The 121,896-nt window shown below is 32.5% G+C and overlaps 2 protein-coding genes, 2 long non-coding RNA genes and 1 pseudogene across 7 annotated transcripts in view; 4 read left to right on the forward strand and 1 right to left on the reverse strand.

Annotated features, from left to right (window-relative positions):
* LOC140452001 (probable G-protein coupled receptor CG31760) overlaps positions 1 to 78 on the forward strand; it is a 1,472,120-nt gene extending 1,472,042 nt beyond the window's left edge. For both annotated transcript variants that reach the window (XM_072546009.1, XM_072546010.1), the window contains exon 12: positions 1 to 78. This exon is cut by the window's left edge and continues 311 nt beyond it. In XM_072546009.1, the coding sequence (XP_072402110.1) occupies positions 1 to 24 (24 nt within the window). In that variant the 3' untranslated portion in view covers positions 25 to 78.
* Positions 79 to 3,248: 3,170 nt separating this feature from the next.
* On the forward strand, positions 3,249 to 10,836 carry LOC140452002 (uncharacterized). Of its 2 annotated transcripts, none has more exons than XR_011952117.1 (5): positions 3,249 to 3,442; positions 3,569 to 3,735; positions 3,798 to 4,003; positions 6,204 to 6,353; positions 8,568 to 10,836. It is a non-coding gene; the product is annotated as an uncharacterized lncRNA (long non-coding RNA). The 2 variants fall into 2 exon arrangements; XR_011952118.1 differs by having other exon boundaries at positions 3,572 to 3,735.
* A 5,190-nt stretch (positions 10,837 to 16,026) lies between these two features.
* LOC140452006 (uncharacterized) lies at positions 16,027 to 33,487 on the forward strand. The gene is made up of 2 exons (XR_011952120.1): positions 16,027 to 16,171; positions 23,043 to 33,487. It is a non-coding gene; the product is annotated as an uncharacterized lncRNA (long non-coding RNA).
* A 29,677-nt stretch (positions 33,488 to 63,164) lies between these two features.
* Positions 63,165 to 121,326, forward strand: LOC140452015 (uncharacterized). 2 transcript variants are annotated; one of them, XM_072546029.1, is made up of 3 exons: positions 63,165 to 63,399; positions 64,023 to 64,085; positions 115,317 to 121,326. In XM_072546029.1, the coding sequence occupies exons 1-3, from the start codon at positions 63,396 to 63,398 to the stop codon at positions 115,757 to 115,759; spliced, it is 510 nt and encodes a 169-aa protein (XP_072402130.1). In that variant the 5' UTR covers positions 63,165 to 63,395; the 3' UTR covers positions 115,760 to 121,326. The 2 variants fall into 2 exon arrangements, with proteins under 2 accessions (XP_072402130.1, XP_072402129.1); XM_072546028.1 differs by lacking the exon at positions 63,165 to 63,399 and adding an exon at positions 63,663 to 63,821.
* LOC140452216 (uncharacterized) lies at positions 74,005 to 111,839 on the reverse strand (annotated as a pseudogene).
* Positions 121,327 to 121,896: the final 570 nt, after the last annotated feature.

The raw sequence follows: 121,896 nt of genomic DNA on the forward strand, positions 1-121,896 counted from the left end.
TTCACTGATGAAATAACTGTTTAATATGTTTTTTTATTTACCATGTACCTGATGTGAAATAAAGGTTGTATCTAGGTATGTAAATGGGTAGTTTTATTACCTGTAACTTCACATTTATGAAATTTTACGTTGTCATAGATATATTGTCGATTAGAAAACTTGTACTGGTTATTCTTATAAACCATGGACTCTTGGCGCTTGGAAGTGTGATGGCAAAATTTATCTATATAAAAGGCTGGGACGGCTAGAAAACTCACACTATTTTTACGGTAGGGTAACTACGCCACCTAGGAACGAAATCTGAACTACCAACATTTGACCTTTCAATCATATTTTGTACTTGAAACGATACGGTTGATTTATTGCTAATTTATTCTATAAATTGATGAAAATTTCTTAAAATATAGGTTACTATAATTAAAAGGTAAGCATTACATGCATTTCTATAACTACACTTATAAAAATAAAATGACATTTAACAAACGTTACAGTTTTACCAAAAAAAAATTAAATTGAATTAAATTAAATTAAAATTAAATAAAACTAATAAAAATTAAATAAAGGTAAAAAGGATTAAATAAAATCAATTAAAATGAAATAAAATTGAATAAAATTAAATACTGTTAAACAGAATTAAATAAAATGAACTAAAATTTAATAATATTAAATAAAATTTAATAAAATTAAATAAAATTAAATAAAATTAAGTAAAATTAAATCAAATTAAATAGAATTAAATAAAATTTTATAAATTTAAATAAATGTAAATAAAAAAATTAAATAAAATAAATAAAATTAAATAAAATTATATAAAATTTAATTAAATTAAATTAAATTAAATTAAATAAATAAATAAATTAAATTCAATAAAAAAATGTAATGATAATCAAAATGAAGTTTTTAAACATAAATACAAGATAATAATGAAGATGTAAATGATGAACAAATTCTATATAATATTTAACAAATTTTAAAAATTACTAAAATCATTAAACAAAATTTTTAAAGAAAAAAATTAAGATTCTTTTTGTTAAAGGACTTGTGTGGTATTATAAAAAATATTAACAAAATATTAACTTTATAAGCAGACATATAATTTCATTAACCCACATAGTAATAACGCGCTATAAGAAGTACTCCCCAAATACCACGGGCAAAATCGCTATAGTAATCTAAAAATTACCATAACCTAAATTGGAAATTCGGTTAACTTTATCGAAAGTACAAGGTGAATATAGCCGCAAATGCTAACCATGGAATAAAATATTTCGGTTTGGCAATGTTAGCATGTTTTTATAATGTATATATTGTGTGCTTCAAATATAAAGAGAGAAAGCTTTAGAAAAGTACATTTTGATTATATTATGTTATGAATTCTGCAATTTTTATTTTATATAAAACAAGAACGAGTAAACATTTGTTTCTTAGAAACTTGGAGGAACTAATTGTAGTTAATTATTAGAATTTTTTTGGCAATTGCCAGATTGCAACCACCAGTTGCCAGATTGCAACAGATGTTTGCAATTAATCTCGAAAGAGGCAAATATTTACTCGATATTGTTTTATATAAATTAAAAATTACAGAATTCATAATAATATAATCAACATGTACTTTTTAAGGTCCATTCGCTTAGCTGGGGCATATTTTGACTGATTTATAGCTGGAAACCTACAACGCAAAAGTTCCTATCTCACAGTTTTAACAGCTTAAATAAACGTTTATTATACGACTCTCTAATTGAAAAAAGAAGAATTATTACAAATAGTGGAAGTGTATTATACTAAACCCATAAAATTTTGGATAGTTTATATTTAAAAAATATATTTGTTATAATTTAACATATTCTAGTAAATCTAATATTTGCTTTGTTTGTTATAGTATCATGTACTTACTTTTTGCTAAATCCTCTTTGCATAGGGAAGTATACTTTTGACGTGACAACGTCTTAAATTAGGTTGTGGCTCGGAGTCATTCATGAAAAAGTGTAACGCCCGCTCACGTCTGTTACAGTGAGTCACCGAACGAGAGAGAGGCCCGCCGGACCGGCGAATGCCTTGCGTCTCTCTCCCACTCAAACATGATCGGTCCGCTGCGCGCGCAGCACTAGAGAATTAGGCGCGTTGAATCGGTGCGTGCTTCCGTGCTTGTGTCTCTGTCTTTCTCGAGCGTTCTTGGCGTTCAAGACACATTACAGCAGAAACACTTCCTTTCATTTCATATTTCTCCTATCATCGTCCTATCCTCAACAAAATCACTCAAATAGAAATTAGTTAAGTTTAAGTTTACATGTACAATGTTTTAGTAAACAAAATATATTTCTATAGTTAAAATTTGTGCAATTCTTATTTTCATTCAATTCCTTGTTCCTATTGTGCAATTTAATAATATTCATATCAATAAATATTCTACCGAGAAAAAGACGTTGTCACGTAAAATCTTCGCCCGTAAAACCGACTTTACATGCAACCGATTTTTTTGTAAGATAATAAAATCAAAGTTTATGTTGATTTCATCTTACTAAAACGCCAACAACAATTAAGTATGCCTTAAGACTTTTTCTGATTGACTGCTTAATGTTGTGGAATTGATTTCCTCAAAATATTTTTATTTTGTACACTAAATAAGTTTAGTATTTGTTATCAACACATTATATGGAGCAAATAAATAAATATTGATTGTCGGTAATTGGTAAAGTTCTATTTTATTTACGTTTAACGTAACTAAGCTCGCATAAAAAATTCACCATACAGTTCGGACTGGGAATAGCGAACCGACTATAAAAGTTTTCTCTCTTTATATTTGAAGCATACAACATATTATGCATTATAAAAACATCCCAACACTGCTAAACCAACGAAATATTTTCTTCTTTTTCTTCTTCCTTTATTGGGTAATATCCGAGGGGATAATTTGCCCAGCTAATTCAGGGAGGAAATTCTGAATTTGCTCTAGACACTAAATTGAAATTATTTTAAGGGACATATTTTGTTCCATGGTTTTTTCAGGACATTTGCGGCTATGTTCAGCTTGAACTGTCGTTAAAGGTCACCGAAGATTCTTGTATCGCCTTAAAACTGAAACATAATTGGTTAAGCGAAAAACCACCCCATTTATAGTTTATACGATTAGTTTCTGCCATAGTTAACCATTTATATGTTGTTTATCTATGTTCAAACAGAAGGCTGGCCAAGTACCCAAAACGTTGAGGCCAAGAAGCTAAACGAAGAAGAAGAAGAAGAAGTTATTTGTATTAGAATAATAAACAAACAAATAATTTTTCGAATTTCGATTTCGAAGAGTATTACAGTTTAGTTAGTAAGTTAGTATATAGTATTGTCACAAAAAGTCTCAGAAGGCACAACTATCATCCGACTTAAATTTTGAAGACGTAGTAGCAGCTATTCCGACAGTATTCTTAATTCGAATTAAATAAAGGAACAGGTAATTCATCACAAGTTTTAATTTTATTCTACATACATAATTTATATTTGGAAATCAGACATTTTCTGACGAAAATTTAAGTAAAATACTACTATATTTCCCATTTATATTCTTCCTGTTATTTAGTAGATTCTATAGAAATATGTGCAAGAGAAGTAAAAACAGGCAAAGAGGAAATATGAAATAAAAGAATCAAATGTGAAACTTATATCATCTTAGTTATATCATGACTGACAGCACTGGAAAAGAAATGAGTAAATGTTCCTGTGAAACAAAAAACAAAAAAAATGAAGGTATGAAAAATTGTAAACATCTAGGTACTTATGTTAATCTCATATCATTTTTTTCCTTTTAGAATATTTCAAACACATCTTAGGAAAGGTGACTAACTTAGAGGCGAAGTCAGACATATTTCTTTCTCAACGACACCTAAAGAACAGAGCAACAGCAGCGAAATGGGAATTAATATATGGGAAAACATCTTCCTTCCAATAGGATCAGAAGCAAATGATACCCATTTTGAGGAATTTTTTATAATGTCCAGAAAAGAAACTTCAATCTGTAAGTTTTATGCTGTTACTGATAAACAATTTTGTGTATGTCAGGTTTTCAGAATTTCGGTGGTCAGCAGTGATAATAACTTTTTTTATTAGATAGTTCATGCTTCCTAATATCCCGAAGTAAATGTTAGACTCCTTGCCTATGGGTACAGGTGGACCCAGTGAATACAACTTGTACTTATTATGAATTAAATTATGATAAATTTCACATTTTATTTCAAAATAATAAAACCTTATATTTAATCAAAATTATATTTATTCAAGGCAGCTTTTACATAAAATGTTTGAATGATCAGGACAAATAAACCCTTTACTGCTTGACATCTTGTTCAGGATTTTCTGTCTCTGCCATTCACAGTCTTTACATCATCCATGTTTTGGACTTTTACATATATTTCCACCTGTTTCAGCTACTGCATGTAAATTTATTTTGATTTTTTATGGAATGTTTGTCTCCATTCAAGTAGTTCAGCATTTTTCTCTTGGCATCAAATCTAAAATATTATAAAATAAGCATACTGGCCACCTTCTAGTTCCTCTTTTGCAAGTATAAGCTGATGCTAGTTTGTCTGTTGTATCTACACTTCCTTTGGTTTTATTATAGTCCAAAACAATGTCAGAGTTTTTATATTCTTGAAATGACACCTTATCATCTAAATGCATCTAAGACAAAAGGATAACATATTTACTCTTTTTTGGACTATATGAAACTAAAGTCATATACTTCTAAAACCCAAAAATTGATTATAGGGCTTCTTTACTTTTATTAGGTTGAAATTCAACTGGAATAAAAGTTTTGTTCTTTCACAATGTTCCAATTAGTGTTAGTTTACTTTTTAATGATTCTGTCACTAAATTATAGTCAGTAAAAAAATTCATCAGTGGTTATGTTTCTCCCAAAATTTTCAAATCGTTTACCAGTTGTAAAACTACTCTTAGGCTCTGATGTAGGGGCTGGTTTGCCTGTATACTCTTCTACACAATACACATAAGCTGTTTTGACATCAGATAAAAGCCATACTTTTATTCCATATTTTTCACATGGAATATACTGTTTGAAGGTACATTAACCCCTAAATGGTACAAGTTGTTCATCGACAAAGAGGCCTTTGTATGGAATGAACATTTTGGGAAGTTGTGCTACAAATTAATCAAAACAACGTCTAATTGGAGCTAACTTGTCATACTGCCATGGAATAGGTATATTTTCGTTGTTATCAAATCACAAAAAGTGACTGATGTTACAGAATCTTTTTAGAGACATAGTAGCTCTAAAAATAAGCCTACCATCAAATATATTCTAAAGTTCTTGCAAAGATTCCTCATCACATTTATGTACACCAGCCATAAGAAATAAATGTTGAATAAATATGCAAAATGTTTAGTTTATTTTATAACTGTAATGACAGTATTTATCTTTAAAAGCTTTTAACTCTTTGAGTGATATTTCTTTAAATGTGTTTTCATTATATATGCGACCACATTCTCTGTTAATGTCCACTAATAGTAATTTGAGTATTTCATCAGTGAAAACAAACAATTTCTTTGCTGATATAGGATTGTCACGGATGCATTGAATAGCATATCTTGTGGGGCCTGGCACAGATACATAACTTTCGTGTTCAGGAAATTCTTCATCAACTAAAAGCTCTGCATATAACTGATGGTTACTAAATTGGTTGATTCTTCTTTGTGTTCTTAGTCTTCAATGATTTTTCGTAATTTCTCATCTGTAAGTCCACTCTTGGAACTCATTTTTTAAGCAAGTGCTTATTATTCTGCTTTTCACAATTTTCATAAATTATTGTACACCACCCTATCAACTCTAAACTTCAAGCGATCAAGACCAGTAGCACACTAAAGACACACAACAACGCTTCCTAAGAATCCAAAAACAACCTCAGAAAAATAAAAAACAGCAGGTGCATTTGAAAACAATTTCTGGGTACTGATTGACTCATAAACTACGGATGTATTTTTCTAAATTTAAAGAAAAACCAAAATGATATTTTAAAATGCAAGCTGGGTATAAACGTTATCTTGAGGATCTCATATCTCAAATATCATGTCTCAAATTTTCGATACAATAAAGATATAAAAATTTGAATTTTACAGTCATTTGAAGCTAAGGGTTAAGCTAAAATAATTAAGCGCGCATGTGTAGTAGTTAGATTACCATTACAAATTGATTTATATTTTAGGTTAATGAGCTTTCCAAAATTCGTGCAGGTACCACTGTCAAATTTATTAAAGGAGTCTTAAGAAACTGATAAAATTTAGGAAAAATATAGTTGACAAGGGAAAAATCAAAAAAAGCTCTTGTGGATTACATGTAGCCAAGATTATAAGAGGTTTGTAACTTGTAAACATAACTCAATTTAAGGTACATTTAAGAATTTACATTATCTCGTAAGTGGCCACGTACATATGATGAAACATATCTTTAACTTTGTCCTATATGTACTATGGTTTCTAAGCAGTGGTCTGATCAGGGTTTTATAGCCCCGCATTTAGTTTTCCTGGTAAATATGTCCAATTTTATATCTCAATAGCCCATTGGATGCCCGATTTGCTACATAGTTTCTCCACTTAATTTCCGTTTTGGTGTTTGGTGGTTTTAATGGTGGATTTAATCAAGTGGTCTCCACTTGATTAAATTGGCAGTTTCGGTCCAGACGAGGTGGTTTTCGGCGATGGTAAGAGATTCTCCTACTTCGACGCCTTGTACAATTTATTTGTCTGGGAATAATTATTGTTCCCTTTTCTTCTTTTAATGAAATTTTGACTTGGCTAGTTGAATTTGGTTCCAATTGGAAGGAATAAAATTTTGTTTTATTTGTTTCATAATATTTATTGGGATTTTAGAATTTTTTTATAACCAGGAGTGATTGAGGAAAGTTTAATTGGGCTTCAAAGAGTTTTAGATTGTCGAGGCCAATAAGGCCATCAAAAGTTTTGTGAAAATTCAACAGATAAAATTTCATCTGGTTGTCAGAATTAAATTTTGAAAATGAAGGAATTTCAACCCAATATTTTTGTAAATAATTCGAAAAATCTATGCAACTACGAAAGGTTCGTGTTTTATGTAATTCAAAAAATATGAAGAATCTATTTCTGGATTAAGAAATAATTTTGTGGATCCTGTATCGATTAGAAGTCGTAAAGGAGACTTCGAATTTCAATTGTAGGGTAGGGTAGGATCGTAGGGTATCTCCTTCTTATCAGAAAATGAATGGAGTTCTATTATGTTTCGGCTTCTTCGCTTGGTCCTCTAGAAAATTTACGTCTTCTTCCTATTCTGGTTTTGAGTGTCGTGAACATCTTGGAAATTTTAATAATCAGGTTCATAGTACTGGTAGTTGGCATTCTCTTCTTCCCTATCTGCTTGGCATTGTATATTGTATAATTCTTCTACTGAAACTTTGACTGTGCTCGGTAATTTGGTTTGAAATTTTGGCGAGCGTTTGATACTGCAGTACCAAAATTTTAGCGAGTGCGTCATATTTTCAATGTAGACCTTTGCTTGTCTGAGAGGAAAGGAAATCGACGAGTCATATTTAAAAAATAATCAGAATTTTAGAACGAGTTGATTGTCATAAAAATTATTTTCTTGGTGCCTTAGATTAAGTACACTGATTCTTGTTAAATATATTTTTTGGGAAAAACCCTTTATCCGTTTAAATTAACAAACTTATGACTAATTCCAGGATTAAATTTAATTCCTAGTGTTAAATGAGATTTAATGACATGGGATTATTTAATTTGAAAGTAACATTGTTAGAACAGTTACTTACATTCTATTTTATATATAATGTCTATTTTCTACTGGTCTATTTTTATACTTACAGTATAAAAATAGACCAGTCAAATTATTGAGGTATTTAATATAAAAAGAAATTTCTGCTATCTGAACGTATATTCTTTTAACAGTCAGAAGAAGAAGGTTTTTGTCAATTTTTAAGAGATTAAACTGATTCCGCATTAATCTACTTATTTGTTTATTAAATAATAATTAAATTTTCTCCTTCTGCTGGAACAAAAATATTTTTCTCGTAAAGGGTAAACATCCAATTTTACTGGCCTATAAATACCATTAAAACATGAGTCACTCGCTACAGTTGTGGTACTTTACTGTATATATGTAATTTAGATGGCGAAATTTACCATCGCTACAAATGTTCAAGTCTGGATATGAGGTTGCTCCAAGAACTACAGATGGAGATATGAGCTGAATATTTGTTATAGTAGACATAGCCGTATATTTTATTTATACACTGTTATTTTCGCTTTTAAATATCAAAATGTAATAACTGCTTATCTGGTCATTAGAAATTAATACTAGTGATTGGGTTGGTATTCTTCTTCTAGTTCAGGTGAGACTCATTAACTGTGACACTTGGTCGTAAGACTAGCTTGGTAGTGTAGTAGTATAAAGTATTTTATATTGGTGGATCAAAATATCAGCACCTTGAAAGTCACGTTTCTTAAATTTAAGCTTATGAATGTGGAACTAAATCTAAAATTAATTTTTTCAATGTATGAATGTACATTAATTTTGTTTTTAGATGCTGCTTGCAAAAACTCAAAAACCAGCACTGTCGTAGAGAAGGAGACAGAAAACGGGATCATGAAATATTTGAAGATACCTAAAGAGAAAACGGATGCAGAAATAAAAGAAATTAATAAAATTTGACTTGTATGTTGCATGTCAGCCTTGGGCGTAGATGTATATCCTGGCTGGCGAGTCTTAGGAAATGAACTGGTCTAACGTCAACTGATCTATTTCGAGCTTCTTTGAATAGAATAAGATGGTTCAATGTGGTTGCCAACATCACTAGAATATTAAGATTAAGAAGGCACCTTTAGAAGAAGAAGAAGTAGAAGTTGCATTCTTATCTGCATTCAAATCTTATTTAAATTTGGGTAAAACTATTAAAATTTGTGACATTCTAGCATGCTCACAGTATCTTAATACCAATAAAGGTCCTGGTCCAAATAGAACATCTAACTTGTGTTTAAGGAATTGTGTATTCTCTTTATCACCTACCTCTGTGGCTTATTTTTATTATACTTCCGACTGAGGATCACTTTCCATCACAATTTAAGAGAGCCTTTGTTGAGACCATACACAAATTCATTATATTACAATTCTTTCAGCTATTCCTAAAATTCTCGACGCTTTAGTGACTGATTTTTTGATAGTTAATCTGAGAATAACTTCATACCGCTCAGTATGGTTTCCTGCCAGGTCGTTCAACTTCTTTTTGGAATTTTTTGGAGTATGGCGAACTTCTTTATGGGTTGAAAAATTATGTGTAAGACCGATCTTTGTATGTCAAACTGAAGAGCTTTACTTTAACTGAATATTTTCCTAGCTCTCGAGTGCCCCAAAGTGCCCATTCGGGACCTCTTCTCTGTGCAGTTTCTGTTGATGATACTATCAGATCCTTGACTAACTGTGAAGTCTTAGCATATGCAGATGACATAAAATTATGTTCATTATATTTCCTCTTCTAAACCCTCCCTAAAATTCACCTATTATTTCAGATTCTTATTTTGTTAGTCAGTTTCCTATTGATAAAACCAATATTTTATATGCTACATATAATAAAGCAATCCTCTGTAATTTTAGCATAGGTTTTTATTTTCATTTTTTTGGATCGGACATATGTATGCATTTTTCCAGCCTTGTGGTAATTTCTCATTTTTCCAAATTCGTTTTATTAAGTAGGTTATTCGTTTGAGCACTAGCTGTCCACCTTCCTTGTATATTTCTGCTGTTATACCGTTTTCTCCTGGACTCTTGTTATTCTTCAGCTGCTTTATTAGTTCCTCTATCTCCTGATCTGATGGTTCGTTTATTTCGGCCTCATTATTGCTTTGCTCGGGTCTGGTTTGTGATTGTATTTTATTAGTTTTTTCCTCTATATTCAGCAGTTCTTCAAAGTTTTCTGCCCACCTCTCTAGTTTTATTGGTATGTCACCTATTAGCGTAGCTTTATTGACTTCTTGGTATCTTGGTAAAAAAATTTTAATCTCTTTGTTTATCATATGATTTTCCATATCTTATAACTTCATTTCCCTTTTTCTTTGCTGCTTCATAACTTTTCCTCGTTTCTGTTGTATTTAATATATTCATTTGTATTTTAGCTTTTCTTCTGGCTTCTAAATCCCTTTTACAGTCCATATCGAACCAATCTTTACTGTTTGCTTTGTTTATTTTTCCTCAGGTCTTTTCTGTCGTTTCCGTTATTATCTTCTCTATTTGTGTCCATTTTTGTTCAGTATCTTCTAATTTTTTTGTTATATCCTGTTTTAACTGGTTTTTGATATTTTCGTCTTTCAGCTTTTTTACGTTAAAACGCTTGGTTGCATTTAGTTTCTGCATAGGACCTGCTGCAGTTCAAAATGGAAGAATAACTGGTTCCAAGATACGATCAATATCTTTCCCTTTACCAAGCATATATCGAAAAGTTAGAGAGACTTACTGTTCTTGTAAGTGATGTAGATCATATTCTTATTCTGGTCAATATATTTCTTGAATCTGGATTCTCTTCTTGCCAAAAGAGTTAACTTTAAGTTAATCTTTATTTTTAAGCTTGTTAGTGGAATAATCGTGAATTGCTTTAGATAATTTGTTTTCAATTTATGGATCAATAGCTTTAGTTACTATTTGAAGCACTGAAATGCTAAAATGCAAAATAATACTTTATATAAATAATTGTATTTTATATATTGTATATTTTTTTAATGCTATATAATTGTTTGTGGGTTTGTCCCGTCTGTTATTAATAAATAAATAATTGTAATATATGTAATAATAAATGTAAGTTCCTTAAATTTTTTTTTTTTAATTCTCAAAATACATTCTTAATAGGAACAGGATGGCGCAATTTATAGTACTTTGTATAATGGCTTTAGACGTCTAATGTACATCCTCAGCAATTAAATAGACTTCCGAGAAACATCCCAAAAGTCTGTCAAGTTCACCGGACTTATTTTTTATGTTTTATGGACGTTTAATGAAGGCCCAGTTAGCTTCGGTATATGTCCATCTAATCCGATGGTGGTTTGACATCACAACATTTGGACCAAAACGGACGTCCGTGTGTTATTAGGGACGAAAGTCCATGATCCTTGTTTTTAATGAAACGCCCTGTATATTTTTATGTTTTTAGAAGCTACTTCACACCTCATCTCAAAAAAGTATATTCTAGAAAAACTGGGAAGAGCCTGCAGCAAAATCAGTTTAAAGTTAAATATCCCCAAAACAAAATACATGACGAACCTTGTGCCCAGTAACAATTTGAAAATTTAGAAAGATTAAGTAGAACTTGTTGATAAACCCATATACCTTGGATATGAAATTAGAATAGGCAAGGACAAACAAACAGGAGAGGTATCAAGAAGAATAGCACAAGGATGGGCAGAATATGGAACTCTTAATCTGAAGTCGAATAATAAGAGTAACAATAAAAGACAAGATCACAAACGAAGAAGAAGGGGACGACCTAAACTCAGATATCTTGATGATATGCAGGACTATTTTAGGGAGATTGGGATAAGGTGATGGAGAAAACAGACTCGACCAAGCCAGGGCTTGAATTTTGATTAGAATTCTTCTTTTTTTAATATAGGAAAATTGTTTTTCTTCGACGGTGCCTGCTACCCAAATGAAATATTATTATACCATCGCTTTCGTAGTCGATATGTTCTTCTTTTTTCAAATGACGACTTATCCCGTAAATAACAAAAAGAGATGTTAAAGGTCATAAGAGGGACAAAGAATAGAAATTAAGGATATAATAGAAGTGATTCACGTCAATAAAGAAAAACGAACAACATAAATTAGACAAATATTATAATATTAGACAGAAATAACATCAAATGAATTAATGCAAATGATAGAGTCATGAGATAAAATAAGTTGAAAACCAGAAAGGCTTCCAGAAATAATAGAATCGCAAATGAACTAATAAAATATTGCGAAGTATAGCTTATACAGATACAACAGTTAATCATAATATTTAATAAAGGGTTAAGGTCATCAAGAGTGGAAGATATGATTTCTCTTTTTACAACAGGTGTAAATGCGACCCAAATAATTACAAAGAAATAAATTTGTTAAGTACTATTTTGAAATTATTAATAAAAGTAATAACAAAGAAGCTGACGAAAGTGATTGGTAAGACGAAGAAGTTTTCTCTAGCAGAAAGCAGAACATCGTGTAAAGGTGTGCCATCTTTGTAGATAGGCAAATAGCAGAGAAGTATACAGAATAAAATAAACTAGTCTAACTATGTTTTGTCGATTTAGAAAAGGCCTTTGATACAGTAAGACTATCGGATGCGATATACATACTGTACAACTGACCATTGGATATCGTAAAAATAACAGAAAACATGTATATAAGAAACAGGACCAAAGTAAAAGTTCAAATAGAAACAACAGAATCTATAATCAGTACAACTGCAATCAGACAAGGGAGTCCAGTTGTAATATTTAATCTCTTATATTTAATATAATATTGGATGAGTTTTAAGCAAGTAAAAATAAAAACAAAGATACCAAATGGGAAACAAAGAGATGAAGATAATGTGCGATGCTAATGACGCGTTTTGCAAAAATTCGGATTCTAATACTAATCATATTGCACTCTCGATGTCGGTGTAATTTACACTGTGCAAATTTTTACTATAGACCTCAGTCTGTCTACTTTGCTTGTTTCCCTCATTTTCGAAGTATTGTTGATAAGTTGGGTTCGCGTTTTGTGCTTTTTGTACATTACAATATTACATTTATTTTTACAACCATGGGTTCGAAAAAGAAGATGATTATTGAACTAAAACGTGAAATCAGTGAAAAACATGAGCAAGGTGTACGAGTAACTGACTTGGCGAGGACGTACGGGCATACCACATCAATGATATGTACTGTACTTAAACGGAAGGAGGTGATCAATGGTATAATGCCAGCTAAGGGCGTTACAATAATTTCTAAACTCCCATCTTCTCTCCATGAAAAGATGGAGAAACTACTAATGGTGTGACTGACAGAGAAGCAGCTTCAAGGGGGCCTTAACACAAAGCATCATATGTGAGAAGACACGAGCGATTTACGAAGATTTGCTGTAGCAGATTCCACACACTTCCACAAATGATGAATCGGAAGACTCGTTCAAAGCCAGTCGGGGCTGGTTTGACAACTTTAAAAAAAGGACCGAGACAGGGCTTTTTTGGAAAAAGATGCCGATTATGACTTATATAACGACAGAGGAGAAGACGATGCCAGGTCACAAACCTATGAAAAATAGAGTAACTCTACTACTTTGCGCCAATGCGAGTGGCGACTGTAAAATCAAACCTATTCTAGTGTACCATTCAGAAAACCCCAGAGCCTTTAAGTCACATAAGATTTAAAAAAAAACTGCCAGTTATGTGGAGGGCAAATCCAAAGGCGTGGGTCACCAGGAAATTCTTTGTGGAGTGAATAAACCTGGTGTTTGTCCCTTCTGTTAAAAAATATCTACAGCAAAACAACCTACCCATGCAAATCTTTCCTTTCCTCGATAATGCCCCGTCTCACCCACCAAATCTCTAAGATGATTTACTCCAAGAGTTCAAGTTTATAAAGATTCTCTACCTACCAGCCAGCACCACTCCTATCTTGCAGCCAATGGATCAGCAAGTGATTTCTAATTTTAAGAAGTTGTATAGCAAGCACATTTTTCGGCGCTGCTTTGATGTGACTGAAAACACAAACTTTACCCTTCGAGAGTTCTGGAAGGACCACTTTAATATAGTAATATGCTTAAGAATTATTGAGCAGGTCTGGCTAGGTGTTACAACAAGGACCGTAACCTCTGCATGGAAGAAGCTGTGGCCTGAAGCTGTAGATGAAAGAGCCTGCGAAGGACTGGAACTCGAAGTGTCAGTGGTAGAGAGAGGTGTATGAGATTGTTTCTCTTGGAAAATCCATGGATCTGGAGGTGGATGAAAGAGATGTGTACGAACTTGTCGAGGAACAGTCTCAGGAGCTAACAACCGTGGAGTAAAACGAACTACATTCGCAGCAGCATACGGTGGTTCAACGAAAAATTAGTTTTGAAGAGGAACCAGAATTGGAAGACGTTGTTTCACAAAACAAATCTCCTTTCAGAACCAAAACCAAACAGTTTTTTTAAACGACAGACAGACAGAATAAGCAATTTATATATATTGATACTATCATGTGATATCTCATATGCCGCTATACGTTCTTTAATAACGAAATGTTATGCAGTGCCCTTTTGGCAGAAGTCTTGTTTGTTTGTTCTATTTTAATATATTCGTTATATCTTTCACTTGCTATGTCGCATGTTAGGGTTCAATCAATTGTTTATTTTGTACTCCGTCAGCGGTCTTTTTCATGTCAATAAAGCAAATTACCGTTAAAAAGAGTGTCTATTGTCAACTACTGTCATGTGATATCTCGTATGTCGCTATACGTTCAATAATAACGAAGATAAAGTGTAGTGCCCTTTTAGTAGTCGCTTTTGTTTGTTTTTCTATCTTAATATAATCTTTATCTCTTTTCCTTTTATTTAACGCATACACGCTCCACTTGGACCAATAACAACGGATATATGATGTAATGCAGGGGCTGGGGTTTTCGTTACGGACAGACAGACAGACATGTAATATCTCTTATGTCACTATACGTTTGATAATCGTTATCTCCTTCCCTTTCACTTGCTATGTCGCATCTTAGGATTCGATCAGTTGTTTATTTTGTACTCAACGAGAGGCCTTCTTTAAGTCAATAAATTAAAATTGGTCTTATGGTAAATCTATTTTTATCAATAGTGTTCTATGATATCTCGTATGTCGCCATACGTTCATTAATAACGAAAATGCTATGTATTTCCCTTTTGGTAGTAGCCTTGTTTGTGTTTTCTGTCTTAATATATTCGTTATACCTTCCCCTTTCATTTGCTATGTCGCATCTTAGGATTCGATCAGTTGTTTATTTTGCACTCAACCAGAGGCCTTCTTTAAGTCAATGAATTAAAATTTGTCTTATGGTAAATCTATTTTATCCATAGTGTCCTATGATATCTTGGATGTCGCCATGTGTTCATTAATAACGAAGATGCTATTCATTGCTCTTTTGGTAGTAGCCTTGTTTGTTTTTTCTATCTTAATATATTCGTTATACCTTGCCCTTCCATTTGCTATGTCGTATGTTAGGATTCAATAAGTTGTTTATTTTGTACTCAGTCAGAGTCTTCTTCAGGTCAATAAAGGAAATTAACTTTATAGACAGTCTATTGCCATCTACTGTCACGTGATATCTCGTATGCTGCTATACATTTAATAATAATCAAGATAAAAATGTGTCATGCTCTTTTAGTAGTCGCTTTGTTTGTTTTTTCTGTCTTAATATAATCTTTATCTCTTCCCACAGACAGATATATATGTCATGGTAGAGGAAATTTGCTATTTTAGGGCGATATTGATTTTACATTGCTTTAAAATGAGAATTGGTACATTGTTCGCAGAACATACATTTTGAATTTGCCGCTACACATTTTAATAGTTTTGTTCCTTAGCACTCGCAGCTCTATCCTAACACCTGTTAGGTTGCGTGGTGTGTGTTTCCCTTATCTTGTTCAAGATTCTTGTTGGTTCTTGTTGGGCATAATCACATGATTTTAAAAATCGGATTCTCTGTATCCGAATGATATACATAATCGGATTAACATTCGAATGATGATCATTCGTATTGTACCGAGAGTGACTGAGATCCGTCACAGGTTACGAGCTGGCGATTATTTGAACGCGAATGACCATTTAGTTTTATTGTAAAGAAAACGATTTGGAGATTTGTTAGGTTGGACACTGTGGTGCCGTTGTTAGATTTTTACCGAATACCCCCTTACCCCCAACGTTGTAGATTATACCGAAAACCGATTATCATTCGATTCAATAACCGAATGACCAGGTTATTTCAAATAATCGGATTACCGATTATTTTTCATTTAAATGCGCCCATCACGAGGTCGAGTTTTATTTATCGTTTATCGTACCGGCACTGGCAATAGTGATTTAGTATCTTATTTTTTATTAAAATACTGAAATACTTAACATGGAATCCATACAAGACAAGGAAATAACATCTTCTCATGAAAGTAAGTTTTACTACATGACTATATTATTTGGCTCTAATATAAGATGAAACTAAAGCTCTACTATCCGAATCTGAATGTATATCAATGTTGTTTAAAATTGTTATTATTTATGCATTTCATCAATTTTAGATTTCTCATGTATTTATATTAAAGTTGTTCAGAAATAGGAGAAAAAATTAATTAAATCTCTGGTTTTGAAGGTATGTAGAGTTTCAGTTTCAGAGCATGTATGTACTTATTTGAATTTTTGAATCTTAATATCGTTTTTAATTTTCGAATCACTTATTAAAATCATTAAATTGTATATGTTTATATCTATATACATAATCGTTTCTAATTTGAGTAAGAATGAATATCATTTATATATGCTGTTACTTATATCAGGTTCTCAATGCTTAATTATATCCTTAGGTAATAATTTTGTAGTAGATTGTTAATAATATAGAAAAAAGTTCTTAATAATGACGTGTAATGCTCTATTCCCCGTAGCTATCCTTGTTGAGACTTTTTTTTCTATGAGTTTTTCATCTGTAATTACGGTCCCCAGATATTTAAACTCTTTTACTACTTCAAAATTGCGATCATTAATAAATATCTTCTGCCTAATTCTTGGTGTTGTATTTTTCGTGCACGTGTCCGTTTCGGGACATTTTTCATATTTGGTCCCGGTGAAGATAGCCTCAAATTAACTGTCAATTAAGCTTCCCAGAACGAAATCACCATCGAGTTAGAATCTAACTCGATGGAAATCACCGAACAAGGGTGATGATGTTCGGTAACGAAATATTGCGTTGGCAGTGTTGTCATATCCTTATAATGTATATGTTATATGCTTCAAATACAAAGAGAGAAATCTTTTAAAAGTACATTTTTATTATATTATTTTATGGCTTCTGCACTTTTATGATTTATATAAAACACTAATGAATTAATATTTGTTTCTTTTGATATTAATTGAATTACATATTTCAGAAACTCCATAATTCCATTTTTATAAAATTTTGAGGAATTAGAAACAAACCTTATTTCATGAAATATTTTAAAAAACCTGTTGTGCTTTTGTAATAAAATCATGAGATTAATGTGCTGCTAATTTTTATGCTTTTAATTAGCTTTATATGTTTTTTTTTCTTTTTTACTTTTGTGGATTTTTGGGGTTTTTGAAATATACACATTTTTCAAGGATGTAAAAATAACAAAACATGTTTTATATAAACATTTATTCAAAAATATGGGCATACAGAATAATATATCAGTAGTAATCACTCATCTGGTTGTATTATTTCATTTGAATCTCCCTCGCATGTTAGCAAATTAAAAATTTTTCCGTAAAAGTCCTTGACTTCTTCATTATCTGGTAGATACTTTTCCAGTTTTCTCAAGTCTTGCATCTTCTTGATATTAATAGGAATATGTCCTTCGGTGTATGCTTTTCTTGTAGGGAAACTAATAACATCTTTGTTGCTATTTCGTAGCCGAAAAAAATGATCTATCAAGCCATCTATGTACTCTTTTGTAATAACAATTCCATTGTGACCACACGAATGAAGAAAGTGTCGAAAGTTAGATATTTTAAAAGCAATTTTTTGATCTCTTGGAATATTTTTGTCCAAAGATTCCTGGAGAGCATAATCTTTTTAAAATACGTGGGCCACCATCCTTTAAAGTTCAATATGTTATCAGAATTCGGCAAAACTACAGTAAACCGGTTTAAAATCTTGTTAGATGTTATGATAAGCTCTAAATACTCTTTTAACGTGTAAATCCTGTCTGATTTTTTAATTTTCCTTTTAAGAACGGAAAAATCCGTTCGAACGGAGAAATTTTTTTGGCAATTACCTTTGGACAGGTTAGCGAATAGATTTGATAGTAAAGTCAGAACCCTTAAACCATCAGTTGCCAGATTGCAAGAGGTGTATTTTCAACTTTATTACTTATACTGATATTTTACTATTTACTTATTATAATTATTTTATATATATTTTTTATAACTGGTTAACCACTTGGATAATTTTTATTTTAAAATATTTGTATGAAATAAAATAAAATAAATTTAATAAAATTCAATACAATTAAACAAAATCATAAAAAAGTATAGAAGAATATAAAATATTACAAAAATTAAATAAAGTCCAATCAAATTAAATAAAATTGAATAAAATTAAATCAAATTATATAGAACTAAATAAAATTAAGTAAAATAAAATAAAATTAAATAAAATAAAATTAAATAAATAAAATTATATAAACTTAAATAAAATTGTACAAAAAATTATAAACAATTGGGTAAATAAAATTATAAAAAATAGAAAATTATAAATAATTATATAAATAATTTTAAAAAAATATATGGTGAATAAATTCTATATTAAATTTAACAAATTTTGAAAATTATTAAAATCATTAAACAAAATTTTTAAAGAAAAAAAATTACGATTTTTAAATTTTAAAAAACTAATGTGGAGTGTTATAAAAAATATTAAGATTTCAGTAATGAGCAGACATAAAATTTCATTAGTTACGCAATTAACATATAGCAATAACACGCTATAAGTAGTATTCACTTCTGTCGATACTCCCCAAGTGTCACGCTCTTTTTTTATCAAAAACGGTTAAGAATAAATTTACTATATTTGTGCTAAATATGTTAGGTATGATAACGATAATTTTAAATCACAGAATACAAATTAAATATTGGAGGATTATGTTTTCAACTATTTATTAACCTTTTAAAAATATTTAACTAAAAGCCTTATTTACGAAATCCTGACCAGAAATCAAAAAGGGGTACTTAATATAGTCTGCTACTAAAACACACTGGTGTATCGGATAGACATATGGATGAGCAGTACAGGAGATGTTCTATTTAAAATAAAAATTATTAAAAAAAACGTGGTCTACCAATTTTGATTTTATAAAATAAATATTTCAAATAAATTCAAATTTCAACAACTCAAACTTCAAATCGGTTATGAACCGATATTATTTAGATTTTCTTATTAGTCAACAGCGTATTTGACTAAAAATCTAAGCTCAGCTAGAAACTTTATGACCGCTTTATCAAATTAATTGCTTTTTACGACTTTGGTGACTAAGCGTCACTAATATCTTCGGAGTAGGGTTGCCAGGTCAGATTTTGTCTTGAGTAGATTGGAATTATTAAGATGAATGAATATAAGAATGAATGAGAAATGATTTTTTCCAAAATTTATAATTGAGCACTGATATAATGATGACTTTTTGAACATGAGTTTATCATTACAGATTTTTTAGTAGATCGATATACTTTTTCAGTAGATCAATTATTAATTAAGTTAAAATAAGTAGATCTACTGCAAAATCTGTAGACCTGATAACCCTGGTAGGAGTATTTCAAACGATCAGCTCAGCTGTAATATAAACAATTCGACTAAGTACCTATAAAAAGTATGGCTATTAAAATCTCAATACTTTTAAAAGGTAAGCAGTGTTCCCAATCCTGGAGAGTGAGATTATTGTGACAGGGTCGGACATAGAAAAATTTCAATTGATTTTATGAAAACTGTAGAATTTAATCAATTTTCAATTTTAAAATCAATAGATTATTGCAAATATGTGACTAACTATTCTTTTTAAACTTATTCCTTTTATTACTTTATTATTGTTACAACTGACTCACTGTAAAGGATTGCATATTAATAAAATGTGAACCGGTATTATTATTGTTATTATATATATATATAAGAGTAAGAAAAAAGAGGTACTTGTGACTCGTTTGGAAAAAATATATAAATGTTTTGGATGGGCTGGAGCCAATAAAAGGGGCTATTGGTTAACTATTTATTATCTCGAGCTTTCACTTGTGTTTACAATTCTTATCAAGAGCTGCTTACAAAATATCTTACAAAGTTGAACTAGAAAGAAAAAAATTTTTTGTTAACTCACCAAATAAAATTAGTTTGGTTAATAAAATTGCTGCAAATACATTTCAAAAAGAATTAATACTAAAATGCCCTTATCTAATAAATTCTTCCCTGAAATTTTAATAATTTTGAAAACAAAAATAATTGAATTTATAAATAGTTTAAAGTAGCAGCCAATTACAAATAAGCCTCAATGTCATAAATGCGAACTTAAAATTTTTACTTTTGACAATTATATTGTCAAAAATAAAATTTTGTTTAAAAATTCTTTTTTGTTTAGTTACAAAAAAGAAGAAGATTTATTCACCACTGATAGATGTCTGAAAAATGTAACAGATATACGGAAAATTAAATAAAAATGTGATATTTTTCAAGTTTCATATATAAATTATAAAGAAATAATATAATTATAAATTTTGCTTAGATTTTGAATTTCTGATCTTTTGTTTAAATTATTATCACTTTTGCTAATACAAACCATTTCCAAAAAAGTCCTTTTGAATTTATTTTATTTAAAGATTTTATGTAGTGAAAGTAATAACCTTCAATATGTACTAGGTACGTACCTTCAGTACGTACTAGGTATGTACCATAAATTGAAAAATGTACGTATTAAGTACGTACTTCGTACAGCAAAGTACGTACATTGTACATACTTTATGTCACATCAGTACGTACTTAGTTTGTCTTATGTACGTACTTCTGCTTACTGGGTATATATATATATATATATATATATATATATATATATATATATAATAAATAAAAGGATAAAGTTCTCTTCAAAGTTTAAAAGTAAACATTTATGCGTTTGCATATAAAATCGCAGTTGAGTTTACCGAAAGTACAAGCTGAATATAGCCGCAAATGTCAAAAATATTTCGGTTTGGCAGTGTTGGCATGTTTTTATAATGCATGTTGTATGCTTCAAATATAAAGAGATATAGCTTTTAAAGAGTACATTTTGATTATACTATTTTATGAATTCTGCAATTTTTAATTTATATGAAGCAATAACAAGTAAATATTTGTCTCTTTCGAGATTAATTGTAAACATCTGTTGTAATCTGGCAACTGCTGATTTGACGATTGCCAAATCTATCCCCTAATCTATCAAAGGGTAATTGCTATAAAAATTTCCAATAATTAACTGCAATTAATCTACAAACAAATATTTACTCATTGTTGTTTTATATAAATCAAAAATTGCAGAATTCATAACATAATATAAACAAAATGTACTTTCTAAAGCTTTATCTTTTTATATTTGAAGCATACAGCATCTACATTATAAAAACATGCCAACGCTGCTATACCGAAATTTTTTGTTCCATGTTTGACATTTGCTTGTACTTTATTATTGAAGGTATTTCTTGTATTTCTTGATGTTTGTAAAACATCAACAGAAAAATCAAATGTCGAAATGCATTAGCAGCTTCTAAAATTCGGTTGCTTAATTATTATTCTGCACTAGTTATTTACAGGGAATAAGCGACATTCTTTCATGACTCTCTAAACAAAAATCCATTGGATTAAGGTTTGGACCGCGCGGTTCCCATTCAATTGGTGCATCGGACCCCCTTCCTATCCAAAGTGCTGGATATTGTTGAAATAAAAATACCCTAACCTTGTCGCTATAATGGGTCGAGTACCGTCGTGTAAAAATCACATACTTTGTCTGATTGCTAACGGTACATTTTCCAAGTAGGGAGACAGATCGTTTTGTAAAAGTGATAAATAATTTTTCCCTTTAAATTATTGGGAAATAATACTGGCCCTAATACATAATTGCTGACAATTCCAGCCCAAACGTTTACTTTAAAATTGTTATGATGGTGACGCACTTTTTTATCATTAGAATATTTTCTTCTATTTTCTTCTAAAAGCCAACCAAAAATCCTATATGTTTGAAATGGTCTTGTTGAAGTAATTCTTGAACTACTATTATATGGAAGGAGTGAAGTAACTATTCCTTAACAGTTCTCCACAATTTCATACGACATACCCCTAATTTCAGCGCTTGTTTTTGTTAAGTCCCAGTTTCTCTTAAATCTTAACGCCTTCTTCCGCCGCACGTTTTTTACTGCACCATACTTATTTGCATAAGTCTTAAAAAACGCCTTTGGACCGCAAAAAGGAAGGGGTCATAGCAAATCCCAAGAAAATTAAATCGGCAACACTCGAGGATAAAAAGATACTTCTGGAGAATCCCATCGTCCCTCTCGCAACAGAGTTAATAAAACACCAAGGGACTCCAACGAGCAGACTAGGTCATAAAGCAACGTGACACAGAAGTATTCAGAATGGCGGTAGCAGACATCCAATCTAATACTTAACTAGATCGGGCTCAAGCAGATCTGATCGTTAACAAGCTGGAAGAAGGAGTTCATGAGGCTCCTATCGGAGGTCAGAATGAACTTCTGCAGTTCCATAAAACATCGTTTAGCGAAGGAACCCTGTGGTTGACATGTGTTATTGAGTAAAAAATGGATTACTGAAGTGGTGAGGACTATGGAGGGCCTGTGGGAGGGAGCAAACTTAAATATAGTTGGTCCCAATAATATGTCCAAGCACTCCATGGTCCTCACCCGCGTCCCCGAAAAAGGTTTTGATAAAGAAATCATCAGGACTAGTCTAAATAGGCAAAAACAAGACCTTAAGATAGAAGACTGGTTGTTGAAAGATCGAAAGCCCTAGTCTATATGATGGACGAAGTCTCGTATAAAATTGCGTTGAGCCTTTTTTTAATTACATAGAACGTAAAAAAATTGAATTCTGCGAGTGGGGGCTCTTTTCCTACCTTAACGGGGGGTACCATTTGTTTCTCTTTTTCAATAATGGGATCCCTCTTTTGTAATGGTATTTTTTTAAATTTGACCGTGGCTGTGAAGATGGCTTTGTAAGTGGAAAGCGTTCAACTAGGAATTAAATGATTTCACACTTTTAAAGTACTTTTATTTTCATTTCAGTTCATTCATTTAGAAAGAAAAAATGCCGATAAAATCAATAGTAACCCCTTTTGGGCCTATTCAAGAAAATATGCTTAAGTATGAAAAAAAATTAATATTAACCGTTACTCAGTCAGTCAATACTAAATGAAATCCATCAGTAAAATCGAAAATATAATATTACCAATTATACTCTCTTCTTATTATCATAAAAACTTTCAATTATTTTGTTTACCTTCCTTATTAACCAACCTTGACCTCATTGATATAAGCAACCTTTCGAAGTAAGAATAGAAAAGAAAATACAATTTACAAGAATTAGCGAAGACTACTGAATAATCACAGTCTCCAACGAAGAAATACAAGAATTCCAAAGAAAATCTATCGTGGAAGCTACCTTTTAGTCAGTTCCTGAATGTACAGTAAAAATTCAAAAACGCGTTTTTTTTTTTTAAATTAAGTCGAATTAAATTTGCAAATATAAATCTTCCTAAAATTATTTTGATAATATTTTTGAAAACAATAGTGTGAATTATTTATCAGAGTCTTGATATAAATAATCTTTAGAAAACGCAAGAAATTCAAGAGAAACTAGAAGCATGAGAAGAACGAAAATTTAGAAGAAGCGAATACAACAATTACTACCCACGAACAATATTTTGAACAATTTTCATTTTTTATAATAATTTTCATGTTTATTTTATTTTGCTTGTAAGAAAGTTCATCGAAGAAAGTAGTCTAGAAGAAAGAAGAAAAGAATAAAATCAAGTGTTGTTTAAGAAGCACATTCCAAGGATATGATTATTTGTAAGAGTTGAGGAGTTACGCCTCTGTAACTTCACGATGTACCAGAATTACAAACTAAAATTTTAAAAATGTACAAAATGTGGCTTTATACAACATATTCTGTTCACCCTTTACCACATCCCGATCGCTATTTCTTCTTGGCGTATATATTTTATTCAGTAAGTTGTCTTTTTTCTATTGATGCTTTTATTTATTCATTTCATTGTAATCTAGGCCGTCCTCTTTTCCTCCTATTTGGTTTCCATTTCCAAGCTCTTAACGGTATTCTTGTCTTGTCCGTTCTTCGCACATGTTCGTACTAGAGTAATTTTCGTATGTTCCTTTTGCGCTGTCAGTAATCTATTTCATTACACTGCTCCCCTCTTAGATCTGAACGACCCGATCAGCAATTTGAAGGCCCAGGATGGCGGTATCTACAGGAATCTTCAGCTCTGCAAAAAACCCTGAGTAAGAAATAACAGTCTACTGTCTTTGGAGATCACGATCTCTTCGGGTTAATGCAACACACACTAATTTTCACGCCGGTTTCTCGGAAGATTACTTCAAGCATACTTGATCACATGTTGAAGAGTTCGTGCTTCTTCTGTTTCATTTGAGCCAACATAAGTTGCAAGGCGATTTATGTGAACAGCTTTTGGTTTACCTTTTGGCAACTTCTTAATCCGGTATATTACGTCATTTATTCTCTTTTTAATTTCATACAAGCCTTCCCATTATCTTTGCCATTTAGAAGACAAGTCTCTACGACGTTGTGGATCATAAAGCCAGACAAGATCACTTACTTCAAAGCTTTCATTCTTGCATCGAGAATCATATTGATCTTTCATTCTGTCACTGGCTATCTGGATGTGTTGTCGGGCAAGTTAATGAATGTTGTTCATTCCTAATTTCAGGTGGTTGAAATATTCTTCGCTTGCAACATGTTCTTCGGAAGGTCTACGACTAAACTATAAGCCGTAGGGCAAACGAAAACTTCACGACCCAACATTAGCGACCTGGGGTCTGGCCTGTAGTTTCATTCACGGCCGAGTCGTAGGCTATTAGGAATAAATGAATGTACTGGTCTCAATCTCTTTGATGTTAGCATACAACTTTGGACAGGTGTTAACTCATCGTTTGGTTTATCACTCGACCATTTCATCTGATTGAGGATGCAGGGGTGTCGTTCTGGTCTTGTTGACACCATTCAATTTACAAACGTTTTGGAAGATGGTTAACATGAAGTTTCGCTCTTGGTCGGAATGGATCTCCAAGGGAACACCAAATCGTCTGAAGAATTCTTTAACAAGTACCTCTGCTACGGTAGCAGCTCTTGATTTGGTATCGCATTGGCCTTAGTACATTTCGTAAAACAATCCATGCTACTAGGATATATCTATTTCCATCGTCCGTTTCTGGAAACGGACCTGCAATGTCTAATTATACTCTTTCCATAGGACTACCAACATTATACTGTTTCATCGGTGCCCCTTTTTATCAACTAAACCATTACTGGTTGAACACAGTTCACATTTTCAACACCATCTTCTTACATCATCTTTACATTTCACCCAATAGAACCGTTTTAGTTTTCCGACTGTTGTATCATTTTCTTGTAATTACTTATGTGACCTTCTTCTTAATGTGCCTATCCGTGACGAATGTTAGCGATCTTTAAAAGCTGCACAGATGTTATGTTGAACCAGGTTCTGAGGTTCTTTAACCAGGATGTTAATGTTCTTCCTGTACCTCGCTCTCCAAATATTCTTTATACCAAGAGAATGGTTATGACTCTTTAAAAAGATCCCCATCTGTTTGAAAGAGGATCTAGCTTTTCCGATGCACTCTCTTATCTCCTGGTTGTTGGGCTATTCTTAATTTATAATAGTGCCGAGTTAGTTGTAGTGTGTCACTCTTTCTATTGGGGTTTGGGGAGTTACTTAGTACGTAGACTGTTATCTTTTTCTTATTAATTATCATGAGCTTGGTTTTCTTTACTTTTATATTGATTCCATATTTTTGACTATTAAGTGATTTTGTTCGTAAGAACTTGTAGGTCTTCTAGGTTGTTCGCAAATACTATGGTGTCATCTGCATATCCCATGTTATTTAGCAGGTACACGTTTAGAATAATGTCTTTTTCAGTGTGTTTGCCTTCAATTTTGATATTTTTGGTCTGATTTAAATATAGATTTATAATTATTTTTAGATCTTGGTTGATAATTCCTGCTTCTTTTAGTATTAGCATCATCTTGGCGTGTTGTACTCGATCAAATGCTTTCTCGTAATCAACTAGACAAGCGTATACGTCACAGTTGACGTCTCTACATTGTTCAAATAAGACTTGTATTAAGAACAAAGCCTCTCTCGTACTAATAGCATTTATGAATCCAAACTAGTTAAGGGAAATTTGATATTTACACAGCTGGTAAATTCTCTTATGGATTAGGTTTAGGAACAATTTTAGGAGCTGAATCATGAGGCTTATCGTACGATATTCTTCACATTTTTCAGCTCTTCGGCATAGTGTTACCAACTACTTTCCGTACCATTTCCTCCAGACGTTCATCGTTATGTTGGTCGCCTTCTTCAATGGTTCGTACTCGATGGCTCCGTGAAGTTTGACTAGATGTTTCGTGTTCCAAGGCATTAGCAAGAGCTTCATCTAAAACTTTCGGTCTTACTAGTCGTAAAGATTTCTGTATTCCCTGTGTTTCAACCCATTGACGAAGGTATCTACAGCAATTTCTTCCAAAATGTTTGGGAATCAATCTTAGGATATCCACAGCATCACTTCGTAAAGCAGCAGTCAAGGAAACAGCCTTTTCTTGTTCGATTCAATGATTTGCTGTCGTAATAGCTTCAAATTGTCTAAGGTATATGGACCAAGAAGACTTCCCATCAAATGGTGGCAATTTGAATATCATGTGGTGTGCCGTTTCGTCTCTTGGTAATTCTTCTTTCACTACAGGATATAAAACTACTGCATTGACTAGTGGTAGTTCTTTCATATTGGTTATCATGCTCTCTAACTGTTTGATCTTCTCTTCTACGTCTTTTACATTTTTCTGTATCTTTTGGAATATTCTAGAAACTTCTTCAGATTTCTCATTGTTCTGTCTACATACTTCTTTAATTATTTGAAAAGTTTCATCAAATCTTTTGGAAATATTTTCAGATCTTTCTTCAATCATTTGGGAAACATTTTCAAATTTCCCGTCGAATCTTCTAGAAACCGTTTCGAATTTATTATCATTCTTTCTAGAAGTTTCGCCAATCATCTGAGTAACAACTTCAAATTTCTCGTCGAATCTTCTAGAAACATGTTCGAATATTTCACCAATTATTTTCGTTAAAACTGTTTCTTCTGCTGACTGAATCTGGAATGTCTCTGGGTCATCTCCATTCTTGTTAAAAACATCTTTCAGTCGTTATTGAAGAATCTTCTTGGACCCTCTGCAGTCTTTTTCCTGTTGTTCACGTAATTGTTTTACTGACAGTTCTACGATCCGCATCTTTGGTTAGGCACACACGTACTTTTGAAATGTTCAAAAATCAGTACCGAACTACGCGGATGTTCCCAATGAACAATACTTTTTAAAAGTTCAAAAGTTTTTCTGTTCCTTATTATTTTTTGTTTCATAAGTCTGCCAATTTTGGTAAACTTTTTTCTTTTCTTTTATTTCGTTTTCTATCTTTGCTGTCCACTAATATATTTTTTGTTTTTATAACTTATCTAGTTATTTTCCCTTCCAAAGCTTCTTCTGTTGCTAGGTATATTTGGGTTTTCATATTGTTCTTCATTTGTTACCACTTGTATATCTTTCATTTTGAAGCTATTCTCAATTTATAAAGAAAAGAGATCGACTCGTCCTTAGTTTATCTGTAGGGTACCTTTTTGATTTTATATTTTCACTCTCATTTCATTTTCTTTTTATTAGACTGTTATGATCGTTATTTCTTATATCTATTCTTCATCTCACCAAATGGTGGTCTAATCCACAGGTGGCTCCTCTGCCTGATAAAGAAATAGTTATAATAACACAACTTTTCAATGCTTTACTAAGGCTCAAACTTGTACCAACCCAATGAAAAATTGCTGATATAGTAATGATCCCTAAACCTGGTAAACCGCCTCACGAACATACCTCTTATTGTTCTATTAGTTTCTTAATTGTAATTGCTAAACTGATGAGAAGCTAATAGCGACAAGACTTAAGGAAGATAATAACTATACTAATCTTTTCCCTGATTATTAGTTTGGTTTCAAAGAAAAGCATTCAACAATAGAACATGTACATAGAGTCGTTGATATAGTGAATAAAACTTTTGAGGAAAAAAATACTGCTCTGTACTCTTTCTTGACGTCAGTAAGGATTTTGATAAAGTCTGGCATGAAACGTTGCTCCTCAAAATAAAAATGAACGGTCCAGAGTCAATATTTACTTTACTAAAATCATATTTAGAAGGAAGATACTACCGTGTTAAGTATGAATCAGAAACATCAAAAATCTACATTATACGATCTGGAGTCCCTCAAGGTAGTGTTCTGGGTCCTATATTATATTTAATATTTACGCACGATATACCAACAAACAAAAATGTAACAACTACATTCGCAGACGACACTGCTATGTTAGCCACAGATAATAATCCTGCAACAGCTACCGAATCTCTTCAAAGGCATATTAGGGACATTGAAAAGTGGAGATCATAATGATTAATAAATTTAAATCACAACATATCATCTTTACAAAATCTCAGAAAATATCACCTCAAATAAGAATAGAAACATTTAAAAAAACGCCATTTTGAAGGTTTTATATGACATATAAGTTTCTTACTCTCAAATTTGTTTCAAATGCTTCACTTATTGCTGATAGACGAAAAAGGGAAAATTGACCTTTTTTGGCTTTAATTTGTTAATAACTAATTAAGTCCATAAAATCGACTGCAGGACACATATAGGTTCTTGTTATAGAGGTCAGTAAACAACTGTCGTTCGTCTGACTGGGTCATTGTCCCAAACAGGTTACTTTTTTTGCTTATTTCCCTGAACTAATAATTAACTTTTGGATTTTAATTTTTATTATTTTATTTAATGGTTTATTTATTTTAGATGACAAGTATAAAACGAGACTTAGAAGTTTACAGCCAGGAGAACCAGACAGATATTCATGTTTCTATTGCTACCGATCATGGTATAGCATGCAGGGAGTATGGAACCACAAATGCGAAGTGGAAGTCCCTGTACAATATTTTGAGTGTGACACTTGCTCTGAATCGGTCGATAAAAGATTATTTTATCGTCATATGAAAAGTCATACTGAATCTTATCATACTTGTCCATATTGCTCTAAAACATTTCGTGCCAAATATGATTTGGATTGTCATATTCAATCGCACCCTGAGGCAAAACCGTACACATGTGAAATATGTTTTAATCAGTTTTCGCGAAAAGCCGCCTTAAATGCACATATGGAAATATTTAGAAGAGTACATCACCGAATGACTACACTTATTCAAAGGAGTGTTTATAAAAAATTTGGGGAAATCTCTTACAAACGTTAACTCTGCTGTAAGAATTCATTAAATATAGTACAGTACGACAAGTGAGAAATGACTTGTTGCGCGTTAACCAAATTTTATATTATATAATTCATATATTTTCCAAAGTAAGTCAATCACAAATTACATATTTTCATGATTCTTATGAATATCTGTACAGTTTCGCAGTAGGTACATATAGGTACAAATAATTTAAAAAAATATTTATTGTACATATTATGTATCTACGTGGCTATCAAGAAGGTCTACTCCTGCCACATGTTTGTTATACATTTTAGTAATGTTGGGACAGTTTGTTTTTATACTTCTTTTCTGTTTGCGATCGAATCTTTTTAATTCCTCTACATGTTGAAAGAAGTGTCACAGACTTGTCAAGCCATGTAACATTGCTGACCTCTATTCCATTAATGCATGCTGCATATTCTTAGACTTCTTTAGATTTTTATCCTAACATTAGGGAAAACCTTACATTTAGGAATCCTATTCCTTCGTACTGTTCTTAGCATACATATTCCTTGTTTTGTCATGTTCACAAGTGAAAGAGATTTATAATAATTGTGACAATACAGAGTGTAATTTTGTTGTTTTCGCTCACTATCAATTCTTTTCGTGAGTTTACTTTTTTGACTCATGTATATCTCAAAATTGTTTGAATATCCTGTAAACACTCATTTATTCAATTTCAAAGGCACATACTGTTTTAAGTGGAGTCGAAATTTCTTGGCGCAGATTTGTTCATTAATAGATATTTAAAGTTCTTTTGGAATTGATGAAAATGTTTTATTTAGTTCCTGGATTATGGGTCTTATCTTAGTTGTTGCTTCTGTTTGGGTTTTTTTTTTACTTCATACAAGTTTGTTCACAAATTAACGTAATTAAATTCTTCATTGATTAAATATTGAAAAAATCGTAAGGCGACGTCATTTTTGTAAAAAAAATGGTATGGAAGCTCCGAGGAACGCTTTTAAAATCCGGAAAAATTCTCTTCGACGATTCTCAAGTCCTTTTTTACCCACAAAACGTTTCTGTACACAACCCCACCAGAAACAGCAGTGGTGACCTCTTTTTGTGTAAGAACTTCAGGTTTTGACGGCTCGTTTTAAAACTCACTACCATTAAAGACCTTCCTCTGGGGCACGTTTTCATCATCTGAACAATTAAAATCGTCCTCGCTGTCTTCTCATTCTCCAACCCGTCAAAAAACGATAATAGTAACTGAATCACCAATATTATAGAAATAATATACCTAACTAGAGTACTACCATTGCATGATGTAAATAAAGTACGATGCAGTTTTTAATCAAATTATAATTTACTTTGACTGACAGCGCAGCAAACAGTGATTTTGATGAAGATACTTATGGCTCAGATGGATTATGCAGTTTTCAAGAATAACAATTCGGTTTGTAGTAAGGTTTTAACTTTCTATTACTGTTGTATTTTACAAGTTTAGATTTAAAATCAACCACAGCTTTTGCGTAAATATTGTCTAAAATAATATTTAATATACGTTGTTTTCGTAATATTTACATCACAACTAAATTTTTGACGCGAAACAAGGAATTCGGAACAAGCATGACCGACCACAAGCCTATTCTATATCCCTCAGGAAACTTTCTTTTATACTTAAGCTCACATGACCAGTCACTTCTCGCTTATCGCACTGTGCATTGAAAACACGCTTACGCACACGGATCTATGTTTAATCCCATAATATTATAAGGTTATAATCCTTAGGTTAAAATGCTTTTCATATTGCACCTGCTTAGTTCATATAGCAGTATTGTATTAGTTGCTATTTTATTAGTCATTTTATTATTATTAGTTATTAAGTTAATTAAGTTTAGTTTGGTTAAAGAAATTAAGTTTATAAGAAAAGTTTTACTTGAGCGCATGTTTAAGGTACTAATAGAGATTAGAAAGCTAAAGAATGCATATTTTCAAAAAAAAATTTCTCCTTTATTAGTTGTGACCATGAAATATTAGAATCGATGAAAAAAAGCGCGCTAGAGCGTTTTCTAGAGGGCCTCTAGAGTTAGTTAGTCTCAAAAAAGGTGTCCGATGGTGGACACCTCTGAAACAAAAAATTCCAAGTCGAGAAATTAATTTTGAGATGCAAAAATTGGTAAAAAAAATTCGATTTTTTTAACCTTTTCTTCAATTGTCCCCCATTTTCTTTTTTGATTTTAATTTTCGAATAAAAGTGGTTGACTGTCTTGTAAGGTCGCTTTCTTTAAGTAATCCCGTTGAGCAATCCTGCGCCATTGGATACCTTTTTTATTGAAATGTTAACTTCGGCGTCCTCTAGAAAATGGGCTATTCATGGAAACTAAAAACAAAAAAAAATTGTTTAACTCAAAGATAATATCTAAAAAAAAATTCATGTTCGTATCTAATAAAGGAGCTGAGAACATGTTTTTGACAATATGCATTTTTTAGCATTTTAATCTGTACTAGTACCTTAAATTAATAAACTGAATCTCTGGTATTGTAGTCTTTTTGTATTTCAAAGTAGAATTAGGATGGTAAAATCATCTTAATGTCCTAAAGTGAAACCATTACAATATTAGATTCTATTGGAAATATGAAATGACGATCAAACTTTGTCGATCTTCTTAGAAAATTTAATTTCACTCACTTATTTTTATATTTTAAGTTTTTTTATGTTTTTTATATATTATAATATTAAACTTGCTTTTATACTAATCTATTATGGTATTTTATCTATTTCTGTTACAACCCTACCAACATGCTCGTTCTCACCAGCCTATTCACTAATGCACCTCTGAAAAAACCTTAATAATAATAGGAACCAAATTAGGGTGCGACAATACATTGACAAAAGAAAACAAAACTGAACGTATCAGATATACTGAAACTGTAAAAACCTATTGTCTAAAATAATATTTAATATACGTTGTTTTCGTAATATTTATATCACAACTAAATTTTTGACGCGAGAACAAGGCGTTCGGAACAAGCATGACCACAAGCCTATTCTATATCTCTCAGGAAACTTTCTTTTATATTTACGCGCAGATGACCAGTCACTTCTCGCTTATGGCACTGTGCATTGAAAACACGCTTACGCACACGGATCTATGTTTAATCCCATAATATTATATTCTTTAGGTTAAAATGCTTTTCATATTGCACCTGCTTAGTTCATATAGCAGTATTGTATTAGTTGCTATTTTATTAGTTATTAAGTTAATTAAGTTTAGTTTGGTTAAAGAAATTAATTTTATAAGAAAAGTTTTACTTGAGCGCATGTTTAAGGTACTAATACAGATTAGAAAGCTAAAGAATGCATATTTTCAAAAAAAAAATTCTCCTTTATTAGTTACGACCATGAAATATTAGAATCGATTAAAAAAGCGCGCTAGAGCGTTTTCTAGAGGGCCTCTAGAGTTAGTTAGTCTCAAAAAAGGTGTCCGATGGTGGACACTAATTCTCCGGATTGACACATCTGAAACAAAAAATTCCAAGTCAAGAAATTAATTTTGAGATGCAAAAATTGGTAAAAAAATTCGATTTTTTTAACTTTTTCTTCAATTGTCTCCCATTTTCTTTTTTGATTTTAATTTTCGAATAAAAGTGGTTGACTGTCTTGTAAGGTCGCTTTCTTTAAGTAATCCCGTTGAGCAATCCTGAGAATTAGTCTGCGCCATTGGATACCTTTTTTATTGAAATGTTAACTTCGGCGTCCTCTAGAAAATGGGCTCTTCATGGAAACTAAAACCAAAAAAAAAATTGTTTAACTCAAAGATAACATTTAAAAAAAAATTCGTGTTCGTATCTAATAAAGGAGCTGAGAAAATGTTTTTGAAAATATGCATTTTTTAACATTTTAATCTGTACTAGTACCTTAAATTAATAAACTGAATCTCTGGTATTGTAGTCTTTTTGTATTTCAAAGTAGAATTAGGATGGTAAAATCATCTTAATGTCCTAAAGTGAAACCATTACAATATTAGATTCTATTGGAAATATGAAATAACGATCAAACTTTGTCGATCTTCTTAAAAAATTAATTTCACTCAGTGATTTTTATATTTTAAGTTTTTTTATGTTTTTTATATATTATAATATTAAACTTGCTTTTATACTAATCTATTATGGTATTTTATCTATTTCTGTTACAACCCTACCAACATGCTCGTTCTCACCAGCCTATTCACTAATGCACCTCTGGAAAAAACCTTAATAATAATAGGAACCAAATTAGGGTGCGACAATACATTGACCAAAGGAAACAAAACTGAACGTATCAGATATACTGAAACTGTAAAAACCTATTGTCTAAAATAATATTTAATATACGTTGTTTTCGTAATATTTATATCACAACTAAATTTTTGACGCGAGAACAAGGCATTTGGAACAAGCATGACCACAAGCCTATTCTATATCTCTCAGGAAACTTTCTTTTATATTTACGCGCAGTGACCAGTCACTTCTCGCTTATGGCACTGTGCATTGAAAACACGCTTACGCACACGGATCTATGTTTAATCCCATAATATTATAATCTTTAGGTTAAAATGCTTTTCATATTTCACCTGCTTAGTTCATACAGCAGTATTAGTTGCTATTTTATTAGTTATTTTATTATTATTAGTTATTAAGTTAATTAAGTTTAGTTTGGTTAAAGAAATTAATTTTATAAGAAAAGTTTTACTTGAGCGCATGTTTAAGGTACTAATACAGATTAGAAAGCTAAAGAATGCATATTTTCAAAAAAAAAAATTCTCCTTTATTAGTTACGACCATGAAATATTAGAATCGATTAAAAAAGCGCGCTAGAGCGTTTTCTAGAGGGCCTCTAGAGTTAGTTAGTCTCAAAAAAGGTGTCCGATGGTGGACACTAATTCTCCGGATTGACACATCTGAAACAAAAAATTCCAAGTCAAGAAATTAATTTTGAGATGCAAAAATTGGTAAAAAAATTCGATTTTTTTAACTTTTTCTTCAATTGTCTCCCATTTTCTTTTTTGATTTTAATTTTCGAATAAAAGTGGTTGACTGTCTTGTAAGGTCGCTTTCTTTAAGTAATCCCGTTGAGCAATCCTGAGAATTAGTCTGCGCCATTGGATACCTTTTTTATTGAAATGTTAACTTCGGCGTCCTCTAGAAAATGGACTATTCATGGAAACTAAAAACAAAAAAAAATTGTTTAACTCAAAGATAACATTTAAAAAGAAATTCATGTTCGTATCTAATAAAGGAGCTGAGAAAATGTTTTTGAAAATATGCATTTTTTAGCTTTTTAATCTGTTCTAGTACCTTAAATTAATAAACTAAATCTCTGGTATTGTAGTCTTTTTGTATTTCAAAGTAGAATTAGGATGGTAAAATCATCTTAATGTCCTAAAGTGAAACCATTACAATATTAGATTCTATTGGAAATATGAAATGACGATGAAACTTTGTCGATCTTCTTAGAAAATTAATTTCACTCCTTGATTTTTATATTTTAAGTTTTTTTATCTTTTTTATATATATTATAATATTCAACTTGCTTTTATACTAATCTATTACGGTATTTTATCTATTTCTGTTACAACCCTACCAACATGCTTGTTCTCACCAGCCTATTCACTAATGCACCTCTGGAAAAAACCTTAATAATAATAGGAACCAAATTAGGGTACGACAATACATTGACAAAAAAAAACAAAACTGAACGTATCAGATATAATGAAACTGTAAAAACCTATTGTCTAAAATAATATTTAATATACGTTGTTTTCGTAATATTTATATCACAACTAAATTTTTGACACGAGAACAAGGCATTTGGAACAAGCATGACCACAAGCCTATTCTATATCTCTCAGGAAACTTTCTTTTATATTTACGCGCAGATGACCACTCACTTCTCGCTTATGGCACTGTGCATTGAAAACACGCTTACGCACACGGATCTATGTTTAATCCCATAATATTATAATTCTTAGGTTAAAATGCTTTTCATATTGCACTTGCTTAGTTCATATAGCAGTATTGTATTAGTTGCTATTTTATTAGTTATTAAGTTAATTAAGTTTCGTTTGGTTAAAGAAATTAATTTTATAAGAAAAGTTTTACTTCAGCACATGTTTAAGGTACTAATACAGATTAGAAAGCTAAAGAATGCATATTTTCAAAAAAAAAATTTCTCCTTTATTAGATACGACCATGAAATATTAGAATCGATTAAAAAAGCGCGCTAGAGCGTTTTCTAGAGGGCCTCTAGAGTTAGTTAGTCTCAAAAAAGGTGTCCGATGGTGGACACTAATTCTCCGGATTGACACATCTGAAACAAAAAATTCCAAGTCGAGAAATTAATTTTGAGATGCAGAAATTGGTCAAAAATATTCGATTTTTTTAACTTTTTCTTCAATTGTCCCCCATTTTCTTTTTTGATTCTAATTTTCGAATAAAAGTGGTTGACTGTCTTGTAAGGTCGCTTTCTTTAAGTAATCCCGTTGAGCAATCCTGAGAATTAGTCTGCGTCATTGGATACCTTTTTTATTGAAATGTTAACTTCGGCGTCCTCTAGAAAATGGGCTATTCATGGAAACTAAAAACAAAACAAAAATTGTTTAACTCAAAGATAATATCTAAAAAAAAATTCATGTTCGTATCTAATAAAGGAGCTGAGAAAATGTTTTTGAAAATATGCATTTTTTAGCATTTTAATCTGTACTAGTACCTTAAATTAATAAACTGAATCTCTGGTATTGTAGTCTTTTTGTATTTCAAAGTAGAATTAGGATGGTAAAATCATCTTAATGTCCTAAAGTGAAACCATTACAATATTAGATTCTATTGGAAATATGAAATGACGATCAAACTTTGTCGATCTTCTTAGAAAATTAATTTCACTCACTTATTTTTATATTTTAAGTTTTTTTATGTTTTTTATATATTATAATATTAAACTTGCTTTTATACTAATCTATTATGGTATTTTATCTATTTCTGTTACAACCCTACCAACATGCTCGTTCTCACCAGCCTATTCACTAATGCACCTCTGGAAAAAAACCTTAATAATAATAGGAACCAAATTAGGGAACGACAATACATTGACAAAAAAAACAAAACTGAACGTATCAGATATAATGAAACTGTAAAAACTATGCACTAAAAAAAAGGTAAATTCGTGTAACCTTCTGGCTAAGGTCTAATGTTAGGGCTTTCAGGTCGCGCAGGCGCCCCTAACATGACTTAACGACTACCGGGTACTTGACGTAGCCGGAACCGACGGCTTTATGTGCCCTCCGAATCACGGTAGCAGCTCAATTAAATTAGAAATTGAAAATTTTGTCGGTGCCAGGATGCACAAACTATGCACTGATACTATAAAGCCGTTAAAGTCCCATGTCAAAAAACACCATTAACGAAGGGTTACAACGAACAAACAATAAACAAACTTTGAAAACAGAAAGTACATAAGAAAGCCCTGAAATTAGTATTTCCACCACCAGAGAAAAACCCAGTACCTTCTGCTCGATTACATATGGACGTAGTTAAGCAGAAAACGGCCAACCCAAAAAAAGTGATTGTTGGGAAATTGTTTTTAAAAGTTTTTAGTGTGCCCTAACTAAACTTCTTCTTCCTATGCCGTCCCCATTAACGGAGGTTGGCGACCACATTTTTAAAAGCTTCTCTGTCTTTTGCAACGTGGAATAATTCGTCTACAGTCATGTTTGTCCAGTCTCGACTCTACCCTGCATGATGACCTGCAGAAGACTATATTTATTATTTCTTAGTATGTGTCCAAGGTATGCAGTCTTGCGTACTTTTATCGTTCTCAACAATTTTTTGTCTCGACCCATCCTTCTCGGCACTTCCTCATTGGTGACCCTGGCAGTCCATGGAATTCTCAACATTCTCCGGTATATCCAAAGTTCAAAGGCTTCAATCTTCTTAACTATTTGCGCTTTTAGTGTCCATGTTTCTACCCCGTACAATAGTTGCGACCAGACGTAACACTCAACAAACCTCAGTCTCAGCGCAGTATTCAGATTTTTGTCACAGAACAATTGCTTGCATTTTAAGAACGCTGCCCTTGCCATTTCTATTCGTACCCGGATCTCTTGATCTGGATCTAATTCTGTGTTGATGTAAGCTCCCAGATATTTATATTTTGTCACTCTCTCTATTTGCTATCCACCAAGAGTTTGTTGTTCATTATTTATTGGACTCCTTGATACTATCATAAATTTGGTCTTATCTGTGTTGATGTCAAGTCCCATTTGAATGCATTCACTATTTATTGCATCTAGTAAAGTTTGTAGTTCTTCTATACTCTCAGCCATAATTACCGTGTCATCTGCAAATCTCATAGTGTTTATGATTTCTCCACCAATTCTTATTCCCTCTTTTCTTTCCCATAAGGCTTTTCTGAACATGACCTGTGAGTACACGTTGAAAAGCGTCGGAGACAAGACGCATCCTTGCCTAACCCCTCTCGCAATCGGTATATTATACTAAACTATGCATAATTTATTCGCCTGGCAATGATTTTAAGATAATGATATTCATCTCGTATGCACCTCGTTTCTATTTTTTTTTTTAAATGTAAGTTTGAATGAAGATATTTTGAAAATTTTAGGTTAACAAAAAACATCCGAAAAAAAATTCGATAAAACATACTTATGTGTATGTAAAAGTTTTAATTATTGTGGGTATCTACCTCAAAATCTAGAACTGGAACATTAAATCCATCAACGTCTTCGACTACATTAGCACCTATAAAATTTTCATAAAATGGTTTAGCGTCTGAAGGAATTAGATGCAAATTGCTTTTAATATCGTTAATTTTATCCTCTGACAGGGGTTTACCATTGGGCCAAAGTTGCATAAGCAGCGCCGAAAAGCTTTCTGTATATAATCGTCCTCGTCGCTCAATATCCAAACATACACTTTCGCCGCCAAAATAACTAGGTTTCATAAAGATGTGGTAAGGATTTTCTTGTGTTAATATAATTTGTTTCGTCTCCAACCAATTTATTTTTTCTTTATTAGTGCCAACTTTTCTGTTTATTGTGACCTTCTCGAGCTGTTGGGTACTGAAAAACCATTCCTTTTTCATTTGTGTAGCTGTTATTGGAAACTTTTTACGACATGAATTTATTATATTTAAATAGTCTAAAGATGTATGTATATCGTTCTTGAGGTTTGAGTTGACATTCTATATCCCCAAAATCTTTATCATTTGGTAGAAAATTATGGCCGGAAATCAGGAATTTACATGTTATAGTTTTTATATTATGGCTGGATTGAAGAAGATTGAAGGCCATGAGGAGTGTTATTTTAATATTACGGTTCTGACCTCCACAAGAATCAGACCACAATATAAGATGTTCAACAGTACTTCCAGCAGTTCCTTCAAGCCATACATAGGAATAACTCTTATTGCGTTTTCCTGAAAATACACCCTGATTATACAAGTAAACTTGCCTCTTATAATATATTACATTGGTTCGAATTCTGGGTAAAGGTAGAGTTTTTTGAAGATGGTATGTTAAACATTCTACATTATCCTCATCTTTACCTCGTTTTCAATCTGCCTTTAATGTCTCTCGTGATTTTTGGGCCAAATCCTGATGAGTGTCGCTTCAATTTGTAAAAGTTGCTTTTTATGATCATCCGTTTCATTTTGTAGTTTTATTTTAAATGAATCACATACCTGCCATGTGTCCTTTTTGGGAAAATTAAATCTCAAATTAAATTTTTCATAAAAAATCCTATTGTAAATACCAAATTTCACAGGGTTTTGAACTTCAGTTTTGTATAGATCATAAATCTTTAATAATGAGAGATGTGCCCGTAAAAATAATGCAGACGTGTTTATTGATCTGGTTGATTATTTCCTGAATTTTATTTTCAGGGAATTTGTTTAAACCACCTTGTTTTCTACCTCTTTGATCAAGAATTGGAGCACGATTGTTTACCTTTCTCAGAGCTGTTGTTACTCTTGACTGAGTTATTCTAAAACTACTGACAAACATTTGCCTACAAATACGGTGATTTAGTAAGGAATATTGTCTGGAATACAGACGTCTTTCAGTGTTTTTTCCATATATTCTTTTTTTCGGCATTTTGTGGATATTATTGGCAATGAAGATAGTTTGGGCATTGTAAGACCCATTGGGCAGTTACAATTGTAGTCATATTGAAATTCTTTAGCAGCTTTCAATTTTCCTTTGTAGTCAATGTAGGATTCATTTTTGTTCCTATTAATCTTTGATGTTGCTCGCGTCATTGCAAATTTCTTTTTTCTACCCTTCTTTGGACGACCTGATGTACTGGCTAAAAATGGACTATCATCACAACTTTCATTGTTATCGGAACTCTCTTCATGTGACGATGGTATATACATATCAGAGGAACCGCTACTAAAGACATCACTTATTGACATATTCTGTAAGGATAAAAAGTTATTATTAGAAAATATTTTAAATAAAAATTTCAAAAAAATATAGAAAGCGTCCATTTTAATTAAAGAAGTTGGCTTTTAATGAACTACCAGATACCAAAAGCGTCCATTTTAATTAAAGAAGTTGGCTTTTAAGGAACTACCAGGTACCAAAAGCGTCCATTTTAATTAAAGAAGTTGGCTTTTAATGAACTACCAGGTACCAAAAAATTTAAAAAATTCAATTTATTCAAATTAATCTTTTGCATAAAGTTTACTATAGGTACTTATCGAAAAATATTTTTCATATGCTTTACATTATTGTATAATTACTTTAATCAATAATTGATGATCATAATAATAGGTATCAATTTGACATTGCTATAATAAGATTAATACCTATGTGTTTACAAAATTGTGTACCTATGGAAGTTGTATTTTTTCTTTTAGATTTTAACAATCGGAACATCAAAGTTGAATTTTCATTAAACAGAAATATTATACCGAATAGCATTATAAAGCATTTTACTAAACAATATAGGTACAAAGATTTAATACTTACATCATAATCATCAACAGATTCTATGGTAGAAGCAGACTCAAAACATCCAGTTTTCTCGTTTAAAACCATTTCACGAATACGACTATTGGATGACGATGGTTCGCTTTGAAGGTGAAATTCTGCCACATTTGTATCATCTATATTCTACATTCTACAATATATTTAAATTATGTAATGATGTATAAAATGCATTTATTTTAAAAATGTAGTAAACAACATATTAAATTTTTAGTGGCCGTGTCTTATAAACTGATGATTTTTTCGTGATTTTCGGCCAGATTGAAGAAATAACACAAAACTCTCTTTTTTTCTCTTTTCTTTATTTTTTTTTAGATTTAGCAACCAAATAAATCGAAACGTAAAGAAAAAAGAGAGTTTTGTATTATTTCTTCAATCTGGCCGAAAACCACGAAAAAATAATCAGTAAACAACATATAGGTAGGTATTTTTTAATAAAAAATTTCCAACTTACCTCAACATTGGTAATATTTGAATCAAATTCCATGTTAGATATTGCATTATTTGTTTGGTTTTCCATAAGTTTTGCTAGTAGTCTAGCTGCCAGGCGACATACTGTATCACTCATACATAACAGGCTACAATTTTCAGGATAGCTTCATAAGACCTCGACCCCCAAATATCTCTTGGGATACTTTCTGTACCGGGTGCTTTTTGTCTCCAGCTTATCCAAAAGGGGTCATTTTGAAGTGATGTATGAAATTTATTAATAATGTATTGCTGTTTAATGAATACAAAAGTCGACTTCGTAAAATATCCGAAAAAAATCTTGTCCGACAAAAATTTTGGTTCCATAAGGGAGACCACCAAACTAAACATGCCAAAAAAACAACTTCAAAAAATTTAGTAATAACAAGCTGATTTTCTCTGTATCGTTTAAAAATAACGTGAAAAATACTATTTTTACATTGTCCGACAAAATGCACTCGCAAATTTTTCCGTTCGACAGTGAAAATCGGCTTTTCCACGAGTCTGTGGAAATTTATTAATAACTGTCGGACAAAAAAAATTTGATTTGTGAAAGATTTACATACGAAATGGAATATGTGTCCGACAAATATAATGTACCCAAATTGCAGTCTGACAAAAAATGGCAACTTTTTTATATAATCTATATAAATTTCAGATATTACGCAAAGCTTAAATTTTATTAATAACCTTCGGACTAAGTACAAAGTTCATTTTTTGATAATTATTTAATGTTTAATACTATTGGCAGACAAATCAAATGGTGCGGGAGCGCCCCATGAAAAAATCAGTTATTTTTCGCGTGAAATGCAAAAATTCGCATTTATTAAATCGCGTTATTGAGATTTATGCGTGTAACAAGGATTACTGGTATTTAAGTAAGTATTTGGTATTTTATATTATATTTTGTATGATTATTAAAAAAATTTGGAAAAATAATATAAATGTATATATATATATATATATATATATATATATATATATATATATATAACATTTGTATACAATAAAAAATAATTAAATAATTAATTTTTTTTTCATTTTTTATCAGAACTATTATTTAACTCTTCTTCACTTGAACTAATAATGTCCTCATCGTTCTCTTCATTTTGACTTTCCGTATCTGAAATAATAATAGATTATGATTTTTTACACGCACTATATTTCAAATATAAATAACAAGCATAAAATATTATTACCTGATATATTTGAAGATATATCATCAAATGTAGGACACTAAGGGGCCATCAAACCAATGGTGGTAATATTTTTCTTCTATCAGTGTCCATCCACAATTTTCAGGTTTTAAATTTGTTGGTGATCTTAAATATGCATTGCACCACACACTGCATATACAAATTGTTCTTTTAATTTGTTGCAATAGCTCTTCTTTAGATGGAGGCATACTTGATGCATCGAAACCTCTTAACTGAGCTTTTATTACCATTTCATCGTGATTTTTGTTTCCAAAGGCCTTCTCAACTCGCCCCATGTTGACGTCTTTGCTTTTTAAGGAATAAACTTTACAAATAAATTCTTCAATGACTTTAAATGTTGGGTTTGAAGTATTCATTTCAGATGGAGGGATTCTTAAAAGATCCAGCAAGACTACCTGGTATCCCTCGTTTTTCTTCAAAATATCAAATAGTGTCTTCTTTCCTTTTCTATAAAATGCAGGGTTATAATCATTGCCAGTAAATACATGACATACTGTTAAATGAATACAATGTCATTTGCTCTCCATAATTTTGATAAATATCATTGATATTAAAATATTCCTTTTTTTTGTTGGTTGACATATCTATAATTACTTCCACATTAGATTTTAAAAATTCCATATTGGATAACATAATTATAGGTGTGCCAGAATCGGTACAACTCGGTAGTTCGTGTTTATCTGGCAAATATGGTGTCCAATCTTTGTATCTGCTTCTTAATGTGTACAAGGTGAATTCTAATCTATAGATCTCTTCATTCGATTGTTGAAAACTTCATACACGTAACAATTATCATAATTCAATTTAAATATTTTTCCTTCACAAATCTCCGCAAATTCGTCGTTGCACTAGTCTTCAATGAAAAATTCCACAAACTTTTCTTTAAACTTTCTATTTCTTAATAATTTGTCAAAATCTGTTGAGCGCATAATTTCTCTTCTGACATCATACTGAATATTACTCTCTTCTCCTCTCAACTAATGTTTATGGCCTTTAATAGTTGATGAGTTGTATTTCTCAAATATGATATGAACTTCTTTTCTTTCAAAGAGTAGAAATTTAAAAATGTATTTAGAAATTGCTGCATACTTTTGAGGTAATCTTGCTAAAGTATGTAGCAAGTAAAATCCATCATAAATAGTAATGTCAGGCACTGGAGGATCAATAACTGTCTTTTGGTGATTATGCAATTCCTTTAGAATAACAGATTTCAGAGTTTTGCAAATTATGCCGTTTACATGACATAAAGAAAATGGTACAGAGGTCAAAGGATAACTTAATGCTTTTTCTAAATCAATGTTATTATGCAATTTTATATTTTGAATTACTATATTATTGTTGTTATATATATATATATATATATATATATATATATATATATATATATATATATATATATATATATATATATATATATATATTTATATATATATTTATATATATATATATATATATATATATATATATATAACCTATATTAAATTTATATATCAAAGATATTATTAAATAAAAACGCAAGTTTTACAATTAAAAAAAATTATATACACAATTTCAGCGAAGGTTACGACGAAACGTGTCCGACTGAAAAATCGGAAAAAGATTCTTGTCCGTCAATTCTACATTTGTATACTATGAGATTTTATAAAATAAAACAGCTTTGAAAAAATCAGCTTGTTATTTATAAATAGGATGTATCTACAATTTTAATGCTCACATATTCTACAAAAAAGTAATCTCGACTGTATATTTTTTTAATTTTTACATAACAGGCCCTATTTTTTGCCAGATAATTCATTTATTAAGTTGTACTCTTCTCACTAGTAAGTGATTACTATGCTTAAGATGAGTACCTATAATAAATTAATTTTTATCGACCATGTTCCAGGGTTTACACGCTCAAGACACGTTTTAAACATTAGCAGGGCACATTCCCGTAATAAAATTTTATTATCGACCGAAATCGAAGATTCAAACTACTTGACTAACGTAAAATGATACCAAGTGGTTTGGACGATTTCTGATTACACTCTTATTTTTAACAAGTATACTGAAATTTATAAGTAGAAAACATCCAATTCACTTCGATGTTTTCAACACAAAAAAATGCACAATAATTTTGTTCTCTCATGGAGCGTTAAAGTGATCCAACCCTCTTAGCATGTTTTAACCACTCTTTTAACACGATTACTTATATCGACATACATTTTTTAGAAAAAATTCAACCCACTTGGATTTGATATTATCAATGAAAATCTGTTAACCCAGTTTGTGGGTTATAACTTTGATGATTATTAAAATAGTATGTAATGTTTTCACTTGGACGGTTTCTGAATATTATAAAGTAAAAAATTATATGGTCGCTGGTGTAAATTTATTTATTTATCGTATGGCATACAATAAGAACACATATTTAAAAAGCAATATAAAACATTACATGGAGTATTACAAACGAACATCTAATGCATTAATATAGTCTAAAACATTTTCGGTCGCATTCAGGAACTCGTCAAAAACTCCAGGGAACCGCCTTCGGGGGCATTCTTCAACAATGTGACGGACGGTCTGTCGTTGCGCACCATAGTCACACTCCGGAGTAAGGGCTTTTCCCCATTTATGTAAGCTGTCAGCACATCTACCGCTTCTTGTTCTTATTTTGTTTAGCGTTGTCCATGTACTCCGGGTCAGTTCAAAGCCTGGCGGTTTCTGATCGATACAGGCCATTTGCTGTGCTTCCTGTGGTGAGTCGCGCTCCCATTGTCTTCTCCAAGCGTTGGTGAGGTCGAAATGTTCCTGATGTAAGGAGGTGGCCCTTAACATGACAGGATATCTGGAGCGCAGTCTGTTCATTTCGATATCACGCTTATCATGGTGGATGGGTAGTTGATGGTTAGACTGGATTTTTCGATATTCTCTGAGAAGGGAGTGACTTCTTCGTAGTTTCGGCGGTGGAATGTGACTCAGGATGGGAAGCCAATAGTTGGGTGTTGGTCTAATTGTACCTGAAATCATTCGCATTGTCTGGTTTAATTGGGTGTCAATAATCTTCGTGTGTTTGCTATTGAGCCATACCGGGGAAGCATATTCCGCTGTCGAGTATACAAGTCCGATAGCAGATGATCTGAGTACGGAGGCTGAGGACCCCCATGTGGTACCACATAGCTTTTGGATTATATTATTTCGCGTTTTCAGTTTTGCTGCCATTCTTTGTAGGTGTTCTTTAAAACTTAAAGTTCTGTCAAGAGTCACTCCTAGATATTTTGGTGATGAGTTATGAGTTAGTAGTCTGTCTTCAAAGTGAACGGACAGTTTTTTGTTGGCTTGGGCATTATTTAGATGGAAACAGCACACTTCGGTTTTCGTCGCATTAGGCCGTAGCCTCCATTTGCGAAAGTATTCTCCCATAATGGCAAGGTCATCCGTTAGTATTGTTTCTGTAACTGCCATGTTATTATGTCTTGCTGCAATGGCCCAGTCGTCAGCGTAGCCAAATTTCTGCGAATTTGTCCTAGGTAGGTCCGCGATGTATAAATTAAACAGTAAGGGTACCAAAACAGATCCCTGTGGCAGTCCATTGCTGAGCTTCATTTGGACACTTTTTGAGTTGCCCATTGTGACTTGGAAAGGTCTGTCGGTGAGCATGCTATCAATGAGTCTAGTTATCTTTTGACACGGGATGGCACGGATTAGTTTGCAGATTAGTCCTTGTCTCCAGACGGTGTCGTATGCAGCTGATAGGTCAATGAAAGCAACGGATGTTTTTTGCTTTCTTTGAAAACCTGCTTCAATATGTGTTGTTAGGGATAGGATCTGATCTGTGCAGCTGCGGTTAGGTCTGAACCCTGCTTGCTCAATAGGTATCAATTCAAATATGTTTTTACTAATTCTGTTGTAGATTAATCGTTCCAACAGTTTATAGACACAGCTCAGCAGTGCAATCGGTCGGTAGTTTTGAGGCTGATCATTTGCCTTTCCCGGTTTTAATATGGCTATAATGGAGGCCCTTTTTAGTGAATGGGGGATTTCCCCTGATTTTATCATATCTGTATAGAAATCAACCAGCCATTTCCTAGCATATTTGCCACAGTGGAGTAAAAATTCTGGATGAATTTTATCGAAGCCGGGTGCCTTTCCAGACTTAACTTCTGATATTGCTGAGTTAATTTCTTCTAGAGTAAACGCTTCAGAGTATTGAGATGTAAGCGGGCATTCAGACTTCAGTATTTTTAGTTCTTGCTTTACTTTGGTGGTGTGGTCACGATCTCTAGGTGCTCTTGAGGTAGCTACAATGTGGGAGGCCACTCTGTTAGGAACTATTGGTACTTTATCTCTAGTTGTGTGTCTGCTACTACCAAGTTTTCTAAGTAAGGACCATGCTTTTCTGCTTGATTTACTAAAGTCTAGTTTTTCCACAGTTTCCATCCATTTTTGTCGTCTGGCTGCATCCAAACTGTGCAGTAGTTCGTCCGCAATTTCTCGGTCTTGGCTTTCGTTGTATTCTTGATATAATTTCTCACATTTTTCATCCCATCCTGGGACGTACTCTTTACGATATCCCCTGGGTATAGTTTTCTTCGCTGTAGAGATAACCGCGCCAACAAATCTCATGTAGTTTTCACGTGTTGGGGTTATCCATCCCAAACATTTGTCCAATCTCTCAGTCAAAGTTGTCCAGTCTGCTTTTTTAAAGTTCCACCTAGGTCGAGGAAAAGATGTTATTATTGGTATTTTGATGCCAACTTCTATTACAACTGGTGTAAAGAACGCATTTTTAACAATTGGTGAGTTGGACGTTTTCTGCTTAACTACGTCCATATACAGGCAAGATATCAACAAAAATATCCAAACGCACAGAAAAGAAAGGCATAACACCAGCTTTCAGTACAAACAAGAACTTACGCAATTGTATTAAGAACAACAAGACCCAAAAGAAAAAGCACTTACACAGTGGTGTAAACAAAGTTAAATGTGGCGACTACCCAAAAACTTAATTGGTAAAACTGGTAGAACTTTTATCAAACCTATAGAAGAACACAAAAGGGAATAACAAATAACACAGTAATAGAAAAACATATTCTTACGTACGCACTTAACCTTCTAGACCATAATCATTATTTTAATGACCAATTTCAAATTCTACACATTCATAATGAGAAAAAAAAATACATTTTTAAATTGGTATTATTCTACATAACAATCACTTCTATTTAAAAGTTTCAAAAATTCCAAAGTTTTGAACATTTGGAATTGTCATTAAAATTCGTTGATCAAAATGATTTTTGTGCGTATTTTTGAAAAGTAGTAACGTTTTCTTTTTCTGAATGTGAAAAGTGACACACATTATTCTGCATCCTCCTCCTAAGTGCCTTCTCTGTTGAGGTTGGCGATCAATATGGCAAATTTATCTCTGTTCTGGGCTTGATGAATTAATTCACTTCCTTTTGTGTGGGTCCAATCTCTGATGTTTCGTAGCCAAGATTTTTTCTTTCGTCCTATGCCCCTTTTACCTTTAATCTTGCCTTATAATATTACTTGGAGCTGCTCAAATTTCCTATGGCGCATTATGTGTCCTAGATATGACGTCTTTCTAATTTTGATAGTATTGACCAGATGAGGGCGTGTGTTCATTGCTCTCAGTACTTCTTCATTCGTAGTTCTGCTGGTCCAGCTTATTCATAGCATTCGGCGGTACATCCACATTTCAAATGATTTTAATTTGTTGACGTCATACTGTTTTAATGTCCAGGTCTCACAGCCATAATATAGTAATAGTCTCAATCTTATTGAGACTGATAGCTTGAGGTTACAGAGCATTTTATGCACATTCATGAAACCAGATCTTGCTATTTCAATGCATCTTCTAATTTCTTTTAAGTGGCCTAGTTGACTATTTAGTTCTCTGCCCAGGTATATAAAGCTTTGGGAACTCTGAAGGGTGATACCATTTATTTGTATGTTAGGTGTAACTTGTTCATGGGGTTTTTTCAGTATGTATTACTTATGATAGCTATGTCGTGTCCGTCCAACCCTACTTCTTTTAGCACCTCGATCAATTTTCCGTGTTTGATGCCGTCAAAGGCCTTTCTATAATCGACAAAGCACACATACAGCGGTTTTTGAACCTCAAGATACCTTTTTGCCATCAGTGTCAATCCCATAATTGCTTCTCTAGTGCCTGTACTCTTTCTAAAGCCATATTGAGAACGACTAAGGTATTCTTCACACTTATTTTGAATTCGGTTATAAATTATTCGCATAAAAATCTTAGCGGCATGACTCATTAGGGATACAGTTCGATGGTCATCACATTTCCTTGCTTTTTGTCTTTTAGGAAGAGCTATATATGTGGATGTTAGCCAATCGTGCGGTATTATGCCATGTTCATAATATAATGTTGTAGAGGAATGTTAATTATCTGACAGCATTATCATTTAGGTGTTTAAAATGTTCGGCTGTTATTAGGTCTTCGCCGGGTGCCTTGTTGTTCTTTGCGTCTTTTATTGCCTGCAAAACTTCTTCGGTGAGAATGTTTAATTTTTCATCTGTGTCTATTTGAGGGGGCTCTTCTGTTCTCTGATCACCAAACAAATCTTAAAGATATTGCTCCCACATTTCTTTCTGTTTTTCAGGGTCCAATTCCATTTGGTTTTTCTTGTTTGTTACAATCGATAAGTGTTTGGGTTTCCATATTCCAGCTACTTCTTTAACCTTTCTGTGTAGTTCTCTATCTTTATGCTTCATATGCAGATCTTCTACCTCTTTACATTTTTCTTTCATCCACTCTTCCTTAGCTAGGATGTGAAACGTGGACCCTCTCAACCACTGATGAAAATCAACTGAGAATATTTGAGCGCAAAATACTAAGGAAGATATTTGGACCAACCCAATGCAGCGATAGTTCGTGGAGAATTAAAATGAACCACGAGCTGGATGAACTAATGCAGAGCGCAGATATTGTCAGATTTGTAAAATCACAAAGACTAAACTGGCTTGGTCAGCTAGAAAGAATGCCAGATAATCGAGCTGTAAAAGTAGTCCAGAGATGGAAGCCCCAAGGAAACAGAACAAGAGGAAGGCCCCGTAAAAGATGGATAGACGACGTAGAGAGGGATCTTAAAACCATGAACATCAGGCAGTGGTGAAGGAAAGTATCCGACAGGGCAGAATGGAAGAACATTGTTAAGCAGGCCAAGACTCACAAAGGGTTGTAGCGCCATTAGAAGAAGAAGAAGAAGACTCTTCCTTAGCTACATTTATTTTTTTTTAAGTTCCCTGTTGAGTTCTTTGTATCTTGTTGGTTTTTGTTTTTTTTTCCATCCGTCTCCTGTCCATAATTTGTAATATTTCGTTTGTCATCCATGGTTTTCTATGTTTACGGTTTTCTTTCTGTATACTTTGGTCTGCTGCCTCCAAGACAGTATTTTTAATTTTCCCCCACATGTCTTCAATGTTTTCTTTTATTGTCTTCTCCTTAGTGGAAGCTATTGTCTTAGACTCTAACTGCGAGTCTACCATGTCTTCATACTTCTGTTGCTGTCCTTGGTTAGCACTACTCCATGCTATTGTCTGACCAGGTTTAGCCTTGTTTACTCTTTTAACTTTTAATCGGATGGTTGCGACTACAGGATTGTGGTCTGAATTTATGTCACAGCTTGGGTACGTTTTTATATTTAGAATAACATTACGGAACCTTTTGTTAATTGTAATGTAGTCGATTTGGTTCCTCTCAATATTTCCTTCGCAATCTTGAGGAGACCTCCACGTATATAGACGTCTTTTAGGCAAAATTTCACAAAGCGTGTGCCTCGTTCGTTCCTGGTCCCTAAACCATATGGGCCGATGATCGATTCGACTTTTTCTGCTCCTTCTTTGGCATTCCAATCTCCCATAAATATGTTGATGTCGTCTGATTTCATGTGTTTTTTAATCTTTTCAATATCGGAATAGAAAATCTCAAGATCTTCGTCTGGGCTGTCCTGTCGGTGAGTATATTTGTATTATATTGATGTCGAATGGTTGTCCATTTAATTTGATAATCATTAATCTGTTGCTGACTGGTAGGAAACTTTTCGTGTGTTGTTTCATGGATGCTGTTACCAACACTCCTACACCTGACTGGGCATCATCATTTTGCCTGCATAATGGAAACGGTTGCCATTTACTGTATCCACATATCCTTCTCCTTTCCATCTCACCTCGCACATACCAAGTATGTCCCACTTCATTCGTCTCATCTCGTTTTCAGCATTTGCTAGTTTGCCTGCTCTATATAAAGTTTTAAATTCCACGTAGCAATTTTAAGTGTCCTCCGGGGATTCTTAGCACCCCTTGACGATTGAACGCCTGCCGAAAACTAGGGGCCATGTTTTGATTTTGACTTGCCATATTAACTATCTTGGGAATTTAATGCCATGGTTTCCCACTTGCCTTTCGCATCCTATGCCGTTGACGACGGGATGTCGTTCATCCGCCTTCGGGGATGATTTCTCCTCCCCAGGACTAGAGGGTGCCCTTGCGTCATTCCTAAGAATAACGTCGAATGCTTATACCGACAAACACTCGGTTCCCAACTGCGTCAGCCACCTAAGCTATATACTTAAGTCTTAAGTGTTGCCCGTCTTCTACCGCGTGGAGGTGCAGATTGGGGGTTTCCCTTCATTGGGATAAAGACCATAAAGGCATTTCTTGATACTCTCCAGTACTTTTAAAAGACATTATTCTGCATAAGACGCTGTTTCCAGCGCCGGTTTAACCAGGGGTCTTTTCGGGGCTGTAGCAGTAGCGCACCTAGAATTTGCCTCTGAGGGGGGGTTTGGTTGGTCACCGAAATTTTTGACGTGACAACGTCTTAAATTAGGTTGTGGCTCTCAAATTCACACTTAAATCAATATGTTTTTACTATTAGGTCTGTTGAATCTTTGTTCTTTACACAAAATTTTTTTATGATGTTACCTCCATTTTGAGTCCTTAAAATGTGTGAGAAGAGGGGGGGGGATTAATTCCCAAACCCCCCTGGGTGCTACACTGGGCTCTAGCACCGGGCGGTAGGGATAATTCATAATGTCGTGGACCTGACGAAATCATTTAGTGACGTCAATCTACGAACGAAACAGTAATAAACTATCATCAAATCTATCAGGCATTGCTAAAAACATGCAGTATGGCCAGTATGCAGTTCTCTTCAGTGCGTTATCGTAGCGAGACAGAAGAACTAGTTTTTGCGCTAGTGAAATAGCTTTAATATTTTTTTTTTTTTGTGAACAATCGTTTCTAATATTCTATCATTTTTGGATCATTCTGAATAAAAAAGGTTAATTGTAATTTTTCTCCAAAGTTGATCTTTTTCAACTTATAAACAATTTAAAACTGGAAAAAAAAAACGAAAAATGATGATTGAAGGCTCAAAAACACACAATTATTTTTGAATTCACCAAACCTTGATCTATCAGTTTCTGACACTTTAATTTGGGCTTATTTAATTTAAAAACATTGGTTTTAGTTGTTTGAGGCCCTTATCACAACCTAAAAATGGATTTATACAATACTGTTTAATAAATTAGGACCACTTTTTGTATTAGCGACCTCTTGAACATTTTCTGCGATATTTTATGAAAGCGATTATGCATTAAAATGTTATTTTTCTATTATACATTGATTTGTTATTTATTTATTTGTCCTCTAGATTTTTTCAGTTCTTAAAAGCTTTATTTAGAAGCCAAATTAGTGCAATTTTTACACAGCAATTTTTATCGGCAGTGGAGACAGGAAGTCGTAAATTTTTATTACATCTTTCAATGTGAGAAAATAAAAATGCGATGAGGCGAGACTAACTGGAAATTAGAGAAACATAATATGTCATGTTTATTGGAAATACTCAACATCATTAGAGTTAAAAGGGGTTTTTAAAAATTATTTTCGTAACAAAATTTATTGAGAACGTACAGGTATGGTAACAACTACAAAACAAAGAGCTCTTAATCTAATTAAACACTGGTATATGTATATAGTCTTTCTATATATCGTCACACATTAGATAATCCAGGGACGTAATTCCTCCACCCTTAGAAAGAAGCATATCCTTGGGGTGTGCTTCTTTACACAATAAATCCTTGGGTTTCTTCTTTCTTCTTGTTTTCTTTGACGCACAGTTGTACAATATTTAGGTAAATAATATAAAATTAAACTGAAAATTATTATATACAGGGTGGTCCTTAAGTAATTGTACAGTGGATTCTACACTTAAAAATATTACGATTTAAGCCAAATTGCTTTAACAAAATGTTAATATTAAGAAAGATACAGGGTGTTAGTACAAAAGTACAAAATTAAAATTTTATTTTTTGCTATAACTTTCATGTTTGTAAACATTTATGTATAAAAATTTACAACTGGGTACTTTCAAATATGAGAAATTATAATTTGATGCACACTTTGATGTAACTGATAGAGGGCGCCACTTATGCCACATATGTGGCGTTAATTTGCACTTAACTTTTTTGCTCTTTAAGTTACCTGTATTTGGGATAAAAAATATTAAAGATACATTATTTTAACAAAAAAAAAGTATACTTGTTAATAACTTCAAAACTCAACAGTTTTCGAGATAATCGCATTTTAAAAATCAGCTGCCTAAATCTGATCTAAGGCAATTACTCCAGGCAACGAAGAAAAAATAAACAAAAACATAAATACTTCTAAATTTTGGAATAAAATACCTTTAACTAAATTAAATATTAAATAAAATAAATATATCAGCAGGATAATTAATAATAGGATTTGACAAAATAACAGAATAATAGGATTTTATATCAAACATTTTACGTTTTATGTTAAATTAACGTCGTAATCAAAACATTTTGTTTACAAACCAAATTAAGAAATAGTTAAACTAAATAACATAACTTTTTGTCAAAGTAAGTGTTCGATGTGTCCACCATTTGCTTTAATTCATTTGTCAATAGATTCCATAAAAGATCGTCTCATATTAAATAGCATCATTGGTTCTAAAGAAACTGTTGCAGTATTTATTTCTTTCCATAGTTGGTTGCGAATGTTTATGGGATTCTTATAGACACGTTGTTTTAATGCGCCCCATACACAAAAATCAAGCGGATGAAATTCGGGGCTACGTGGTGGCTATAATGTATAATGGATGAATATATTATTTTGGATACATATCCAAATCTTATGGTATATTAGGAACTACATCTTATTTGTCGCAGAAGTTAAATAATGTATTAAACTGTAATATATCTCGTTCATTGGTTACTTCTATACACACGGAATAACCTATCGATGACATTACTTATTTATATGATTACGTTACAGCTTACGAGTAACTATAATAACATCTCGAACAAATGGACTATTATGATTAACTAACGAACTAATATTATGCTGAACTAAATTGCCTGTGTGTTTTCTATATTTATAACAATATCGGTTATTAGGATAACGATAATGTTTTTGCAAAAATGCTGAGTCTTTCAGGTTAGATTTGTAGCAGAAGTATTAGGAAACAGGACACATATGTGTTATTTAATACCTGTGCTCCAGTTTCTATTTGTCGTAATAAAAATGGGTAAACAATTTACGTAATGAACAATAAGTATTCTTTTCGAATTTTTTATGAATTAAATAATTATATTAATATCTCACCACATTGCCAAGGAATATGACTACCACGACCAATCCAACGTTCAGAAAAGTTGTATTTAAGTATGTTCTAACTGCCTTCTCTCTAGAATGTGGTGGTGTACCATCTTGCATAAACCACATATTTTGGGTTTTTAACATTTTACAATAGAGAAAAAGTAATACAATGCCATTATAGAAACTTAAGAAGCGATAGCAAAGGGAAATTGTAAATATGATGACGACCAACGTCTGAATACGGACACGGCACCTAAAGAAGAAGATGAAATATCTTTTCACATTTAACACCCATAACAAAGCATTTTGTGATGTTACATTATCATCTTTGAGTTGTTTTAATAAGAACAAACTATGAATTATGCTTATCTACAGGTATTCAGTGCTTTACCGCACAAATATCAAACTAAGAATTATTGTGCAGCTGACTTATAAAATGCATTTATCTCTAAAACGGTTAAATTTTCAGGTTACTAACAAGTATACCTTTTCTTTGTAAAAATAATGTATCTTTAATATTTTTTAACACAAATAGAGCTAACTTAAAGAGCAAAAAAGTTAAGCGCAAATTTATGCCACACATGTGGCATATGTGGCGCCATCTATTAGTTACATTAAAGTAAGTATAAAATTATAGTTTATCCTGCTCAAAAGCATCCAACTGTAAATTTTTTTTTCAAAAATATTTACAAACGTAAAAGTTATATCGAAAAATAAAAGTTTAAATTTCCACTTTAACACCCTGTATCTTTCTTAATATCAATATTTTATTAAAGCAAGTTGGCTTAAATCGTAATATTTTAAAGTGCACAATCTACGGTTTCTGTTTGTACAATTACTTAAGGACCACCCTGTATATACAGATTGTCCAAAAACTTGTTCGTTTAAAATAAATTGAATTATTATCTTTTAAATTATGTATATTTTTGTGTTTCTAACTTTTCTAAAATATCTTTAGTTTTTCTAAGGTCAATTGTATTAAGATTAATTGGTGAAAAAATTGAACTTTCGTTTTGAAAAATGTTAGTAGAAGAAATAACTTTTAGAAGATTTATATGAGCAAAGTGACTTACTAATTTTTTCTGTTTGGAAAACTTCATTCTTGATTTTCACGGTACATTCGGGAACTGATTCTAATACGTAGCTTCCATGTATTGGTAAATTTTCATTTGAGTTTGGGCACTCGATAATTGCTAATTCTTCTTCTGGAACTGTAACTATCCATTTTCCGTCGCTGATTCTTGTAGATTCTATCTTCTTTATCTTTACTTCGAAATATTCACATGGCAATGCCTTTTTCTTGAAATTTATTAATTGGACTGCATAAGGGGCTTCTTCGGTTATCGTTAGTTTATTACTTCCTTTACATGTGTACTCTTCTGTGTCTATTTCTGTGCATATATCTTCCATGTAGATATAGCTAAATTCATTAAGTGCAAGGAAAGGTTTGTAAGGTAAATGAATAAGATAATTTGAGTTATTCATAGGAATAGGAATAGGGAATAGTTGGTAATAATCATATATTTCCGATTCAACTAATGGAATCTCTAATACAAATGTAATTAAAGAATTGACTGAATAACTCTTAATATTTATAATTTTCTCGTACTGAATTATTTTTCCTAGTGTAGTATCAAAAGACATTAATTTTGACTTTGTCTGAGATTTTGCTTTCTTAATTTCATTTAAAAGTTCAACTGGATTTACTATAGACTTGTGCAAGGTATTTATTTTGGCAAATGAGATTGCAGTTTCTACTTTTTCAAAAATATCATAAATTGTTTGATAAAGTAAAGTAATTTGATTTATTACTATAAATGACTGAATATGTGTATACATACTTTTTTCAAATAAAGCTAATTTATTCTCTATAGCTTCAATTTTTGATTTTAAAATCAATTGATTATGTGAAATATTATTTATAGCATTATTAAAAGTATTTATACAATCTTGCAATAAAGATATTTGTCTTAGGGAATTGACTTTTAGGTTATTTTGATTATCTTTTAATTGTTTTACTTCGTTTTCTATTCTTTGTGGGTATTCTTGGTCTATATTTCCTGTAATACATTTTATTAGTGTTCCTAGAGGATTTAGAAGTCCTCTTTTTATTCTCTTTTCTTCCTTCAAAGGTGGATTAATTTGATACATATGTTCTTGTATTTTATTTTGTAACTTAATTAAAGGGATAAATAGATTTTCTAATTCTGGATAATAACTTGTTTGATTTCTATTAACATTTTTATCAACGTCTGTTATACCTTGCATTTTTAGAAGGTTCAGATTAAAGCAGAAATCTGAATTTGTTTCGAAACTATCTTACCGATTTTTCTATCAGATGTCGCTATTGCGTCCATAACGAAGCCATTTTATTATTGCTTCTTAAAAGACAGAGAAGATTATTTTTCACGTTGAGAACGCCTATGAATAACTGTTCTGATGAGACTTATTAAGTCGAAATACGTATCAACAGATACATAGACGCTTTGTACGTGAAATCAAATCTTTGCTGTCTTTTTCATTTTATTCGGATCTACTCTGTATGAGTACAAGAAACAAATTCGTTAAGGATTTCTGCTTAGTTGATAGACATGTCGTGGAATGCAAATTTTAGATTCCCCATGTCTCTATTAACATCTTTATCAACGTCTGTTATACCTTGCATTTTTAGAAGGTTCAGATTTAAGCAGAAATCTGAATTTGTTTCGAAACTATCTTACCGCTTTTTCTATCAGATGTCGCTATTGCGTCCATAACGAAGCCATTTTATTTGTTGCTACTTACCAAAAAGTAATCTATGATTGATTTTTCATTTCTGCTTTCTTGTACTCTCGTGTATTTGTGTACTTTTTTATGTTTAAATTTTGTATTTGTTATAACAAGTTAATTCTCCATACATATTTCTATTATTCTTTCATAATTTTTGTTTAGTATTTCTTCTCCTTCTTTTCCCATGCATTTCTCAATTCCATTGTTATTATTTCCGACCCGTTTAGATGTCCAATTACAATTATATTTTCTTCTCCATTGTCAATTTGCGTTTGGAGCTCCTCGAAAAATTTATCCTTCTCTTCCTTTTTTGCATCTTCATTTACTCCGTAGGCTGTTATTATTGTCCATATTTCCTCGTCTATCAGTTTCATTTTCAGCGATAATATTCTCTGGTTAACATTTATGTTTCTTGTATAACGTATTGTAGTCTATTCCGTGCAATTATTATCCCTACGCCTTCTTTTGCTCTCTCCTTTGCATCAGCTCCTACCCAAAATAACCAATATCCTTTATGTATCTTCTTAAAACCCCTTCCTTTCATTTTCGTTTCCGTTATTCCTAATATTTCTATTTTTTGTCTGATCATTTCTTCTACAAGTTCTACCTCTTTTCCATTGATGCTTCTTACGTTCCATGTTCCCATTTTTATCTCTCCTTTTTTCTGCGTTATATCTTTCATCTTCTTCCCATTTTCATCCTTGTTTACCTTTGCATCGTGCTTTTTCCTATCGTTATTCCTATTCGTCGCCCTGGTCGTCATTGTCAGATCCTTTCCGTTGCTTTGGTCATTATCAATATTCCTCTTGTGGGTGTAGTTTTCTAGGTATTTGGATGTTTTTCCAGTTCCTTTCTTATTTTGTTTCATCTCCATTCTTCGTGGTTTACCAACACCTTGTTGTAACCAATTTTGACGTCTTTGCCTTTCTCTTTTTCGTTTTTTGCAAAATTTCTTAGGTGTTTCTACTTTTCTTTCTCTTCTCTAGTCAAGTCATCATTGATGAATACTTTCTCTCCTACGACGTTTTTTAGTTTATATTTTTTTGCCACGATCTCGTGTTTTTCCTCTTCACTTCTTAGTTCTATTACGCATGTATTCTCGCCTATTTTTTTTACTGTTGTAGGTGTAATATCAATTTGAAGATTTTTATTAAAAAGTCCTTTTATTCTTTCGTTTAGGCTGCTTGGTTCATTTGTATTCATTTTTAGACCATTCATTACAATGTTGTTTTTTCTTCTATTTTTTTTCGATTATTTCGACTGCTTTTTTCATTTCTTGTAACTCTATCCTTATTTCTGAACTCTCTTTTCTTGTATCCTGATTTTCTTTTTTTAATTGTTCGTTTCCTACTGTCAGTTTTAGTAGAGCTTCGTTTGTTTTGTTTTGTTGGTCTTTAATTTCTCTTATTTCAGTTTTTATTTCTTTCTGTTCTTGCTTCATATCTTTTTGAATTGTGTTCATTTCTTTCATCATTATTAATAACTGGTCTAATTTCTCAGATTCAACTGTTTGGCGTTTTGTAGGAGTTCTTGTTGTTTACAAAAAAATCTATATTTTCTCCTTTTCTTTTTTTCCCTTCATCTGTAGAGTATTCGTCGCTGTCCATTCTTACAATATTTTCCTTGGAGTTTTCTTGTTATTTCGCTGTTTATCTCCTTCCCTGTCAAAACGTCGAATCTCCGACCCTTATCGGTGTTTATATGTGGGTCACTTCTACCAAGTTTTTCATGTATAAATTAGTAACCAAAATCTGGCAACGGAAGGAAACGCCCGCGGACTGAAAATTAGGTGTAATGCACCCTCTTCACAAAAAGGGAGATATGATGGTGTGTGATAATTATAGGGGCATCACCCTACTTAACGTGGCATATAAAGTATTGTCCAACGTATTGTACAGAAGATTGATCCCCTATGCTGAACAAATAGTTGGGAACTACCAGTGCGGTTTCCGACCCAATAAATCAACAACGGATCAAATCTTCACAGTCAGGCAGATTCTTGAGAAAACGCTTGAGTTCGGAGTCGACACCCACCACATATTCGTGGATTTCAAAGCCGCATACGACTGAGTCAACAGACAAAAACTTCTACAGGCTATGGCGGAATTTCAAATGCCGCTTCATCTTGTTCAACTAACGGAACTTACACTCACAGGCGTAGAGAGTGTAGTCAGAATCCAAAACGACTTTTCCAGACCCTTCCATTGTAAAAATGAACTGAGACAGGAAGATGGACTGTCGTGTCTCTTATTTAACCTTGCACTAGAAAAAGTAATTCGAGAGTGCCATATTAATACAAATGGCACCATCTTTAATAAATATGTACAAGTGGTCGAATATGCAGATGACATATACATTATTGCTAGGTCCACAGAATCTCTGATCGAAGCATTTCGATCACTAAGGGCGTCTGCACTTAGAATGGGATTAAAAATAAACGCACAGAAAACCAAGTATATGTATTGTAATAGATCAGGCAACCAGATACCTAGACTATTAATTGATGATCTGGAACTGGAAGGTGTGGACACCTTTGTCTACCTGGGCTCGCTGCTGACCAAAGACAACAATGTCAGCGAAGAAATTAAAAGAAGAATACTGCTTGCCAATAAGTGCTATTATGGCTTGAGGAAACATATGGCCCCAAAACTACTCAGAAAAATTAAAGTTACCATATATAAAACACTAATAAGGCCAGTGTTAACATACGGGTCTGAAACGTGGTCACTTACACAGAACGACCAAGAATTGCTTAAACGTTTCGAGAGAAAAATTCTAAGAAAAATATATGGAGGAATCCAAGAACAGGGTTTGTGGCGTAGGCTCTACAACTTTGAGTTATATAGAAGTTTTGGGAAACCTGACGTTGTAAAATATATTAAATTAGCACGCCTTCGATGGGTAGGACATGTAATTAGGCGAGATGAAGATGCAACGATCAGAAAAATTTTCGACCGAAGAGGACCAGTGGGAAGACGAGCCAGAGGAAGACCAAAATTTAGGTAACAAGATAACATAGAGGATGATCTAAAATCCATCGGAGTTAAAGCATGGAGAAGAGTTGCCAGAGACAGGGGCGAATAGAAAATTGTTCTGAAGAAGGCTTTGGCTCATAACGAGCTGTAATGCCACTGATGATAATGATACTTTTGATAAAAATAAAAGAAGTTGTGATAAGTATAAAATAAATAAAATTGAAAATTTTGTGTAAATATACTTTTAGAGTGAGGAAAAGTGCTAAACAAGAGCTGAACCAGTCAAAGAGGATTCAATCAAGGAAAATGGAGGTAAGTAAAGTACCTTAAAAACTAATTCAAATAAATTTGATAAACTTCCAAGTGAAGATGATTATCTTGAGTTGATTGATTTCGAAATTTTTAACAATGAAAAGTACGCCAGTGCTGTTATTAAATAAAAAAAAGATGACTTTTTAGTACCTTTAAAATCAAAATAGGACAAAAAGAAGCAAAGAGTCATCGACACAGAAACACAAGACGAAGAAATAAGAAAGGAAAAATGGCCAGCAAAGGCAAAAACCAAATGAAAGCAATAAGGAAGACAGTAATGCTCATGTAACAAAAACACCAGCAACACCTATTTTCCAAAGAATAACAAGATGGACTGCCCACATGGTGAGAGAAATAGTCACCAAAGTTGTGTATGAAGCGATAGGAGGGATAAAGATAGCACTGAACTAAGGTACGAAAAAAGGGGATACTTGAAGATAGGCTCTTGGAATCCAGGCGGTGTAAAAACAAATGGAAACATTTTGGACGAATTAATCAACCGATACGAAATGGACGTCGTAGCAATATAGGAAACCAAATTGACGAACAACATAAATGTAGGGGAAATGATGAGGTAGCTGGTTCAATGATTTAAAAGCAAACATTTTTTGTAAAACTATATTCTCACCTTCCTAAATTTAGTAGATAAAAAATAGATATAAATCTCGAAGCACCAGCTATAAATAGATCGCAAAATTGCGGATTAGTAAAATTAAAAAGAGAATAATTAAAATGAGACTTACGGTAGAAATATTTTTATTTTATGATTTACATAAATAAATAGAAATAAATAGCAATATGCGAATTGACAACAAATTACCTTTTTAAATGATAATAAAATACATACATGTTTATATAAAAAGTTCTTAAAATACACAAATTAAGTGTTCTTAAAATTAAATAAATGAGATGTGTAGAGCAAAAAAGTTTAAAAAATTTATTTAAAATCCTTTATAAAAGGTATATAATTAAAACACCCAATAGGGCTACATCACAATCACAAAACGTGAATTGAATGAAGTCAATCAGTTGCTATCTTGCTATCAACAAGTCCTCGTAGACACTTTGTCTCAGGACCAGCAACCTCCTGTAGAGTCTTACGTTGTCATGTCATCAATTCCACTTGTAACTTTAACATCATAACATATACGATGGAATAATGTAACCTAAATTTAAATTAATAACATTTAACGGGTTTTTACCCAAATATTTAGTGGCTCAAAACACGTACACCTAGTAAGTATTAACCACATTTTGTATTATCCTTGGTCAAATTTTAAATTTCACGTTTTTCTTTAATTAAAGTGGTTATATACTTTTAGGATACACTGATGATGGAATATAGATTCCGAAAACGTTTTGTGATTGTGAAGTAGCCCGATTTTGTGTTTTAATTATATACCTTTTATAAAGGATTTTAAATAAATTTTTTGTGATACATAGTATACAGCCAGCTACGGAAACTTAGTTTCCTTGTGGATTTCAAAAAAGTTTAGTTGTATATCCGGCAACTCTATAATTTGTCGGACCAGCATTTACCAATGATTGGCACAAAAAACTGTCGATTTTCTTCTGTATTAAAAAATATTTTCAGTTGCTTACATATTAGATGCCTCAGGTTCAAAATATGATAAAAAGCTGCAATTTGAACTAAAACAAAGATTTTCAGATATAGAGGAACATACTTTAATAGCTCAAGCAACAATCTTGGACCCCAGATTTAAAAAATTTGGTTTTATAGACGAAAGACAATATCGCAAAGCAGTAGAGAATTTGTACAGCAAGGTAGCTAACACAAAATTACCCACACAAAAAGAAAACGAAGAGGAAAATATTGAACACCGAATTCAAAATATACCGTATATCGAAGATCTACTTCAAAATTTATGGAAAGATTTTGACAAGGAAGTTCAACAGTACCAACAACCAAGCAACCTAACAGCGTCAGCCATTGTTGAAGTAGACAAATATTTAGAAGAGCCCATTTTACCGAAAAAAGATAGCTCCGATATATCCCAGGATCCTCTATTGTGGTGGCACCAAAGGAAGAACATTTATCCAAAATTATACCAAATTATGAAGGCTTTGTATTATTGCTACATATGTCCCGTGTGAAAGGATATTTTCTAAAGCCGGACAGATAGTCAATGAAAAGCGAGAGAGATTAAAGACGGATAAAATCTCTCAAGTGATTTTTTTAAGTTATAACTTAAACAATAAAGAATAAGTAGGTGTATATTTTTTTACTTTAAAATTTTTGTTTTGTTGCGTTAACCTAAATTTAGATTTTTTTATGTAGGTAGGTATCTTTATTGTTTCTTTAGTGTTTAATATCTCTCCACTGATTTTTAAGTTAACTATAATTATTTAAACTATAACAAATTTAAACAATATTTAAACATAATTTAAACAATAACAATTTTAATTTCAAATTTTTTGTTATTTGTTTTGTTGTTTGGACCTAGATTTGAAATTTTATTTATTTGTTTTTTTTTTATAATAGGTACAGTTTTTTTCTTTATTAATTATTTTATCTGCATAAACAGAAATATATTCAAATTTATTTTTTAAGATTTGAAATTATCTGTAGACACTGTAAAAACATATAAAACGTGGCAACCAGGTAAAATACAAAATAGTCAACGCAGTTGAAAGACACTGTCGTTTCGGTGAGATTCGAAAACTTTAAGACACAACCTTCTTGTTCTGTTCTGTCTCTTTTTGTTGTATCTTGTATCAAATCGCACTATTGCGATGAATTGCATTGCTCGGGCCGGAAACAATCGGGGTGTTACAACACTGGTACCAAAGAATATAGACGCTTAAGCGTCTATATTCTTTGCTGTTACTGTGTCTGTGTCATGACACTTTATTGTCGCGGTGTATGTGTTACGAGCAATGTCCGAAATTGAACAATCCTAGCATTGTACGGAAAATCTTGTTCACTTCTAGCATTGTACCCCTTTACTGTACAATCTCCGAAATATATATAATCGTCGGACTTTGTATAAAAGAATTGCTGTACAATGTTCGAATTTCAATAAGTAGCCATGCGTCAGTTTGAGATAATATATCAAATATCGATTCATATCGATTTTTACAATTATTCCCCATTTGTTATTAATGACAAACAAACATCAATTGAGGTTATAAATCCATAATTAATCAGCGTTTTTCACTTCTGAATTCGTAGAATTAAATTATCATACATAGGTATCTCTTGAAAATTTAAGATGTTTTACAAACATCTTCACTATATTATAGTGATGTATCTATCTATCTCTTGAAGCTTTGAAATGTTTCACTAACATACTAACAATATCTCTATTGTAGAACAATTTCTTCTTCGATTCGATTTTTGATTTGGTGTTTCGCTTGTCAATAATAATCGATTCGAACCGATAAGCGTTTCGACAATTATTTTGATTATTTCGGACATTGTACAGTTTGGGGGTACAATGCTAGAAGTGGACAATAATTTCTGTACAATGTTAGGATTGTTCAATTTCGGGCTTTGCTCGTAACATATGTACACACGACACACGACGCACCGTAAAGTATTAGCACAAAAGTGTCATATCACACAGTGTTACGCAAGACTAATAGCGCCATCTATCAACAATTCTAAACATTTCCGCGATGAGTAAGTACAATTAAACCTAAAGCTAAGATTAATACTAATATATATATATACATAAAATTACATGTATATCATATTTTCACAGACTATAATATATCTCATGATAGAGGAAATTTGCTATTTAAAATGAGTATAGATACATTATTCAGAACATATATCTTGAATTTGGTACCATAAATTTTAATAGTTCTATGTCTCACCACGCGCAGCTCTATCGGCACACCACTTGTCAGGTGGTGTCATAATGTGTGTTTCCCTCACTTTATTCAAGATTCAAGATTCTCTGTCTGTCTTTGCTTTGATTAGCGTATGTACTGGCAATATTGAAACACAATAATTCTTATTTATTTTTAAAATACATAAGATGGAACTCATACAAATCAATTATATAGATATAGAGAAAAAGCAAACATCTGATCATGAAAGTAAGTTTTAGTACATGTCTCTATTATTTGTTGATATAATATGATATAAAAGCTAAGTGCGTGTGATGTGGTTATGGTGTTCCCCTCACTTTATTCAAGATTTACTGTACTGGCAATAATAGTAGTCATAAGTGAATAGTGATATTAAAACACTAATCTTATTCTTTATTAAAATAGTTAACATGCAATCTGTATTAATAGATTTTAGAGAGAAAAAATCCAAGAATAAAAGAGATTCTACAAAGGAAAAATCTAAGAATAAGGGTAAGTTTTTGAACATGTTTATATTATTTGTTATTATTATACTACTCCTGTACCTATTGAACCATTATTGATTGCTGACAGCAAGAAGATAAAAGCTGAAGCTCTACTATCTGAATATATATCATTGTTGATTTTATGCTGTTAATATATATTCTTTTTATGAATTTTATTTTATATTTCTCACACTGTGCTTAAGGTTGTTAAGAAATAGGAGTAAAAATAAATTAAATCTATAGTTTTTAAGGTTTGTAGAATTTCATTTAATTATAAATATGTACTTATTTGAATTTCTAAATCTTTGATATCATTTGGAATTTTCAAATCACTTAAAAAATGATTTTGGGGTAGTAGCATACTGCACTCATCTTAATCTATGTTAAATTGTATATTAAAGTTTATATTTATATACATAATCGTTTCTAATTTGAGTAAAAATGAATATGATTTGTATATGCTGTTAGTTATATCAAGTTCTCAATGCTTAGTTATATCTTTTGGATATTAATTGTGTAGTAGATTGTTAATAAAGAAAAGAGAGGTAATACAATTTAAAAGTAAGTAGTGTTATTTATACCAAAGTTTAAAATCTACTGCTTTATTCATTTGATATGGGATATATCTAGAATAACCCTGGCGAATCAAGAAGTTATAAATCATAAATCTCATTTGCCTTTTAACCAGCCACTTTGGTTAATATGCACAGTATACCCAATTTTGGGGTTTACCTCAATGTTTTATGTCCCTAAATTTTTAGATTTTCTAGGTTATTGTTATTACCAAATTTTAAAACATTGTAAAATGTGATACTGTTATCAGAGAGTATTATATGAGAAGTAGGAACTCCAATCTGGTTTAATGAAAAAACATTCTTGTAAAATAGTACTACAACTAGCTTTGGGCTTGGGTATATTTTTTTATCTGATAGTTTGGGGTTGTATCTGAGAACATGTACACACTGGTTGAATATATTTGTTTTTAGATACTGAGAGTTTGTTTCAATTGAATAATTTGCTTCGTCCAATAGTTGTCTTCAATTCTTCTTATGTATCCTGCCAGTTCCATTTCAAAATGGCAATCTTATGGATTACCATTACCATTACTATCCACAATTATATCGAGAAATACAAAAATGATGAAGACATGGTAGGTTGTTTTCAAAAGAAAAGTACTAAGGCGACTCTATGGGACAGTGAATGACAATGGAGTGTAGAGAAGACTCACAACTCTGAACGTTATAGAATATACCAGGAACCAGATGTCATAAAACATATTAAGTTAGGACGTCTGAGATGGAAAGGGCATGTAATGTGGATGAACAAAACAAGATAGGGAGTAAATAGAAATTCTTAAGGAGGCTAGGACCCACACATTGTTGTAAAGCCAAAATGATGATGATAAATAACGCTACTTACTTTTAAATTATATCAGCTCTCTTTTATTTATTAACAATCTACTACAAAATTATTATCTAAAAAATATAAATAGTCATTAAGAACTTGATATAACTAACAGCAATACAAATAATATTCACTTTTACTCAAATTAGAAACAAATATGTATATAAACTTTAATATACAATTGAATGTAGATTAAGATTAGTGCAGTATGCTACTTACTACCCCAAAATGATTTTAATAAATGATTCGAAAATTACAAAAATGATTCCATTTCTGAATCTTGGATATCATTTGTAATTTTCAAATCACTTTGGGGTAGTAACATTTTGCACTCACCTTCATCTACATTCAACTGTATATTAAAGTTTAAATCAGTTCTTTTGCTGAATGATGGTAGATATATTTATAATAGAAGGAATATCATTTATATATTTAATTAATTATATATGAGAATAATCCACAATGAATTTGCATAGAAGTTAAAAGTATTTATAGATATTTGTTTTTGGAATTTGTTTTTGTTTTTGGAAATAATAAAATTGTAAATTGGTATAACATAACCTGTAAATGTTAATTTCAGTAGTTGGTAAATAAAATTGTCAGTTCAGATTTACTTGGCCTCAGTATTGGAGGTATCAGCCATGTTTACATTATGCAGCTGAAAGTATTGAAAGGTTACCCTCGAGCTTATTGTTAGTTATTATTTATTTATTTTTTTTCCGAAGTCTTTTTTTATAACCGGTCGAACTGCAGTCAATTGACTTATTGTACATCTTTCATTCCTTGTAACCTTTTGGCTCATGTTGTTAATGTTAACGACTACTTATGCAGCCAGGATCGACGGCTTTACGTGCATTCCGAAGCACGGTGATGGCTCACTTAAATTGGAAACTGAAAATCCGACTTGTTAAGCCAGTACATACATGCCGATGCACCACTCAAACCAATTTTCAACAGTATGGGTTCTCCTTGGTTGCAAACTGTCCAAAATATTATTATTCTTCTTCTTCTTAGCCTTCTGTCGTCCATGTTTGGACATAGGCCTCTCCCAACTCCTTCCATCGGTCTCTATCCTGAGCAACATATTTCCAATTTCTTCCGGCTATTCTTTTAATATCATCAACCCATCTCATCTGTGGTCTTCCTCTTGGTCGTTTACTTTCGTAAGGTCTCCAATGTTGTATTGTAGTATTCCAACGTTGGTGTTTTGTCTAGCAGTGTGGCCCGCGAAGCTCCATTTAATTTTGGCAATTTTTGTTGCTATGTCCTCGACTTTTGTTTTGGATCTTACCCAGTCGTTCCTCTTTTTATCTGACAATCGTATACCTAACATTGCTCTTTCCATTGTTCTTTCTGTTGTGGCTAGTTTATTCATGTTTGCCTTGGTTAGGGTCCAGGTTTGACATCCATGTGTTATGATAGGAAGGATGCATTGGTTGAACGTTGCTCCTCAAGTATTGGGGTATTTTGCGGTTCTTAAGTATCCAACTAAGTTTTCCAAATCCTGTCCATGCTAGTCTTGCTCTTCTAGTAATTTCCGCACTTTGGTTCTCTTTGTCAAGTCTCATGATTTGGCCTAGGTAGATATATTCCTGGATTTGTTCTATCCCACTGCCATTTATAGTTATACGTCTGGGGTCATCTGTGTTTGTCATTATTTTTGTTTTTTTCATATTCATTTTTAGGCCGACGTATTGGGAGCTGGCTGCTAGTTCCCCCATCATAATTTGCAGTTCCTCGAATATGCTCACTATAATCACTATGTCGTCAGCGAATCTGAGGTGGTTTAACTTGTTGCCATTAACGTTAATACCATAGGTTGACCAATTTGTAGTTTTGAAGACGTCTTCTAGGGTTAGGTTGAAAAGTTTTGGCGATATTACGTCTCCTTGTCTCACACCTCTCTTAATGGGGATGGGATTTGTATTTTCGTCTAGTTGTACTATCATAGTTGCATTTTCATATATATTATGTATTAGTTGCCTATATCTCGAATCTATTCTACAATTATTAATAGCTTGTTCTATGGCCCACATCTCGATACTATCAAACGCCTTGTCATAGTCGACGAAGGCAAGAAATACGGGTAGTTGGTATTCATTTGCCTTCTCTATCAATGTTCTCATTGTCAGCAGATGGTCTGATGTACTATATCCTTTGCGGAAGCCAACCTGTTCAACCGGTTGGTAATTGTCCATTTTGTAGGTTAACCGGTCGTTAATAATTCTCATAGTTTGTATACTTGACTGAGCAACGATATAGGTCTATAATTGTGTAGATCGCATTTGTCCCCTTTTTTGTGTAAGAGTATTACTAGACTCTCGTTCCAGTCTTTAGGGATCTTGCTATTATGGAGACATCTATTAAATAGCTCTGTTAGTACAGGGATTGTTAATGTCTTGCTTGTTTTAAAGAGCTCGGCAATTACACCGTCGTGTCCTGGAGCTTTATTTTTTAGCTCTTTTAAAGCTCTTTCTATTTCGAATCCCTTTATATTTGGTAGTACTTCTGATCCCACATTTTTTATTTTTCTTTTGACGTTCTCCTTTGTTGTTTTATTAGGCTGGCCTTGCGAGCTGTACAAGGATGTGTAGAAGTCTTCGACAATATTTGTTATTTTATATTTGTCTTTCTCTTCCTTATTGTTGGCGTCTTTAATTTTGATGATTTTTTGAACTCCCAGTGCGGGTCTTAGACATTTGAAGCCTCTATTGTTTTCAATGACTCGCTCTATTAAGTTCTCGTTCCATTTTTGTATGTCGCGTTTTAGTTCTTTTCTAATTGATTTATTAAGTTCTCTGTATTCTTGAGTATGGCGTTTGTAAGATCTTATTAGACGTAATAAAACCATTGGCACGAAGTACTAATACATTTATGAAAATTCCTAACAAAATATTGGTTAGTTTTTATATTAGGTTAATATTCTTCTTCTTCTTCTTCTTCTCATGGCGCCGTCTCCTTTCGAAGGTTGGCGATCCAAATGGCCATTGTAGTTCTTAATATTGTTCGGAAACTATTTTTTGTGGCATATTAAGCTAAAATTCATTCTCAAAATACAAATTTGTATTTTAGGAACGATTTCTGAAAATGAAATCAGAGGAAATCTCTCTTCAGTTCTTACCCCCGGTGGGAGGTAGTGGTAATTGTGATTTCTTGTATTGTCCGTCTCCAAAGACCTCTATCTCTTCTTCTTTGTGATCTTCAGCCTTCTAAATTTCCTTGAATAATAAGTCTTTCCATGTTTTCTGTGTCTGCCCTCATCAAATATTCAAAGTACTTTAGTTCATTTAAAATTGATTTATTTGTCCGTTGGTCAGTCAACGGTGTTCATAACATTCTACTCCAACAGAAAATTTCAGTGGCATCTATCTTTCCGCTTGGCGTAGGGGTCAAGATTCATATCCATATGTCAGTATTGAGAATATTAAGCAGTTGATCTAACTCATTTTTATAGTTTGTGAGAACTATATTTATTTAGTTCTTTAACTTATTTGAGATTCCTTTTTACTTCTTTCTGTAATGACCCTGTGTTTGTAGTTAATGTTCCCAGATATAAGTATGAGCTCGCAGCCTCAAACCGGTCAATCGTTATGTGTGGATGATTGTTATGTAGTCTATCCACTATCTCACTATCATGATCTTTGTCTTTGTGTTTAACCGGAGAACAAATATTTGACTTTTGTTTTCAACCAATCGTATGAGATCAATTAACTCTTCTTGACTATTTGCAAGAACGTTTGTGTCATCTGCAAGACGTAAATTGTTTATTTTTCGCACATTTATTGAGATGCCCTTTTCCCATCCTTCAAGCGCTCTTCTGCTAATATGCTCCCCATATATATTAAATCACTGTGGAGACAGTGTACATCCTTGTCTGATATCTTGTTCTGGATGGAATTGGTTTGATAGTGTGTCAATCACTTTAACTGTTCCAGTAATGTGTTTGTATAGTTCAATCATAAGCGAAATTACGTTCTTCTTCTTGACTGGCTTTACAACTCGGTGTGAGTCTTCGCCGCATCCCCTATCGCGCTCCATCCTCTACGATCTTGCGCTTCTATTTCCCATTGTTGTACCTCAATTATAGATAAATCGGCTTCAACATCATCCTTCCATCTTTTTCTGGGACGACCTACTGATCTTCTACCGTCTGGTCTCTTAAAAAATACTGTCTTTCGCACTCTGTCTTCCTCTGATTTTACCACATGACCTCCCCATCTTATCCGGTTAGCTTTTATATGTCTGAAGATGTTTTCAGTATCATACAGAGTCACTAATTCAGAATTGCGGCGCCTTCTCCACTCTCATGTCAATTCATCTCTTTGAGATCCAAATATCATTCTAAAAACCTTCCTTTCAAATACCAACAGCTTATGTATTTCCCGCTGATGTAGAGTCCATGTTTCACTTCCATATGTAACAACTGGGAAAATAATTAACTTGTACAGTCTTAATTTAGATTTTCTTTTTAGCAGCTTTAGATCTTAATGATAATAGAGAGTGTAATGCTCTATTCCTATCCATGTCGAGACCTCTTTTTCTATGTGGTTGTCATATGTGATTACAGTCCCCAGATATTTAAACTCTTTTACTACTTCGAAGTTGTGGTCATTGATAGTTATATTCTGTCTAACTCTTGGTCTTGGATTTTTGGTTACTAGCATGTATTTCGTCTTCTCTTCATTTCTTCTAAGACTTGGACTACCTGACTCCTCCTGGATTTGTGAAAACACTTCTCTCACGTCTCTTGTAGAATCAGCGACTGCATATAGATCATCCGCAAAGGCCAACAATAGTTTTGATCCTCAATTCACAACTCTCCCTGTCAGCTCAGACCATATTTTACTTATTGCTTATTCTAAGGCCAAATTGAATGGGAACGGTGATAAGGGGTCTCCTTGTCTTGAACTTAATGTTATACTAAATGACATCGATGTTTCCTATCTTTACGCGTGCATATGAGTATTTCCCGCACATTTGAGTTAACTCCACTAATTTTCTTGGTATTCCCATTTCTAGCAATGCTAGCCATAGTCTACTTCTCTTTATCGAATCATATTATGCTTGCTGGAAATCTACAAAATTTGGTGTACATTTCGGTTGAATATGTATATATTTAATAGAATAGGGAATATTATGCATTCCTGTCGAACTCCAGATTTTAATTTGAAGTTTTTCGAAACCACCTTATTAACTCTTATATTAGCAGTATTATTTACATATAGTTTTTGTAATAAATAGATTAGGTGTTCTGGCGTACCCATTTCTCTAAGTATACGCAACATTTTATCCCAGTTTATGACATCGAAGGCCTTGGAATAGTCAACAAAGCATCAATATGTTTCTATGTTAAACTCTCGAGATTTTTCGATAATTTGACGAATATTAAGAATATGTTCTCTTGTTTCTCTACCTAGGACAAATCACCATTGTTCTTGGGGGAATTTGAAGTAAGAGAATTGATTTTAGTCTTTCATCGATGATGGTTAAAAGTACTTTGCTTGCGTGTGATACCAATGCTACTGTACGGTAATTACTACAATCTGTCGGTGAACCTTTTTTATATATGGGAATAAACGTGAGTTTACCCCAGTCATTTGGCCACTTTCCAATATTCCAGATCTCATTGCAAATTCTAAGCATTACTTCCGTCCCTAATTCTCCCATTTCGTTGAGAGTTTCAGTTGTTATTCCATCTTCTCCTTCCGCTTTTCTGAATTTTAGCTTTTTAATTGCCGCCTCAATTTCTGATTTCAATATTTGAGGTTCTTTTTTCTGTATTATGGTCTGGATCGTTGTTAGAGAATAATATTGTTTCCACACCTCTGCTATACCGTCTGGGTTTGTTATGGTATTTCCACTATTATCTTTCATGACCTGTGTCTGCGGTATGAATTCTCTCGCTAGATACTTGACTTTTGAGAAAAGTTCTCTAGTTAATATAATTATTTTTGTCCCTTCTGCGCAAGTGTGTTATAGTTGTATTTATGGTGCATATCTCTATTTCTTTTTGTTCTGAATTTGATGTACCGTTTCTAAGTTTTCGTCTTTTGCAAGCTTAAGAGTCTCTTCAGTCATCCAATGTTTTTTCCTAGCTGTCTTGTCTTTGGGATTAGTATTGTTGATGGCTTCAGTGATACATTTCTTTGTATATTCCCACGTTTTGTCAGGGTCTCCGGTAGTCACCGGTAGGTCAGCTTCTGCTAATGCTTCTCTAAACTTTTTTGGGTGTTTTGTAATCAATTTTTGTCTTTTATTTGTGATTGTTTTACTGTGTAACAATGTGAAATTCTGCTTGTAACATTTTGTGGTTGGAACCACAGTCTGCATCTGGTTTTGTTTTTAGGTTGATTATTAAGCTCCTCCATCGTTTAGTGACAAGAATATAATTTATTTGATTCTTGTATCGTCCTCCAGGCGAAGACCATGTTGATAATCTACGCGGATGATGTAAACATTGTGTTTACTATACTAAGATCCATTTCGATGGCAAATTGAAGGAGCCGTTCACTTCGTTCATTTCGCTCGCTTAAGCCATGTTCACCTATCGTTCCTTTCAAATGGTTATCTATTTTAGTTTTTCCTATTTTTGCATTCCAATCTCCTATTATCATCATTGGTTCTTTTTTGTGAATGTTAGAGATGTTTCATGTATCAGGTGGTATGTTTCTTCTACTGTATCTTCTGCCGCTTCGCATGTTGACATATATACCTATATAATATGCATTTTGCTGGTTTAGCGTTTAGAGTTATTATGATTATTCGATCATTTACAGTGAGACAGACAGACAGACAAGGACATACTTCACTGTGAATGGTTTAGTGAATCGACTGTTCAAATCCGGGCCAAATATCAAAAAGGGATAGTTAACAGTATAAAGCTAAAATAGTCTGCTAATAGAATACACTGGTGTATCGAATATATCTATGGATCTTCTTCTTCTTCAAGTGCCCTCTCCGCTACGGAGTTTATTCGTATCTTTGAAGCTGTTGCTCTAAATAATTGGTTAGATGTGCACTGGAACCAGTCTCTTAAATTGCGCAGCAACGATATACGTCGTCTCCCCACGCTTCGTTTGCCCTGAATCTTTCCTTGGATAATTAACTGGAGCCATCGGTACTTTTCCATCTCATCACATGACCAAGATATTCCAACTTTCTTCTCTTGACGGTTATCAACAGCTCCCGTTCTTTATTCATTCTTCGAAGAACTAGGTACACTATTTGTTACTTTGTCTGTACAAGGTATTTTCAAAATTCTTTTGTATATCCACATTTCGAAGGCCTCTAGTTTATCGGTATTGCCTATCTATGGATAGGCAGTATGAAAGGAGATATATGTTTTTACTAACAATCGTTACATTTGTTATTTGGCCATTAATTATCTAAACAAATTATTTTAAAAAACGTGGTCTACCTATTTTAATTTTATAGAAAAAATATATCTCAAATAAATCTTTAAACTTCAAATCGGTTGTGAACCGATATTATTTAGATTTTCTTATTAGTAAACGGCGTAGTTTGCCCCTTCTTAATTTCTTGTCAGTGTATAAGTATTTATTGTTTAGAATTTTAGAACAAAATATCGATTATTACATTCATTGACTGAAATACAAGCTAAAACTTTATGACCGTCTTATCAAAATAATTGCTTTTTACGTTATTGCTGACTAAGCGACTTACTGCGCTTCGATCTTCTGAGTAACCAAATATTATTTATAATTTATAATTTATAATTTATAATTTTATAAAATAAAAATATGTTGTCAAAAGGTTTTCAAATGTTTACAAATCATTAACTAGTAAAAAAGATCGTGATGTATATATATATATATATATATATATATATATATATATATATATATATATATATATATAAATAAAAGTTATAGCTTTTTTTGTGGATTGCACCAGAGTGCCCTTAAAAATTATGATAGGAATGTGGATAAGACCTAAAGTATAATACAATTAAACAATATCAATGTTGAAAATAAGCTTTAATAAAACACAAAGTAACAAAAATACTTAATCTTCCTCGTGAACTCTTCTTCAGAATGTATACCGGATCTTATTGTTCTGGTGCTTGTGTAAAATCCATAATTATTGGAGTTATACATTAGGAAGAGGAATTCTAAAAGTTTTTTTTTGCTTCGGTTGTTGGACGCCCACCGGAATAAAGATTATCTAAGAAGTATTTGTCTAGTTGTCTTCATTTTGATTTCTAGTGAGTAAAAATGTTCTCCTTTGTAATAGTTATAAAGGATTCCTAAACTCAAATCTGGTGCATAATAACTTCTATGTTAACTTTTAGGATAAGGTGGGGTAATTGGATCATGATTTTACAACAAATCTGCGTTCGGCTCAGATTTTTAGTTACCTAATGATCGAATTATAAGTAAATTTTAAACTATTTGTATAAAAACATGACCTTTATTTAATACTATTTAAATGTATGGAACCTTAATTTGATTGAAAGTATTACAGTAATAATAAAATAAATAATAAAATTGTACGCACGGTGGGTCCAGTTACCTCAATTAACGGGGGTAATTGGAGCAGCCAGCCTAAAATCTCATAAGATTTGGTAGAAATCATTGTGGGCTATCTGAGCCTGATTGCACATCTTTACAATTTTCAAAGAAACCTCAAACAATAATTTAAATTGAGCGGATTTGAAACCAGACTCAATGTAGGGGATCGTCTCGTATAGCAAATAATATATACACAGTTTGCAACTAACAACTTGTGTGTAAAAGTTTTAATGTAATGCTATTACATTAAAAAGTTTATAAACTTACATTTAAAGAGTTTATTAAAACTAAACAAGTTAAAACTAATATCTTAATATATTCCTAAACAAATATCTTCATGAAACAGAAACTGTAAATTGAAAAATAAGATTAGTAAAGAAGCGTTTATAATCTTATATAATGTCCTACAAATGCTGCAATTCTTTTACATAAAAAAACCCTCTTTTAGCAATACCTTTTGATTCTTTAATACCACCAATAACGCCATCCCAATCGTATTTTCCAATATCTGCTTTCTCTGGCCACTTCCAAGACTTCAAAGATTTCTGCAATGATGAAATTTGAACCTGGAAAATACTCTTCTTCATACTTCTTCTTCTTCCTATGCCGTCCCCATTAACGGAGGTTGGCGACCGACCACATTTCTCAAAGTTTTTCTGTCTTTTGCAACGTGGACAGTCATGTTTGTCCAGTCTCGAATATTTCGCCGGCATGACTTCCTCTTTCTACCTATTCCCTTTTTGCCATCGACTCTACTTTGCATGATGACCTGCAGAAGACTATATTTATCATTCCTCAGTATGTGTCCAAGGTATGCAGTCTTGCGTACTTTTATTGTTCTCAACAATTTTTTGTCTCGACCCATCCTTCTCATCACTTCCTCATTGGTGACCCTGGCAGTCCATGGAATTCTCAACATTTTCCGATATATTCAAAGTTCAAAGGCTTCAAGCTTCTTAGCTATTTGCGCTTTTAACGTCCATGTTTCTACTCCGTACAATAGTTGGGATCAGACGTAACATTTAACAAACCTCAATCTAAGCGCAGTATTCAGATTTTTGTCACAGAACAATTGTTTAAATTTTAAGAACGCTGCCCTTGCCATTTCTATTCGTACCCTGATCTCTTGGTCTGGATCTAATTCTGTGTTGATGTAAGCTCCCAGATATTTATATTTTGTCACTCTCTCATTTGCTGTCCACCAAGGGTTAGTTGTTCATTATTTATTGGACTCCTTGATTCTATCATAAATTTGGTCTTATCTGTGTTGATGTCAAGTCCCATTTGAATGCATTCACTATTTATTGCATATAGTAAAGTTTGTAGTTCTTCTATACTCTCAGCCATAATTATAGTGTCATCTGCAAATCTCATGGTGTTTACGATTTCTCCACCAATTCTTATTCCCTCTTTTCTTTCCCATAATGCTTTTCTCAATATGACCTGTGAGTACACGTTGAAAAGCGTCGGAGACAGGAAGCATCCTTGCCTGACCCCTCTCGCAATCGGTATATTATTTGTTTCTATATCGTTCACCTTTACTACTGCTTTCTGGTTCTAGTATATAGCCTTAATAAACCCGATGTCTTTTTTGTCTAAATTGATGATTTTTAATTCATCTATTAACTTCATATGCTGCACTCGGTCAAAGGCCTTCCTAAAGTCTATGAAGCATACATATGCACTCTTGTTATATTCCCGACATTTCTGCAAGAGTACCGTCAACGCAAATAATGTCCCTCTTGTACCCATGCCTCCTCTGAAGCCAAACGGCGTTTGATCTATCTGCTCCTCACATTTCTTATAAATTCGGTTTTGAACAATTTTCAAGAGAATCTTTAAAGGGTGGCACATTAGGCTTATCAATCTATAGTCATTACATGATTTGAGATTGTTGTTTTTTGGTAGAGGTAAAAATATCGATTTAAGCCATTTCTCCGGGATGTTGCCCTCTACATATATGTGGTTGAGAATTCGGGTGAGTCTCTTTATATTATCGTCATCTAAGGCTTTTAACAGTTCAACTGGAATTTGATCAGGACCCGGTGCTTGTCCTTTTTTTGCATTCTGTAGGGCATTCTTTACTTCTGATGGTAACATTTGTAGGTATTTCTGCATCTGCGCTTGTATAGGTTTTTGCACTTTGTACTCCATTACGAAACCTTTTGTTAATCGTTGTAAAATCTATTTGGTTTCTGATGATTTCTAACCTTTGATAGAAGATGGAACTTTAAGAAGAAGAAGTATCGTTTAATTTTCGGTATGGCCTTTCTTTTCATATATTTTTTTTTTCAATTTCTTTCATTTTTTCTTTTTCCTCCTGTTCTTTTTTTATTAGGTATTCTTTGCAGGTGATAATTTCACAGTTAGTGACCAGTCTTTTTCGTTTCTTCTCTAAATTATGTTTTCTTTTATCTTTTTTAGAAAGAAGGTCCAATTGGCGAGACAGGGCTTTCTTTTTGTACTTGAACTTCGTTTGCAGAACTAGCTTCTGTTCTTTCAACCATTGCAAAGGTAGAGACAGAGGTTTCTGGCTGTTCTGTTAGGATTAAAGCGTTCGAGACATCTGATTGTACCGTATCTGAAGAAGTATGGGATGTTTGTTGCCCTACAATTGAATAATTGTAGTCTTCTTGATTTCCAGAGGCTATAACAGGACTCGCATCTGGTTGTAGTGCTGCTGAAGATGTAGGCCTACTGTCTTCTGATTGTACTGTGGTTGAAGAAAGGATAGTTACTGAGTGTTAGACATTCAGAGAAACAGTGGTTTCCAAGTGTACTGTAGTGGTATTGGGAAGATTATTTTTATACCTGAGCAAATCATCTTTTTTGAATATTGATGTAGAAATTGCATCTGTGTTAGGACCTTGTTTATCGGCATCATAAATTCCTGTGGCTTTAAATCCGTTAATAATATTACGGTATTTCATGTGCTAGCTTGGTTATCATTTATACAAATATTTCTTTAGGAATTTTTTTGCGAGGATTTTCCCCCTGCCACTTACTGAGTGCCTTGTTCTAACTATTTTTCAGACCTCTAAAGACTGACACATCTAGTGGTTGTAGTAAATGTGTCGTGTGTGGAGGTAACTTCATAATAATAATTTCATTTTTTTGTGCTAACCTCATTTAATCTGTGGACACATGGGTAGCATGGTCATATAAATTAATAAAACTGGTCTCTCCTTTGTAATATTAGGTAAAAAAACATCTCTAAACCAATTGAAAATCAAAGTAGTTTCCATTCAACCTCGAGACCTTGTCGAAACTACAGTTTGGGATGTTGTATTCTTATTAATCCAATTATCCATTACGTATTTACCTTTAAATACACAGAGGAGAGGTATTATTTGACCGTCAGCAGAACAACACAACAAAACAGATGTGTTTTCTCGGCCAGACGAACTGGTCTTCCGTATGCTTTTTGTACCAATTGCACCAACGACCTTTGTTTTACTAATGTCATGGCAAAATGACGTCTCGTCGCTATTAAATATCTGTTCTGGTTTCCCCTTAAGGTTTAGTTCTTCCACAGTTTTTGTTAATACTTCAAATCTAAACCAATCAGGGCCTGGTCTTTGATCTTTAAATCTACTTTTGATATTATTCTGTCTTATATACAATTGTACAAGTCTAATACTTCCTCTCTGGATAGGCCAAACCCATTTTTGTCCATAATTTTTATGCATTCTGCAATTTTTTTCCTCAAGAGACGACAAATATGGCTGAACTCCTCCACCACCGTTACCTTCTTTTGAAGTCAGTCCAGTTCCACGCGTTCCTTTGACCCGATGCTTCAGTGTAGAACGTGGAATATTGTAATGAGGAGCCAGCACCTTTCTGAGTTTTTCTTATGTACGTTCGTACCATTTTCTGAAACAAAAACAATCTGATATAACCTAGGCTTTGAAAAAGTAAAGGATGGGAAAAAAATTTAGGTCCTGAAGGGTAACTGGACCAGGTCCTGGCCCACTCTTGCATTCTTTTACTTATTTAAGTACTGAACAATTTTGGTGTAATCCACAACTTTGTGGGTTAGCCCATTCGTGTTTTCAAATTTTTGTCATTTTCTATCATGCATAATCAAACTGTTAGAGCAATATATAGCAATAGATAGATAGATATAGCAATAGATATGCTGTGATATACGGACAAAGGATATGGTTTTCTTCAAAGTTTAAAAGTAAAGATGCATTTACATATAAAATCCCTTTATTGGAAGTATTTCTTAATGTTTTTAAAACTTTGGAGAAAAATTGTAGCGAGATTATTTTTTATTAAGTTTATTAAAATGCAACCAAACATTGCTTTTAGTGGGTGCTCTTTTTCATTAAATATAAAATAATATTCACACTGCCGAAATACTTAAAGACTAAAAATAAGGGAATAAAAAATAAATGAGGAAAGGAAACTCAATACTTATTATAAACACATTTTTTACGACATAATCTGAAGTGGTGATTGACCTCGATAGCAAAGTGTTGGTACTTAGTTCTCTGGCTAAACCAAATAATATTCTAGACGCAGGTAAAGATTTAGAAGGATCTTTTACTGTGATTTTTTAGTCTCGGCAAAAGTTATGCCACATGTTATTTCTATACAAGTTAACTTATCATATCAGCGCTATATAACTACTTCAAAAATATGAAAGAGTGGGGCAACAAATACAATTTTAAATATTTTCTTATGTAGATGCCGTGTTTATGTTAAATTAAGTATAGATAAATTAAAGAATATATTGTAATAATTGCACTAATATTAATTTATTCATTGTGAAAACTATGTTTTACTTCTTCTTCTTTACTTGCCATCTCCGCGACGGAGGTTGGCAATCATCATGGCTATTCTGATCTCAGATGCTGCCGCTCTGAATAGTTCGATTGATGTGCATTCGTAGAGGTAATGGATTTAAAAAAAAAGGGGGTTTATCTTTGTATATGGGTATATTTTATAAAAACCCTTAAACCCAGCAGTTACCAGCTGAAGTCCGTTTGAAGAGGTTTACTCTCCGGACACTGGAACTCACTTAGAGCATGGGTGTATGTTACCTGAAGTAAAATTTAATTAAAATATTAAACATCAAATAATATTAACAACATCATGTACAATCTTTGGTAACATTATATATTTTAAAGGGTTTTTACCCTAATATTTTGGTGGCTCAGGCATGGTAACCTGTATTTTTAACCTGATGATGGAACTGTTGTTCCGAAAACGTTCGTGTTTTTAATGTAGCCCTTTTAAGGGTTTTTATAAAATATACCCATATACAAAGATTAACCTCTTTTTGTGATACGTGGTATACAGCCAGCTGCAGGAATTATTTTCTTTGTGGATTTTGTAATGGATTTTGACAAGAGCTATAAGTCATGTTTATACAGTACACAAGTTTACCTGTTATTTACAAGGTCATAGCTCTTGTCAAAATCCATTACGTATACCATTCCCTCAAGTTACGCAACTGTTATGGAATACTATGCGTTTATTTCTTCTCCGGACTAACTCTTTGTTTAGGAATTAAACAGAATATATTGACATGTATAAATTTATTATATTAGAGGATGAAAATTACACTCTGCTTGTTATTTCTTAAAACTATGAATATATAAGTTCTGTTATCTACAATTATTTAACGATGTTTCTGGATGGATTTGAGTACAAGAGATTGGACTCAAATATTAATATTAAAATAGCAAATACGGATAGCTTATCGAACAAAGAAATAAGAGAAATAAATTATTATTATTCCATAGATACGAAGTATTAGGTGAATAAACTAGCGAAACTTATTTATTCTAAATAGGAAAATATTTATGAAGAGTATTGATTCTGATTTCTAACAGCAAATAATTATTAGTGATTATACATGAGAACTTTTCATAATTGTAAATAACATATACCAGGTGACTAAAAACTATATAGAAATACATAGATACTTTAATTATCTTACATGTGAGTAGGTAGGTACATTACACCTCCTTTTGTAAGAATGAAAATAATTGTAAAATGAATTTTCATTTAAATGGTATAAAACATTTGTATACATTATTATTTTATTTTAACACATTTAAATAGTTTCTTTTAGTCTCGATAGTCTTTCACTTCGTCTTATCGGTGTAGTCTCTGTGAAACTAGTCTCTTCACACTTTTTGGATTCACTATAATTATTGTCTTTATTATGTTTACAATCTATACTTAAATCTGTCTCATGTACATGTTTTCGTTTACTTTGACATATATTTAGTGTTAAACAATTTGTAATTTGTTGACAACTATGTGACGGATTTCTACGAAATCGTCGGTAAAAATATTTAATTATCCTGTATAAAATATAAAGTAACATACATTTTATCAAAAATAAGATTGCATAAGTGAAATAAGAACTATTTTTTATTGTGTCTGAAAAATTAATATTTGTTTCTGAGGTCATTTTCTCTAAATTATCTAGTTTATGGCTTGCTAAATTTAATGCATCTCGATCGAGATTATTTAATTGTAAGGGAACAAGGTGTAATTTGGATTCATTATTTATCTTAATATCATCACAACAGACTTCTGGAAGGGATAAATCTGGAATGATAGACTGAAAATTACTTTCTTTTGGATTTGAGACAGATATCAAAATAGTTGATCCGGTGTAAGTTTTGCAATTATTCGAAGTAGAAAAAATACCTGTGTTTGAAAGAACAATAGATATTGGCGTACTAGTCTGACAGCTTAAAGTTAAATCTGTTGGTTTGGGTAAAACATATATCCAAGAATTTGGTTTGTTTAATTTATGCCAAATTTCATATTCTGTTTGAATTATACGAGTATCGCAACTAGATGGTATGTTTGTTATTGAAGTTAACAATTCAGTTTCACAAATTGGATTAGTGTGTGTAAATCGGAAAGTATCAGGATTTTTGCAAATAAGTTTTTCTTCATCTAATGAATAACAGTCTTCTAATGTATCAATAGTAACATAAATGTTTCTATTTTCTGAAAGAACAAGATATTTGACAGATGGAAGAATAAAGGTAAGTCTCTTTAATGTTGGATGAATTATAGGAAGAGATATTAGTTTAAAAAGAGAATAAGGAGTATTACTAACCAAAGGTATACTAACCGTAATTAAAATCTTGTTATCAAAATATATATATTTAAGTAAAATGATATCGAAATATTTATGAGCATAATCGATAGTCAATGGAAATGGATAAGTCGATGTACTAGGTAAATGCGTTACCGTTTTAGATAATTCTTGAATTAGTTGCTCAGGTGTTATAACAGAAGGATGAAGGTTATTATTTCTTGCAAATAGAATAACGTTTATTAAAGTAGAATATTCTTGTTGTAATTCTGTTATAAAGAAAGTTAGTAAGGTAAAATGTTCTTCAATTTTTTGTTTTAAATCTAAATTAAAATATTTATTATTCATTTTATCTGTGTAATTGGTAATTGATTCAAAATTTTTATCAAAAATCACTTTGTTTCGGTCTAGATTTGTAATAGAGTTATTAAAATTTGCAATCGTGGCTTTTACTACATGAATTTGTTGTTTTAGTAAATCAAGAAGATGATTTTCGTTACTTTCAGCTTTGTTAATAGCATTATTGAAATTTTCAGCATCATCACTGTCTAAGGTACCGAATAAGGTCCTGAAAACAGATCCAATTGCATTAAATAGAGCGCGTTTTGGTCTAAAATGTTCATGCAGAATTATGTTTTTTAAAGTTTGTTCATCTTGAAAGAGTCTAGGTATGATTTGTCCTAAGAGTTTTAGTGAAGTATCGCATAATCGTAATTCAATAAGAACTGGTTTGTTTTGACACAGTCTTAATGTTTTTTGATAGGTGAGATCTACAAAATTTAATTTGTCTGTAAAAGGTTGTAAAGGAATATGACTTAATATGTTCCAATGAGTTTCAATAAATTGAACATTTTTTATGTGTTCGTAATAGATTCCAGGTGATTTGTTGATAGGAGTATTGGTATATTTCTTGTGAATTTGTTCACTATTTGTCAGCCATATTATTGCATACCTGAAACAAAAGCATGTTTCAATCTATTCATGTGAACTTTTATTGGTTTTTTATTTACTAAAATTGTGCAATTGACAGGAGAATTTATCTCTAGAATTTTATAAGGTCCATTATAATTTTGTGTAAGTTTTTTGGTTTGACCCTTCTTTGTTTGCTCATTTTGGAGATATACTAATTGTCCTTCTAAGAAAACGGTGTCATTAATCTTTTGGTCATAATATTTTTTACTGACTACTTTAGATTCTAATAGATTCGTTTTTGCTAACTCATGAGATTTTCTAAGCTTAAGTGTTAAATTATCTAAATAATCTTCATATGTATATTTGAGTTCTACTGGTCGTATTATACTGCTAGGTAGATTAGGTGTATATCCAAATATTAGTTCATATGGTGTGAATTTGGTTGAAGTATGATTAGTTGTATTATATGAAAACATAGCAAAATCTAGCCATTCGTCCCAATCGGATTGATCAGCTTTAATATAATGTTTAAGGTAGTCTGCTAAAGTAGCGTGACTCCTTTCTAATGCAGCATTTGATTCTGGATGATAAGCAGTACAATTTATATGTCTGATTTTAAAAAGCTTGGCGATTTGAGAAAATAATTTGGAAGTAAAATCTCGGCCTTGATCAGTAACTATTATATCGGGTTTTCCAAACTTGCAAATAAATCCACGAACCAGATTTTCAGCGATAGTCTTGGTTTCATGATTCGGAATTGCATAAGCTTGAGAAAATTTTGTTAAGTCATCTTGTAATGTTAATATGAACTTATTACCTGACTCGGTTAAAGGTAAAGGACCTACTATATCTAAAAATATTTTTTCTAATGGATTTGAGCTTGTTGTTGTTATCTCCATGGGCTTTACGAATTTTTTTCTAACGAGTTTATTTTTCTGACAAGATTCACAGGTTTTTATAAAGTTTTTAATATCATTTTTCATATTATTCCATTTGAAATGTTTTTTTATACGATTGTATGTCCGATGAAAACCAGAGTGTCCAGCCGTAGGACTAGTGTGATTCTCTTGTAATATTGTAGTTATTTCCTCAGGTTCAGGATTTGTTAGTATATCATGATAAATGATAATAGATATATCAGTTTTTCTAAAAATAAATCTAATCATAGATCTAATTTTTCCCCAACTTAATTTATCGTAGCTAAAAGTTATTCTGGGTAGGCAAATTTTTAATATTTTATCGTTTAATAACCAGTCTCTTAATTTTATTAGGGAATTAAATATATCTTCATAAGAGGTATTGTCCCAATAATTATTTTTTATAAATATGTAATAAAAGTTTTTATTTTGATCAGAAATATATATAATGTCATTTAGTCTTGGATTTTTGGCTTTCAATTTTTCTATATGACTGAATTGTTTATTTATTTGTTTCTGAACGATCTCATTAAAATTTAAATCTACGGAAACAAACAATGCTAAATTTTGTGAAAATGATGTAATCTTTTCATTTGTTTCTTTTATATTATCATTTGTTATTAATATAGTTTCGGATTTAGATAAGAACTGTGAATAAGTGTCATTATTTTCTTTACTCATTTTGTTTATTTGTAAGGTGATTGTTGCCGGGTTTTTGTTTTCTTCGCAAATATTTGTTTCAGATATGGTTAAAGGAGGACGACTTAAACAATCAGCATTTTGATTTAATTTACCTGGTTTATAAATAATTTCATAGTTATATTCTTCTAATGCTAATCTCCACCTAACGAGTCTTGATCCGGGATCTTTTACATTAAATAGCCATGTGAGTGGTTTATGATCCGTATAAATGAAAAATTTATTTCCGTACAAATATGGTCTAAAGTGTTTAACACTCCATACAATTGCAAGTAATTCTTTTTCTGTTGTGCTATAGTTTGATTCCGCTTTGTTCAAGGTACGACTAGCATAAGCAATAGGTAAATCATCTGGTACTTTACCTTGAGAAAGTATGGACCCTATTGCATAATTACTAGCATCCGTTGTTAAGACAAAGGGTTTGGTAAAATCTGGATACTGAAGTATTGGTTCTGAACAAAGTATTGATTTCAGGTTCTCAAATGACTGTTGTTGAATGCTTGTCCAATTAAATTCAACATTTTTCCTCAGCAGTTTTGTTAAAGGTTGTGTTAAAGCACTGAAATTTTTTATAAAGCGTCTATAATAACCAGTGAGACCCAAAAAGCTCTTAATATCTTTTTGTGTTCTGGGTATAGGAAAATCTGTAACAGCACATACCTTTTTTTCGTCCGGTTTGACACCAAATTCAGTTATTAAATGTCCTAAATACATTACTTCGCGACGAAAAAATTCGCACTTATCTGGTTGTATTTTTAAGTTGAATGTAGACAATTTTTCGAATACTTCTTTTAATCTTTTATTATGATTTTCTAATGTATCGGCATGAATGACTATATCGTCGAGATAGACAAAACATCTGTAATTTTGTATTCCTGAGAGGACAGTATTCATTAGCCTTTGAAAAATACTGGGAGCATTTTTAAATCCAAATGGCATTCGTGAATATTGATAATGTCCAGACGGAGTTGAGAAAGCAGTCTTTGGAGAATCCTCAGGATCCATTTTGATCTGGTGAAATCCTGATGTTAAATCTATTGTTGAAAAATATTTTGAATGACCCAATTGGTCTAATATATCGACTATATTCGGAAGTGGAAATGAATCTCCTATAGTAATATCATTTAGTCGTCGATAGTCTATAACAATTCGCCATTTCTTCTTTGCTGAAGCATCGGCCTTTTTTGGCACAACCCAAAGGGGCGAATTCCATGGCGAAGTTGATTCTTCGATAATACCTTGATCTAGCATACCTTTTATTTGAGTTTCGACTTCATGTTTGTGTACTTCAGGATACCTGTATGATTTAGTGCTAATAGGTACATTAGAATTTAAAGGAATTTTGCAAGTTATGGCATTCGTACTGGTAAGTTGATCTCCTTCCAGATAAAAGATATGATTGTACTCCTTGCAAATAGAAATTAAAGATGATTTTTCTTCACTATTTAAATGATCTGTTCTCAAGGCATTTTTTAATTTAGCAATTCTGTTAGAATTCGTATTATCTTTATAAGAAGACATTTTTCGTATATTTGCATTGTTTTGTAAATTTGGAATTTTTTCTATTGCTACTTGAATATCGTTTAATTCAACATCCGTTTCAGTAGTGTTTACGATTGAGGTTAAAAAGAAATCATTTTTTACTTTAACAACACTAGGACATAAAAATACACCTTTAAAGATTTCGCGTTCGGGACATAATCCTTCGCTTAATTCATTATTTATTACTTTAATTTGAACAATTGTTTCAGTTCTTGCGGATAGAATAGTTTTATTACTTCTTGAGTTAGAATTAGAGTTTTGATTTAGTATAAGATCGTCTGAACAGGATTTTTCTTCTGAACAGGATTTTGATTTATGATTTCGTGAAGAGTTACAAGTTTTATTTGTGCATATCTCAGTGGATTTTACACATTTTGGACTTGAATTTTCTTTGGATTTAGAGTTAGATTTAGATTGAATTGGATTGGATAGTAGTTCTTCACTACTTAAGGTTATTTGGATATCATTGGTTTCTAAATAAGAATGATCCTCTATGGATTTAGCATCATAAGGAAATATTTCATCGATATTAGAACTTGTCTCGATATTTTGATCTCTCAGAAATTCGTCATTGTCATTGTTTAATGGAGATTTTATATATTCGATTGAAATAGAACAATTTTTAAAGTTTAATTTATTTTCTTTATAATCAATTTGGCATTTATTTATTTCAAAAAAATCGCTACCTAATATACCGTCGAAATGAAGAGGAAAATCGTCTTCTACGACATAGAAAACATGAGTTTGGACAAAATCTTTTATCTTGAAATTTACGTTACAACTACATATAGTTTTATTTGGATTTAAGACATTTTTATCAATGCCTCGTAGAGTAATAGACTTAGAATAAATTTTTGGAATGTTTAGTATTTTTGAATATTTAATTAAAGAAATATCTGCGCCTGTATCGATTAGAAACTTGCAAGAGGATGGATTAGAATTATTTACTAAGGGTAAATCTACATAGGAAGTGACTGAGAAGTTGATGGTTGTGATACGGCCTGAACTGAACGAACTCCTCGAGAATCGACCGTTGGTTGTCGAGGATTCTGGAAGTTTAAAGAATTTGTTGGATTTTTGTTTTTATTGTTAAATTCGCGTTTTCTACATTCTTCTATAACGTGACCTGGTTTTTTGCAGTATCTGCAAAAACGTTGGGAAGTGTTGGTATTTTCTTTTCTTAAGTTTGGAGGAAAATCAGAATTGGAATTTGAATTTGAAGGTTTATAATTTTGATTTTGAGAATTTGACCTTTGAAGATTTGAATTAGGATATTTTGGGTTTTGAAAACTAGAATTTTGAAGATGTCTAACATTTCTATCTGAATTGTTTTTATATCGACAGTTATTTGAGGAATGGTTATTTCGTTTGCAAATATTACAGAATGGTCTGAAAATTTCTTGTCTTGATAACTGTTCTTGTTCTTCGGCAATTGCTATAGCAACAGCTCTTTCTAAGGAATCTGGATTTCGGGCTTTGATTAAAATAGAGAGGTCTTTGTTTAATCCTCTAATAAAGACATTTAGTGCTTGAGTTTTTAAGAGTTTAGTACATGCATTTCTTGCATCTGGAGATAAGTCTGGATCAAGTGTATTTATTAATTTTATATAGCAATTTTCAACTTTATTTGCAAATGACATTACATTTTCACTGGGCATCTGACGTAAGGAATGTAATTCCAATTGCCACTGACCTTCAGTTCGGCGTTCAGAATAAGCATCTAATAAGAAGTCTTTTAAATCTTTCCATTCGTCAAATGTTCTGTTTCTAGTTATGGCCCTAGCTTTATCGGTTAATTTAGTTTCTATAATGGCTAATAAGATGGGTTTGGATTGCGGATTTACTAAATTGTATGCTTTATCACAATTGTCTATGAATTCGTATAATTTTGATTTTGTACCATCAAATCGAATGAGAAGTTTTTCAGCTATTTCAATTGATACTGACATTTTATTTGAATTAGAAGTAGAAGAATTTGAAAGAGAATTTGAGTCGGGAGAAGGTATTTGTTCGTCAAATAAGTTACTTATATCAGGATATAAAGTAGACATACGTTTACAAGATTTTTAAAATATGAGACAGAATTTAAGATAGAATGTACTTACAAGTAGAATATTGTTGTTGGTCGCATAGTCTATTATTCCACGGGTTCACCTCTACTTCCGATGGAACTACAATTGGGTTATGACTGGAACTGGATTTCGAACTGGATGTACTGGACCCCAATGTAATTAGTTGTAGTGGCGATTTTTCCACACTGACAGTTTTTTTTGAATGATTCCTCGAAGGAAACAAGTCAATTCAAAAATTCCTCAGCTCTCCTTCTATCAGCAATCAGAGGAACTCTGCTACTAATATCCCACGTTCTGACACCAAATTTTGTTATGGAATACTATGCGTTTATTTCTTCTCCGGACTAACTCTTTGTTTAGGAATTAAACAGAATATATTGACATGTATAAATTTATTATATTAGAGGATGAAAATTACACTCTGCTTGTTATTTCTTAAAACTATGAATATATAAGTTCTGTTATCTACAATTATTTAACGATGTTTCTGGATGGATTTGAGTACAAGAGATTGGACTCAAATATTAATATTAAAATAGCAAATACGGATAGCTTATCGAACAAAGAAATAAGAGAAATAAATTATTATTATTCCATAGATACGAAGTATTAGGTGAATAAACTAGCGAAACTTATTTATTCTAAATAGGAAAATATTTATGAAGAGTATTGATTCTGATTTCTAACAGCAAATAATTATTAGTGATTATACATGAGAACTTTTCATAATTGTAAATAACATATACCAGGTGACTAAAAACTATATAGAAATACATAGATACTTTAATTATCTTACATGTGAGTAGGTAGGTACATTACACAACCATGAAATTCTTCTCCTTCCTACACTTCTCTTGCCCTGCATTTTCCCTTGTATAATTAATTCAAGTATGCTGTATTTTTTATTACTTATAACATGTCCCAGGTATTGCAGCTTTCGTGTCTTGATGGTTTCCAATATTTCCATTATTTTGTTGACTCTTCTCATGACTTCGTTGTATGTTACATGCTCGGTTCTTATTGCCAGAATTTTCGTCATATCTGGCTATCATCAAGCAGATACAAATTTCGATGGCGTTCCAAAGAACTCAAATGCATTTATTAAGTTTTGTCTGAAGTTTTTGAATAGCGATATAGAGATCTAAATAAACCAATTAATAATTTTCGATTGATACAATACTAAGTAAATTAACAGGTAGAGCATCAGATATATTTTCTTCAAGAACTGACTTTAATTCTTGGGAAAAAGGTAAAGATTTCTTAATAGCAACTTTCCAGATCAAAGATCCATTGATTGTTTAGTACAAAATAAAAATTCCAGGCGAAATTTATATAAACTGACTTCATTTGCGGCAAAATGCAAAATTTGCAAAAGAAAGATGCACTTTTCACCTTTAAAACGCATTTTGATTTTTGTCGATAGGGCACTCTAATCAAAAGATATCGAATTTTAACCGTCGACTTAATAGACATTTTATTTTACATTGATTTCGCGCACACAACAGACATTCAAAATCGCCGGTCACTTCAAGCGTTTTTCAAAAATCTATTTTTTTGAGTTTTTACCCCTCTATGGGGGGTTTTAGAGGGAAGTCCGAGGGTAAAATTGGTAAACTTGTTTGCATCTTTTTTACGGTCCCAAAATTGATAATCTCGGCAACGTTCAGCTTGTTCGTATGTTTTGTAGGGGTCAGATCTCTGACGACTGGACTAAAAATGAGACTCTGTACAAGGCTCTAGATGACGTAAGGAAGTTATGATAAAAATAAAGTTAATTTATATATTTTTCGTGCCAAAAAACAACAATACCTTGCTATTCTACCCTAATTGCAATTAAAGGTTATCCATTTCAAACTCACTTTGTTTAAGCATCAGTATGTATGTATGTACATCGTTAACAGGCCATTTAGGCCCATTACTGGATGGATAATTTCCATCGTTTTCTGTTTTTAGCTATCAGCTTCCAATCTCTGTCTCCCATCTCTCTGACATCTTCCATCACTACATCTCTCCATTTCTGTCTTGGTTTTAGTCTCTTTTTTGCCCTGTCCAAACAATATTCTTGACTAGTCTATTACCTTGCATTGTTTCTAGATGTCCGAGCCATTCTAGTCTACGTTTTTTCACCACTTTTGTTATTGTAGGGTTAGCATACAAATGGTACACTTCTGCATTAGTTCTTCTTCTCCCTCTACTACTTTTCCACCAAACATTCTGCGGAGTATCTTTCTTTCCCATGCTTCCAATCTGTTCTGTATGGTTTTGTTCATAGTCCATGTCTCGGCAGCGTATAGCATTGTGGGTCTAATTATAGTTTTGTATACTCTTATTTTTGTATTACGAGATATATTTTTGGCCTTAATTATTTTGCTCATGGCTCCAGCACACCTGTTGCTCTTGGTCGGTCTCAGGTTGATTTCAGTTTCTTCCTTACATGTCTGATCAATAAGAGTATCTAAGTAAATATATTCATCCACCTTCTCGAATTCTACAACTGATCCATCCTCCACCTAAAATTTAAAGGATCCCCTGGTGTTTATTCCTTTTTTGCTCGAAATTTCCATGTACTTCGATTTATTAATATTAAATTTCAGTCCCATTTTAGAGCTTTCCAAAATCAATCTTTTTGCTATATTTGCCAGTTATTTTCCTCTCATCTCATTTCTTGCAATGAGAATCACATCATCAGCATATGCTAAGCAATGGTGCTTCTTGTATAAAATAGTGAAGGACCTATTAATCCCATTGACCGTTACAATTTTTTCTAGAACTATATTGAATAGCAATGTAGACAAAGGGTCTCCTTGGCGAACACATTTTTTCTGTTGGTATTTCTCCAGAGTTGTATATGTTGTTGAATATCTTTGCGATTATTGCTATTGATTAATTGTCCATTAGTTTGAGTAGTTCTGCTTGTATATTATCAGGGCCTGCCGCTTTGCCATCCTTTAACTGTGTAAACTTCCTGCTGTAATATTCTTGGTCCATCATTTACCTCTTCTTCTAGCTCAAAAGTGTTATCTCTTTGGTCTTCAAATAGTTTTTCTAGATATTCTTTCCACGTTCTTATTTTACTCTGTTTGTCCAAGATGATGTTTCCGTCAGAATCAGTTATATTTTCTTTCTGCCTTCGTCTTAGTCCCCCTCTGAGTTCTTTAACTTTCCTATGTACATTTGACTGCAGGGTTTAAATTTTTTCGCATCTTTCCCTTCCTTCTTTTCTTTCGCTTTTCTGATTTTCGTTCTTATTAATATATTTATGGTTTTATATTTGTCTGGGTCATTTTTGGCTTCTCTTCCTTCGTCCATTAGTTTCAGGATCTCATCTGTCATCCATGATTTTTTCTTTATTAAGCTATCTCTCTTTAAGTGTTTATCCTTTACATTTTGCACTATTTCTGTAATATGTTTGATCATTTGTTCTTCGTTCGATTCGTCTCTAATTGCAGTGACTTGCTGTTTTAACGTGGCTTGGACTCTCATCAAGGTCTTTCAGCATTCGTAGGTCGTATGATTGTGCTTTCCTTTTCTACACTGTTTTGAGTTTAACTCGAAATACTCCCACCACTGGAACGTGGTCTGTCTCCAAGTCTGCTCCAGGATAAGTCTTGACAGATGTAAAGCTGTTTCGGAATCTTGGAAGTGTATAGGAATTATAATCGACTTATTCCATTCTTGAGGCATTTTTTCGGCATCCCATACTTCTATTATTAGCTCACTAAATTGGTTTATTAAAGCCTCTCCTCCACATTTTAAGTTCTCTGCTACAATGCCAGTCGCACCGGGGCTTTTTTGATTTTTCATATCTTTTATTATTTCTTCTCTTGTGGGTATTTCTTCTATTACTATTTGAGGCTTAGGAACATTATAATTTTCTTCGGTAGAAGAAAGAAATTTCACCTTTTACATATTTGGTCTTCGTCCACTATCACGTTTCCTTCCTTATCTTTTACATTCATTGTTCTTTCCCGATACCCAGTTTTAATGTATTTTACCTCTTTGTAAAATTTTTTTATTTCTTTTTATTTCATTTTTCTTGTAATTTTCTTCAATACGCTTTATTTTATCATCCATATACTTTCGTTTCCGCTTCCTTAGGATTTTCTTTACTTTTTTTCTGTTGTTCGGCATACTTTTCTAGGTCTTCTTGTTTTTGCGATCGTAAACTTTTTAATCTCAAATATGATCTTTTTTAACTCTGTTCTACATTCGTCATCAAACCAGTGGATTTTTTTAAATCTTTTTGTTCTTGGTATGTTCTTCGCTGTTGCTTCCTTTATAGTGTTTGTCATTTTCAAGAACTTTTGTTGTATGTTACCCACAGTAGTACTATCTTGTTTGGCGTAGGTTTTTTGAATATCCTTTTGATAATCATGCACTACCTCAAATTTTTACAGTTTTTCAAAATTATATTTACGTTGCACTTTCTTTTTCCTTTATGCTTTTTAATTATTGCTTCTCTCATATTAATTCAAACGAAAAAATGATCTGAGCCTACGTCAGCCCCTCTGCACGTTTTCACATTTGTTATTAAATTGGCGAATTTCATTTTTATTAAGATGTAATCTATTTGATTAGTTTCATTTGATCCCGGAATTTTCCACGTTCCTTTATATGTATTTTTTTCTCCTGAAATGCGTACTCATTATTTTCATCCTGTTTTCAATTGCGAATGTAATCAATCTTTGACCATTATCATTTGTATTCATGTGTTTACTTTCACACCCTGTTATGTTATATATATATATATATATATATATATATATATATATATATATATATATATATATATATATATATATATATTGTAGCGAGATTAAATAAAACGAGCGGTTTGAATTTATATAAATATATTTATTTATAAGTTTACAGTTCGGTAATATCTTATCAACTAAACTCCAGTCATAACAGTGTTACATATATATAAAAGTTATTATTTACTAGAATTTTCTGGAGTAGTCCACCTGTAATTCGCCTCTTTGATAGGTCGATCTCTTCCGCGCTCGATATCGCTAGAAGCTTCTAGTCGCTTTCGAGATGCAACCGTTCCATGGGCCACGCCGAATGCATGTTCGTAACAATATCTTCTCTTCCGACCTTTGCATTGGCGTCGCCTATAATAATTTTAATATCTTGTCTGGGCATTTCTTCAGACAATGACCCAATTCTTCATCTTTCACTTTTTCTCTTTTTCTTCTGTTGGAGCATGTATATTTGCATATTTGTATTTTTCCTTTAATTCTAATTGCACACATTCTATCAGATTTTGCTACGAATCGTTTTACCTGCTCCACGTCTTCATGTACCAGAAAACCCACTCCAAAATTCCTATTATTGCCTCCACTTATAAAACGTGTATGTAATCTTTTCAATGTTGTTTCCAGTCAAATGTGGTTCTTCTATTAGGTTAATTAATGCTCCCTCCTCGTACATTCCATGTCGCGATATTTAGGTACGTATTCTAATTTTTTGTTTTGCTATTTATGTTCAAACGCATTTTCCTGTACATCGCTAGGGTCCGTCGGCGTAATGGGCCGTCTTTTTCTGTTTTCACTACTAAGTATATGCCGTTTTTTGAGTCCATATTTCTAGAATTTTCTTGTTTGAAAGTACCATTTCCGACCCATTCCCATTTTATGCCATCCACAGTTAATTTTTTGTACCCTTTCTTCGCATTTTTACCTTAAGCTCTTAATTCCTTGCCTTTATTTACAATTTCTTGCCTAATGTGTCTTTCCTTTTTGGTCAGGTCATCGTTGATGAAGATCTTTTCTCCAATAAGAAATCTGAGTTTTTTCTTTTATTACCTTAATTTTTTCGCCATAATCCTTCATTTGTACCCGACAAGTATTGTTTTTTAGTGCAATGCGTTTTTATAACATTGCATGTTATTTCTTTTCATCTGTTTTTAAATTCTTTATACTTTGTTTTCAACCTGGGTTATTTTTTCGTGCGAAAAAACAACAATACTACCTTTGCTATTATACCCTAATTGCAATTAAAGGTTATCCATTTCAAACTCACTTTGTGCATCAGTAATGGGATTCAAAAGTTTGAACAATTTAAAATGAATATTTTGAAAAAAATTATGGCTATAGTAAAAAACTATTTTTGGCATTTTTAAAAATACTACCTATTTTCCAAAATCAGTACAAAACTAAAGAAAATACGTAAAATTTGCGATATAATAGTATTTTCGGAAAAAAAACTTTTTGTTATATTAGCAAATTTTACATTATCTTCGATAGTTTTGTACATATTTTCAGAAAAAGAAGCAAATATTTTTTTCACTGTACCTAAGTAGGTATATTTTTTCAATATTAGTCATTTTATATATATATATATATATATATATATATATATATATATATATATATATATATATATATATATATATATATATATATATATATAAGCGGGGATCCTACAGCTTCTGCCGCTTCCCGCATTTCGATCGCCATCTTTTTCTATCTCTCCAGGTGTCTTCATCAATGGCTCTATCTTTCATGGTTTCCATAACACCTTGTATCCAAGACTTGGCTGGTCTTCCTCGTTTCCTTCTATTACTTGGATTGTATTCCATAGCTCTTTTTGGCCATCTGTTGTCGTCCATCCTCTGTACGTGTCCATACCATATTAACTGTCTAGTTTCTATTCTTTCAGAAGTTGTATGTACTCTATCTGTTTTTCTTCTAATTTCAGAATTAGGTATACGTTCTACTCTTGATATACGGCAAGCTCTTCTTAGGTAGTCCATTTCAACCGTGTCAACTTTTTTCTTTCCTTTTACTGTCATTTGCCAACATTCTGCTCCATATGTAAGAATGGGCTCTACAATTACTTTGTAGATAGTCATTTTAGTTCTCATAGTAGCTTTGTTCGACCAAAGTATCGAATTCAGAATTTGAACACTCTTCCTGCCTTGTTGCACTCTATAGTCTATATCTCGTTCCGTTGTTCCTTTACTGCAGATAATACTTCCCAAATATTTGTATTCGTAGCACCTTTTCATTTGTCTAATTTCCAAATCCGGGTCTTCGTCTTCACTGCCTATTCGCATATATTCTGTTTTAGACATATTCATACTCATCCCCCATTTTTCGTATTCATCTTTGAGCTTTCTAAGCATATAATCTGCATCTTCTTCACAGCTTGCAATTAGTACTTGATCATCTGCAAAGAACAGCGTTGTCAGATAATGGTTGTTAAGCTTCAACCCCATTCCCGCACATTTTTGTCTCCACTGGTGCAGTGCTTCTTGGATATATATTTTGAATAGGGTGGGGGAAAGACAACATCCTCGTCTCAAGCCTTTCGTTACTGTAAATACCCTTGAGAAAGTATTTCCTGTTTTTACAGTGCTTTGAGGACATTTATAGATGTTCAGTATTGCTTTTAGATATGTTTTACTAAGGTCCGTTTTCGTCAAGACACTAAATAAGAGTTTTAAAGGAACTGTATCATAAGCCTTCTCCAGATCTATAAATACCAGATGCGTAGGGAGGTTTCGAGCTGTTCGTTTTTCAATTACTTGTTGAAGGGTAAATGTGTTGTCCACGCACGATCTTCCTGCTCTGAAGCCGCTTTGTTCTTCAATTTCTTTATACTCCTCTTCTATTCTTCTTTTCAATATACGACCATATAACCTTCCCAGCGAGCTAGTTACGCTAATGCCTCTATAATTTCCGCATTCTTTTCTGTCTCCCTTTTTATAAATGGGGCTAATGTGGGCCAAATTCCAATCGTCTGGAATCGTTTGGCCTTCAATTAAGCATTTATTAAAAATATTCACTATGCTTTCCAAAAGAGCATCCGGTCCATGTTTCACCAACTCGATGGGAATGTCTCCAGGCCCGGGTGCTTTTCCATTTTTCATTTGTTTCAATTCTTTTTTCAGTTCTTCTTTGTTTATCTTATGCACCTCTGAGTTTTCTATCATTGAAATATGGTCAGGTCTTTCCATAAATTCGTGCCTACTTTCTGTTAATAGCGTTTCGTAATATTGTTCCCACTTTTTATTTGGAATCAGGTTTATATTTCCCTCATCTTTTCTTTCTTTTCTAATACTTTTTATGAATTTCCAAGCTTGTGTCACTTTGGTTCCTCCTAAGCATCGGTCCATCTCTTCGCATTTCTCTTCCCACATTTCGTTTTTTCTTTTAATGACTTCCTTCTTTGCTTCCCTGTTGAGTCTGCTGTAAATTCTGCGGTCTTCTGAGTCTTTCGTGGATAGCCATGTTTGATAAGCTTTTTTTTTGTCTTTAATTAATTTTCCTACTTCTTCGTTCCACCACTCAGGATTTTTTCTTTTGTCAGCTTCTTCGTACCCCAATGCCTCTTTGGCCGCCTGATGAATGCAATTTTTTATATCTTGATATTCTTTTTCGGCTGTTTCTCTTCGAGTTAAGTGAGTTAGTTTTGAGGCTAGTCTAAGTTTGTAGAGGAATTGTACTGATTCTTGTTTGAGGCTATCAATATTATATCTTATCTTTGTGGAAGCTGCTACCTTCTCCTGTTCAATTTTATTCTTGTTTACTTTCCTGTAGTGTATGGTTATTTTTGCGACCACCACATATAGTGGTCAGATCCGCATTCGGCACCACGATACACCCTTACGTCATTTGTTTTTAAGCCTTTTGTTTTCTGGTTGGATGAGATAGTCGATTATAGATTTTATCTTTTTCTTTGGTTGTTCCCAGGTAAATTTATGTATATCTTTGTGCTGATAAAATCCATTCATTATTTTAAGCTGTAATGTTTCACAAAGATCAATGAGTCGCTCTCCGTTGTTGTTTATTTTGTCTTCACCATATCTTCCTACCACATTGTCTTGTAATTTTTTGCCTACCCGAGCATTGAAATCTCCTAATAGTGAAGGTAGCCAGAAACTAAGTGAGGGTAGCCAGATATGGCGAAAATTTTACCGAGCGATTGCCGGTATAAGCGATCTCCCACTTGCTGACCAACGGCTTCGGGCGGATGAGTTGGTAAGTGGTAGGGATCAAACTAGCACGCAGCGTCTGACCCAGAGTGGGCGGCTGCAAATAGCGTCTGTGTCCAGAGGATCGGCTAAAATACAAACCAGAGAAGGCAACGGGAAACCACTCTGGTATATATTTCCCAAGAAAACTACAATGAAAGCACAAACAGAAATGGCCCCTAGTCCCCGGCAGATCTTAGATGATCAAGGGGTGCGAAGAATCCCCGGGAGGAATAGCCTAAATATTTTAAATACAAACTTTAAGATTGCAACATGGAACGTTAGAAGTCTGTTCGAATCAGGAAAACTAGCAAATGCATGCCACGAAATGAAACGTTTAGGGTTGCAGATATTGGGTTTGAGTGAAGTTAGATGGCCAGGTTCAGGTAAAGTTAAAACCATGAACAAAACTTTCTATTACTCGGGTAATAATGATCCGGTTCATCGTAACGGGGTTGGAATAATTTTAGAAGACAAATATAACAATGCCGTCACAAACTTTGTGCCATTTTCGGACCGATGTCTTCTTATTCAACTATCCGGAAAGCCAGTAAATATTAACATCATTCAAACTTATGCCCCTACGGCCGATAAACCCATAGAAGAGCTAGAAGCGTGGTATGCTGACGTGGAAAAACTTATAAAGATGACCAAAAAACGAGACCTAACATTTATCCTAGGTGACTTCAATGCTAAGTTAGGTAGAGGAAAAGTTTCTGGATTGATTGGAGACTTCGGACTTGGAACAAGGAACGACAGGGGAGAGAGAATGACAGAATTCTGCCAACAACACAACATGGTAGCGACAAATACATGGTTTAAATTACACCCTCGCAGATTGTACACTTGGACTTCACCACAACACAATGAAAACAGAATAATCCGTAACCAAATAGATTACATATTGGTCAACAAAAGATATCACAATGCAATCATCAGTGCAAAAACATATCCTGGAACTGACATCAATTCCGATCATAATCCTGTTGTTGCAAAAGTTCGCGCAAGATGGAATCTAATAAAGAAGCAAAAACCTCAACACCAACTATTAGACATCCAATTATTGAAAAACGACACCATATATCAGACAGTAAATAAAGAATTAAACAAAAATTTAGGAAATATCGACCACAATAGAATTAGCGAGTACGATGACATAAACGTTCTGTGGAAAACTATTAAAGAACAAATGAACAATGTAACGGAAAAACATCTAAAAGTAACACCTAGAAATAACAAACAGGAATGGATGACAGAAGAGATTTTACAATTAATGAACAAACGAAGAGAATCCAAAGGAAAAAATGACAAGGACGGAGAATACAAAAGACTAAATAGAATAATTCGAAAAAAAATAACCGAAGCAAAAGAGAAATGGCTGGAAACAAAATGCGTGGAAATAGAAGAACTACAACAAAGGCACGATTTTTTTAATTTACATAAAAGGGTAAAAGAGTTTACATCGACTACCAAGAGAACGACTTTTCACACCATGCTGAACACGGATGGCAAACTGCTAGAATCAACGGAAGACAAACTGAAAGAATGGGAAAACTATATTAAAATTCTTTTTCACGACATACGAGAAGAACCAAGATTGGAAAATAACAACGAAGGGCCAACAATTCTGAAATCTGAAATCATAAATGCAATTAATCATCTTAAAACAAATAAAAGCCCAGGTCCAGACGGAATATACCCAGAAACGTTAAAATTAATCAGCGAAGAAAATATCGAAATATTTGTCCTTTTATTCAATCGCATTTATGATACAGGTAAAATACCCCAAGATTGGCTGGAGTCAATATTCATCCCACTACCAAAAAAGCCAAACCCACAACACTGCAATGAGTTCCGTCTGATAAGCCTTATGAGTCATGCAGTAAAAGTCCTACTAAAAATCGTACATAATCGTATCTATAGAAAGTGCGAAACAATCATCGGAGACGATCAGTTTGGATTCAGAGCCGGCATGGGAACGAGAGAAGCCCTGTTCAGTTTACTAGTTCTCGCCCAAAAATGCTACGACCAACAGAAAGATATATTTATATGCTTTATAGACTTCGAAAAAGCATTTGATAGAGTAAGACACGACCTACTATTAGAACGTTTGCAAGAAGTCGGTTTAGATGGAAAAGACATCAATATCTTAAAAAACTTGTACTGGAACCAAAACGCCAGAGTTAGGATCGAAGGTTCCACATCCGCAGAAGTAGAAATTAGGAGGGGAGTTAGACAAGGATGTGTTCTGTCGCCTCTGCTGTTTAATCTTTACTCCGAGTTTCTATTTAAAGAAGCATTGGAGGATTCCAAGGATGGAGTCAAGGTGAATGGCGTGAATATCAACAGTATCAGATACGCCGATGATACAGTGTTAATTGCGGATTCCGACGTAGGTCTACAACAACTCATCGACAAGACCAACTCGACTTGTGAGCAATTTGGTATGAAAATAAACATTAAAAAAACCAAAGTGATGTCAATCCGAAAAAATCAAAACGTACCTCAACCTTGCACAATAAATGGGCACATTTTAGAACAGGTCAATAGATTTAAGTACCTGGGATGTTGGATCGATAGCAGCCTAAATCCTGATCTAGAAATAAGATCGAGAATAGAACAGGCCAGAAAATCTTTCGAAAAAATAAAAAAACTGCTTTGTGATTCTCGAATAAAACTCGAAATTCGACTACGTTTATCAAAATGCTACGTCTGGTCGACTCTTCTATATGCAGTTGAAACGTGGACTCTAAAAACATCAACCGTAAATAAATTGGAGGCCTTTGAAATGTGGATCTACCGGAGAATGCTTAAAATTTCATGGACATCGCATACCTCAAACGAAGAAGTGCTGCATAGAATAGGCAAGGAAAGAGAACTTTTTAACACAGTAAAAGTTAGAAAAACATCATACCTAGGCCACATACTGAGAAATAATAAGTACCAATATGCCCAACTTATAGTGAAAGGAAAAATCGAGGGAAAGAGAGGCCTAGGAAGGAAAAGACTATCGTGGCTCAGAAACATCAGACAATGGACAGGGCTAAATTTTGAACAGCTAATAAGAACAGCTGAAGATAGAGAAGATTTTAAAATTGTAGTAGCCAACCTCCATTGAGGAGAGGGCACTTTAAGAAGAATAGGCATATTTCTTTGGATCGGTTTACATGGGTCAACACGTCAAGCAATTTGTCATAGAATTCATCCTTAACTTTTGTATCAGAATCGTCACTAGGAGCATATACTCCTATTATAACTATCGTCTCCCCATGTTTCTCAAGATCCATCATAATGATCTGCTCGTCTATCTCTTCCCAACTCTTGATATTGTTTTTGAGTTTTGTATGCACGGCTATAGACACACCTCTTTTTGCTCTTAATGATTTTTCAACTCCACTGTATAAATGAATATAGTCGTTCTTGATTTAATTTCCCTTTCCTTTCTTTTTTGTTTCTGTAAGAACGCATATGTCTATTTGTTGTCGTTCTAATTCTTGAAAAACTTCAGTTTCCTTGGTTCTTACACCTTGTACATTCCATGTGGCCAATCTCATAGTCCTTTTTCGTAGCAGTCGTCGTCTTTTGTTTCCGTCCTTATTCCGAGGCTCTTGATCGAAATTTTTAGCAAATAACTTTTTTCTAGAAGAAGGGGTGCTGGCCCATCGTTCAAACCACCAGACTTGGAGGACCAGGATTTGTGAAGAGTATGTAGTAGGAGTAAATGTAGTGACCCGTCTGCCCTCGGAAACCTAATAGCCATTCGGGGTCGGAAAAAAACGAGAGTTAGCCAAGAGAGGCTGATAGGAAAGATTAAAGACATTTTACTCAAGACAAGTTGAAACAGAGTAAAATGTGAAGGCCCTTATGATCCGCCAGGTGCGTTTCATAAGCGTATGAGTATTGATACAATTTGTGTTCCCACTCACACCTCGGGGTGTTGACTACAGACTGTATGGCTCGTCCAGCATGCCATAGCATGGAGGATAGGGTACACGTCATTTATACAATGTAGATACCCCAGCTCCATGGCCTGACCCATATTAGTCATTTTAAATTGTTCAAATGTTGTTATCCCATTGGTGATTCTTAAACAAAGTGAATTTAAAATGGATAACGTTTAATTGCAATTAGGGCAGAAATGTCAAGGGTAGTATTGTTGTTGTTTTTTTGTTCTAACGAAATTATCTATGTTCTATTTTTATCATAACTCCCTTAAATTATATTTTAGAAAGTTCTTCAAAGCCTCATTTTAATGCTTTTTTCAAGTAATTTAAAAAATATATTACGGACTTTTCCGATAAAATTGACCGTGTTCCTAAAATTAAAAAAAGCAAACTCTTTGATTTTTATAAGCTACATTTTACCCCTTTTAACAGCTTTTTCGATAAAACTTAAATTATTTTATCACTCATTATTAAAGTTATTCGTGGAAAATCGATTGTAAACATAAGAAAAATTGAAATTTTCAATTACGGATAAGTCTACAGTACTGATTTTTTCAGTACAGTCATAACATTTTTTGCTTAGAATATATTTTTTTATCGATGCTTAAGGTTTTTTAATGTAAAAACCTCGTGGAAAAACAACAGAATCATGTGAATTTTTAATTAGCTGCTTTTAAACACCCGCACCGGTGTCGTATAACTAAGAACGAAATAAATTGGGAAAAGACGTTATTTTTACTACAGACAAGAACTGTTTCCAGCAAATCATTTTACTGTTCTTTGTTTTTCGTTTTGGGTTAAGTTTATGAAATGACCCAAAAGGTTGACTTATTTGCTATTGAGCATTTTGTCACGTTCATTTGGTATCGGTCGGTGATTAGTGCATGATTTACGACCTTATTTCTTACACCAAGAGCTTGTAAAGCTTCGAAAATGATGGCTATCCGTGCGTTCAAACAACAAGCCTGTCCATTTAAATATAATAAAACTCGAGACAAATCTGAGTAGGTATACTTTTATGTCTTATTATGAGTGCAGAACATTTTTGTACTGGGTGTCCCAAATTGGTATATTTTGTAGGTTATACCGAAAACTAGAGAAGATAGAAAAAAAAGTAGTTAATATGTCATGACTTCTTTTTTCGTTAAAGTAACGATTGCCCAATCAAATCATCAATAGCTCCCCATATTAGCTAGATACAGGGCAGTTATTTTATTAGAACTTTTGATACATATATTATGGAAGAGTTCAGTGGCGCCCGAAATTTTTTTATGGGGTCTTACTAAGAAAATATAATACCATTTTATGATTTTTTATATGGGACACACTATATATTTTGACATTTTTCGTTTACATTTTTAATTCTCTTTTACCTGATATGACATGTTTATATCTATTTTCAGTTTTTGGAGCTACTCTGCAAATAAATTGTTTATTTGACATTACGTTATAGACATTTATAAACAATTTAGAAGCACTTAGTAACACATTCTAACGTTTTATTAAGCGGATAATAATCCTTCACAATTTTATTTACCAGAAATAAGACTAATCAACTTAAAAAATGGAAATAACAAATTTACCCAGAACAAAAACTACTTAACAACCAGAATTAATTTTACAAAAATATTAACATTATAATAAACATAAGAACAACATAACATACCTACATATAAAACATACCTAATAAATAACATAAAAACAACAATAATAAACAACGGAACAACTACGGAACAACAAAAATTTAAAAATTATAATAAATATTCAAAATGCCCCCGTTTTGTTATAATAATAATTGACACATTTTTCTTTCATATCTACACAATTGAGTATATGCATTGGCTTTAATTTTTCTAAATTCTTGACGAATGCTTCGTAATAATTCTTCCTTAGTTATAAAGTCAGTTTTATAAATATTGCTTTTTAAAAATCGTCAAATAAAAAAATCCGGACGATTTAGTTCTGGTGAACAAGTTCACAAGTTCCAATCCATTGATTATGAAATTTTTCATTTAAATCATTTCCATCAAATTCGGCATTAAGGGCAGGTGCTCCATATTGTTGAAAAAAAAATGTCTTCTCGGCCAAATATTTCTCATCAAAAATTTAAATTCGTTTTTAACCTACCTATATATTCGACAGCAGTTAGTTTATTATTAAATATATGATAAACTAATCTATTATGCTTGACAAAACACTAACGTTAAAACCGAATCTCCCTTACCTTCTGATCACCTGAACTAAGTGAGGATTTGAGTCATTCCAATATATTGTTTCAGTGAAATATTCTTGCACTACTAGATATGCGAGCTTCATCGCTAAATATTACCTTTATTTACCTATTACCTTTTAATATAACGTACTCTGCGAAATGAACATTTTTACAAAACAATTATTAATCAAATAATTATCAAATATTATCAGATTGTCCTAAGGTGCTAATCAACTGGTTAAATAAATTACAATATAAGAGTATTCGTATCATAACAGGATGTATGAGATCTACCCCTATTCATGCATTGTTAGGTGAAAGTGGTCAAATTCCTCTCAAGTCCAGATGGGAATGACTTAATTCTAAATTCCTCCTAAAAGATCTTATGCTAATTAATTAACCAATAATGTCTGCCTTGAATCAATTACAGATATCAATGCAATCAAATCATAATTACTGGAATAAAAAAAGTATTCCCATCACAATCCACTTCACACTATAATCTTTACAGATGGGTCAGTTGATAGTAAGGGCTCAGCAGGATTTGGTGTTTTTTGTCCTGACTTAGAATACTCATACTCTAATAAACTCCCTACGCAGACTCAAGTTTGCACTGCAGAGATTATTGCAATTAATCATGCGGTTCAATTTGTCTTGGAGAAGGATATCAAGAGAGCCTTAATCTTGTCTGGTTCTAAGAGTGCTATCCAAAAGATAGGGAAAACATTTTACTCAATGGAAACTGAACATACCTCATCATGACCAAAAGGGGCATTATAGAAGCCAATCAACAGTACATCAGTATTATTCTGGCATGGATTCCAGGGCATTCGGATATTAAGGCCAATTATGTTGCAGACAAATTGGCAAACATAGGAAGATCACTAAAAATGCCAGCCAAAGTTAAATTGCATTATTCAAACTACTTATTTTATAATAAAAAACTAATTTGGACTCGATGGGCACAAGAATGGAATTCAAACAGATTAAAAGGGTCGTTTTATAGTAAAATAGTCAATAAATGGAACAAATCACCATGGTTCAATCAATTTCCTTATAAAGGCAGAAGGCATATCACCACAGTAATTAGAATGAGAACAGGACATTGTTCCACTCCAGTTCATTTATTCCGCATAGTCGAATGTGGTCAAATTGGATCTCTGAATCATATTATCCTAGAGTGTCCAATAAACGTTTCTCCAAATTTTGACCTCTACAAAGAATTGGTTAAAACAAAACTTCAAACTCTCTCCTATCTAATCTTAATCCTCAAAGACTAAATTTACTGATTACTTTTCTTAATCTAGCCAAAATCAATCTATAATGTATATTCCTTTCTTATATTCTATTATAACATAACCTTACAAATTCCTCTCTTTTTTTACACCTGGGTTCTCTGACTATCATCCGTTGGTAGCATTTCTGGTATGTGTTCAGCTGGTTGCTACACCCAAGCGAGAAAAGTTTTATCCTGTGTGGTATTGTCTTTCCTATACTAACTGTTTGGCCCAAGAAGTTTCAACATAGTGTTCGTTCATTCAATATAAAATAAGTGTTATATGGGGATATTCGATTGTCTAGAGCAAGTTGAGAATATCCCCCCTGAATTATCTTGGCAAATTATTACCTGGGATATTACCCAATAAAGGAAGAAGAAGAACAAGATGAAACAGTATGTTATTTTCTTCTTCTTCTTCTACAGCACTACAGCGCAAATTAAGCCTTGGCCTCCTTTATTTTCTGCCTCCACCCTTGCTTGTCTGTGGCTGATCTTCTCCATACACGGACTCCTAAAAGGGCTTGTGCCTCGCTGTTTACTGTGTCTTCCCAGCGCTTTCTTGGCTTTCCAACCGGTCTCTTTCCCTGCATTTTAGCATTCAGTACTCTTTTTGGTAGCCTATCCTCTCACATTCTTATCACATGTCCGGCCCATTGCAATCTTTGTATTCTAATGAAGTCTGACAGTGGTGCTTCCTTATAAAGTTGATAAAGCTCGTTGTTGTATCGACTTCTAAAGATTCCGTTTTTCCTCACAGGTCCTAGTATTCTCCTCAGTACTTTCCTTTCGAATGTGCCGAGTTTGCTTTTGGATGTTTCTTTCAGGACCCATACTTCACTGCCATAGCATGCTATTGGTCGAATTGGTCACTGATTATTTGCCCACTTCCATCCTTACATAGACTTGTTTGAGGTTTATACCCACTTTTTATCTTTTTTAGGTATTCGTAAGCCCCTCTAATTTCGTTATTTTTGAAATTTTCTTCCATTTTTTCTTTTTGTCCATTTTCATAGGCTCTTTTTTTTATTTCTACATATCTCGTCTGCTTTCCGTCTTGCGACTTCAAATTATGTTCGTCTTTCCCGTGTTCTTCTTGTTATATACATTTTGTATGCTCCATTTCTTTCCTCTATTGCTTGTCTGCACTCGTCATCGAACTATGCTCCTCTTCTCGCCTTTTTCTTGTTTCCCAGGGTGGACGCTGCCGCTGTCAGTACTGCTGTTTTGATATTGTTCCATTTGCCCTCTATGGAGTGCAGTTCTAGCGTCGTTAACTCATTTGCGACTTCTTCTTCGAACTTCTCTTTACATTCCTGAATCTTCAGTTTTTCCAGGTCCAATTTGTTTGTTGTTTGTTGTCTTTCGTTTCTTTCTTTGTTAACTCTGCATCTAAATTTAGTTTGGAGTAAAAGATGGTCTGATCCACAGCATGCTTACCGTCGTATTCTCACATCTGAGATACTACTGGCTGCCCTTTTGTCTCCTTTTGTCTACCAGCACATGGTCGATTTGATTGGTTGTGGTTCCATCTGGGGAAATCCATGTCATTTTGTGTATGTCTTTATGTGGGAAGCATGTGGAACTTATAACCATGTTTTTACTGGTGGCAAAATTTATCAAAAACGCTTTTTCATTTCTCGCTTGTTTCATATTTTAGCATTCATAGCACCCATTATAATATTGATGTCATTTTTGGGCGGATTGTCATATACTATCTCCAGCTGTTGGTAGAAGCTTTCCTTTGTATATTGTTTTGTTCTTCTGTTGGGCAGTGGATGTTAATGATTGTTAGGTTGAAGAAGTGGATGCAAATTCTTAACTAGTATATCCTTTAACTGACTGCCTGGAAGTCTATGATTTTTGACTTAAATCATTATCAACCACAAATGCAACTCCACATTCTTTGCTTCCTTGTTTCTTTCGATCCACCCATTTGTCACCACAGGCGGAGTTATGTTATTTTAGATAAAAAAAAATGCAATTTACGGAAATCTAAACGTCAAAATAAACTTATTATAAAGTAAAATTGTGGCTTACTCCAAATAAAAATAGTAACTTGTATTAAGAAGTCACAAGAAAATATCTTCAGAACAACAAAAAAAAAATAGAAGACAATAATATTATATCGGATAAAAAATTATAAATGGAAACGAAAAAGGTAATAAAATACAGTGTGTTCTATGTGACCACTAATAAGTATTTACAGTGGAACCTCGATTATCCGTCAGGGCACCGGACCGAGGGTATGACGGATAATCGAAAAGACGGTTAACAGAACATTAAAAAAAGTCATAGTATAACTCTCAAATTTTATTTGTATGTTTTATTTGACAATATAAGTGGGATTTATGTAAGTACAGTCGACTCAATTTGATTTAAAATATTCCGAAATCTTTGTTTTATTGTTACTTCACATTTTGCAACGGATGAATTTTCTTAATCGACGTAAAATCACCAAATCTACCTTATATGCTTCTTCTTGCCGAGAATACCACTCGATAAATTCTTGTATGTGCGATACAGCTTTTCTAGCTTCTTTACGCAAATCTTTGTGAGTTTCAATAGCATCATCAACATCGCCACCGTCAAAGTCTGTGTCAGATTCTATGTTTCGTCCGCCTCTATTGTCATTTCAACGATTTCATCCTCTGTCAGCAATCGATAGCCGTTTGCGTCTTCATCACAAATTAACCACTCGTTTATGTAATTTTTAAGCAACGAAAACAAAACAGTTGATCCAACCATAACTTCATTTGTTACCGCATCACGCTCGGCTGTCACGGGAGCATTTTCATCTTGAGTTGATTCAGGCTATAATTTATTCCACGCTCTTTTCAGCGTTACTCTCGAAACATCAGCCCAAGCATCCACAGCGTTGTCGACTGCATGTTTTAAATTGTATGCTTTCCAGTATTCTGGCAAAGAATATTTCTCTTCCATAACTAGGTTTTGAATAAATTTTTTTCTGTATCTTTTTTTGAATGTTTTAATGACCGATTGATCCATTGGCTGTATCAATGATGTTGTATTCGCAGGCAGAAAAGAGTACGTGATATTTCCATCGTCAATTCGCAGCATACCGGCTTCAGACGGTATATAGACTGCTGGTTATATAGACAATATAACTTATGTAAGAACGCTGACGGTTAACAGAGGTGACGGTTAATAGAGAGACGGATAATCGAGGTTCCACTGTACTTAACTTTCAAGTTAGGTAGGTAATGATTTTATTTTTGCGAAATAAAACTGTCATCGGATTAGTAGAAATCTACGTAAAATTTTTAGTTTACGAATCCAAAATGCACATATTTTATGTTCCAAAATTAGTTTATCAAATGATCCACTAAAGTTAAACACCTAAAATTCATTAATACGAAGACTTGTCTTAAACTTAGTCTATATATTTTTTTAAGTCCAAATGTATTTTTTTTTATTTTTTCAGGAGCCGGAAGTTGTTATTAACAAATAACTTGTAAGCAAAAAACAATTTCCCGAATCGTTTCGAGTAAATTTTTTTAAGCGTATCTCATCGAAGTAAATACTTTTTCTTTGTTAGTAATTTTTCGAAAAATGCCTCCTTTTTCGAATTATTGCAATTTTTTGTTGGAAAAATGCTTTATTCAGTGATTTTTTGGGATTTCATTTCTAAAAACCTACTAAATGAATTATAATTCTACAAAAAGCTTTAAAATCTTTAAACCTTCACGTACAAGTAAGAATATTTTGACAAGAATAAGTGTTTTCTATATTACTACATCGTTTTATAGGGTTTTATATTTAAACAAAGATTTCCAAGCGCCGTGCGCCTGTATCGACGCAACCCTACACGCTTCACAGCATCGAGTTAAGATCTATGGAGAAGCTATGAGCTTAACGTCAGGGCCGGACTCAATAATATTAAAACTACTTATATACAATATTATGACAGTTATTCAGAAGATTTAAACATAATCTAAAAATGTGCAATACATTTTTAATAAACTATGATTTATTCAATCAAAATTAAAGGAAATGTAGGAATCAATGTAGGAAATTTAGGAAAAAATGTAGGAAACAAATTTATTAAAACGTAGGAACATAAGATGCACATTGATTAAAAGTATAACTTAAAATGCCACTGTTAGGCTGTGGAAAAGTGTGCTTAGTGGAAGATGGAAAATGCTTTGATTTAAATGAAAAATTTACTATTATAGGACGGTAAATCACTAAACTGGAGTCGGTAGTATCCCTGATCATAAAACTTTCGGCTTTTGGCTGATTTGGGATGAAATCTAAAAATGCAATTATATGCATCACTAAGCATTAATAACAAATTTATATTTTAAATAAAAAATATGATTAATGAACTCAAAAATATTATGAAAAGCTTAGAAATTGTTTATTAGTATCTTTATATTCTGTGTATTCATTATTTTTATTTTATTGGAAGTGGATGCTTTAATTGCTATTTTGTAAACTTTTCCAAATATTCAATAATGATATAAAATTAATCGAGATTGATCTACGTTACTTATAAGATTTTTAATGAATACTATTAATTTATTCTCTGAACTACGGACCATTAATTTGTTTACATATTTGTATACTAACTTAAGAAACGTAATTCCTGAAGATTTATCAACATTGCTACTGCAACTACGTTGAGAACAAGAAACTACTATTATGCACTATCACAATATAATATTACAGTAACTATAAAAGTATTATAGGGGTAAATGGAGGTAAAATAAGTAAACCGCTAGTCTATTATTAAAAACTTTCTTTTCGGTCATAAAAACTGAAAAAGTTTTACAACTTATATTTTGATAAATATATATATTATCATACAAGCTAGTTTATTTTTTTCTTTAGTCGGGTGTTATTATTTCTTAACCTAGAATTTTGTGTGTAACAATAAACAAAATTAAGGATCTGAATTAGTTCCTCTGGTTCATTGGAGTAATATTTAGAAGTTAATTCAGGGTTATGAGAGTTTAAAACATTTTCCATAAAATCACATATTTCATTGAAATTTAGTATAAAAGGAGGTGATCTATTTTCGATTTTGTCTTTGGTGGATTCTAGAGAGTGAATGACATCTTCGCGGGGGGTTTTGGAAGAGGTTTTGTGTTTTTTTTTTTTGGTTTATATTGTTTAGGGGTATTAAAAACGGATGAGTCGGTGGAGTCGGTTTTTGGGTTGTCTTCGTTAATTTCAGGAGATGATATGTTCTGTTTTTTTAGCTGTTTAGAATTGACTGAATTATTTAAGGTTATTGATGTTTCTGGTGTAGTATTTTCAGTGTTATTTACAGCTGGTGCTGTTGTTTTGGAAGAAGAAGACGAAGTGTTTGGATTATCTTTAGACATGTTTTGGATGAGGTCGATTTCCGTAGCATTTTCAGTGTTATTTACAGCTGGTGATGTTGTTTTGGAAGAAAAAGACGAAGTGTTTTAATTATCTTTAGATATGTTTTGGATGAGGTCGGTTTCCGTAGATTGATATATTTTATCATTAGGTTCATTAGGTTTAGATAATGACGATGTGGTTTGAGTTTAATCTGAGAGGGGAGTTGAAGTGGTATCATTAGGTTCATGAGCTTTAGATAATGATGATGTGGTTTGGATTGAATCTAAGAGGGTAGTTGAATTAGTTTGGTTTGAATTGTGAGCGCATTCTGATTCTTGATGACCAATGGTTTTACATTTGGAGCAACTAAATCCGTCTATGAAGAGAAATACCCGGTACAAAGTATTATCATGACATGGTAAACGAGTCAGGAGTAGACGTATTTTCCAGGGGTGTAATGAATTATTGCCTTCTAAAGCTCAGAACATGACTGTATTCACTTTCAGACATACCTACTCGAAGAAAAGTCATTTTGGATACAGTGTGAATACCAAGTTTTTGTAATTCTTGTTCGGGATTGTAGGACATGCATTAGATATTAGAAGTCTCTGGGCTGGAGAAATTAATCTTCTTACTTCGACTTGACATCCATTTATTTCGATATATTTATAAGAATGAAGAAGAGCATCAACAGTGTTTTTTGAAGAGAGGTATATGCATATCCTATTGTTAGCAATTCTGGAGGCAAAAAGTACATTAACGGGACCCACTAGTGATCCAACAGCTACGTCGTAATCATGGGTTTTTGTACCTTCAATGCTGGAAATGACTATTGCTTGTTGTTTTGTTGGATGTTTAAAATAATTTACGACATCTGAGTAACTGTGTTTAGTGGAGTTGTGTGTAGTATTATTGTTATATAAAGTCATTTGATTCATTTTCTTGATCAGAAGTTGAGCCGGTCCTGTGACCGGTCCAAAAAACTGGTAAAGACCCAACTGGAATTTTTGTTATCTCTTTACGTAGGTAATATTTAAAGGTTATTTTGTTCTTGTTACAAAAATAATACGAAAAGAAGAGCTACTCACTTGAGATAATAATGTCAGCACTAACTAATGCACTTAAATTTGTAGTAGAGGTTTAAAATATTAAATTATGATTTGTTTTTACCACTTAAAACGACTATATTTCGGGAAAGCTGATAACGTGGTAGATTTGATCGCTATCAGGGCCGAACTCCAATTTATATTATGTGTTAGTATGCTGTGGTGAATAAAATGGAAGTAGCGAAAATATTTTTTCCCGTTTTTCTGGACGTTTAGGAGGGGACGTACAAATCTTCCCCCCAACCAACCCCCGATTTTTTGTGTAGTATAATATTGGATTAAAAACGAGACATCATTTGAATTAAACACCTATTTTACAATTTTTATATCTTTGATCAAATAAAAGGCAGATATCGAGCACAATTTTATTAATTTAATCTTGCCCAAGTACTTTCGCTCCCTAGAGCATCTTCTGGAGCATTTCATCAATTGCGGCCTATCCAACAAGAATTAAATGTTATAAACATAAAATTAAACATCACACTACAATACACAAGGACAAACACAAAAAATTTTTTTAAAAATAGGCGAAGCTACATTATGTATGGAAACCGGAGACAGAATTCTGTCTTTATACTTTTATTCCCCGTTTGATTGTTTTTTTTGCCATATATTGTTTTAGTGTTGTTCTGCCCTTGAAAGCAACCATACTTTCATCGACAGCTATATGTCGGTAAGGCGTAAATAACCTTTTAAAATTTTTGTTTATTTTTATATTATTAGAAACAATATATTCGCATCAATGTTTCAAAACGGTACCAAAATTCATCAATTGATCTGAACAAATTTACCCAAATTTTCTCAGCGCCAAGAGCACTAGATAAAGGAAATTAAAAAATGACGCCAGACAACCTTTAGGAACTGTGTGGCATTAATAATTACACAAAAATCATTTGAAATTTAGAAAAAAATCAAATGTATAAAACACTGTTATGAAATAAAGTGAGGTTTTTTTTATTATTTCGTCGAATTCTAGAACAAATTGTATAAAAAAAGTAATAAAATATTCGGAACATTTTAATTAAATATTTATTTAGGTATACTTGCCTTTTTTCACTTATAAACAAATTTTTTTGATAATAACTGGGAGAAACAATCACGATCCACCAAAACAACAAATAATAGAAAACTGCAGACGTTCAGAGGCAGATTTTCGACCACTTGCAGCAGGCAAGGTAGGAGTATACACTATAAAGCGGGCCAGACTTAACTACTGGTTAATATTTTACCTGAACACGTTGACGGCAAGCGCCTCGACTATATCTGGTTTATTTTTAGACTAGGAAACTTAATCTTACACGGAGGAAAAATAAGTGGTTAAAAAATCAACCAGTATCCGCTTAAGGGTTTACAGGGGGTACCGTTTGTTCATCTTTTTGAACAATGGAATCCCTCTCTTGTAGTGGTATTTTTTTTTATTTGAACGTACCTCTTAAGATGGCTTTGTAAGTCGAAAGCGCTCAGCTAGGAATTTAATGCTTTCACATTTTTAAAGTACTTTTATTTTCATTTCAGTTCATTCATTTAGAAAGAAAAATGCTGATAAAATCAATAGTAACCGCTTTTGGGCCTGTACAAGAAAATATACTTAAGTATGAAAAAATAAATATTAACAGTTACTCAGTCAATCAATAGTAAATTCGATGCATTAGTAGAATCAAAAATATATTATTATTACCAATTATTCCCTCTTTCTATTATAAAAACTTTCATTTTCTATTTTTATTTTGTTTACCTTCCTTATTAACCAACCTTGAACTCATTGATATAAGCTACCTTTCGAAGAAAGAATCGAAAAGAAAATATAATTTACAAGAATTAGCGATGGATAATGAATAATCACAGTTCCTAACGAAGAAATACCAAAATTCCAAAGAAAATTTATCATGGAAGCTAAATTTTAAATTCAGTTCCTGAATGTACAGTAAAAATTCAAAAACTCGGTTTTAAGAACAAAAATTAAGTCGAATTAAATTTGCAAATATAAATCTATCTAAAATTATTTTGATAATATTTTTGAAAATAATAGTGTTTTTTAGTAATTTTTTATCAGAGTCTTGATATAAATAATCTTTAGAAAACGCAAGAAATTCAAGAGAAACTAGAAACATGAGAAGAACGAAAATTTAGAAGAAGCGAATACAACAATTTATTACACACGAACAATATTTTGAAAAATTTTCATTTGTATAATAATTTTCATGTTTATTTTATTTTGCGTGTAAGAGAGTTCGTCGAAGAAAGGAGTCTAGAAGAAAGAAGAAAAGAACAAAATCAAGTGTTTTTAAGAAGAACATTCCAAGGATATGATTCTTTGTAAAAGTTGAGGAGTTACGCCTCTGTATCTCCACGATGTAGTAAAAGTGCAAGCTAAAATTTTAAAAATATATAAATACTTACCTGTGGCTTTTCACAACATATTCTGTTCACCCTTTACCACATCACAATCGCTATTCCTTCTTGGCCTATATATTTTAATCAGTGAGGTGTCTTTTTTCCATTGCTGATTTTATTTGTTCATTTCACTGTAATCTAGGACGTCCTCTTTTCCTCCTTCTATTTGGTTTCCACTTCCAAGCTCTTAGCGGTATTCTTGCCTCGTCAATTCTTCGCATATGTTCATACCAGAGTAATTTTTGTCTATTCCTTTCACTGCTCCCTCTTAGATCCGAACGTCCTGATCAGCAATTTTACATGAAGGCCCAGGATGGCGGAATCTACAGGACTATCCAGCTCTGCATAAACCCCTGAGAACGAAATAACAGTCTACTGTCTTTGAAAGGCACGATCTCTCCGGGTTAAAGCAACACACAGTAATTCGTATGCCCGTTTCTCGGAAGATCACTTCAAGAATACTTCTGACAATCTTCCAATCCAGATTTTCTATTACATGGCCTATCTTTGATAAGGCCAAAATGTCATAATTGCAACACAATTTTCTTCAAATTAGTTAGAGCACCATACAGAGTTACAGCAAAGATTGAGGACCGTCTTCTAATCCCAGTACTTTTCCAACTGTAGGCTGCTGATTTTTTAACTCGTCCAAGCGACTGAACTTCTTATTGAATACGGACGAGATTTCTTTAGTCATCTCCAGATCTTGGGCAACGCAGTGGGCTAGAGAGAAGTTTTCCGGAACACTAAATAGATCCTGCTGAACTTCTGTAGTCACGCCGAATCTAGCACTCTTTCTTTCTACGTAATTTGACATATATTCATTAAAACTTGGTTGTCGGTCATCTTTGATCACATGTTGAAGGATTCGTGCTTCTTCTGTTTCATTTGCGCCAACATAAGGTGCAACATGAATTTTGTTAACAACTTTTGATTTAACTTCTGGCAACTTCTTAATTCGCTATATTACGTAATTTATTCTCTTTTTAATTTAATGCAACCTTCTCATTATCTTTGCAGTTTAGGAAACAAGTCTCGACGACGTTGTGGATTATACAGCCAGACAATACCACCTACTTCCCATTTATACCTCTCACATTCCATGATGCCATTTTCCAAATTGTTTTGTTCTTTTCTGCGTTTAAGTTGTACTTCAATTTGTTTTTGCTCCCGTTTGTGTTATTATCTTTAGATCTGCTCATGTCCCTGTTCTGTGCCTGTTTTGTTTCTCGGTCCGTTATTGTGTTTTCTTCAGCTAGTTTTTTTAACTAGTTGGGTCTGTATTGTATGTTATTTTTTCTATCTGGCTTGTTTTTTGATTCCATTTCCACTTAATGCCTTCAATAATTATGAAACCATATCCAATTTTTGTCCTTTTCCCATTAGTCTTTTCATCTGCTGCTATCTTCCTAAGATTTCTTTGTATCTCTATCTCTTTTAATGTTAGGTCACATTCTATATATACTCTATGTTGCTTATAGTTTATTAGTTTACCCTTGGCTTTCAGTATTTTCATTTTATCTTCGAATTTTTTACATTCGATAACACACATTGTTTCATTTATCTTTTGTACCCTATTTATTTCTGATTTTACTCCCATTTTTGTTTCTATGAAGTTCTCCAGTTGCTCTGCTTCTATTGTGTCTATTGGTAAGCCTCTAAAATTAGGTTATTTTTCTTCTTTTCTTTCTGACACGCTTCCAATTTTAATATTGGAGAATTACAAGTACATAGACTAAAATATTCAGATGTTTATTCTAGCAGCAGTTCCAGTGATGGTGAGGGCCACGAAGAAATTCTTTTAATAAAGGAAAACAAGATTATAATAAATGATTGTTCTTGTTCAAGTTAGGGGTAAAAAACAATAAAAAAATTCGTAGCAATAGTCCTAGAAGTATATAACGACTTCTGTACTATTAAATACCTTAAACGGGTTTCTGGAACAAATAAATTTGTGTTTCCCGAAAAGGAAGAAACATACCCAATAGACAATTGTGACATTTTACCAGTGGTCGATATGCCTTCTATTAATAACCGAGAACAATATGTATTTAGCTTTAAAAACAACATACTGAAATCCCTAGAGTAACAAATAATGACGTTTTTCATTTATTTTTAACTAACTTTACTTAGAATACAAATTTTGTTTTTCTCTATTGAGTTAAAAGTTCTAAAGTTTAAAATAAAAAGACTAATCATTACAACCTGAATTAGGTTTTTCTTTCAATGATAAGTTTTAACTTTGTTTTCTTTTATGTAAGTTCAAGTTTAGTTCCATATTCAAAAGGCTGATTAGACTTTTTAAACCTGTTGTCAATACAAGTCATGTGCATTCCTTATTTTAATAAATGTTTTTTAAGTAAAGTCGTTTATTATTATTATTATTACTGTGTTTTTAGTACAATGACTAAACATTTAGGACGAGTATTTTTGTATATTAAGACAGAAATAATGCTGAATAATATACATATATCACCTCCGTTATTGTATTCTCAACTCCGTGAAATGCAATTTTTTTAAACCTATTTTTTTTATAAAAATATTGGCCTAAGTGTTTGACCTAATACCTACTTAGTTTTATTAGTATTTCCCATCTAAATGTAAATTTACTAACAAAAAAATTAAAAAAAATATTTTTATTTTGAAAACTTCTGTATACTAAATAAATAAAAATAAATAACACTTCGTATAGTCACCCTTATAGAGGTGAGTACTACTCAAAACAACTGTCATTTGTCTGACGCGGTCAGTGTTACAAACATGATACTTTTTTGCTTATTTCCCTGAACTAATAATTAACATTTGTAGTTTAATTTTTATTTTATTTAATGGTTTATTGATTTTAGATGACAATAATAATAATACGAGAAGTAGAAGTTTGCCGTCTGGGGATGGAGACAGATATACATGTTGCGGTTGCCACAAATCATGGTCTACCATGGAGAATGTATGGACCCACATCTGCAAAGCAGAACCGATACCATATGTGAAGTGTCATACTTGCTTGAAAGTTGTCTACAGAAAGGAATTTTATCGTCATTTAAAAGATCACACAGCTGCATATACTTCTGTAGACACTGTGGTAAAACCGTACACATGTGAAATTTGTTTCCAGAAGTTTCCGCGACAAGCCACCTTAAAAGCACATATGAAAAAACATAAGAATAAAAATGTGCATATGAATATTCCTAACAAACAAAAGAATATTCCTAACAAACAAAAGATGCCACTGTACCTTCCGGAAAACACTCCTGTTGTTAACTCTGCTATAAAAATTGAATACATGTAGTAGGTACAGTAAGACAAGCGAGAAATGACTTTTTGCGCGTTTACTAAATTTTATATTATATAATTCATATTTTTTCCAACGTAAGTTAATCACAAATTACATAAATTTTAAAAATATTTGTTATACATATAATGTAAATTTATTGAAAATAAGGAATATAGCAAACTTTCTACAACATGAAATGGTAGTATTTTACATAGAAAAATTAATAATTATTGATGGAACTTCTGAAAACAATATTTCTGTTTAGTTACATACAGGTGTAGATCACATTTTGATCATTTGAAGTGCATAAATCCAGTGCACCCTGGGCATTTGCATCATTGTCAAGGGTGGTCATGTACCAACCAGTGAGCGCCTTGATTCGTCCGTATATTTGAAGCTGGTACATGGAAAGCTGGACCTCCTTGCCTCTTGGTCGTCTCCTTTTTCTATTTGAGGGTGCTCCCATCACACATCGATATTTTGCAACCTCTGCTCGGAATTCTCTAAATGCTTGTTTGTAGGAACTCATTTATGCTTGCCAGATCGATTAAATGGCAGAAAATTCTGAAGTACCACTTCTTAGATTTGAGAGAAATTGAACTTCTATCTACGTAGCTATCAAGAAGGTCTACGCCTGTCATATGTTTATTATACATTTTAATAATGTTGGGGAAGTCTGTTTCAATACTTCTTTTCTGTTTGCGATCAAATCTTTTTAATTTGGTTTTAGGGAGCTCCCCTGTAAATACACGCCGAAAGAAGTATCATAGACTTGTCAAGTATGTATCAATGTATGCTGCATATTCTTCCAAAGTTCCTCTTGGACACTTCTTTAGACTTCTATCTTCCACAACCTTAGATTTAGGAATCCTATTCCTTCGTACTGTTCTCAGCGTAAAAATTCCTTGATTTGTCTTGTACACAAGTGGAAGAGATTTATAATAATTGTCCCAATATTTTCGTGAGTATACTTTCTTGACCAGTGTATATTTCAAAATTGTATGCATATCCCATAAACCCTCATTTATTAGGTTTCAAAGACAAATACTGTTTAAGGGGTGTCGGAATTTCGTGCAGATATGCTCATAGATATTTTAAGTTGTTTTGGAATTGATGAAAATTTTTTATTTAGTTCCTGGATTATGGGTCTTATATAATTTATCGAATTCTGGCTATACATAAAGATCATTAATGTTATTAATCCAACAGATGTTCTGAGTTATAATCAGCGACACAACTAATACTTAAGTGAAACTGAATAATGGCCTCCCATCAAGAGCAGTGCCGGCTCCCCTACTCTTCAGTTTCTAGATAATGTGCCCGAAACCACATTAAGTTCGGATACGGTAACGACTGAGAACTTATTACAAGCCGTAAAGAATTAGAGACTAGTAAGTTCCAACACACAATCTTGTAAAGCATTATACCATTTTTGATTAAAATGCAAATTTGACTGACATTTTAATAAATTTAAACTGATATTTGGGATACCAATATCCTCTCTACAATAGTACCTTGTTCTGGGCAAGGATACCACAGACATATACTGACATATTCCTATGAAGTCTCTTCACAAATTAACGTAATTAAATTCTTCATTGATTAAGTATTAAAAAAATCGTAAAGCGACGTCATTTTTGTAAGAAAATGGTCTGGAAGCGCCGAGGAACCCTTTTAAAATTCGGGAAAATGCTCTTCATCGATTCTTAAGTTCTTTGTTACCCACAAAACGTTTCTGTACACAACCCCACCAGAAACAGCAGTGGTGACCTCTTTTTGTGTAAGAACTTCAGGTTTTGACGGCTCGTTTTGAAACTTAGTACCATTAAAGACCTTCTCCTGGGACACGTTTTCATCATCTGAACAATCAAAATCTTTCTCGCTGTCTTCTCATCCTTCCCCAATTTCCATCAATTCCCTTCAGACAGCGACTGATTCATTTGAGACATTCTAAAATAATATTTGGTGTAACTGAATCACCAATATTATGGAAATAATATACCTAACTAGAGTACTACCATTGCATGATGTAAATAAAGTACGATGCAGTTTTTAATCAAAATTTAATTTACTTTCACTTACGATGCAGAAAACAGTGATTTTGATGAAGATTCGGTTTGCAGTGAGGTTTTTACTTACTATTTCTTTTGTATTTTACAAGTTTAGATTTAAAATCAACCAGAACTTTTGCGTAAATATTGTCTAAAATAATATTTAATATACCTACATTGTTTTCGTAATATTCACATCACAATTAAATTTTTGACACGACAACACGGCATTCGGAACAAGCATTTTCGCGCAGATGACCAGTCACTTCTCGCTTATCGCACTGTGCATTGAAAACACGCTTACGCACACGGATCTATATTTAATTCCGTTATATTATAATCCATATGTTAAAATGCTTTTCATATTGCACCTGCTTAGTTCATATAGTAGCATTGTATATTAGTTACTATATTATAAAAAAGTTAATTAGGTTTAGTTTGGTTACATAATTTAAGTTTTTAAGACAAGTTTTACTTCAGAGCTTGTTTTAACGTACTTTAATACAGATTAGAAATCTAAATATTGCACATTTTCACAAAAAAATTTCTCGTTTATTAGTTACAACCATGAAATATTAGAATCAATTGAAAAGAGCGCGCTAGGTGGTTTTCTAGCTAGAGGGCGTTTCAGTTAGTCTTAAAAAAGTGTCCGATGGTGGACACTGATTCTCCGGATTGACACATTTGAAACAAAATATTCCAACGGAATTACTTAAAGAACGGTACCTTACAAGACAATTAACCACTTCGTAGAAAATTAGGTCAAAAAATTAATTTTGAAATGCAAAAATTGGTAAAAAAAATTCGATTTTTCAACTTTTTCTTCAAATGTCCGCCATTTTCTTTTTTGATTTTAATTTTCGAATAAAAGTGGTTGACTGTCTTGTAAGGTCGCTTTCTTTAAGTGATTCCGTGGAAATTTTTTTGTAAAATTCATGTTCGTGTCAAATAAAGGAGCCGAGAATTTAGCCCTTTAATCTGTACTATTATAGTACCATAAATTAATAAATTGAATCTCTGGTATTGTAGGCTTTTTGTATTTAAAAGTAGAATTAGGATGGTAACATTATCTTACTGTCCTAAAGTTGAACCATTTCAATATTATATTCGTTTCAGTATTAGTATTTAGTATATATGAGGCGTCTAAATGCAAAACTCGCCTTATGGTAGCTATACTCTTCTGAAATAATCAACAAAAACGATTGTAACAAAATATCGCACAATACAAATGTAAACTTTTTAGACATTGTAAACACGACCAATTAAAGTTCTCCGCCAGAGCAAAAACAAAATTTAATCACGTAATTATTGTGTTTTTTTTGCTTTTATTTTTTTTTTGCAATAAGAGAGTTTTGCAAATATCTCCTCGTATAAAGCGAGTTTTGCAAATTTTAGACATGCAGTGAGTTTTGCACAATTTGTATCACAAAAATGGCGTACTTTATTCCAGAGGCGGAGGTAATGGAATTCAATAAACAATGTGTGCTTAGAGTAGTCTTTTAAATTAGTAAAGAGGATCGTACTATTAAATAGAATACTAAGCAAACACACATAACTCTTTATTTTTCTCAAAACGGAACGTCAGAATTTTACAAAATTAAAAAAAAACAGCTAAAACAGTTAAAATCTTACATTAAATCTAATTTTTAAATACTAAGATCATTACGTTCTGATATTTCGCAGCTATCGTTGTCCCCATTGTCTATATCATCATTATTAGTGTTCTGGTTTGATAAAGCATTCTTATAGAACTCTAATTCAGGCGATTCTTCCCAATTTTGTCCGTAATGTACTGTTAATAATCGACCTATAGATGTTTTATCTCCCTTAGGGATCCTACCGATTGGTAAAACATGTCCAATAGTCTTTCCCCTTTTTGTAACAAATTTACCAACGCCAACCTCCGCAATATAATTTGGTTCACCACGAATATATACATTATTTCTTCCACCTTTTTCAAATATAAATCGTTTTGTTTGATTAAACTGAAAGTGCCATGCTCCAGGTAACTTCATATTTACTTTAGCTTCGTGTCTGAAATTAAAAATTTGCCAATCCTTACCCAATTCCCGGATTGTTGCATGTTGTTTAATTATTTCAATATATTCGGATGTCTGAATAATTGTAGTCTTCCTCTTTACATCTTTTTCTATCAGACCAAATATCATCACAACGCAAATATTTGCGCTAACTAGACTTAGATCGGCAGTAACGTGATTCTACCCCAGTAAGTGTCTCTATAAACAACTCATAGAATTTTTCTTGTCATCAGTCTTGCCAGCTATACGATCTCCTCCTCTTTTTTCACTAGGAAGGTCGTGGTACAAAACAAAGTTTTTCATCACCCGTTCTACTCTATCTCTACTGAAATTTGTAATTTCTAAAAAAGCTTTTTTGCATATTCTGACAGAATCGGCTGATTTTAAAGGAATGTAATATTTTATATGTGGCTTTTTCCTTATTTTTTGCCTTCTTTGGCACACTTTCTTTGCAACACTTGTATCAAGTTTATCATGAAAATCTTTAATCTGCTTCATGGTGAGCTTGGCACAGTCATACGGTTTCCCTAGCCTTTTTATATGACCAAATGATGGGTAAGTTGATAGTTGCGTAGGTGTATGCCTAAAATATGTTATTGTTAATTTCGAAATATTAAAAACTTAATAACATATTACAAACAATAGTTATTTTTTCCCAAGTTTTGCTGCGAAAAGGCATCTTAAAAATTATATAATTCATTCCTTGAACATATTTCACATTAATTGGAACCTTTATAGGGGAGTCAATGGAGTTTTTGCTTACGAAAAATTCAAACAAAATAGAACTTTTTGTAATTTCATAAGAAATGTTTAATAAAAAACTATCAAAGAGTTCTACTCCAAATTGGGTGCTTAATTTTTTATTAAACAAAATGAACTGCAAAATTAGTTGTTTATTTAAATACGTACGGGAATATAAATTTTAGAAAAACACTGACGTGACCACTAAAAAAATTCAAAAAATTTTATACAAAAACCTTTCATAAAATTTTTTCAAAAATTAAATCTACAGCTTGTACATGGCGTAATTGTGACATTTATATTATCCATATTTTAATAAAAAGTACTCTTACACATTTACAGAACAAAGAAACAATAAGTACTTACAAGAAAGTTCTCTAACAAAATGACGGAACTGGTGCAATACCATTAGTTAACTAAATAATCACGTGTGGATTGCGGCTGCTCTCATTGGTTGCATACCCAAAAGCGAGTTCTGCATCTCTTTTAACGTTATAAAAAGATAGTTTTGCATATTTCTTTGATTTTTACGTCACAAAATAACCGGTAAGGAGACAGTTTTGCAAATATTTGGTAAGCTTTTTGAAATGAACGTTGATGAATGAATTTTAAACTGCAGTCAAGTCATATTTGGTATTTTTTGCAAAAAGCAAGTTTTGCATTTATACGCCTCATATATTCGTTTTATCATATATTAGTTTTTAAGTTTCCTTATGTTTTTTATATATTATATTATAATATTAAACTTACTGTTATAATCTATTCTGGTATTTTATATATTTTTGTTACAACCCTACCTACGTGCTAGTTCTCACAAGCCTATTCACTAATGCACCTCTGGAGAAAACCGTAAGAATAATAGGAACCAAATTGGGAAAGGACAATACATTGACAAAAAAAACTAAATGTATCAGATAGAATGAAACTATAAAAACTATGCACTGACAACACCTATTTTTAATTAGACCAGGGGTAAGTATTTTTAATCAACGAGCCAATTTAAATTTTAACATTTTTTGGCGGGCCACACATAAAGTAACAATAATTTAGGGAAAGGCTTGTACATTGGGCAGGAATTTTTTAAACATGTATTACAAATACAATATTGAAGTTACATTTTTAAAATTTACACTGGGGCAGGTATTATTACATACTATTGTCGTATGTAAAATTAAAATAACAACTGATTACATGAGTTGGTTTTCTTAAAAGAAAAAAAATTCCTGAACGCCTACTATTTGCCCAAGGTACAATACGTATTATACCATGGGCCACCAAAGGTTGTACCTTGAGCCACTGGTAAACATAATTACCAAAACTT

The sequence above is a fragment of the Diabrotica undecimpunctata genome, chromosome 10 (genome assembly GCF_040954645.1).
Source record: "Diabrotica undecimpunctata isolate CICGRU chromosome 10, icDiaUnde3, whole genome shotgun sequence".
NCBI classification, from domain to species: Eukaryota; Metazoa; Arthropoda; class Insecta; order Coleoptera; family Chrysomelidae; genus Diabrotica; species Diabrotica undecimpunctata.

What these genes read in the sequence shown, in the direction of transcription:
- LOC140452015 (XM_072546028.1), top strand. Translation starts at nt 63,761, where the DNA reads ATGGAACTCATACAAATCAATTATATAGATATAGAGAAAAAGCAAACA. An exon ending in GCAAACATCTGATCATGAAA is followed by an intron (nt 63,822 to 64,022) that starts GTAAGTTTTAGT and finishes CTGTATTAATAG; the next exon opens with ATTTTAGAGAGAAAAAATCC. An exon ending in GGAAAAATCTAAGAATAAGG is followed by an intron (nt 64,086 to 115,316) that starts GTAAGTTTTTGA and finishes TATTGATTTTAG; the next exon opens with ATGACAATAATAATAATACG.